This window comes from Dipteris shenzhenensis, chromosome 2, assembly GCF_047967505.1.
Source record: "Dipteris shenzhenensis isolate YYH24624 ecotype China chromosome 2, Dip_SZ_1.0, whole genome shotgun sequence".
In the NCBI taxonomy this organism is placed as follows: Eukaryota; Viridiplantae; Streptophyta; class Polypodiopsida; order Gleicheniales; family Dipteridaceae; genus Dipteris; species Dipteris shenzhenensis.
In genome coordinates, this window is record NC_141597.1 from 16,722,720 (window position 1) to 16,866,898 (window position 144,179).

The 144,179-nt window shown below is 44.9% G+C and overlaps 2 protein-coding genes across 4 annotated transcripts; one reads left to right on the forward strand and one right to left on the reverse strand.

The window, feature by feature from the left end:
• Positions 1-6,700: 6,700 nt before the first annotated feature.
• LOC147904390 (Phosphoglycerate mutase family protein) lies at positions 6,701-83,291 on the reverse strand. Of its 3 annotated transcripts, XM_087394227.1 has the most exons (8): positions 83,280-83,291; positions 83,051-83,150; positions 82,858-82,938; positions 31,020-31,142; positions 23,475-23,537; positions 15,336-15,460; positions 7,623-7,709; positions 6,701-7,171 (listed from the first exon to the last, which is right to left on the reverse strand). In XM_087394227.1, the coding sequence occupies exons 2-8, from the start codon at positions 83,138-83,140 to the stop codon at positions 6,985-6,987; spliced, it is 756 nt and encodes a 251-aa protein (XP_087250353.1). In that variant the 5' UTR covers positions 83,141-83,150; positions 83,280-83,291; the 3' UTR covers positions 6,701-6,984. The 3 variants fall into 3 exon arrangements, with proteins under 3 accessions (XP_087250353.1, XP_087250347.1, XP_087250358.1); XM_087394221.1 differs by lacking the exon at positions 83,280-83,291 and having other exon boundaries at positions 83,051-83,239; XM_087394232.1 differs by lacking the exons at positions 7,623-7,709; positions 83,280-83,291 and having other exon boundaries at positions 83,051-83,239.
• A 46,599-nt stretch (positions 83,292-129,890) lies between these two features.
• LOC147904391 (pentatricopeptide repeat-containing protein At4g39530-like) lies at positions 129,891-133,116 on the forward strand. Its single transcript, XM_087386266.1, has one exon. It carries the CDS (start codon positions 130,283-130,285, stop codon positions 133,073-133,075), a length of 2,793 nt encoding a protein of 930 aa, XP_087242392.1. The 5' UTR covers positions 129,891-130,282; the 3' UTR covers positions 133,076-133,116.
• Positions 133,117-144,179: the final 11,063 nt, after the last annotated feature.

The window sequence follows — 144,179 nt, forward strand, 5'->3', positions numbered from 1 at the left end:
GTATCTGTGTTGCAACCCTCGGTGGCTTTTGCTCCAGTCTCATCTTCCTCCTCCTTTCCTGCTGCTCCGACACCTGCTTCTTTTGTTTTCTCTGCCTCAGCGCCTCCTCCTGCCTCTGCTCCTACTCGTGTTTTTCTTTGGTGAAAGCATGGTGGTTTGTTTGCCTCGCCTTCAATTAAATCGGCAAAGCTGGATGTTTCCGATGGCCCTTCTTCTTCTCTCCAACTGGATCTTCTTCACCAATTGTGCTCTGCCTCTGTCACAGAAGTTCCTTCATCGGGTTCCCCGCTTGTTTGTTCCTTGGATTCTGCCCTTTTGGTCTCCGGTCTTCGACAGGCTCAGCAATTTGGAGTCTGCCTCTATTTTATGGGCAGGGTTTTATCTTCAGCTCAACTTCGTCATTGGGCTGATGTTGCAGTGGGTCTAGATTGTATTTCTTCCTTTGCTTTCTAGGCAAATGATTTTACTATGCCCATTGCTCTTCGATTGAGGTGGTAGAGCACCTTGTCAGTCGTGTTGGTGTTCCTGGAGCTGGCTTTTTGGCTTATGTGATGCCCTGGGATCCCTTATTTGATCTGTCTGCCTCTCTTCTAACCCACTGTCCGGCTTGGATTACCCTCAAAGCGCTGCCTGTGCCTCTTCTTCAGCATCTTCCTACTCTTGCAACTTTTTGGGCAGGCCTCTCCATGTTCCGAGATAGGATTTCTTGCAGGCTACCCGTGATGTTAGGCTCTGTATTTTATGGGATATGATGCAGCCCGTGCCATCTACTCTGGATCTTGATTTGAGATTTGCTCATCCAATGTGCATCAGGCTGCATTTTGCTTCTTTTCCTACAGCTTGTTATCGGTGTCATCAGGTTGGTCATTTTGCACGTGCTTGCCCTTCTGCTTCCATGACCACTCCTCCTACTCCTTCAGCTACGAAGGTTACTCCTCCTCCTCCTCCGGTTTTTGCTAAGGCTTTACTGAATAAGCCTTCTTTTACTGCTTCGAAGCATTACTGGAGGAAGGTAGAAAAGTCACATGCCAATCTTTCTCTTGCTGAAGAAGTTTAGGACCCGACTCCTGTTGAGCATCATCAACCTCCTTCTGTCATGTGCACGGATTGGTATCTGACGTGTACTAGGTACACAGAACTAGCTCAGGTTAGCCTGGGGAGGCTTAGAGCTAGGCAGGCTTGATTCTCGGGTTGAGTGGCAAGGGTACGAACTATTTATAGGTCTTCGCTATTTTTGGCGCCGGGGCCCGAGTCTATAAAAGAGGCCCAGGGGGTTCAGTTCTCAGTGTGCAGTTGGGAGCAAAAAGTCTCGTTCCCAGGTGCTAGGTCTGATCCTGGATTGTGTCACGGACGCGCGCCTGCGTCTTAGCGTAGCCCAAGGCCCAGTGACAGATCCAGGGCTTCACAGCACCACCTGGTGGTATGGGACACCAGGCTGGTTTGGGTCTGATTGGGAGTTCGTGCCAGTAGCTCAGCTCGTGGCTCGGAGGGGACATCTTCTGATTCGGGATCACATCCCGTAGATGTCACGGTTGGGTGGTGAGCAGCCTGCTCAGTTCCGATGTTGTGTGTGGTTGTTTTGCAGATCAGGGGTTTCAGGAGTGCTGGGACGTGTCAGTTGGTATCAGAGCCAACTCCTGAGGTAGGAACTTCTGATGCGAGAATTTTGACGGATTTCTCTTCCAAGTATGCCCTAAATTTTGAAATTCCTTGCTGTGTTTTTGCTGGCTACCTGGGATAGAAGGGGTGAAGAGATATCTGGAAAAGAGAGAAGAATAGGAGAGAGAGAAAATCGAAATTTCTGAAGGCCTCTGAGAGAAGTTTAGAGGGTGGAGAAATAGAGCAGAAAAGTAGGAGAGATGTGTAGGAAAAAGACAGCAAGGGAGGCGGGGATGCAGCGCTTAGGAAGGTACGGAGTAGACGAGGCAAGTAGAGGCTTGACAGCCTGCGCAACAGGCTGCGAACAGCCTGCGCATAGGGCTGCGTGCAGCCTGCGCAGGGGGGGTTGCTTTTTCCGAAAAAGCACCCCTCCAAAGCAGGAGGGGCTTGGCCTTTTTTGGAAGCTCAGCTTCCAAATAAGGCTGCCCTGCACCCTATATAGGTGGGGGCAGGGTACTAGCCTACCCAAAAGCAGCCTAGATCTTCGAGTCTCTACCTCGATTTCTGTGCCAGCCAGCCAGCCTCGTCCGTACACTGCCTGCGTCAGCATCGCCCTGCTTCGTGCAGACCCCTGCATCCGATCCCTGCTTGCGTCAGCCTGCGCAGCCTTCGAAGGCCCTGCAGCAGCCGTACAGCCTGTACCAACTGTTTTCGCCAGCCCCTGTACCTGCTGCTGCATCAATTCGCGACTGCGCCTTGTACCTTCAGCACTGTACGGACGCCGTACAGCTACGTCAGCACTGTTCGGCCTCCGACAGCTTCTGTACGGCCTGCGTCAGCAGCCGTACAGCCACGTCAGCAACCGTACGGCCTGCGTCAGCAGACCGTACAATCACTTCAGCAGCACGTGCATCCGGGTTGCGGGTTCGGGGAGGCCTCGGGACTCGCAGGCTTCCGATTCGCCAAATTTCAGCATCTCCTTCCGTCAGCTTCATTCGGGACGGTTTTCTTCTGCTCCATCCTCCTCTGTGCTTCGTTTCAGTCAGTTATTTCTCTCCGTTTGTAATCAAATCAGATTTCAGCCATGTCTGATGCTCAAAATCCCAAGTTCACCATGGGAGAGCAGGACTTGGATTACACTCCAGTGGGAGAGGACGATCGGGGTCTCTATGACGACCTGATAACTAAGAAAGCCTTCAGTGAGTTTACGACTGCACTTGATGGCAAATTCGAGCAGGTCAATGCTAATCAATCGGGGTTGACACAATGATGTCATGCATGAAGGATTTGCAGACACAAGGAAAGAGTGGAAAGACCCTATTCCATCGGTTGGTCTGATGGTTGAAGTGGATGAAATTGTGGATCCAGTTAGAGAATATGCCAAAAATGCAGTTATTTTAAGTCGGATGCCACCTCCTGCAGAGATAGGCAACTGGTTGACCCGCACACTGGCTGGCTCATTTGTTAGGAAGGTACACTATGCAGCTAGGGGCTTTTTTGAGGTCATTATGGTAGATGAGATTCACAGACAAATGCTTTTGGAACATTCGCTTTTTTGGGCAGCAAATGGTGCATGTTTTCCATGGTCTCCCACAAGGGATTTTCAGGCTTTAATCCAACACCGATGTCTAGTCTAGGTTGAAGTTGTAGACTTCCCGCAATGCATGGCTTCACTCTTGCCTAAAATTGCAACGACTTTAGGCAAAGTGGTTTGCCCACCATGACCTAATGGCAATTCAAATCGATTTTGCATTCTTTGGGATACTGATAATCCTGCACCAGAGTCTTATTCAGTCACAATCAACAATGTTGACATGGGAAGTGCTTTTTATAAATTGAAATGGGGCTTGCTTTGACTGTAAAAAATTTGGACACATGGCTTTGCAGTGTCCAATGAGTCAACATAAAATGCCCCCTACCACTTTACCTGTTCAAATGCCCACTAAGGATGCTCGTGCCTCTATTGGGAATAAAAATAAAGGTAATAGACAGCTTTTTGTGAATTAGGATAAAGGCAAAGCTCCAGTGGTTTTAAATGGGACTGCCTCTTCCCCTTCGCTTCCTGCTATTCAACCCTCAGCAAAAGGACGAAAACCTCCAATTGATCGATGGCAAAGTCCAAGAAAAGTTATTTTTGTTCAACGACCTCCACCCCCTCGCACTTGGAATGGTGCATCTTCTAGTGGAAACTCTCCAGAGGTCAATTCAGAAATTGGGATCACTTGGGCTGCAGTAACAGCTAGCAGAACCCTCTTCCCTGAAGAAGAGGTTGCTGCTTTGCTGTCTACTCCTCACGCAAATGTTTCTTCTCAGGGAAGGGGCCCTGACCCTGAGGTAGAAATGCAAGGTTGATATCCTAAAAGTTGCTGCTGTACATAGCTGTTATTCTCCTATAAATATCTGTAAATATGACTGCTCATATCAAATGCTTTACACTTCATGTTCAGGGGATGTGTGACAGTAGGAAATGAAAATCTGTGTGGCTGTATATCAATAGATTTCAGCCTGATATAGTGGTACTCCAAGAACACAATCAACATGTCTATGCAGGAAAGACAGGTCATTACTGTGGCTATGATATCTTCTATGCTGGGGAGCACTCTTTCTCAGGAGTAGTCTTTCTGATCAAGCATGAGCTTCAGCCAGCTATTGCTTTAAATGACAATCAAGGCAAATGGATTATTCTTTAATGCATCATTCAAGGCGAGGTGTTTGAATGTGCTTCTATCTATGCACCTCAATCTTCTCGGAATAGATCTACAATTTGGGATGCCATGCAGCAATATCCATGGAGATATCATGCCTTTATCTGTGGGGATTTCAATAATGCTCCGCAACAAGGTGACAATACATCAGGACATACTCATATGTTAATCCCTGAAAGGCATGCATGGTCTCAATTATTGATGCACTTTGATTTGGTAGATTTTGAAAGGAATTGCAGCCTTTGTCACCAGGACACACTTTCCAAGATAATGCCTTTGGCCCAAAAATGCAACACGTTATCAATTGGTTATATCAAGATAGTAAAGCTACCTGCGGTTCGGCAAGGATGTCCCCTCAGTGCGTTACTTTTTGCCATAGCCACTCATCCAATGCTTCAATATATGGACCACCTTTTGGACACTGGCATGTTGCATGGATTGGAAATTCCTGACATCCGTAGCATGATCGCCCAAGCATATGTTGATGATTCTTTCTTTACCCCAAAAAATACTCAAAGCGATCTCTCCATGATTATGCAGGCTCTTTCTACATATGGTTTGGTTGTTGGTCTTCGTATCAATTTTCAGAAATCAAAATTATTGTCGTTGCATGCTAAAGACTCTTTTGTGGCCTGGGGAAATTGTTCCAACTTCTCAACTGATTCGACATCTTGGCTATCCTCTAGGTTGGGGGCTTGCTCGTTCTCAACAAACTGATTGGGTGCTAACAAAGTTAAGGGCAAAACTTGAATATTGGAAGCTTGCAACTTGGCCATTACATGTTCGTTTGCAAATAACACAATCTATTTTCATAGCATACATACAATTCTATCTGCCTCTCAGCATGTTCACTAAGGCAGATCTGGTTTCCTTTATGTCTGCTATCATGGAGATTTTCTGGTGTTCAAAAAATGGCAAGAAAAGTTTCAGATTACTCTCTATGCATCATCTCTGCTCTCCAAAGATGCACGGGGGTCTGAACATACTCAATATTCTAATGCATATACTTGCTCACAGGGGGAAAATAATGTTGCAGTTCATGCAAGGGGATCAACCTTGGGCTTTCATGATCCACTCTCTTTTGTTGCATATTGATACTTCTACTTTTGGGCATTGGCAGCCTACACAGTGGGATTTCCTATTTGGCTCTATTCAAGGCAAGATCAGAGGCTGTCCTTTTGTCTCTCGTTTGCTTCTTGATTGGAAGCATATTTTATCCCACCTGGAATGGAATGGTAGGAATTCTTTGTCGGGAAATTCCTTGAGGGCTGAGAATATTTATTAGTCCAAAGTATTTCACCCTCCTTTGGCTATACAAGAACCCAGGTGTTCTTACTTTCTATCTTTCAAAGGCATTTCCTCTGTGGCGGATGTACTTCCGGATGATGGCACTCTTTTATCTTTTCTATGGTTGCTAGCAAATATGGTTTGGGAGCTCATTATCGTCCTTTATGGCATCAAATTTCAGAAATGCTTCAACCATTCTTGCCGGTACCTCGGTTGGAACTTTTGAATAGGCTTGAGGATTGGACTCTATATTCTTCTTCCTCTTCAGCCCGTCCTTTGAAGCTCTCACATATCACAGTGTCTTCTCTGTATAAAGTGTTATTACTTCTGCCTTGGATTTCTGACAGAGCAAATTCTATTTGGCATATGGATCGCCCGCTAAAGTAGTGGAGAAAACCGTTGTGTCTCCTTTGACATTATAAAGTCCCTCTTCGGCAACACCTTTTCCTTTGGCGAGTCCTACTTGGCATTTTTCCATCTGGGCAGTTACTCGCACATAGACATATTGCTCCGGCTGTTTGCCACAGATGTCTACATTTTGCCGGATCTGTGCTTCACATCTTGTGGCACTGTCCACACACTTGTGATTTCCTCACTCTCATCCGACAGGGGCTTGGAGCGAGATTTCCTACTGTTACTTTTGACAGGTTCTTCTAGTTATTTGGTTTTCATCCAGCTAGACAGGGTTTTGATTTATTTTTTGTTTGGGTGCGCTACTGGAAACTGTGGACTCTATGGATAGACAAAAATCATAGAGTCTTTGGTGATCCTACTTTTCCATCTTTTGGTTTTTTCAAACAATCTCTCCGGCAATCATTCTATGATTGCTTTCAGACTCGTTTGATTGATCATGATGTATATCTAGATTATACTGAGATTTTCAGTTGAGTAGTGCTTTGGAAGTAACCATGAATGTAATTATTTCACAGCAATAAAATATTTCTTCTCACAAAAAAAAAAAAGTGTGTGTGTACACTTTTTTTAGTGAAATCCACGTATTTTAACATTACAAGCTGATGTCCCTAAAGTGAAGAGCAGCAAAATACAAGATCAGAAAGTTTCATTGTAAGACAAGTAAACAGTGTAATCTATCTGATAAACAGATGTAATATATTTAGAGAGAGAGCTTGCGTGCGTGTGTGTTCCTTGCATGTATGTTATCATTGAACAATAGTTCAGATTGAATGTTTCCAGTGACCTATGTGACAATTAACAGAATGCTTTGGACCAACAGCAAGCCATGGCAGGATTAACCCTCTGACAAGCCATGACCAAGCAATCAATCAACCAAAAAATTGATTAAATAACCACAAGAATAATTTGAAATTAAACGTGCAGACGTCCCCTTGGCCGTATACTTCATATGAGGGCCTCTGAACAGAAAATTAAGCTCTCAAACCAGCCGTCGAAGCTCTCCTGTGAGCAATGCATACTTCCGATGCTGTGATAAAATGGTGATATCAATTTTGCCTGCCGCTTGAAAGTTATATTTCCCACTAACATCCTTAAGGGGTGCTGCATGAAATATGGTCTGCAATATTTGCAGTGTGTCACCATGGCTCACTAGTAACACTGTACACCTACCAAAGACCAAAAATAAAGTTCAATCTGCTAGACCATCATGCTTGCGTTTCAGTGCAAATCCAAAAAAATCTTGCACAAAGCCCTACAGTATCAGAAGTTCAATTAGACTAAACCTACATTTTCTCTAGAAGGGCCGAATGGATGGACTCAGAAAAAGCAAACACGCTACGCATGGATCTGTACACACAGATCCAGCTACCTATTGAATTAACTCAAAAGAAGATACTAAAATACTGTGGCAGGATTAATTTTAAAAGCGAGGGTAGCCGGGACATAAATGCTGAGTTCTGCCTACAGAAGTCATGCCATGCATGATTGTTGAAGAGAGTGAGAGAATTCTGATGTATTTCAGAAAAGTTGTGCGCCCAAAGATGGATATCATAGACCCTTTGAAAACCAAGGGGAATACTAACAATCACTGTATGAGAAAACTTAAACAAACTGTACCATTGTTTTAAAAGAAAGAAATCATCTGAATGCCTCATCTTTGTCCAGAGGTAGTCCCATACGATTTGCAATAACCCATCATTCGTTCTGCAAAGTAAAGGTTTGGTACCTTGTGTTACGCTCTAGCTGAGGTGGCATGACCTCGGAAGAATCAGTCGACATTTCCCTTAAGGATCTATGTTTGTAATATATTTGTTTGCGCTTCATGTAAATGATCGGGAGGGAATTAATGTCAAGGTCCTAGGTGAGGGCTGATAGCACCAGACTAGGTGGATCTAAGGCTAAGGGCCTAATGCAAGCAATGTGCCTAGGGGCAAAGGAAATTAAAGTATCCCAAGAGAGGGGTGAAAAGATGCATTAGAAAAGGCCCTATGATGATGACATGTGGCATCTAGATCCATCTAGGGAGATGGGGCTTGTTGGAGTTAGTGAGAGAAAGAGAACCGACCTTCATGTGATTTTGGATTTTCGATTTCTCTGTGAGCTCTCACGCTCTAGCAAGGATTTGGCTGGGAGGATATTCTGTGGTGCTACTCCCGTGATCTGCTGTAGTAAGTAGGAAGTTCGTTTCAACTTGAGGTAGAAATCCTGTAATCTACTTGGGTGGTTATAATTTACAATGTAAGATGCAAGGCAATCTTTTCACATATTGGTATACGAATTCTATTGTATAGGACTATGAAAAGATTACCTCCAAAAAAAGCACAAACCTACAAACTAAGAAACAAAATAGGCTTTGAAGCTCCCCACTTTGGATTCTACTTTTTGGTTCAAGGATCCTAAATATACACACAGACAATTCCAAATGTAGAACACATAAGAGTTTCTTCATTACTTTCCTTAGTTATACCACTTTCGAAAGAAGTAATATGATTAAATCAATAAATGGAGAGATAAAAAAGGCTCGCTTGTGCAAAGATGGAAACTTATAGAATTGGAAGTAATCACCCTGCCTAGGGTATCTCAGGGATAGGGGCTAACAACCAGGGGAAAGGGGGGGCACTATACAACCAATGAATCCCTCGCGGTGTGAAAGTGTAAAAAACTCTTGCAGGCCATGCCTTGTAGAAACGCTAACCCGCTTTTCGACCGCCGTCACTCTAGAGTGACGAGTCCGATGCCCCACGCTCCCAAGTGTTGCGCAGAGTATAGATGATATCCTACAAAATAGCAACCAGAGTGGCTGCCAGTGGAACACAACGTCCTCCCATCACTAGGTTGTAGCACACAACCTAGATGTTCAATTCTGCGATGCATGCCACTGTCTCCCACACATCGTCCTCCGAAGCGAGGACGGTGTCGGGTTGGAGGGGTCACTTCATTCAGCTCGATTTGATGTATGCTTTGTCAATGTATCCTGTAAGCTGGAGAGACCTTATTAATGCGGAAGGCATGACCCCTCTGTCAACCAAGCCGCCATGCCCCAGGTGAAAACTGGTGGATATCCTGCATCCGGGCCACAATCCGAAGGGATCCTAGCCAGATCCTCCAGGAGCTTGGGCAGCTCCAAAGGCAATGTGGGATCATCTCCAAGACACCGTCCACGCAGCAATGACAGCGCCCATCCACCCGCATCTGCTCCAGCCAAGGGCCTATGGGTAAACCCATATGAACTATCAACTAGAAGAAGTACAAGATCTTTTGTGGTCGAAGGTTGGACTAAGGCCACGTCCACAAACGAGAGCAACCTCCTGCTGCACTGCCTAGTGTCTCTCTTTTGAAGGGGTCCAAGATGATGCCTCCATCTGTAGTCGTTGTCCTATCCAGGTCGTGTAGGGTACCTCCTCCACTTTCTCTATGTGGCCTACCTGCAGGGACGCACGGGACTCCTTGACAGATGCCAGCGTCCTATCACCAGCTATGCACCAGCTAGGGCGACATGACATACGGAGGATTCCGCTCCGCTCTAGTCTTTTTTCTTTTCATTGTCATACCCAGATGTATTTGATTATATATGATCAGACTTAGGATTCAGCACAAGTGATGATGCTCGTTTTTAGTAGCTCCACTCTTAATGTGATTTGTATCAAGTTTTCTTTTAGTCTCATAGACCCATCAGTCTTCCGAAGACTAATAAAATTTCTTTCTTTCTTTCTTTCTCTTGGATCCCACTGAATCTCCAAAGAGGCCGGCCCTCCCAAAGCCAGAGTCGCAAGTGGGAGGCATGCTGATCTAGGATGCTAGGAGGATCTATAAACCATGCCTTGCCCAATCGGTGCACCACCTGAAATTCTTTACTTCTGAAAACGTCAATGAACAGCTGCTCTTAGTCGTTCGACAAGGGGAGGAAATCCCAAAACGTTGCCTCATTGTGGAATCCTATCTGTCCAGACGTCTGTGAGCGATTTGCCGTTCCGTCAAAGCTCTCCATCAATCCTTCTTATTTGGTTGATCTATGATGGAATAATTGCAAGTGATTAGTTCAAGTAACTAATCACATAACTCTCGCATCGTTCTCTAGTGACATGCTAGTCTACTTCATTCCCTACGCCAACCTCTGCGTTGAATGAAAGTCTTCCACTGCTTACAACTATGCTTGGATCGTCATTGCTCTTGGAAGGCAGTGATTCCAAAGCTTTGATACCAATGAAATTCTTTACTTCTGAAAACGTCAATTAACATCTCTCTCCAAAACTATAAACATGACAAACAATTCTCTCTCTCTCTCTATTTCTCTCCGCCCCCTCCTATAGCCTCTCCGCCCCTTCTCCCGTAGCCCCTCTTTCTCCGCTCCCCCTCTCGTAGCCTCTCCGCCCCCCCTCCCGTGGCCTCTCCGGTAGCCTCTCCGCTCCCTCCTTCGTAGCCTCTCTCTCTCCGCTCCCACTCCCGTAGCCTCTCTGCCCCCCCCCCCTCCAGTAGTCTCTCCGCCCCTTCTCCCGTAGCCTCTCCTAGCTGGGCTGAACCCCCAGCCCAACTAGGGGGCCCAACTAGGGGGTTAGCTCAGCCAGGGGGTAACAGGAGATATGGCCAGCAAAGCATGGCCCAGCCTACCTTCCTCCTCTTCACATCTCTCTAACCCCGAGTTGAGCTAAACCCCCAACCCAACTATGGATTGGCCTACCCTCTCCTCCAAGTCCCCCTCAACTCCTTCAACATCCATTAGGACTCGGTACTCTACAGTTGCAGCCATGACACCCTCTCCATACGCACGGAATTACCAACAAGAAGGCTCAAAACAGCCCATCCTCGAGCAACAGGATCAGATTTTTTATCTACAACAGGCAGTGAGAGAGCTACGATTGGAGCTGGTAGAAGTAAAGGCCCGACTTCACATCTTGGAAGGGCCTGGTAAGCAAGCAGTACTTGATGAGGCTGTAAAATCTTGTAAGGATTCCCCCCCTACCCCGCAGCTAGTCTCTACAGTCAAAGATCTTGTTCACACGGAAGTACAAACTGCTAGGAAGGAAGTGTTTGTGGAAGTTGACAACAAAGCAAGTAAGTCTAATATCCAAGTAGAGATTAAAGAACATGAAGCTAGATGTGATAATGCGCTGAAGATTAGAATAGGGGGGCTCCCAAAAGATTGGTACAGAGAGGAGGATACATATAGTGAAATATTGACAAAGATCAAATCAAGTTTGCCCAACATCGAATGGGTGAATGATGATGAGCAGGATGATGACGACTCTAGGCCAGCTTCTATTTTGCACTATAGAGGTCATGCAATCCTTACACTGAAGTCAAAAGATATGCGGATCAAGCTTCTTCGACAATCTTACAAGCTGAAGGGCATCAAAGTATGGATAGCAGAGGAGCTTACACAAAATCAACTCAAGATTAAGGCAACTGAATTAGCTAAAGTCAAGGCTGCCAGAAAGGATTGAAAATGGGCAGTTTACCGCGAAGGGGTAGCACTAATCAGAGATTTTAAATCAAAACCAAAAGACTCTCAGTCTTAAACTGATGTATGGCTGTTTACTCTCCAAAATATCATGTAGGTACTCTAAATAATTGGGGTTGCTTTTTGCACTCCTTGGAAGCTGCCATGTGCCCTCCCTAAAGCAGATGTACTAGAGGGTTTCTTGCTGTCCCATAGACCTTTTGGTCTCCAGTGGACGTTAATAGAATTTCTTTCTTTCTTTCTCCCTCTCTCACACCACACTAGGGCCCAGGACAATCTTGTCGAGCTGGAGCCCCCCGAAGGTTTTTATTCATGATAGATATTCTAAAGACAAAGTTCATCGTAGAGCTGTTACGAAAATCCCCAAGTCTCATTGACCAAAGTCAACACTCTCTGACCGAAGTCAGCACTTTAGTTGCTTGGTTAACCGTGGTTAACCACCTTGGTCGAAGCCAGATCTTCCTAATAGAGGTTAGTCTTACTTAACTGAGGCAAAGTATCTTTGACCAGAGTCAAGACCAAATCCAAGTAACTCTTTGAACATAATTAAATTAATAAAGAACTCATTAATTATGATCGATAAATGGTCAACTTATGCTTTGACTTTGGAATATTTACAGCCTGGAGACACCACCCTTATTAACTGCCAGTGGAGTGAGTCTAGGCTCCGGTTCTTTGGGTCCCCCTCTGTCACGGGCTGGAGGAGTTCCCCGGTCCCTATCTTGAAGAAGCTGGTCCAACCGCTGCCTTGCTGCCTCATCATAACCTGAAGGGGACCCCTGTCGTGGAGAACTGACCCAACCATTTGCCATTTTCCCATGTCTGCAAGGATGCCCTCCATCTCTCTGGTATGGCTGCATCTATCTCTCATATGAAGTCCAACTCCTTGGATGTGGGAGAGAGCCTTGTGCCATGCCTTTGGGTCTAGTGGGAGTCTGCTCTGGCTGGCCCACTATCCCACTAAGCTTAACCTATATGTGTCCACTTCCCGAGCACACATCCATCCTGATCTCAAAGTCTAGGTGCCAAATAAGTGGCTTGCGCTCAAACTCCTCTCTACAACAAGGTGGGGCCCATATGAATCCTCTTGCCAACCTCCACCATACCTTGAAAGGACTCTTCATGAGTCCCTTCCCCGTGAGGGGGTCCTCCAAAAAGAGCCATATCTGTAAGACTACTGCCACTGATCGCCTGTGCGTCGGGTGTTCTTGAGTAGCCCCCTTTGAAGGAGGAGCTTCTAGGGCTCTGCACTTGGGATAAGGCCACGAACCTCTAGCTCGCTCAAAAGAGTTGTGTTCTGCATTCATGTCGATGATGTCTTGGCCTCTTCGAGCTTGCAGCATGATCACAGTAGCATGATCACAGTCTGCCAAGCAACCCGAGGCCCTAGTGTTCCTCGTGCCATCCGAACCAACCCAACGGAATTGCGCAACAAGCGCCTAAGCTGACCCATGCATCCCCTATGGAAACACCAACAAGAAGCAATATACCAAGCCATCACTAGGAGAACCTGGTTGGCTACCAAAGCTCCGGTATCAGAGCTTTCCCCGGACACTCTCTAAAACCGGGGCGATTTGCTAGTTTGCTGAAATGTCGATCCCTACTTGACAACCCAGGTGTCTCGCTGTCCGACCCTGCGGAATCCACTGAAAACCAAAGGTGGCACCCCAGTCTCGGACCTCCTCGACCTCCATCCCTATGAAGAAGCTGGTCAATTTGGTCTAGTTGATCCAAGCCCTAGAAGCCTCGCAATAGATGGCTAAGGCTCCTCTAACTGCCCCCAGCCTCATTGCTTATGCCTCCGCATACAGAGCCGAGTTGTCTGCAAACTTTGAATCCAAAAGCTCCTGCTGTCAAATCAAAAGTTTCATCTCAATCAATGCTATAGCCTGGGAGCGCAAGAAGTAGCCTAAAGTCTCTGCTACGAAGAGGAAGAGGAAAGGGAAGAGGGGCAACCTTGTACCGAACGGAGAGAGAGAAGGCCTCCCCCGTGTGACCACCATTGAGCACCTGGCTAGAGTTCCCTGCATAAAGCGTTGAGACCCCCGGATCCAACAGTCTGAGAAGTCCATCTTGCACAGAGTGTCTTCCAAGAAGGACCACTCCACCCTATCATATGCCTTCTCAAATCCAAGAGAAGGATAGCTAGGGACTATGACGACTCCTTGGCCCAGTCTATGGCTTCCCAAAGAGTGAAGATATTGTCCAGGATGCTGCATTCTTGAACAAAGCTGGTCTGCATGTGACGTGTCATGAATGTCGGAGAGGTGGGGGTGTAACCGCAAGCTCAAGAATTTGGCTAAGATATTGTATGCGGTGTCCAAAAGAGTGATCGGTCTCCAACCAAAAGCGAATGTTTGACCTATCTCCACCCTTTGGGATCAGGAAAATCTAGCCCTGAGTGAGTGATGGAGTGAACCAGAGCCGAAGATCTTTTGGCAAGCTTGCCTCAACGCTGTGACTATAAGCTCCCAAAAACTCCGAAAGAAGAATGGAGTGAGGCAAATCCTACCCAGGGCACTTCTAGGGAGGGAGGGCCTTGATGGCCTCCCACAGCTCCTCATCTGTGAATGGTGCCTCTAATTGCCTGCTCAGACTCGGCGGGACCACTGCCAGAACCTGATCCCAACTTGCCTCTTGGGACCACTGCCTCTTAGCAAGAGGACCGTGGGCATCTCCTCCTCAAACTGGAATAGCTGCCGGTAGAAATATGTGGTCATCTCAAGGATCTCCTGGGGGTCTGTGCGCATTTTTCCCTTCCTCGTCCCGCAGATGCTGAAACTGAGTCCCTGCTAATCTGGGCCTTGTGGTTTGAAAGAACTGCTGCTTGGTCATCCTGTCTCCTTACTGCACCCATATGGCGCGGGAAGAATGGTACGAGAACTTAGCTCGTCGGACCTTCGAGGCTTGGAGGTTGAACCTTGCGCTCTCGTATTAGTCGCTGAGCCACTGGGAGCCTGGATGATGTTCTCTAAGTCTCTCTATGCAAGCTAGATCCCGTTGTAAGGCTCTCCCCCGTTCTTTGACCACCTAGAAGTAATAAAAAGTGCACCTGGATCTCAATCAACTCTCACATGAATTAGAAGTAGGTACCTTGGTAATGGGAGCAGTTTAACTACCTTGCAGTATCATGATAAGTGCTTTGTTAGAGGCCTGTAGGCAATATTTGCTCATAGAAAAATAAGCATCCCCTCACTGTCGCCCAAGCATGTTCTGGCCTCCTATCTCTTTTTTCTAGCTGATTCTGTGTACTACAAAAAATATATATTGCGTAATCAAAATGGGAAAGCTATATATTACGTAATCAAAATGGGAAAGCTCCACCCGAAGTTATAATTTGGTGCATACTCAAACTCATTTGATGACAAGAGACGTTGGACATATGGTATTCTGCTGTTCCAGTTTGCATGCACATTACGATACCCTGCAGATCTCTCCAAAAATAACTACCTAAATAAAAGCCAATAATGATAGGCTTGCTAATCTTTGCACGTATCAGCATGATGTCATTTCAGCTTGAAATCTCGCAAGCCTATGCACCAGGACATTGCCCATTTGGATTGCACATTATTCTTCTTTTAAACACCAGTTGCAAAGTCCAAATCCTTGTATCAATATGTCTTCGCCATTTATGAGTTTCCCTCTTGAAAATTTCAAAGTATTCCAGGACTCTGGATGATTCTAGAGTGAGTTGAACATTCTTTAGCATATGCTTATTCCAAAACTATTGCTTGATACCTTGACCATTGTTTATGATCCATAGAAGACATCACTGCACGAGGCTTTTCCAGTAATATTATCAATAAAGAAATCAGCACAATTCCAGCAACTACAAGGTCAATAATTACCTTAAAATGTATAAGGGAACTTACCCTTCGCATTCAGAATCGACCATTGATAGGACGTTTGCCACACGAGTAGCAACGTCTGCCACACTCTCCCCTCCAACAGGTCCAGTAAGAGGATCACGCTCATCAAGTGCCCATATTTCTGGATACTGGCATATTACACATGCAAAAAAAAAACTCAGGAGTCTAAATATTTGAGTGGTAAAGGATGGAAACAAGCAGCCTAGGTGGTTGATTCTATGCTTAACAAAGGAAATAATGTCAATTGCCAACATTACGTAGGACCTATCCTTGACTCAAAATGTACACATAAAAACCTTGTCTAGTGTCAAAGAATACTAGTGTTCAGGTAAAGTTAACAACTGCTACCAGAATAGAGACAAGTAGGAATTAGGATTCAAAGTCGTGCATGTCCCCGTTTTGTACTCGTATTAGTTTGACCATCTTCGTGGTGTATGTGTGAGAGTGATCTTATGTTGTTGCCCTTTGGTGAGTACAAAGGTCAAGGTAGGTGAGATGAGTGACACTATCAATGATGCATCTGTGTGCGGAAGATAACGCTTACCCAGCCTATAAAGGAGGCACTGTAGTTGTGCTATAGAATCAATCAAAATCAAGTTCTTTGCCTCAATTTTTGTGCCAATCATGTAGATCTCTCTCTGACTTCCAATATGGTAGCAGAGCTATCAGTTCGAGATCCATCCACCATGCTGAGGCTGACTTCTGTTCTCGAGGACTTCAGCTACTGTTCTACGCCAAATTTGAAGCCAAATTTTGCTGCCAAACAGGCCAACCTGCTGCAGAAAATGGTGTCTATTAAATCTTCTCTGTCGTGACCTCTGAGCTTTGCCTTCTCTCTTCTTCGTCATGACTCCCCTCTGTTTCATCCTCCCCCAGCGCACAATTCCCCTCTGTTTCCCTCTCCGATTGACCCCCCCCCCCCCCGCGCACAATTCTGCTCTTGCGCTACATCCTCAGATCCTTTGCGAGCCACTCTCCAGGAATGGAGAAATGACAGTGATTAGAACAGTTGGAGAGAAAGATACTTGCGATAATGTTGTTTTCTTCTTGCAATCACAGCTATTTGGGAGGTGTTGCAAGTTGCTGCATAGATGTTGAGGACATGCTGGTTTTGAACAGTTTCAGAAAGAATCAAATATGCCCTACAAAAGCCAGTGCTTGCTTGAGGATGCACCTCAAAAAAATCTGTCCCAAACTGTTAAGAGCTGCAATGAAAAGCCTTGGCACAAATGGCCAAAATACCAAACGGAGTCTTGCTCCAAAAGCTCCGAAAACCAATGCATTGTCATTGCGAACAGATGAGTACAAGGTAAACAAAATGCTTCCTGATTTGGACAACAAAATTTGACTCTTTGAACAGTCCCAAATTTCTCCAATGTAAACAGAAAACTTTCCACAAATGTGACCGAACGACAGCACCAAATGTGCTCCAGACGATGGTCTTCACAGCCTGAGAAAAAATAGAGTTTCTCCAAACCTCACTAGGGGCTGGATGGTATCTAAACTCCTCCAAATCTGACGATTTCTGCTGTAGCACGTCAGGAAGCATTGAACAACCAAAAAACCAGTAGTAGGTGCTCCAAAAGCTTCCAAACAAGTCTGCTGTACAGTACCAAAACAGCTAAATGCTGTTCCAACAGCTTAAAACTGCTGATAAACTGGCCCTAAACGAGGTTGGCAGTCGACTGTTGAAGAACACGTACAACAGCTCCAAAATCAGGCAGAAAGCAGTCAAGTTTGTGGAAAACAGGTTCCAGCACATCTAGAACAGGCTGTCGCCCTACCTGAATCAATGGCTCCAAATCTCCCAAGCAGCACAGAACAGGTTCGTCCAGCCTGTGTGTTAGCCGAGCAGCAAGAAAAGGACCTGAATTTCAGCACCAGAATGAAACCGGTCCATGAGGCTTGGGCAAGCATAGGGACGTGTTGGGAGGTGTAAGCAGCCTGCTCTGATACCAATGTGAACAAAATGGGAGTTTGGAAGCAGTGGAGATGGAGGGAGCAAGCTGAACTCAAGATTGCAAAATGAAGAATGAGAGTACAAAGGCTGCCCAACATGACAAACCTAGGGTGGCAACCAACTAGAGTTAAACCACCCGTGCTAACACTAAGTCAACCTCTAGCTACAGTTGGAGGGGGGGAAACCTTATATATAAAAAGTGCCCCTAACCCTTCTAACTAATAGACACATTGGCCACTACCTTAATAATATATTATTTCCAAAATGGACAACTATGGAACCCATGTAAATATTAACTGGCACACTAGCTACTAACAAGATTATAGGGCATAAGAAATCCATGAAGAGACAAAGCAAAAAGTTCTAACATCGAACGCAAAAAGGTGACTTGGAGCCATTAATACCATTGAAGCATCATTCTATTTGGCACCATGTAAAATTTGGTATTGAAAGGTGGCATTGAAGGTCCAAAAATAGTAGTCACAAGGGCACCAAATACTCAAGTCGCCTTCTAATTGTCTATGTTCAGCTAAAGTAGTGAGATTCAAGATTGCATGTTGACAATTTGAAAGGTGTAACAATTGTCAAAGCATAAAGGAAATTTCCAGGTGAAGGTCGATGAAGAATAGAATCATGTCAAATCGTTTTGACATGTTGTTCCATAGATAAATTACAAAGATTCTTTCATACAAAAGAGTTTGTCAGGTAATTGTGAAGATGATATCTATTTGGGAAACCCCTTAGTTATGTGGCTTAATCACATGCTTTCCCCTACTAAATGGATTTCACAAGGATATCCAGTATCAAAAATATTTCTTAAGGCTAGATTCCCGCACAGACTCGGTAGGTTGATAGAGTCCATAAATGCTATCACCTTATTCGTTAGTTCTTTTGTGACTTGCAGAAATTGCCTATTTCCATCTATAGTTGCCTAGTCTTGCAGCGACTAGAGCCAGCATTTAATTCAAAACATGACTTAGCCAATCTGCATGGGACAGCACCCTAACTCATGTTACATGCTCCATCAAAGAGGGCGAAAAAGGCAGTAAAAGAGGATCCAGACAGCCAATATTTTTTGTTGAAAATTTTTTTTTAAATTCAATATACCCTTTTCTACATTTGGAAAAAGGGTATTCAAGAGCACTCCAAACAAGGAGCAATTATTGCTTGCTGTAGGAGACTCAATGTTAGGGTACGTTCCAAACAATCTCCCATGTCAGTGGAAGGCAAGATTCCACTATGAATGGCAGAGATGGACACCCACAATGAGGATGCCAAAATATGGTACAAAATCCCAAAGTATAGGGGAGACATCACCACTTGAGCAAACATGCTTACCCTCTCTGCAGAGGTTTGTGCCTACAAATATGCAATGGTGCCAATCTCTTCAAGAACATAGGCGTTCACACATGCGTAACTCCAATAAGTCTAGTGTAGTAGACTACCTCCTAACCAGCTCACATGCAGCCCATGAGGTGAAAGAATTCAAAATTGGTCGCAAAGAGTTGGAATTTGACAAATGCAAAAAATTACAAAAGAATCATTGTGAGTAGCTTGATGGCCAAGCTATATGGCACAACAATCCTAGAGCAGAAACTCAGCACATGGTAGAAAGTTGTGGTGCCAGGTCAGCATCACGTACAGGTGTCAAACCAAAGCATTCTTCTATTGACCCCTCCATCACAATAGGAGAAGTAGCAGAGGGGGAGAAGGTAAAAACAATGCATTTACTGTTGTCAGGTAGACTTCAAGAAATCACGTGCTAAGGTACCAAGGGGGAAGTTGTAGACAATAACAAGGCTAGGAATCCCTCAAAACCTAAGGGAAGCTACACTTAGGTCGTACGAAAGCGTAATCACTGAACTAGCCAAAGCACTACTTCTGGAAGAATCAATCTCAAACGAAAAGGCCACTATGCCCACTGATATCAGAGTCAAGCAAGGATGCCCTCTCTTGCTGCATGTATTTGGCTTGTTTGTTGATGAGCCAAATGAGTGGCTGAGTACACATATTGGGACAGGGATTCAAATTGCAAAATACACCATCCCTTCGCTACTATATGCGATTATGTGATTCCATTTGCAAGAGAGGTAAGTGGCCTGCAGAGACACTCGGATTCCTCAAGCAGGGTTTTGAGCATGCAAGTGAACACTACCAAGACAAAAACCATGATCATTGGCACTCAATGCAAGCAAACCATAGTCAAAAAATCTCTACACATCCCTTCTATAGTTGTCTGCCCACAAAACTACAGAAGGGATGCAAGGCTTGGGCCCCAAGACTCACCAAGATATATTGGAAGAGAGCGGAAAGGGTGCACCACGAGATTCACAATAGAAGAACTCGGGACTCAAATTCATCCATCAACTAGCAATGACAAGCATGCTACCTTCGAGGGGGAAGCTCTATGCAAGCACATTCGTTAACTTGATACAATTTTCGAAAGATAGACATCAATAAACTCCCTGCAAAGCAATGGAGGCAACAACAGACATATTGGTATACAACAAAAGTGATGAATTGTTGGAAAATAGAAGCATTAAATCTTCTAGCCAAGGATATTGCCATCAAAGAGCTTGTAATGCACAAATTATCAAAGGAAAAGGTGGCTTGCAAGGCCATTGGATAGATGCCCATCCAGGATACCTTCCTCGCAGCATCGTAGTGTCAGGCTACCTCATGGCGTCCATAAGGATAGCCTACTATGCAAGCCACATGGGGATGGAGACAGGCGGCCACATACTAAAAAGAAAAGGCTTTGTTTATTGTATGTTGAATGCACGCGTATGGAGAGGTTGGCTATAAGCCATGTTACAGCATCATGGGCATCATTGAGTTTTTATTGAGGGCATTCTAATTGGTGTTTTAACAGAGCTTGCTTAATAACAGCACCACATCCATCATGTTCACCCTTGCCATGGCTAGACCCAAAGAAATTCCACATCATGTCTAGACCCGGTCAGGGATTTGAACCTTGAGATGAAGTAGAATCCACATGATGATTTAAATTGAGAGGCAACACCATTTGACCACACCCGGCCTTTAGCCATTCCCAATGCAATAGAAAAGCATGCTGCATAAATAGGGTGTCATGTTCCCTATCATCTAAAATATAGAAATGGTAAGTGCGTTGCACTGACCTGGACTCCTGTGAGTCAACAAGCAGATTGGCATTAGGCATGAAAGAATCAAGCAAATGATTGTACGTGATATGCACAAGAATTGTTATCTGCTTGTTGTACCAGTGAGCACTTTGTATCTCATCTTATTCTTAAAAAGAATAATTCTCTGCAAAATCTATGACAGATATAATAGTGTCACAGGGAAAATTGGCAAGGCACGTCCTGAATTGCTTATCTTGCTAGCTGGCCGTGAAATTGTGAAGCACATATTTTGGGATGGATTGAACCACGTGACCTACATGTAAGAAAACAATACAACGTCTGTGCTCAACAGATAACAAGATCTCGTATGCAAGAGAGAAAAGCAGATAGTATGGAGAATCAAAATTTTGATTACTGTAAAACTGATACAATAGATGGCGTTGCCTCCCAGCCGTGCGTTCCTGTGTGAGAAGCTTCGATGGCGTGCTGGAAACAGTAGAGGACGGAGGCTAGATACTAAGGAATCAGGGTTGCTGTAGCCAGTGATGATAATGGGCTTCACGGGCTTGCTCTTATATAGCCACCAGTCGTAGTCGATTAGACCAAATTGGGTGACTGACCCAGTTGGCCCAAAATGGCCGACTGGAGGTCGGTCCCGAAATAGGCCACTGACCACACGATAGAACCGTGGCACAGAATAGAGCAACTAACCTATGGTCATCTAGGGCTCCAAACGGGCCCCGCAACCCGAGAGTAGGCTGCCCCGAGAAATGCTCCGTCTACCCTCAGTGCGGTCAGCCATGGGATGCCTTCCCGCACTTGCATGTAGCCTAGTTGGCAGTGTGCCAACTCTATCTGAAGCCGTCCAACCATCATACATCCAGGTTCCATCTCAAACCACTGGATTGCACGGTTGCAAACAAGGACTATACCCTACTATATTGTAAACACTAGTCTATTTCTTTAATCCCAATGATATATGATTTGAATACAATAGTATTTCATTAAAACATGTTGGATGATTTGCCTAGGGTTTGCAGCCTTTCATTATGAAAAATATTCTGATAACCAAGGATTTATGGGGAGATTTTCAAGCGTGAGAAGACGAGGCCCAAAACAAGTAGTGATACCCACACTGTCTAAGGGAAGTGTAACTCCGATTCCACCACTGGAACCGCTCCCACGAAGCCCAAAAGAGGTATGACAAGAGGAATGCACTAGCTTTGTCCTTGATTTCCCTTTCAGTGAAAAGGCAATTGTTGAACAGTATTAGGAGCAGCAAGACAACCAAAGAGGCTTGGGATACTTTGATACTAGGTGAAAAATGAGGCAACAGTGCTCGCTCATGGCAATCAGTTTCACAAAGTTGAAAATGCAAAAAGGGGATGCTTTGATTGAGCAAATTAGGTTGATACTTGCTCCATCCTAAATAGTCTTCATCCATCCTAATCATGCCAGACTTATGGTTTGTGACCTCATTGATTATTTCACTCACGCAGGCATTTTAGCATCATGTATCAATAAAAATGTACTTCTCCTGCGGGTCGCTATATCCTTGTCAAAATGAACATGTGCAGCCATGGCACTTTAAGTGTCTAGGTACTCAAAGGTCAATCCAGATTCCATAAGTACTTCAATCATTTCGATTGAGGGGGCATTGGAGGATATTTACAATGGAAATGTACAGCGTAGACTAAATTTATTCATGGCTTCAGTTTGGCTTATTATTTCATTGTAGGGTTTGGGTGCTACATCACACTTCTAGAGCTAGGTACGTATCCAGTCAAAGAGAGTCGATCCATTTGTCTTTGTACTCTAGCCGTCTTTGGCTTACTACAATTCAGTGCTATTTGCTCTTCTACTCCAACACTAAATTGGCAAGTATGGAACCCTTTAGATGTGTGAAGCATCTTAGTCTTGCAATCCATATTGACCAATGGAGGGTGATCCAAAAGTAGACTAGAAAGTATAATAATTCCAATGAGTGGATTCCACCCACATGTAAAAGATTCCAATCATCCCATCACACAATACAAAATGTTAGATGTTGCTACCCTTATGAAAGGTGCCAGCAAGATAGCAAAGATGGTGTAACATGACAGAAGACATGGCAAGAGGTATCATTGAATAATTGACCATTGCAATGAATTTGTTGAAGATAATAACTGGTTGGTATGTGAAGATGTATATAAAGAACTAACACATATAATCAGTAAGCATGTACACATAGTTATGATAAATTGATGAGAGAAAAACAGAAATGAATATCCATGGAATAATGTAGGATTATTAGATATCTTGGGAGAAGGAATAAGAGAGCATCAAAATGCTTCCCCCCTCGAGCTCAAAACAAGCTTGAGTGCTTGCCTAGACCATCACCCGATGGTACACAAGGTAGCTCCATCTGCTCCTTTTCATCAAATCTTCCTAGAAACGAGAGGAGGCTACTCATCCGGCCTACAGCCTTCCAGATCATTGTACAAACTTTAACAAGAAGGATGTGACATCCCTCACCTGTCTTAGAAGCATAACCTTAGATGTCGTAGACCTTGCAAATCTTTACAAATTGAAAATTTTTGCTTGTCAAAAGCTTAGTGCCGGATGGAGTTGCATAGGTTCACAAAAGGACCACATTCATGCCTTTCACCTAGAAACAAAGTTTAAAATTCTCCAAGACTGCACATTAATGTTACTAAAATTCATTGTTCACATGAAGCAATGGTTTTTCCTTCCCTCACAAACATATGCACTGTTATCAGAACAGCTTCCGAGCATCAGAATCTCCCAGCATGCCCAAGCTATTGGCTCTTTTATCACCAAGTTCAAAGATCTTATCTATTCCATTATTTGTTTGTTTTCAAATTTCTCTTGAAAATAAGTTTTATGGCCAACGTCAGATACTGTTTCAACTGTTTTCTTAATTAATCCAAAGATGTTGTCAAAACCTTGTATTTTCTCAAACTTTTGGTCTTTCTGAAGCTTTCCACTACTACAAGCAATAGAGACAAAGCACAATAAAAAGATGAGACCAGCATCACTCCTATGCTTTTTGTTTATAAACATGAATAGAAGACTCACATGATCATGAGACTGGAGCTCCAATGCAGATCCAAAATACCTTTCTCTCAACTCCTCTATTATCTTCAAAACGTCAACCACACAAAATAAACCATTAAATTGCTATCAAGATGACACAGAAAATAAAAAGAATAGCAAAGCATTTTGATAGATAAAAGGGTTAGTTTATGCTTGAAATTTTAGTTCAAGGTTGCATGGAGACTCACTGAAGCTTCGAGTAGCCTAAAATGCCAAGAAACTAAGCGTAGCTTGTGCTTAATCTTTGTCCGTATATTTGTTAGCACTAATTGCAGCGTTGTGCTTAGCCAAGAAATTTTAAGTGGGACAAACATGGCATTTTTAATAGGACACAACATCATTTACGTAAAATTAGGGCTACAAATTTACAATGGATAACATTGAAGACATTCACTTTCATACACCAGGATGGTCACAAGCATTAAGCAAATAAAGCGACTGCCAAACCTTGTCACGACTGCTAAACCTTGTCACCATGATCTGATATGGTTGATATGTCAAGAATTGACAAAAATGGCCAACCATTGCCTGGAAGGCAAAGCCTCCTCCAAAATACCCCGGATGCATCACTGAGAGGAGAAAATTTTGCTGTCCTTGGTTAACAGACTGAAAATTGTTAGACTGTTAGGGATTTTGCACTCCAGGACCAACTGAAGGCATTACAGGTGGCTGTCCATCAGACAGTGTATGACGAGGTGTATGCCCTTCTTCTTTTGCTTCTTTTGGGCTGCCTTTTCGCTTTTGGAAGGAGCATTCAAAATCTCAGCAAGGTTTTGTGTAACCTATGTGAGGGTGCCCACTGCACTTGCCAACTGTACCTTAAAGAGAGTTTTTGCATCCAATTCTTCAGCCTCATCCTGAGAAGCCTCAGTGGCATGCTCTGAGGAAACATGTTGTTCCTCATTATCCTGCACCCCATCTTCTTCTTCTTCATGCAATGCCCTATATTCAGAATCAAAGGACTATGAGTCCTCCTCCCGATCACTTGGCGTGTTCACCATCGTGGCTAAACTTTGTGATTGTAATAAAAAGCAGCAAAGGCTTCCTTGTCCAAACACTACCAGGGTTCACCTCTGTGAGAAGATGGTGATGATCCCAGCAATGGAGCCACTGAAACCGGCCTCTAGAAAGCTAAAGGACAGTAAGCTATAACTAACTAGTCATCCACATCAACCACAGCCACAATGCATCATTTCCAGCCACTTCCATCAGTTAATTATCACTGAGAAATCAACTTTAAACACACTGAAAGGGAGGCTAGAGTGCCCCTCCTCAAAAACCAAACACAAGAGACATAAATTAGCCCCAAATGCTTTAGCGCCCCTTTCGGTATTTATTTCATTCTTCTGGCAATGGGATATGCTTTGACAACAAGGGCTCACCCCTTGCACTCTGCTTCACTGGCAAATCCACTGTGCAAGCCAATTCTTGGCTTCAAAAGGCATCCAATCCCAAGCACACACTAGCACCCAACTGCCAAGGCAAGGCTAAGGGATTTCCCACTGTCTGTGTCCAACTGAAAGCTGACAATGCATTCCACAAGGCATCCAGCTTGCTTTAGAGGTTTTGGCAGTCCCACAGTTCAACGTCCAGCCTCTCAAGGCGACAAATTGCACAAGTGACCTCAAAGTAGGAAGAAACACTATCCCTCTGGCACCAATCAAGGCACACCCTTTGTGTCTAGGTGTCTATCCACATCCTGAATGGCTGCGAGAGAACTTCGAACAATAAAAGAGCAACAACAAGCTTCAAAAATGACAAATGAAATCCAAATGAAGGTCAGAACGACCATACCCGCTATCCATGGAAGAGGGGCGAGCTCTACCCTAGCACCTATCCTCTATCCAGGCCCCCAACAAAGCACAATTGACCCTCAGTCACGAACAAATGAAGAAACAATAGCAGATGAGCTTGAACCATCTCCGAATGCGTCCAACCAGCTCCCATGTGCTCTCTTCTGGGTTAGAACACCTCCAAAGGGCAGCAGATCCACAAAGCAAGGGCTAGCAGGAGAAATGAGAAGCTAGGAGAAAGAAAGAAAGATATATTAACGTCCACAGGAGACCTCGTGGGTCTGTGACTCACAGGTAGGAGAGTGTGACCGTACAGCCAGCAAGAAGTGCCTCGATATACGTGCAGCTGCGTAGGAAGATCACGGGCAACCAACATGGGCCGTACACAGCCTGCCAAAGTCCTCGAAATATGTGCAGCAAAGATGGGCCATACACGGCTTGCAATTAGCGTTCAAATGCAAGCCAACAGTCCGTACAATCAGCCCAAACTGCCTCGGGATTCTGCCGCAGTCCATACAGCCAACAAATGCACCTCGGGCAGCGTGCAAATAGTCTGCACGATCAGCAAATTCACCTCGGGGAGCATGCCAAACAACCATACGGCCAATCAATGCATGACGGAATTCCATACAGCCTCGAATTGGGTGAAGGTGCTCAAGGTGAAGAGAGAGAGAAATCCAAGATAGAGAGAGAAGGTCAACACTTGCAATCACATGCACACAAGGGACTGCCACGTGGCTCATTAAGCCTCTAACCCCCTCACCAATGGCACACTTATGCCTTCCCTTGGGTCAAAAAGTTACACCCCTTCATTCCTTGCCTTGGGCCTAGCATTTGGGCCTATTGGGTGCACCTAGGGTTGGACCCATTTCTAACATCAAATCCTAGGGGGGGGTTTTACTTGCACATAGAAATAACGTCCCTGTGACATTTTCCTACTGTGTGACTATTGTTTCTTTGCAATGCTACTTCGTCTGAGCAGCCTTGAGCCTCTTCTCTGCTGTGTGACTGCTGCAGGAGCACTTCTGAGCTCAGCAGCTGCTGTTTTGGAGCTCTAACAGTCTGCAAATCACAGCTTTGAAGGTGCACTTCAGGTGAATCTTGCCTTTATGCATCTCTGAATTGTTTTTGCAGACCTCAAAGCTGTTCAGGTCCCTTTTGAAGGATTTCTGTGCATTTCTGTGGAGCAGCTGCCTTCAAAAGAACATTTAATACTTTTTGCATAGTTTCTAGGAGTTACGGAAACATGGTCCGCAGAAAATGGTGTTTCAGAGTTTTAGCCACTAGAAGAAACGGCAGATACGGAGTTTCGGTTTTTAAGGTTAATAATGTATATACATTATACATACGTATATTATTAGTGAAGTTGGGAAATGTCGGCGCTATGGGGGCAATAGACTAGGTTAGATTTTGGTAGGTAGCAAGAGGAGAGCTCGAGGATAGACCTATTCTAGGGCTGTCTAGGAGCTTGCAAAAGGCTGCGAGCAGGCTGCAACATCCTGTTTTTGGGCCAAAAAGATGCCTATATATGCATGAGGAGAGTAGGCGGGGGAGGGGTGCATAAAATATGCGGAAGGCAGCAGGAAAATCAAACGGAGGTGTCGCGCAAGAGAAAATAAGGGCAAGAAAAAACAAAGGCCCGAAACGATGTTTCACGTTTCCCAAAACGGTGTTCCATTTTCGGCAGGTCCGAAATGCCGTTTCTGGAAACTATGATGTTTTGACATTCCTTTTCTCAACTTATGAGCTTGTGCCTCAGTTTTCAGGTTCAGTGCAGCTCTGCTTTCCTGTTCGGACTGGTTGGGGCAGTTCAATAGTATTTTTCTGTAGTTGGAGCCCTCTAGAAGGAGCTGTTCTTGCAGTGGACTTTTGCTTCAGTCAGGGTTCTCTATGCGCAGGAATCTAAGTCATGTATTTTGTTGCATTTACTGCACTTGCTGTGCAAGCTTTTATTGTAAAGAAGTTGGGCCTGCCTTACCCTTTTTCTAGCACTTTTGCCCTCATGCTTTGGGTATTTTTAACAGATTATTTCAGTTATAAAAATTGTGCACACTATTGACCTAGAATGGGCAAAATCATACCTTTGCACTTCCCTTAGTGCTATCATTTGATCAAAGATCTTTGGGTTCTACATTTATGCCTTATCTGCAATGCAAACAATGATTATTTTGGCATGCTTGCTCCCAAAGAGAAGCTTGTCCGCCACTACGGGTCATGGTAATGTTGTTGACTCTTCATCTTCTGTCATTGCTGCCACAATGCCAAGAACAGATCAAATGGGACGGCATAAATGCTCAAGCTATCATGATTGTATTTTTAGATAAGAGGATGATCATCCTTCATATCAAGTCTTGCAGGACTGCAAAGGATGCTCGGGATAAGTTAGCCTCTTTATTTCAGATAAGCAGTGGAGCACAAGTTGCATATCTACAGAAGCAGTTAGATGATTTTGAAGATGGATGAAGGGGAATGTATGGATGCCTTTCTGAATAAGGTCAAGGACTTCAAAGAGCAATTGGCCAAAATTGATGAGGTTGTGTCAGATGGGAACATTGTGTCCACGACGCTGAGTGGACTTTCTGACTCATATCAAGGGTTTGTACCCACGTTAAGATTGGTGGCCATGGGAGATCCCAACCCTTACAGATTTGATCAAGTGGTCACTTTATTGTGGCAAAAAGAGCAAAGCCATGCTGATTAGAATGCCTCTATTTCAGGTGATCAAGCTTTGCTACCCATCACAAGGGTAACGCAAAAACAGCAAAGCCTTGTGGGAAACCCAAGCATAATTGTGGTAGTACTTTGGAAGAAAACAGATAAGAAAAAGAAGAGGTGCAACTATTGCACGAAACCAGGTCATGATATCTCTCAGTGCCGAACATAGAATCAAAGAAGAAGAAAAGGCAATCTAGCCTTGCAGTAACTGATCCTTCCTCCCTCATGACAAGGATGAATCAGCCATTGTTGCTCACCATGATTGGGCTTCTGTGGTTACATGCCAGTACAATCCTTCTATTCATGATTCATGCATGGCAAATTCTAATTCATTCAGCACTTGGTATTTGGACAGTGATGCTTCTAAGCACACCACTTCTACACTGAAGGAGGGCCTGAGACTTGCGCCAATAATGCATCTTACGCCGTGAAGAGCATTGGCCAAGTTGAGCTTATAGCAGCATCAAGCAATCCTGTCTCTCTAAAAGATGTTTTGTATGTTCCAGGAATCAATAAGAATGTCCATTGCAATATCAGAATCTTAAGTCATCTTTGAGGGTTACCATTGTGCCATCTATGATTTCAGAAATGGTAATACCATTGCTACACTGGAACATTGACTCTCAAGGTCTATGTAGACATGATGCCTATGATAGAGAGACAAACACTGCAGCACTCGTAGTAGAGGATTCTATGGTTGCAGATACTCATTCATGGTATGGGTGCTTTGGATATTCGAATATGGCAACCTTGTCAAATTACATTCACAGGATATGGTTGTTGACCTCCCAAAGATGCATGTGTTGTCCAAATAGGGATGCCAACTTGGGAAAATGCATCCATTTTCTTTCCCTAGAGATGGGAAAGTGGGTGCAGCTCATAAGTTGCATTTGGTTCATAGTAATGTGTCCGGCCCGATCAGACATCAGCTATTGGGGGTTCTCATTCTTTGTTACTTTTGTGGATGATTACACCAAGCATACTTGTGGATGATTGGGGGTTCTCATACTTTGTTACTTTTGTGGATGATTACACCAAGCATACTTGGGTTTGCCCAATGAAATCCAAGTGAGATGTCTTTGATTGCTTTAAGCAACGGCCTGCCATGGTTGAGAATCACACTCCGCACTCACAGGGAGGGTGAGTACACGTCTCGCGACTTTGCTGACTTTTTAGCATTTCGCGGCATCTTACATCAGTATATGTGCCATACACACCACAGCAAAACATTGGTGTTGCGGAACGCCTTGCCCAACAAATTCTAGTTGGATGTCATCATGCGTGCCAATTATGTCTTCAACTCGTCACCCACCAGGGCATTGCTGGTTATCTCACATATGAGGGTGTTTGGATGCCTTGCATATGCACATGTTCGGTCTCAGTTACAACATAAACTTGAGAACAAGGCTGTTCAATGCATTTTTAGTGGTTATAGCAGATACTACCATTTGGAATCAAATGAAGGACTGAGAAGTATAGTCAAGAATCATTGACTCAACCGTCCTACCTTGATTCATGCTAGCATAAATCTACTTTAATATGACCATGATTGGACTAAAGCCCAGGCTGCTGGACTAGGAGCAGCAGCTAGAGGAAAGGGCATGTGGTATGGGACATATGTCAGGACTTCGAGGCTGGCTGGCTCTCTCCGATCGTCTAGACCTCTAGCTCGAGGGTGGCTTAACGTATTGAGCCTACAGCCGAGAGGTGAGCTGCTAGCTCCAACCCTTATGGGTTGTTTGCGAGTGCATCCCATTGTTTGTTTGGACTCTGGCTTGAAGTCGTACCCTACCAGGGTATGACATTACTAGATCTGGTTAGGGGATGCTTCAAATGGGACCCCAAGTCAAGCCCACAGGAAGCTCGGATTACTTATGACCGATGCCTGACAAAGTCTAGACATGACAAGAGGTCCTAATTACATTTGTAGTTTTGTTGAAAGGGGTGATAAACAACTCTAGTCCCCTCCAGGGGGGGTGTACTCCCCTTCCTACTGTTTTTCCTTCTGCCATCTTTTCAGCCTTTTCCTTTCCTTACTGCCCTTTTCTCTTCCCTTTCATCTCTTCCCCTTCCCCCCTCATTCCCTATTCGCTTTGCTAGCATTCGTAAGGTTTTTTTGTTTCTCAAGAAAGCCTTCCAAAATGTGACCAATAGATCTAGCCAGAGGCAAAACTCTATGGCAACATCCTCGATTCCCATTGCAATCAAGGTTTTCCTTTCACCTAAGGACGAACAATAATTGAAGCACGATGTCCAAGAGCTTCTGGATCACGCAATGGTGGGATGCATTATCAATAAGCACACCCAAGGTGTCACTAGAGTTGCGATTGGGATCAGACAATTTTGACATAGGAAAGATCCAAAAGACTATCATCATGGAAGGGAAGTCTTTCTCTCTAGTGTACTTCACCCATGACTACACAATTCTTGCTACAACGGTCATGTCCACCTAGGCTCGCACTTGGTTTTATCCGCTCCTCTCCCTCTCTGTCGCAATCTTCCAACACGATATTGTTCATCTGTACTGCAAATACTCCCTTAGGTCCCCTTTTTTTTCATCTTGTGGGGGAATGCCTCTCAACTCCATGCTCTGTGTTCAGTGTTCTCCAGAAGTAATTCATAGGCAAAGTTGTAAAAGTACAGTAGTTTGCACATTTGTAAGAGAATGTTGGCCCATTGGTAACTTCTATCAAATTAACCCCACAGGTTCCCCCCTGCCCTTCAAATTCTAATGTGTTATGAATGATGAGCCTTCAATTCACAAAAAATTAGTATCAGCATTCAAGCTTATACATATTCAAAGAGTATCATTAGAAAAGAGTAGTATCAGAAATAAACTCAAAATTATAAGATTTCTTTAATAGACCTGAAAGTTTCAGTTTACTAAATCCAACAAGCCACAAACCCATCGTAAGCAAAGACATTAAAAATGTTTAGAAATTTTCAAATTGTAATACTTTAATATATCAAATAAAAAGTTGAATTATGAGATCTTCAAGCATGGGTGAGAAAATTTTACTTGCAAGTTAGACAGACCAATTTTTAGGACATCTGCCACTGCTTCTGCCGTATCTCTTGTTCTACTAAATGGAGAAGAAAATATGCGTACTTTATCAACAGGAATGCTTTGTGCTTCAAGCTCCTGAATATTTTTTAAAGTAATATCAGAGTTAGCACTACCTTTTGTTGCATAGATGGATGACAGAATTTGTAACTCTTGGAATTACCCTTCCCTCAAATCCTCATTCATTTCAGCAAGAAACCGAGAACTATAACTGGAAACTGCTCAAATTTCTATATCCCAATCAGGCCTATACCTAGATGAATCTAGGAACATTCCCAAACTCATCCTCTAAAAACACAACATAGTGCAGTTTCAATCTCATGATAGTCACTCACAAGGTTGAAAACCATAAACTCCATCATGCATAGCAGGGACTAGCTACTCTGACATCCCCACTGACGTCATCAGCGCCCAACAGTGGGTGTAGACCATAGTATAAAAATATGCTCTCACACATACAAATCCACACACCCACACATACTTGAGCATCCATTTATACAAAGTCTTCGTACTGAGTTTCTGTCGGCACTCCGGAGGTGAAGGGCAGACTCAGCCATGATGAAGGCGAGCACTAAAGGAGAAGGCTAATCAAAAGGTAGTCCAAAATCTCTTCATTCAAGCTACAACTGCTTGTGAAGTCTAAACATTTTCATTTTAGTCTCTCCCCAACGAGCATCTAAATCTAAATCTAAATCTAGCTGATAGGGCAACGCACCATTTAAGATAGAAAGAATTATCACAATACCAGCAGGCCGCAACTTGCTCAAATTTCTATATCCCAATCAGGCCTCTTTAAAATTTCAATTTGTAGAAGTTATTTCATTAGCCTGTTTTAAGTGACAGAATTATCTTTTCAGAAAACAGAAATCACATATAAATTACAAAGATACGTTTTCCCAAAATGTACTGCCTAATGAGCACAAGTATTTGCTATTAATCAGGCCCAAATTTATCCTGCAGAAACCCCCAAAAAACAGTCCCATAACAGTTGCCTAGCATGGGCTGTATATCTGCAGAAACCCTAGCTCCCAAAATCAAGTCCGAAATGGAGCTGCTGTCAGTCGCTTAGCAGGTGCCTCTTTGCACAGAAAAATCCATCAAAAACAGCTTCAAAATGCTGTGATGTCAGGGCTGCACTGACGCGTGCTTTACAACTGACAGCAGTACAAAAACAGCAAAAATCAGTCAACTAATCGTGTAGATGTTCCAGATGAAGGTGGCTAGACCCAGAATAGAAGCAGCAACAGAAAACAGGTCGAAACTGAGCTGCGGGAGCTGGAAATCAGCTTCTGAAGGGGAGCTTTTGCTGTAGGAGATGTTGGCGCTCGTAAATGTTCCAGATGAAGGCGGCTAGACCCAGAATAGAAGCAGCAACAGAAAACAGGTCGAAACTGAGCTGCCGGAGCTGGAAATCAGCTTCTGAAGGGGAGCTTTTGCTGTAGGAGATGTTGGCGCTCCAAAAATCAGTCGCCTAGCTCCAGAACACCTCTAGAAGGTGGTGGCTGATGAAAAATGAGTTGGACAGAAAAGGTTTTCGCGATGAAAATGCCGTCCTTCACAATAGGAATTGACTGCAATGGCATGGGAGGTGAGGGGGAAGTGCGGGAGAGCAAGGGGCAGCCTGCTCTGATACTAAATGCGAGGATTGAAGAACGTGGAGCTCAACTGAATAGAAGTTACAAGAATGAGATACAGAGCACTATCAACATGATAAAACCCTAGGTAAAGCTCACTCAGTTACTAACTCAACCACTAGCTGTGGTTAGGGGGAACCTTCAAACGAAAAAGTGCCGCTAGCCCTCTTAACTCCTTAATACATTGGCCACTATCTTAGATATTACAATACTTCAAACATGGAGAACCCTACAAATAGATGCAGCAGAAGGCTCATCAGAGGCCATTTAAAGGGTCTAGAGCTGTCAGCAGAAGGCCCCAAATAAGGCAGTCAATGGGCCCACGAGCCACAACAAGGGCAAGTCTGTGAAGCCAGGTCACCAATCTATTGGTCAGCCATTGGGGCTACTAGTCTCCATACATACTGGGGGATGGGACCTAAAAGATGGTCAGCATCCCTAAACTAGGTCGGTTTAAGGGTAGGCCGGTCGGCCAGCTTTTGGAGCATATATACGAGCCCCTTTTTTTTCCGTGCAATGAGAGGAACCTTCTATTAATTGCTTGAAAAAATTCATACAAAACAGCAGCCCCGAAGGTGCTGAGTATGGAAAAACCCGGATCAAGGCTGAAAGAAGAAAAAACCAGCCTATTCCAAAGAAACCCAGTTCACTGCCTAGGGAGTCTCTGGTACAGATGCTAACAGCCAAGTGGGGGGGCCATACAGCCAGCGAATGATGGAGAGGTGAGCGATCAACAAGTCCGCATTCGATCTTCTGTAAGGCATGTAAAGGAGAGAAGGATGGGGTGAGAAGGGACCTGGCTGCTCCCGCTGCCCCCCCCCCTCCTGCCATCTCCCTCCTCCCGCAGCCCCCCCCACCTCCTCCACTATCGCTCCCCCTCACCACCTCCTCTCGCGTCCTCCTCCTCTACCTCTCCGCCCCCCCCTCCCCATCTCCCCTCGCCTACCCTCCCCGCCTCTCCCGCCTCGTCTCCCCGTGCTCCCCCCCCGGCCTCCTCTGTCCGCTTCCTCCACTCCCCCTCCTCTCCTCCCCTCCCCGCTGTTCCTCCCGCCTCCCCCACTGCCCCTTCCCGCCTCCTTCCGCCGCCCCTACCACCTCCCCCCTCCGCCTCTTGCCACCTCCTGCCACCCCTACCTCTACCTTCTCCGCCTCCTTCTCTCCTCCCCCCCCCCCACCGGCTTCCTTCTCCCGCCTCTTCGCCTCTTGCCCTCGCCTTCTCATCTCCCCCCGTTCTACTTCTCCGCCTTCCGCCCTCCTTGCCTTCCTCCTTTCTCTTCCGTCCTTACCCCGCCTCATCTCTGCCTCCCCCTCTGACGCATTTTCCCCTTTTTCTTCTTCCTCCCTGCAACGGGAGCATTTGCGCTTGTTATGGCGAAAGAAAACCTTGGTGGTGACCCTTGGTCTGGCCAAAGGGGTTCTATGGCAGCACCCTCGAATCTCACAGCCGTTAAGGTTCTTCTTTCTCCAGCTGACAAGCAACAGGTACAGCAGGCAGTTCAGTCCCTCCAGGACAAGGCGCTTGTGGGCAAAATTGTGGGCCTCACGCCTACACGGAGACAAGTGCGAGAGTGGATCCAAGAAAGCTTGGCATTAGAAGGAGACCACATCCAAGAGGTCACCATCTATGGACGAGGCGTTTTCCTCATCCAGCTAAGCTCCCCCGACACTGCCTCGACACTTGTGGAGCAAAGCCCCATCCTCCTTGGCCCACACCTTGTTTATCTCTTCCCTTGGTATCATGGGTTCACAGTGGAGGACATGGATATGACACACCATGTTCCACGTTTCCCAGTTACACTCTGCTTCTCAGGGCTCCCAAGGAGTATCGAGCCATCCTCCCTTCCATTGGTCGGGCATTTGGCACAGTGCTCGAGTCCCCGCCAGAGTCGGCCGCCTCAGTTCTAGCAGATGATGGAGTCCCTAGGATCAGACTGGTGGTTGAGAGCCCAGAGTCCCTCCCAGAGTTGATCCTTCTCGAGACCCTTGAAGGGGACACACTTCACCAAAGGGTGGAGATTTCTGGGTTACCATGCCAGTGTCTTTGATGCAGACATATGGGTCCCCTCGCCAGAGATTTCCCCCGTGGCCTCCCTCATGCGCCTCCCCCCCCTCCGCAGAGTAGACAAAGTTAGCAAGCCCAAGCCCAGCGTCCTCTCAGGCAGGAGCAACAGGAGTCTCAGACCCCTTGGGTTACCCCCTCAGAAGGGGACTGGACCCAAGTTAAAAAGAAAAAGAAACCAAGCAAGCAAGCCCGCAAGCGCCGCAGGCAGAGGGCCAATCGCAAAGAGAGGGACAGGATTGACCAAGGGGCCCCGAAGAAGGAACAGCAGGAGCCACCTCCTCCAGATGTAGGGGCCACCGCCCATCCAGATGGTCCTCCAACTTCGGAGGTTCAGCCTCCACATCCACCCTTGTAGCAGCAGCAAGCCCCAGGAGCTCCAGATGCGACGATGGCAGAAGTCGTAGACGCTAGCCCGATGGGGGCCGCAAAGGAGCCGATCCAGAGCCTCGGTGAGCCTGATCAGCAGGGGGGCCTAAGGTCCTTGTCCCTCCTCCTCCCCCTCCCCCCCAGACCCCTCCCCCTCTTCCTCTTCACTTCCCCCTCCCCCTCCAGGGTTCTTCCCGCCCTCTCCCCCCCGATGGCAGAAGTCGTAGACGCTAGCCCGATGGGGGCCGCGAAGGAGCCGATCCAGAGCCTCGGTGAGCCTGATCAGCAGGGGGGCCTAAGGTCCTTGTCCCTCCTCCTCCCCCTCCCCCCCAGACCCCTCCCCCTCTTCCTCTTCACTTCCCCCTCCCCCTCCAGGGTTCCTCCCGCCCTCTCCCCCCCCCTTAGCCCCCCCTCCTTTAGTCACCCTCACCACCTACCCCCCTCCCTCTATCCCCCGCGTCCGTACAGCTCCCTCTCCTGCCGCCCCTCTCTCTACTTTGGCAGCAGGTTCTTCCGCTTCGACACCCCTACCAGCCGGCAAGGGGATGATGACGCCCCCTTCTTCTTCCTCATCGCAGCAGCAAGTCCGTTCAAGGAGGGATCCGCACGGACGAGACTTGTCTCCCTAGTTAGTGGCTCCTAACCTCCAACCTGGGTGTCCCTTACCGCAAGACTTCTGGAGGTTAGGACCCTAGAACTACCTGGAGATTCCGGACTCTTATCCGTAACGCTTATGGTCCTTCAGCCCCGAAAGGGAGGTTTGTCAATGCAGTGGGATCTCCGATACACCCCATTTGGGGATTTTCGTTTGCCTCCACAGGGTTGGAGAAATGGTCCCCGAAGGTGTTCGGTGCTATTTTGGGGAATCACATTACACTCATGATGGATGAGTGGATGGGACCTCATGGAGTAGACCTTTGGTACGCCCATGGTGCGGAGGTGAACTTTCAGTTGAGCTTCACGCACGAGGAGCCCGTGTGTGGTTTGGCGACAGGAGTTACCAGATTGCCGCTAGAGGCAAAGGTGGAGCAGGCACACTTCTGGCCCCTCCAGAAGTGTGCGAAGCTGTTCGGGGTGAAAGCCTCCTTCATGATGAAGTGGGCTCATAAGATCGGTATTGAGCTGGTATCCACACTAGTACGACGACGCACAGATACTGACTACCCACCCTCTAAACCCCCGGCAATATCACACAAAGCGGTCTTTCTAGGACAAGCACCCACTCACAGGAGAGCCTTGTTCCTGACTCCCCCATCCTCATGAGTTGGACCATAGTGAGTTGGAACATACACGGGCTCCACGACCGTGTTCATAGCCAGCCGCAGTACCTGATACTCCGGCAGGAGTTGCAAAGGGCAGTGGTAGGGCGGCCAGCGGGCATCCTTATGATTCAGGAGTACATGTTTTCAGCTTCAGATATCAGACGACACCATCACCTTCTCCCAGGGAGAGGTCCAGAGGAGTGGTCCCCTGCGGTAGGACGGAGTGGAGGGGTCTGCATCTCACTCTCACAGACTTTTGCTCCAAAGGTCTACGATCAGGGCAAGCTCATTCCAAAACGGGCAATTTGGATGGGAGTTCGGATGGGAGAGTCCAGGATAAGGATCCTGAATGTGTATGCCCCAACGTGGACAGTACCGCCCGGCTTTTGGAGGAGGCTGTCAGAGTGTCTTCCAATTGTTGGAGGTGACTTCAACAACCTGGAGTTTGGGGAAGACAAGCAGGGCGGAGCCTCGTTCTCTGAGATGCCAGCAATAGTGCGTAGTACCTGGGAGCAGTTCATTCTCATGATCAATGACAGAGTCTCGTGGAGAGAGCCAGATTTCAGCAGGACACCTGGCAGCCTTCTCTTGTCCTTTGGACAGAGGAGACATGATGATTGCTAGAGAGACTAAACCGTTTCTATGTTGGGGACTAGGCACTACACAGAGGCAGATCTACTGGGATTCTAGCAGGTACCACGATGTCAGACCACTCTCCAGTGGTACTTCACTTGGATCAGCCCCGCCGAGGTCTCCCCCAAAAGGGGGTCCGCATTCCAGAGGACCTCCTGTAGGACGAGGAGAGGGGGCCGATGTGATTCAGAGGAGCAATGAGGAGTTGTAGGCTCACGCCCTTAGGTGGAGGAGGACCCTTCAGGAGCGTGAGCAAGCTTTGAGGAGAGACCTCGCCTCCATCAAGAGGCTCAGGGAGCAAGACCCAGTGTCTCAGTGGCTTAGTGACAGATTCGAGAGCGCTCGTCTCGAGCTTCAAGACACGGAGGTGCGGCAAGCAAAGTTCTCCTATCATTCCTCTCAGGCCCGATGGGTGCAGCAGGGGGACAAGATGACAAAGCAGTTCTTTCATATCACTGGGCCCCGATCGGCAGGCACACAACTACAGCGTCTCCGAGACTCGCAGGGCATCATGCACACTCACCCACAGGAGATTCTGGACATGACTACCGGTTTTTACAGCCAGCTCTTTCAGACGGAGAGGATGACCCTAGCTGGTCTTGTGGCCCGAGAGCTAGTTTGGGATCACATTCCAACAGTAGTCTCGCAAGACTTATGCAGCAGACTTGAGGAGCCTTTCACACATGAGGAGCCTTCGGAAGCCCTCAAGGCTCTCCTGACCCAGAAGTGCCAGGGTGAGAATGACTTGACTCCGGCCTTCTTCCGGAACTTCTTAGAGATTATTATCTCCACCCCTTTCCATCTAGCTTGCCAGGAGATTTTCGACACCAACCTTCTCCCTCAGTCTTTGAGCAAGGGGTGGATTTTTTTTATCCCGAAAGAGAGAGATAGCCGATAGTGGAGGTCAATTACTCTGCTTGATACTGCATAGAAGATCCTCGCCAAGGTCTTGAGTTTGTGGTTACGGCCCCATATTACCGACATCATCCATGACACACAGACTAGGTTTATCCAGGAGCGCAGCATCCTGGACAACATCTTCATGTTCTAGGAGGCAGTGGATTGGTCCAAGGAGGAGTCACAGCCGTTGGCCATCCTTCTCCTGAACTTTGAGAAGGCCTATGACAGGGTGGAGTGGTCTTTCTTAGAGGGCACTATGAGGAGATTGGGTTTCTCAACAGATGGGTCAGCGCTATATGCAAGGAGCTCTAGCCAGATGCTTATCGGAGGACACACAGGCGAGGCCTTTCCTCTCTCTCGCTCAGTCCGTCAGGGCTGCCCACTCACTCCCTTCCTCTTCTTGTTTGTGGCGGACGCTTTGGGCTACTATTTGAGATCACATGCGGCAGGTCTCACAGGCTTGAGGCTCCCAATCAGACATGAGGAGGAGCTACTTGACTCGGAGTTTGCAGAGGACACGGCCTTGTATGTTGAGGGCACCACAGCGAGTCTGGAGAAAGTCAAGGGCACCCTGGCTATTTACAGTGAGGCCTCGGGGGCATGGATCAACTGGACGAAATCTATAGGTTTCTTCACAGGCTTTGAGGAGACACAGGAGATCCGTGAGTGGGGGAGTGACTTTGGCTTCAGATGGATACCGCGGGGCCAGACAACAAGATACCTCGGATGCCAGGTTGGTATTGACATTACAGCAGAGCAACAGATTGCCCCAATCCTTAAGAGTGTTCAGCGCAAGCTTCTCGATTGGAGCTCAGCCAAACTTTCCCTAGCAGGTCACGCCTTAGTGGCAAACCAGGTCCTTGCCACGGCCTGGTATATCACCTCCTGCTAGTGCTTTCACAAAGGATGCATTGGGCAGCTCCGACGGTTGGTACGGAACTTCGTGTGGGCAGGTTCAGACCGCACGAGGAACACTAGGGCCCGAGTAGCTTGGCAGACAGTGATCATGCCGCAGGCACTGGGAGGCTTGGGTGTCATTAATCCAGAGATGCAGAGCAGAGCCCTTTTGGGCAAGTTGGTGGTTTGTGGCCTCACCCCAAGTGCAAAGCCTTGGAAGCTCCTCTTACAGCGAGGGCTTCTGAGGAACACCCCACGCACTGGGGGACATTGGCAGCCTTCACATCGTTGGATCTTCTCAGAGGCCCCCCTTACGGGGAAGGGCTCCCCCCTTGATGAGGAGTCTTCACAGGGTATGGCAGAGACTGGCAGGGGGTCTCATCCGTGCTCCGCCCAGATGCAAAGAGGAGTTTGAGCGCCAACCCCTTATGTGGCACCTAGAGATCAGAGATCAGGAGGGCTGTATGCTCGGACAGCGGAGTCACATTGGTTGGGCACAGTGGGACACTCGTCAAGCAGGGTCCTTTGGCCGCTGGTGGCCGCTGGAGCAGACTACGTATGGAGACAGAGGCAAGGCTTGACGCCCTAGTGCATCTGCGAGGGGCAGGGCAGTGGATGGGCGAGATTGACTTAGCCATTCCTAAGTCCTGTTGATGCAACGCAGCAGCATGCACCCCGGCTTCTTCTGTGTAGGACCTGGAGGCCTTCTGCATCCACTCACTAAGAGGGACCCCGAGATGGATGGGAGTCTTGATGGGATACACTAGCAAATGATCAGAGTGGTAGGGCGTTTGGGGAAGGAGTGGCACATTGACCCTCCCAATATCTCAGAGCAGGACGCCTCTAGATGGCGCCTTTGGCTGTGGGAGGGTAGACCCCTAAGGGAGGTCCAGTGGGACCTGGGAGAGTGGTCTGGCCCTCCAGGGGCGGCCTAGCTGAGCAGGTGGATGAGGTGCCCTTCTTTTCCTACACCATCCGGATTGGCAAGAGGCTTCAGATGGACTCATCGAGGTGGACCCCATCGAGGGAGAGACATTGGGTGACTCAGAGAGTGCCCCGGGATGTGCGCTCCAGGTTCTGGACGCGGTTGTGGTCAAGCTTGCGACCGAGGAAGATCTCATACTTCTTCTAGCTGGCCGCCCATGGAGGCTTGCCCATCAGACCGTGGTTGGAGCATATGCGAGTGGAGGGGCACTGCCATTGCTGCTCCGAGGGTGTCCTTGAGACTATCCCGCATTGCCTATGGAGCTGCCGCAGCGCAGCAAGGATCTGAATGAGAGCCCTCAGGATCATGACACGGTTGCAGAGTCTTCATAGAGACTACACCTGGGGGATGGTGGCTTGGTTGACAAAGGAAGGACACACGTTTCAGATTGATGAGATCTCCCCATCCTACCAGATACAGGGTCAGAGCATCCAGAGGATTACACTCCATGAGGCAGTCCTTCCTGACAGCCTAGCTCCTCCTCCTCCTAGGGAGAACAATGTTTGGGAGGTGGTAGCCAGCATCACGGCTTGGAACATTTGGGTGGCTCGTTGCAGTCTTGTGATGGGTGAGCACCCAGTTCCACCCTCAGCTACCCCAGTTGCCATCTGGCAAGATATCATTTACACTCGGTCCACCTGGGAGCATGGGACTCCAGGCTCCAGGGCGACTATTGAGAGGCGTGCTCGCTTCTGCAAGGCTTGGCCTGCAGGTGTTTTCTACATCTTCACTCCGCGAGGGATTCGCTGGCTGTATAGTCCCCCCACTTGGCTGTTAGCTCCAGTTCCAGAGATCCCTAAGGCAGTGAGCTAGGTTTCTCTGGAACAAGCCGGTTCTTCTTTCAGCCTTTTCTGTTTTTTCCATACTCAGCACCTTCGGGGCTGCTATCTTGTATGAAATCTTTCAAGCATTAATAGATGGTTCCTAAAAATATATATATACAGCCAGTGAATCCCTCGCAGAATAAAAATGTAGAAAACTCATGCATGCCAAGCCTTGCACAAACGCGCCTCGCGACAATCACCCTAGAGCCCAGGTCCCATGCTCTCAGGTGGAGCGCAAGGTATCCTGCCAGATGGCAACCACGGTAGCCGAGGATGGAACCAAATGCTCGCCCATCACAAGACTACAGTGAGCAACCCAAATGTTCCATGCCGTCATACTGGCTACTACCTCCCACACGCTATCCTTCAGAGGGGGATGAGGATCCGGGCTATCAGGAGAGACCGCCTCATGGAGCTCTATCCTCTGAATCTATCTCTGTATCCAGTAAGCTGGAGAGACCTCATCAATCTAGAACGCGTGACCTCCCTCAGTCAACCAAGCCACCATCCCCCAGGTGTAGTCCCTCTGAAGGCTCTAAATGCGGGTCAAATCGTCTCCAAAAATCCAGCAGAGCAACAGTGGCACTGCACCTCCACCCGCATCTACTCCAACCACGGCCAATGGGCAAGCCTCCGTGGGCAGCCAACCAAAAGAAGTAGGAGATCTTCCTTGGCCGCAAACTGGACCATAGATGCGTCCAAAACTTGGAACGAACTTCCTTGGGTACTCTCTAGATCACCCAATGCCTCTCCCTCGAAGGGGTCCAAATCGAAGAGTCCATCTAAAGCCTCCTGCCAATCCATGTGGTGTAGGAAAAGAAGGGCACCCCGTCCACCTGCTCGACAAGGCCGATCCTGGAGGGACAAAACTACTCTCCCAGATCCCACTGGACCTCCCTGAAGGGTCTACCCTCCCAAAGCCAAAGGCACCATCTAGGGGCATCCTGCTCTGGGATGCTAGGAGGATCAATGTGCCACTCCTTCCCCAACCGGCCCACCACTCTGATCATCTGCCAATAGATCCCATCCAGACTACCATCCATCTCTGGGTCTCTCTCAGTGAGTGCCAATCCATGTGGTGTAGAAAAAGAAGGGCACCTTGTCCACTTGCTCGGCAAGGCTGATCCTGGAGGGACAAAACCACTCTCCTAGATCCCACTAGACCTCCCTCAAGGGTCTACCCTCCCAAAGCCAGAGGCACCATCTTGGGGCATCCTGCTCTGGGATGCTAGGAAGATCAATGTGCCACTCCTTCCCCAACCGGCCCATCACTCTGATCATCTGCCAATAAATCCCATCTAGACTACCATCCATCTCTGGGTGAGATGGTCTCTCTCAGTGAGTGCCTGAAGTAGGCCTCCAGGTCCCACATGGAAAAAACCAAGTTGCGTGCTGCCTCGCTACATCATCATCCTCAAGGGGACCCCAGTTCGAGAAAACTAACCCAACCATCTCATGTCACTCCAGACACGAAGTCCCTCCCACCAAGACTCAGGGATGGCTAGGTCCATCTCCCTATCCGCTACCCTGCTCCTCGCTAAGGCTCCAATCCTCGCCTCTGCCTCCATGGGTAATATGCTCCATCTGCCAAAGGAACATGCCAGGCCAATGTCCCATTGTGCCCAACCAATGTGAATCTGCTGCCCGAGCATACGTCCATCCCAATCCCTAATCTCCGAATACCAAATGAGGGACTAACGCTCAAACTCTCTCTGCAACGAGGCTAAGCACGGATGAGACCCCCCGTTAATCTCTGCCACACCCTATGGAGGCTCCTCATCAAGGGGGAACCCTTCCCCGTAAGGGGGGCCTCTGAGATGATCCATCTGTGTGAATGTTGCCCCTGCCCCCAATGCGTGGGGTGTTCCTGAGAAATCCACGCTGTAAGAGGAGCTTCCAAGGCTCTGCGCCAGGGGTGAGGCCGCGCACAACTAACTTGACCAAGAGGGCTCTGCTCCTGCATCTCCATATCAATGATACCCAAGCCTCCCAATGCCTGCAAAATGATCACCGTCTACCAAGCGACCCGGACTCTGATATTCCTCGTGCCGTCCAATCCTACCCAAAGGAAATTCCGAACCAAACGTCGGAGTTGCCCAATGCACCCTCAGTGAAAGCACCAGTAGGAGGCGATATACCAAGCCATGGCAAGGACCTGGTTTGCCACTAGGGCATGGCCCGCTAGGGAGAGTTTGGCCGAGCTCTAGTAGAGAAGCTTGTGCCGAGCACTCTTGAGAACCGGGGTGATCTGCACCTCTGCTGTAATATCAAAAGCCACCTAGCATCCGAGGTATCTCACTGTCTGGCCCCGCAGTATCCAACGAAAGCCAAAGTCACTCCCCCACCCTCGAATCTCCTATGTCTCCTGAAAGCCTACGAAGAAACCTATGGATTTTGTCCAGTTGATCCGCGAGTTGATCCGCGCACCAGAGGCCTCACAGTAGATAGCTAGGGCTCCCGTGACTCTCCAAGCTCGCTGTGGTGCCCTCTACTTACAAGGCTGTGTCATCTGCAAACTTAGAGTCTAGCAGCTCCTCCTCCTGTCTGATAGGGAGCCTCAACCCGGTGAGGCCCGCCACCTACGATCTCAAGTAGTAGCTCAAAGCCTCTGCCACAAACAAGAAGAGAAAGGGAGCGAGGGGACAGATGTGTTTGAGTATTGTACATAACTGGGGTAAAGGCACAGTCTAACGGACCAAGCGAGAGAGAGGAAGGGCCTCGCCCGTGTGTCCACCGACAAGCATCTAACTAGAGCTCCCCGCATAAAGCGCAGAAACTCCTCTAATCCATCTCTTTGAGAAACCTAACCTCTGCATAGTACCCTCTAGGAAAGACCACTCCACCCTGTCGTAAGCCTTCTCAAAATCCAAGAGAAGGATGACTCCTCCTTGGCCCAATCCACTGTCTCCCAAAACATGAAAATGTTGTCCAGGATGCAGCGCTCTTGAACAAACCTTGTCTGTGTGTCATCGATCATGTCAGTGAGATAAGGCCGTAACCGCAAACTCAAGACCTTGGTGAGGATCGTGTATGCAGTATCAAACAAATCCACCCCTTGCTCCGAGACTGAGGAAGGGAGCCCGTGTCGAAGATCTCCTGGCGAGCTAGGCGGAAAGGGGTGGACATGATCTTCCAGAAGTTCCAGAAGAAGGCCGGAGTCAAACCATCTTCGCCAGGACAATTCTGGATCGGCAGGGCCTTGAGGGCTTCCCAGAGCTTCTCATCCATGAAAGGCTCCTGTAGACTCCTGCACAACTCCCATGAGACTACCGTCGGAACATTGTCCCAAACTAACTCCCGAGCCACAAGGCAAGCTGGAGTCATTCTCTCTGTTTGAAAGAGCTAATTGTAAGAAACCGTGGTGAGCTCTAGAATCTCCTGTGGATCATTGTGCATAATATCCTACGAATCCCGTAAACACTACAACTGCGTGCCTGCCGAACGAGGTCCAGTGGTCTGAAAGAACTGCTTCGTCATCTTGCCCCAGGAGGAGTGGTAGGAGAACTAAGCCCGCCAAACCTCCGTGTCCTGGAGCTCAAGGCGCGCGCTCTCAAATCTGTCACTAGGCCACTAGGATCTCAGGTCCTGCTCCCTGAGCATCTCTATGGAGGTGAGGTCTCTCTGCAGTGCATGCTCGCACTCCTGAAGAGCCCTCCTCCGTCTAAGGACGTGAGACTGCAACTCCTCACTACTCCTATGAATCGCATCGGCCATCCACGAAGCCCAGCCCTCGCAAGGTGGTGACTGTGACTACTGTCAAATCTCTGGCATAACCTGCTAAATCTTCCCATCCTGCAAGAGGTTGTCTGGAATGTGGATCCCCTTTTGGGAAAGACCTCGGCGGAGTTGCTCTAGGTGGAGTACTGCTGAAGAGTGGTCTAACATCGTGGTGCCTGTAATAATCCCGGTAGAGCCACCTCTGTGGAGTGCCCAGTCCCCAACGTAGAAACGGTCCAGTCTCTCTAGCAGTCCATCATGTCTCCTCTGGCCGAAAGAGAAGAGGAGGCTTCCAGGTATCCTATTGAACTCTAGCTCTCGCCACAAGTCTCTGCCACACTGATCATGAAGATGAACTACTCCCAGGTGCCCCGCTCTGCTGCCAGCATCTCAGAGAATGAGGCACCCCCCAGCTTGTCCTCCCCAAACTCCAGGTTGTTGAAGTCTCCTCCAACGATCTAGGAGTAAACGTCTGAAAGACACTCTGTCAGCCTCCTCTAAAAGGCCGGACGGTGCTGTCTGCACGCTGGGACATACACGTTCAGGATCCCAATCCTGGACTCCCATCCTGACTCCCATCCAAACCGCCCGCCTTGGGATAATAAGCTCGCCCTGATAATAGACCTCTAGGGCCATCGTCTGTGAGACCGAGATGTAGACCCCTCCACTCCGTCCTACCACTCCTTGGAAGGAGATGGTGTCGCCGTCTAATGTCTAATGCTGAGAATATATGCTCCTGTATCAAAAGGATGTCCACTACCTGCCCTACCACTGCCCTCTACAACTCCTACCGAAGGATCAGGTACTGCGGCTAACTGCGAGCACAGTCATGGAGCCTGTGCACGTTCTAGCTCAGGACGGGGAAACAGAAAACAAGGCTCTCCTGTGAGAGGGTGCCTGATCCAGAAAGATTGCCTTTTGTGACTTTGCCAGCGGTTTGGAGGGTGAGTAGTCCAAGTCCATACGTCGGCATACTAGGGTGGACATCGACTCAATGCCAATCTTCCTGTTAGAATTATAGATATAATTCAGCAGTGACCAATGTAATATAATAAGCTAGTTAGGGGCACTTTTCCCTCTTTAAGAGGTTTTCCCCCCTAACCGCAGTTAGTTTACTAACTATGGTTAGTGACTACTAAGGTTTTGTCACTAGGACAAAACCTTATCTTTTCCTTCAGTGTGTTGTACACTAACTCTCTTCTATTGCAACTAAGCTTTCAACTTCCAAGCTTCCAGCTCTCACACTCTCTCTTGCTCTCTCTCACTCACTCTATACTCACATTTGGTATCAGAGCGGGTTCAAGAGCTTCGGGCTCCCTGCACCCTTCAAGCACCACCCCTTTGCTTCACGTTTCAGCCTGCTCCAACTCCTCCGTACAGTCCGTACGACTGTACGGAATTCGACGTACTGCTTCCGTACATTGTCCATACTGCCTCCGTACAGCTCCCGTAAAGACTTCCGTACAGGCCCCGTGCAGCGCCGTACATCGTCCGTACATATTTCGTGCAGCACCGTACAAAGTACGTACAATCTCCGTACATCACTGTACAGACTGCCGTACCTGTATCGCTCCTCTCCGTACAAACACGCCGTAGGTGGAATTGACTTACATGCAAAGTGGCACACCTATCCCATAAGTGCTTGATCGGATAACATACCTAGCACTGTCGTTCAGCAACCGTACAGCGTCGTACAGGTCGCCGTACCTACGCTGCAACATCCGTACAAATTCGCCGTACAGTTGTATTTCGTACCTGCGCTGACAGTTCCGTACTTGCCGTACAGTCCGTACATACTTGCCGTACAGTCCGTACTGTACTGTACCATCTGTACCTTTCCATCTGTACCTTTCCTAGATTTGCGTGCATTTTTGTACTTTCAGATCTGTATTTGCAGATTTACACAGGTTGCCTTCAGCCACAGGTGTTCTTTGGCAGGCACATCTTGCAGAAAATCATAGTTTGGTTCAGTTGTTTGGGAGTACATTTGGGGCATTTTGTATATTGCAGACATTGCAATCATTGTGCAGTTTTGGAGCTACATCTGGAGCAAAATTGCAGATTTTGTTTAAAATTTGGGGCTTTTACAAACAGATCTGCAGATCTAGTCTGAAATTTGGGGCTTTTGTTCAAAAATTGCAGATTTGGGGCTTTTAGTAATTTTGCCCCTTTCTGGTTGCAATTTCAAGCCACAAATTGGGGCTTTTGTGTTGGGAGAGCATTTTTTGGAGTATTCAGTTCATACTGCCTTTCTTGGAGTGTTTGAAGCACTTTTGGCAGATTTTGGAGAGTTTTTGATGCTTGGATAGATTTCTGACAGTGCAAGTACAGAAATCTAAGTTGCATTTACAGCCCGTGCTTGGCTGTGTTTTTTGGGAGTTGTGCATTCCATTCCCAGTAAGGGAATGCAGCTCGGTATCTGCTTCAATCTTTTTCTCAAAAATGGCCCATCAAAATTAGAATGAGTTTCCGTTTGGTGGTCTTTCACAAGAAGACAAGTTGGATGGCACCAACTACTCCCTCTGGAGTTTCATGGTACGTAATATTCTGATTTCTCGAAATCTATGGGATTATGTCAATGGGGATGAGATCCGACCAGCAGATATTGCACCTGCTAACCCTCCTCAGCAAGAAGGTGGAAGAGGTCATGCACAGGATGCAGCTGCAGGGCAGCTGCAGGACAAGTTGTTGGTGCAGCTATAGTCAATACTCCAGAGCAGAAGAGATGGGATTCACGGGATGCCTTAGCTTTGTCATGCATCTCCCTTTCAGTGAAAAGATCTATCATTCCGCATATCCGGTCGTGTAAGACCTCCAAGGCAGCGTGGGATATCTTGGGTCAGATTTCTTTTTCAGCCCATAAACCCAAGTAAAATTGGAGTAGTCATCGATAAATGTAACAAAGTAGAGATGACCACCAAAAGACGGAGTCCTCATGGGACCACAGACATCACTGTGTATAAGTTGCAATTTGCGAACAGCTTTAACTGAACCATCCTTCTTGAAATTCAGCCTGAGTGTGAGCTGAATTTTCAGAAAATATCACATCTTCATCTATCTTTGGAGGGTCCCTCTCCAATTCTCATTGATAGTTAGAGTGCCATTGCAGTGGCAAAGAATCCAGTGTTTCATGCTCGCACGAAACACATCGAGGTTCACTATCACTACGTCAGAGAGAAGTTGCATGCAGGAGAGATCAGTATGATCTTTGTGTCCACACATGACAACGTTGCAAATATTTTCACCAAAGCACTACCACGTGAAAAGTTTGAGGCATTTCGCACTGCCCTGAACTTATATCCGTTTGGTGATTGATCAACCTTGTACATGACATGGGCACTGCAGGGGGGTGTTAGAATTATAGATATAATTCAGCAGTGACCAATGTAATATAATAAGCTAGTTAGGGGCACTTTTCCCTCTTTAAGAGGTTTTTCCCCCTAACCGCAGTTAGTTCACTAACTATGGTTAGTGACTACTAAGGTTTTGTCACTAGGACAAAACCTTATCTTTTCCTTCAGTGTGTTGTACACTAACTCTCTTCTATTGCAACTAAGCTTTCAGCTTCCAAGCTTCCAGCTCTCACACTCTCTCTTGCTCTCTCTCACTCACTCTATACTCACACTTCCGTGCCCACTTCATCATGATGGAGACTTCCACCCCGAACAAATCAGCACACTTTTGGATTGGCCAGTAGTATGCCTGATCAATCTTTGCCTTAGGCAGCAATTTGATAACCCCACTGCCAAAACCACACATCGGCTTCTCCCGTGTGAAGCTCAAATGAAAATTTACTTCAGCACCATGGACGTCCCAAAGATCCAATCCATGTGGCCCCATCCACTCATCCATCATGTGTGAGATCTGATCCCCCAACATAGCATCGAATACCACTGGGGGACCACTTCTCCAACCCTATGGAGGCGAACGGGAATCTTCAAACTAGATGCGTCTTGGAGCCACTACGTTGATCAAACTCCCTTTTCGGGGCTGCAAGATCACAAGCGTTACCTCCAAGGGTAGAGGGTAAGAGTCCAGAATCTCTAGGTAGTTCCAAGCCCCCAATCTCCAAAAGTCCCGTGGTAGAGGGCGCCCAGGCTGCAATTTGGGAGCTGCTAACAAGGAGGATGAGCCCCTTCCCTCTGCCCCCCCCCCTGAATGGAGGGAGGGGACGGGATACTGCGACGAGCAAGAGGAAGGGGGCAATATCTTACTGTTAACTACTCAGTGCTTTCTGACAACTGGGAGATAGGGAGTTACAAACTTTTGATTCATAATTTTAGAAGGTGCTCATGGATGCATTATGGAAGAGATTACATGAGAATGTGAGATCTTGCAAAGCTTGACAATTTGCTGAATATGAATAGCAATAAAGAGATATACACAATTGAAATTTGCAAAACTTGCTAACAGTACACTAGTTGAGGGGCTAAGATGGGGCCCCCCCCTTATCCAAGCTCACTTTATTTCTCGAAAAAGAGATACAAGACCGAGGTGCAATGCACCTCCCAAACTTTCAACTCAGTTGATGACTATGACTTAGACGGAAGACTTAGGAATACTGTAGAAAGAGATAAACAGTAGAGAGAATGACTCCACGGCTGAGACTAGAACGGATTCAGCTCCTATACATTCCAATCCTCAAGGAAGAAGCATGCAACAATTACCACTTCCATCCAACATTAGTTGCAAGACTAGTTATCTAGAAAGAGAGCAATGCCAACATGAAAATGTGCTACAAATGAGACAAACTTGAAATTAGAGACTCCCCTCATGACTTGACTCCTTTGGAGATGGAGTCTTTGATGCTTTTGCAGCCCCCTTGGATGGGAAGAGTGAGAACAAGAGGCTGGAGTCTGAACAACTCACAAAAGAGGCCTGTAGACTAGAGAGAGAAAATCTGAAAGGAGTGATGCTTTTAGAAAGAGAGTGTCATGGCTGCTCCTAGGCTAGAAGGTGGGAAAGAGATGCTGCTGCTGTCTCAAAAGTGCAAAGAAGAGGCTGATTTCTGCAGAGGGAAAGAGCCTGATCTGTAGAGAGAGAATTTTTGCACAGTAGAGAGAGAGAGACTGGCAGAGGAGGGAGAAAGCCTGCAACAAGAGAGAGAAAGGTTGGCTGGTCCCAAAAGGTGGAACAGGGGGCTGCTGCATCAAGGGAGAGGGGGAGAGAGGCTAAAAACGAGTTTTTCTATGCAAGAATGGGAGGGGGAAGGCCCTCTTTTATAGGCTGAGCCTCCCCCTCAGCCAAGGATACAAGGAGGGATACTTGCCAGCAGATTTTGGTGGGCTGCCTGCGACTGCAATGACAAGTGGTGCCATGGTCCATGCATGGCTCTCCACTTGTCCCACAGGCTGTCATGTGTCCCATGTGCTGACATGTGGCTATGCCACATGTCAACATGCCACATCACCCAAAAACCCTAAAATTACAAATTGGTCAGAACTCAATTCTGATTTCACGATCGGGTACCTAACAGCTTGTACTATCAAATGATGTAATCTAAAGTCACAAAAGAGCCATAACTGAGCTCATTAGTTTGTCGTCTTATCTTGTATCTCCATGTCTCTTTGGCATGCTTCCAAGCTCACACCCAAAGCCTGGAGACATTCTCCTAAATGGTTGCTAGGTCGGTACTCATAAATCGGGTACTCAGGTGGAGTGCGATATCCCATGTCCCATAAATCGGGTACTCAGGTGGAGTGTGATTGGTCCCATAAATCGGGTACTCTGGTGGAGTGTGATTTCCAATGTCCCTCCTACAAGAGGTCATAACTCTATGGGACACTAATGCCCGTAACCCCAACAAAGCGAGTCCACCTTCAAATGCTAGACCTTGCCGCCATGTACCTAACTGAATAGTAGGAAAACATTTTTATTCTTTTGCAAAACATATCAAATCTAAATCTAAAAGAAAAATTACCAAGCAAGTGGATACATGTTGTTGAAGCAGAGTGACACTTACCCTTGCCCGATGGCAGGGGAGTCAAGGCAGGTCCACGGGAGGGAGGGGGGCGGGGGAGGCTGAAGAATTTGCTACGGAGGAGGGAGGGGCAGAAGGGGAGGGGGAGGGGGAGAGGCAGAGGGACGGGGATGGGTGGTGAGGATGACCATAGCAGGAGGGGTGAGGGGGGAGGAGGGGGCAGGGGGAGCTCAGGAGGAAGAGGAGGGAGTGGAGAGGGAGAGGGATCCAGGGGGGGAAGAGGGGCGGGAGGGAGTAGGGCGACCACAGACCCACCCTGCTGATCATGCTTGTCAGGGCTCTAGATCCGCCGCTCCTCAGCCGTTGTCAAGCTAGCCTCTGCGGCTTTCACCATCGCAGCATCAGAAGCTCCTGGGCAAGGGTGATTGCGGACGCCGGACCTCCATCACGGGAGGATCAACTGGCTGAGCAGTGGCCCCTACCATTAGGGGGTTCTCCAATTATGGGCTCCTGCAGCAGGTGCCTCTCGAACTACTCTCTCTCTCTCCTTGCATCTAGCCCGCTGCCTGCGGCGCTTTCGAGCCAGTTTGCTTGGTTTCTTTTTCTTTTTTATCTAGGTCGAATCCTTACAAGATTTTACAGCCTCATCAATTACTGCTTGCTTACCAGGCCCTTCCAGAATAAGTCGAGCCTTTACTTCTGCCAGTTCCAATTGTAGCTCTCTCATTGCCTGTTCTCGTCTAAACCCTAACTGACCCACCGCATGCATGCTTGCCCACTCGGCCTACTCACTGATGTGTATCTTAAGTGCTGAATTCCAGACACCATGGCCATTAGATGGGTTACCACAATGGTCATTCGATGGGTTGCCACGATGGTCCACTAGTTAACTATTAGTGTCCATAGGGTCTGCTGTTTTGTGGATTGGGACTATAGTGTTGATAGTCGAGACTATGGGAAAACCCTTGCAAACAGTTCCATTGAAAAGCTTGGCTACAATCCGTGTGAGTATTCCCCAATTCATGAGCTACACGTTTTACTCCTAGAGCCCTCGTGATCCTTGACTTTGGCATTTTGAAGCTTCTTTATTACTTCATTTACAAAAGATAATGATACCCTACGTAGAATAGAGAGATTTCTTGCTACAACAAACTCCCTATAGTGGAAGGCCTCCCAAATATCATACGACTTTAACTAAGATCCCACTCACTCCGTGTGTACACAATAGCATAAAACACGAGCTAAGATATGCAGAATTGTGCAGCATGTAGTACAGCAAAAAATGATGTATATAGTACACTCCAAAATAGGAAAAACCTTGGTACAATCAGTTCACCACCATCAAGCAGAGTCTTGCTGCCTTGATTTGGGCTCCTTGGGCCAATTGTTCACTATCCCTCTCCTATCCAGATCAGAGATGCTTGCTAGGTTCATTCATGAGGTAGTTGGGCACCGTGAGAGGATACTTCGATCACAGAGACAGGAGCAGACTTCTTCCTTGGCAGACTCCTCCTAGAGCTCTATCAAGGTGGTCTTTCAGCCAGATCTCCTGGACCCATGTTCACTCCACGATATCACCTCCATGTTCACCATCGGAGCCCGTCTGACAGGGGTTACTGTAGCCCTTGTGAGGCGTAGAGCTATGACCAGGAGACGTCACAGGACCGCACCCTCGAGTGGCCGACATCACTCTATCGCCGATTTCTTGCCTCCAGTGCCTCATCCACCTCTGATGTCCTATGAGGATGATGATGATGATGTGACTGATTTGTAGTTCAGTCACTGACATGACTATGTTGTACTTAGTACTTAGAACTATCATTCTACATTATTTTTACATTATGCATTGGTGTGGATGCTCGTTTAGTAGCTCCACCCTCACAGCTTGATTGTACCAGGGTTTCACAGGCTCATAGACCCATTGGTCTTCCGAAGACTTTATTAAACTTTCTTTCTTTCTTTCTATTCCTCCTGGCACCTTTTAGTATCCTTAGCCTGCATGCTCTCCTATGAGCTTCAGTGGCTTGCAGGACCTTCTGAATTGGATACCGATGCCCAAATGGGGCTCTTATTTAGAAGATAATGCAAGAGCAACTCAGTAACTCCTAAGAGCCCTTGAACCTGCTGCCCTGCCCCGCCATCTCCTCCTTCCCGCAGCCCTCCTCCTCCTCCTCCTCCTCCCCCGCCACCATCTCCTCCTTCTCCCCCGCCATCTCCTCCCTCGCCTCCTCCTCCGCCTCCTTCTCCCCATTTGCTCCCGCCTCCCCTACCCGCCATCTCCGGCTGCCCCTCCCGCGTCCCCTCTTGCCGCCTCTCGCTGCCCCTCCTGCTGCCTCTCGCTGCCCCTCCTACCGCCTCTCGCTGCCCTTCCCGTCTCCCCCATCCGCCTCCTCCTCCCCGTTGTCTCTGTCTCCTTCTCCTCGCCATCCCCCACCTCCCCTCTGCCTTCTCCCCGCCTCATCTCCGCCTCCTTCCCCGCCTTCTCCCTCCTTCCTTCAGCCCATCTTCTCCCACCTCCCCTCCGCCTCCTCGACTACCATCTCTCCGCCTCACCTTTCCCCCTCTTCGCCTCCTTCCCTGCTCACCTTCTGTTGGAATTATATCTATAATTCAGCAGTGACCAATGTAATATAATAAGTTAGTTAGGGGCACTTTTCCCTCTTTTAGAGGTTTTTCCCCCTAACTGCAGTTAGTTCACTAACTATGGTTAGTGACTACTAAGGTTTTGTCACTATGACAAAACCTTATCTACACTACTTTGTGTTGTACTCTTTCACACACTCTATTGAGCAACTACAGCTTCTAAGCTTTTGACTCTCTCACTCTCTCTAGCTCTCACACTCTCTGGCTCTCATACTCTCTATTCCTTCATTTGGTATCAGAGCAGGTCCAAGAGCCTGGTGCTCATAGCTCCCTCATTGCTCCCTCAGCCTCGTTTTTACAGCCTACGTAACTTTTCCCGTACAGTCCGTACGACTGTACGGAAGCCTGAAACCTGCCGTACGATTTCGCCTAAAGTACATCGCCGTACATCGTACCACATCGCCGTACGATTCTGTCGCCTGCCGTACGATTCTGTCGCCTGCCGTACAAATCCGTACCTCTACGTCGTACTTCGCCGTACAGTGCCGAATCTATCTGTCGTGGTCACCGTACCTGTCGACGCAGCACTTCCCGTACGGTGCCGTACAATCTGTACGGCACTTCTGTACACTATTCAGTACAATCTGTACTGAATCTCAGTACAGCAGCAATTCTTCTTGGTTCTGGACAAAAGATTTGCAGGTGTCTCTTGGCTAGTCATCTTTGATTTTTGGCAGGTGATTTTTGGCAGGCTGAGTTTGCAGACAGCCATTGTTTGGCTAAGTATTCTGCAAGAACATTTGGGGCATTTTGCAGATTGAAGCCATTGCAATCATTGGGCAATTTTGAAGCTATCACAAGAGCAAAATTGCAGATTTATCTGAAATTTGGGGCTTTTGTATTAAAATTGCAGATTTGGGGCTTTTGACATTTTTACCCCTTTCTGGCTGCAATTTTTAGCTACAAATTGGGGCTTTTGTGTTTGGAGAGCATTTTTTGGAGTATTCAGTATATACTGCCTTTATTGGAGTGTTTGGAACACTTTTGGCAGATTTTGGAGAGTGATTTATGCTTGGACAGATTTTTTGACAGCTCAACTGCAGAAATCTAAGTTGCATATACAGCCCGTGCTTGGGTGTGGTTTTTGGGAGCTGTGCATTCTATTCCCAGTAAGGGAATTCAGCTTTGTATCTGCTTCAATTCCTTTATCAGATATGGCCCATCAAAATCAGAATGATTTTCAGTTCGGTGGTCTTTCTCAGGAAGACAAATTGGATGGTACCAACTACTCCCTATGGAGTTTCATGGTACGTAATATTCTGATTTCTCGCAATCTATGGGATTATGTCAATGGGGATGAAATCCGACCAGCAGATATTGCACCTGCTACCCCTCCTCACCAAGGAGGTGGAAGAGGTCGTGCACAAGGTGCAGCTGCAGGACAAGTTGTTGGTGCAGCTACAGTTAATACTCCTGAGCAAAAGAGATGGGATTCACGGGATGCCTTAGCCTTGTCTTGCATCTCTCTTTCAGTGAAAAGATCAATCATTCCGCATATCCGGTCGTGTAAGACCTCCAGGGCAGCGTGGGATATTTTGGAAAGCATGTATGCAGCACGGAATGATGCCAGGGTATCTTTTTTAAAAAGAGAGTTGAGCAATACACATATGGAGGAGGGTGACTCCATGTCAGCCCACCTCACAAAGCTACAGGATCTCAGAGAGCAGTTGTTAAATATAGATGAAATTATTCCTGATTCAGAGATGATTACAACCACTCTGAATTCTCTTCCTGAGTCTTATCTCAGCTTTCATACTTCGCTGAATTTATCATTGAGGGGGGGTGCAAATCCTCTTTCTTTTCATGAGCTGATAGGACTTCTGCTTCAGGAAGAGCAGACCAGGAAAAATTTGGCTTCACGTGCAGGTGAACAAGCCATGCTCTCAAAATTCAAATCAAAAACAAAGGGACAGGCAAAAACAGCAGCAAATCAGCCTTCCAGTGGGTCAGGACAGCCTTCACAAAAGGCTAAAAGTGATGCAAGCAAGCCCAAAAAGAAGGGTTTCTGTCACTACTGCAAAAAGCCAGGCCATCACATAGCAGAATGCAGGAAAAGGATTGCAAAGGAAAAGAAAAACAGCTCAGGAATGGCTGTTTCAGATTCAGCCCCTTGTGCATCTGACAGTGGGGATGCTGCAGCCAACTTTGTTGGTCAAGATTATGCCTTTTTATCTTGCATTTCTGATTCTAGGTTGGCTGTTCCAGATGCTCGGGATAGTACAGCTTCATGCAGTGATGATACATATGCATTTTTGACTTGCAGTTTTGACTCTCCTTCAGATGCATCTGCTTTCAGTGTTGATGAAACACTGAACACATGGTATTTTGACAGCGGTGCATCCAAGCACATCACTTCGAGGAAGTGTCTCTTTACTTTCTTGCATTCACCCCCTGTTGGTAAGAAAGTCACTTGTGCCAACAACTCCTCATATTCAGTACGTGGCACAGGAGAAATTGAGCTCACTGCAATTGATGGCTCAATTTTCAGACTTTCTGATGTTTTATATGTGCCTGGCATAACCAAAAATCTCCTTTCAGTGTCCACTCTTAACAGAGATGGATTTCAGGTCATCTTTGAGGATGACAAATGTGCTGTCCGGGACAGGGAAGCTAACTATGCCTTAATGTTATCTGGTACTCTGCTGCGTGGGCTTTTTCAGCTTGATATTTTTCAGAAAAGAGCAGCTCATGCTTTGGCAATTTCTTCCCCTACAGTTGCCATGCAAAATGCAGAATTATGGCATGCCAGATATGGCCACATGAATTACAACAGCTTGATGACACTTCAAAAATTTTCAATGGTTGATGCATTGCCCCCTCTTGAGATACCTCCTCCACATGCCTGTGAAGGGTGCATTTTAGGTAAAATGCATAGATTTCCCTTCAAGAAGGATGGTTCAGTTAAAGCTGTTCGCAAATTGCAGCTTATACACAGTGATGTCTGTGGTCCCATGAGGACTCCTTCATTGGGTGGTCATCTCTACTTTGTCACATTTATTGATGACTACTCCAATTTTACTTGGGTTTATGGGCTGAAAAAGAAATCTGAAGTGTTCACAGTGTTTAAACACTTTTCAGCCATGGTTGAAAATGAAACCGGGCTCAAGATACAGATATTACGCACAGATAGAGGTGGGGAATACCTATCTGCAGAATTTGATGCTTTCCTCAAACAAAAGGGTATTGTGCATCAGCTCACAGTCAAGCTGACCCCTCAGCAAAATGGCAAAGCTGAGAGGAAAAATAGAACCCTCATGGAGATGGACAGATGTATGCTGAAAAGCAAACACATGCCTCATAAATTCTGGTTAGAGGGTTTGATGTGTGCCAATTACATTTTGAACAGGGCTCCCACTAAGGCTTTAAAAACAAAAACATCTTTTGAGGTCTGGAATGACAGGAAGCCTTCAGTGGATCACTTCCGAGTCTTTGGATGCCTTGCCTATGCACATGTGCCAGTTGAATTTAGGCACAAATTGTCAGATAAAGCCATCAAATGCATATTTGTTGGATACAGTGCAGAAAGCAAGGGGTATCGTCTCTACAATCCTGCTACACGCAAAATCATTGTAAGTAGAGATGTGATATTTTCTGAAAATTCAGCTTACACTCAGGCTGATTTCCAAATTCCTTCACCTTCAGAAGATGTATTTCAAGGGTTGCTACCCATTGCATTGGGTTCCCCTGCTGATTTTTCTGATCCACATCAGAATTTACAGCAACCTTCAAATGCTTCAGTTCCGCCACGGGATGTCATGCCTCCTCCACAGGAAGTGGAACAAGTGGTACAGCAAGAAATTGCAGACATACATGCGGCAAAAACAGTCCCAAACTGGCTGTTACAGACTCTCCGGGAGAGTAAACTTGATGCCCCGTTACCTGGCAGGAAGGACTCGCAGTGCAGCAAGGCACATGGAAGGTGCTAATTCAGTGGAATCAGCATATGCAGGTACTCTCCTTGATGACGAGGAGCCTGCCACATTTGAACAGGCACAAGGTAATGTGCATTGGATGAATGCCATGCACGATGAGTTGCAGTCCATTGTCAAAAATCAGACTTGGGATGTTGTGGACTTGCCACCGGGTAAACATGCTATTGGCACCCGATGGGTATTTAAAGTCAAACGGAAGCCAGATGGCTCCATTGACAGATATAAAGCCAGGCTGGTTGCTAAAGGCTATGCTCAGAAAAAGGGCATAGATTATGAGGAGACTTTTGCTCCTACATCCCGAATGACCACCATCCGATCAATAATTGCAATGGCTGCACATTTTGAGTGGAATGTTCATCAGTTGGACATCAAAACAGCCTTCTTAAATGGGGACTTGCTGGAAGAGGTGTATGTCAAACCACCTCCGGGTTTTGAAATTACAGCAAATGCACTTCAAGTCTGCAAGCTTAATAAAGCTTTATATGGGCTGAAACAGGCCCCTCGTGCATGGTATGCCAAGATACATGCCTTTTTGACCAGCAAGGGGCTGCACAATAGTCCTACTGAGAGCACCCTCTACATCAAGATGGATGGGGGGGAAATATTAGTCATCCTTCTTTATGTTGATGACTTACTGCTCACAGGGTCCAATGACGACAAAATTGCAGATTTCAAAACTGATTTGCAGACCCACTTTGATATGTCAGATTTGGGGCTGCTTCATTTTTATTTGGGGATCCAGTTCTCTCATGAGAGACGTGGCACTGTTATGTCTCAGTCCAAGTATGTTCAGAAACTTTTGGACAGATTTAACATGCAAGAGTGTAAGCCCATATCTACTCCTATGGAACCAGGGCTGAAACTCACAATGCATGATGCAGGAGAATCAGTTGATGCCACACTTTATAGTCAAGCTGTTGGATGCCTCATATATCTCTGCAATACTAGGCCTGATATTCAGTTTGCAGTATCTCAGGTGAGCAGGTATATGCACAGCCCTAAAACTATGCATTGGCAGGCAGTTAAGCGCATCTTCCGTTATTTGCAAGGCACCAAGTCTTTTGGCTTACTATTTCCCAGGGGGGGTGACTTGCAGATGCATGCCTACAGTGATTCAGATTGGGCTGGTGATTATGACACTAGGCAGTCCACTAGTGGCAATTGTTTCTTTTTGGGAAAATCTTGCATTTCATGGCTAAGCAAGAAACAATCTACAGTGGCTACCTCATCATGTGAAGCTGAGTACAGGGCAGCTTTCACAGCAACAGTGGAATGTGTCTGGCTGAGACGTTTATTTGCTGATCTTTATCTGTCTTTGGAGGGTCCTTCTCCAATTCTCACTGATAGTCAGAGTGCCATTGCAGTGGCAAAGAATCCAGTGTTTCATGCTCGCACGAAGCACATTGAGGTTCACTATCATTACGTCAGAGAGAAGTTACATGCAGGAGAGATCAGTATGATCTTTGTGTCCACACATGACAACGTTGCAGATATCTTCACCAAAGCACTACCACGTGAGAAGTTCGAGGCATTTCGCAGTGCCCTGAACTTATATCCATTTGGTGATTGATCAGCCTTGTACATGACATTGGCACTGCAGGGGGGTGTTGGAATTATATCTATAATTCAGCAGTGACCAATGTAATATAATAAGTTAGTTAGGGGCACTTTTCCCTCTTTTAGAGGTTTTTCCCCCTAACTGCAGTTAGTTCACTAACTATGGTTAGTGACTACTAAGGTTTTGTCACTATGACAAAACCTTATCTACACTACTTTGTGTTGTACTCTTTCACACACTCTATTGAGCAACTACAGCTTCTAAGCTTTTGACTCTCTCACTCTCTCTAGCTCTCACACTCTCTGGCTCTCATACTCTCTATTCCTTCACCTTCTAGGTGGCTTCTCCCCTTTTTTATTTTCCTCCTTTGCAGCATGAGTTTTTGTGCTTGTTCAGAGAAAGAAAATCTTGGAGGGGACCCTTGGTTTGGCCAGAGGGGTCTATGGAAGCACCCTCGAATCCCAGAGCTATTAAGGTCCTTCTTTCTCCAGCCGACAAGCAATAGGAACAACAAGCAGTTAAATTAGTAGACATTAAAACATTATTATTATGTTATACGCCAATGGTGTAGCATGTATTTGTATTTATGGTGGACACCGACCGATTTGTTATGGTGGTGGATCATCTGAGTCGATAGGACTAGTCGAGTTGGAGCCATTGCTTCAGACGGCATCGAATTTGGACATGTAATACTTATTCTATTAATAAAAGTGTGCACACACGTGTCTAGGTCCTAGGGGCAATAGGAAGGGAAGGGTGCATTAAGGTGCATTGAATGGTAGATGCATGGGTCATAGGCTAAGGGTAGGTGTAAATGGGAAGATGGAACTTGAGTGATCTCAAGGGACATTAATGAAAGGGTATCACCCTTTCATTGTGAATCTCACGTTGCATTCTCTCTACTACATTGCATTCATCCGTCATCTCTCTCTCACCTTGCATGTAGGTTGAAATAGAAACAAGTGCTCTCACGAGGGCGCTTTTTCCCATTGGAGGGCCAATCGGCATTCAAATTCTACATGCATTGCACACATTTGCATTTTTGAAAAGTGTGGTTCTTCACATTTGGTATCAGAGTGGTGACGATCCACGAGCGGGACGAGAAGAGGGCGACAATTGCGAATGACGGAAGTCGCAAGAGAAGTTGCAGAAGAGGATCACGACCGACCGATCTCCGAGGTTTTGAGACAAGGGATTTTTCTGAAAATTTCTGGTCTTGAACGGTGAACGGGGTGTCCTCATGAGGTGAATTTACACCCCAACCCCCCAACCCCCAATGTGAATGTACCCTTAAAATCCTTAAACCGTGAGGAAAAGGGATCCCCCGTTCTCCCCAACGGAAAGTCGGATCGGAATAAGATTTTAAGGGGGTGATCCACCCATCAAGTACCCCCTATAACATTATCTAGAGCTCCAATCCGCTCAAAACAAGTAGCCCAAACAGAGCATACCAGTTTACAGCAGAAATACAAGAAGAAAAGCTTGAAAGAGAAGGGAAAGGAGGTCATTTTAAGTGTCTTCTCAACACAAACGAAGCGGGAGTCGGATAAGTACCACCAACTCTATAACACTTGACTTTTGTTATAAAATAAACCTCTTTTTTTGAAATTACAGCAAGACATTTTCTCTCTTGTATTACTAAAAGGAAAGAATGGAAAGGGAAGGGACATATAACAATGAGCTTATTTCTTTTCCTCCATTACCCCAAGGAGAGAGAGAAAGAACACCTTCACCCCCTCTTGAAGAGGATGGATTAGGTGAGAGTTATACACATCTTGAGTATGATAACCCACAAGTAGATTTACAGCAGTCTCTCCTTCAAGAACCTCTTGATAGGGAGTTCTCCTTTTGTAATGAAAGAAGAAATGAGACCAGCCAAGAACAAGGTGATGAGTTCACGCCTTCAACTCAAAACCCAATACACATGGATTATAATCCAAGTGCAAGAGGAAGAGGGGAGACTCTTGTTGATAAGCTGATTTTCCAGCTTAGCAATATGATTGAGCAGTCCATTATGACAAGATTAGGGACTAAGAGGACTTTAAACTTCGGGGATGAAGAGTTGAGTACCCCTTCTAAGAGGTCCAAATTCCAACCGCGAGAGAGAATTGAGTTCCCCAAATATGATGGGGCAAGGGAGGCTGACAAAATCCTCAATTGGATTCATCATTTTGAGCTATACTTTGCCCATCAAGAGAAGACCGAGCAAGAGAAGCTTGCTCTTGCCACATTGCATCTGCAAAAGGATGCTCTAATGTGGTGGTCCTTGATGAAGAGAACCTGACCTTTCGTTGGGAGAGGTTTAGGCAGTTCGATAATGAGAGTAATGCAGATTTTACAGCCAGATTTTGGAAACTCTCTCTAGAGTTACCCAAAAAGAGTGAGGAAGATAGGAGAAAGAAGTATTTAGCAGCCTTAAGCCCAAAAGTAAGGTACGAGGTTGAGATGTTTAACCCGACCACGCTTAAGGACCTCACTAAGCTGGCTGAAATAGCCGAGAGGAAATTGAATCCACGTAAACCCTTCAACAAAGGAAATGAGAAAGCTATTGTACAAAATGTTAACAACCAATCACGTCCTAGATGGATACCATTTCCGTATTCATAAGAGGATTCTGAGCATGAAGAGATACTGAAGAGGCACTGCTGTGGTACTTCTGCATTTTGAATATTCAGCATCAAGAGAAACCAGAACTTGAAGATGAGATTTAAGTTCGGATTCAGAAGAGATCGTGTACTACCAAGAGAAGATTATTTGCAGATTATGAAGAGGAGATGCAAATGCAGAAGTAAAGAGAAGCGTACGCAAGAGAAAGAGACAAGAGAGGATCCAGAAGAGGACTTCTACCCATTCAAGCACCCATTCAAGCAGGAGAGAGTGTCATGACAAGAGAAATCACTAATCTGTGATTAGTAGACATTAAAACATTATTATTATGTTATACACCAATGGTGTAACATGTATTTGTATTTATGATGGACACCGACCGATTTGTTATGGCGGTGGATCATCTGAGTAGATAGGACTAGTCGAGCTCGAGCCACTGCTTCAGACGGCATCAAATTTGGACATGTGATACTTATTCTATTAATAAAAATGTGCACACACGTGTCTAGGTCCTAGGGGCAATAGGAAGGGAAGGGTGCATTAAGGTGCATTGAATAGTAGATGCATGGGTCATAGGCTAAGGGTAGGTGTAAATGGGAAGATGGAACTTGAGTGATCTCAAGAGACATTAATGAAAGGGTATCACCCTTTCATTGTGAATCTCACGTTGCATTCTCTCTACCACCTTGCATGTAGGATGAAATAGAAACAAGTACTCTCACGAGGGCTCTTTTCCCCATTGGAGGCCCAATCGGCATTCAAATTCTGCATGCATTGCACACATTTGCATTTGAATTCAGCTTATGTTCAACCATTCTATACATGCCTAAGAAAATTAAAGAAAAAAATATGCACAATCTAAGATTGTGCGTATTTTTTTCATTATTTTTCTTGGATTGTACCTCTTGCTCTCTATTCTCTGTTCGCATCTCCTGCTGCACTTTGACATAGTATCAGATTTTCAGACTACCTTTGAAATATTATGGCCGCTCTTTGCATTCGCAATTTTCTATTGTCTCAGTTTGCATGTCCACTCTCTAACTCTGTTCACAAATTTGGCTGCATTTTGATATGGTATGAGAGCTTCGTGCTAACTCTCAGATATTTTCGCCTCTCTTTGCATTTGCATTTTTATTCTGTTGCACTTTGGCATTGTATCAGAGCTTTAGACGGCGGATGTTGGGGTAAAGGCACTGGCCACCCTATGTAAATAGTACTTTATGTTGTACTTTAGTGTAGGACACTTAAGTAAGCTAAGTACACATTTGTACTTAGCTGTACTTAAGGGTTACTACCATAATATAAAAGTGTGTGCTTGGGGAGGTACCACTCACTCATTGTGATTATCCCCACAAGTGTGTGTGTGCAGTGAGTCTCCTCACTCCCGACTCTATCTCCCTCTCTCCATCTATCTATCAACTGGTATCAGAGCCAACGGGCTCTCTCCCTTCCTCTCATCCTCACGGGCATTGCGGGTTCTCTCTCGCTCAGCCAACGGGCTGGAACAGGGACGCATTGCGGGCTTTCTCTCTCTCTCAGCCAACGGGCTGGAACAGGGAGCTCACTCTCTCTCATTGCGATGGCAAAGGGACGTGAGCTGTGAGCGAGCATTGTGTGGCTGCAAGCAAGCGGGAGTGGCTGCAAGCAAGTGGGAGCGGCTGCAAGCAAGCGGGAGCGGCTGCAAGCAAAGCGGGATAGCTGCAAGCGAGGCCGCGCGCAGACGCGCGACGACAAGCAGGTCGGCCGACAGGGCCGACACATACGCGCGACGACCAGCAAGTCGGCGCCGACGCAGCGCGTGACGACCAGCAGGTCGGCCGACATAGGCCCTCCTCCTTCTCCGCCCCGCGTGCCCCTCGACCTCTTCTACGCTGTTTTTTCGACAGAAATAGCAGCATAGGCTGCATTCAGCGCGTGTCTCCCCGTGGCTGCTCTCTGATAAAGAAAGCTCCACATACGTGTGGTTCTACGAACTCTCCGGGCAGCGTGCACGAAAAACGAGAAGGCACATCGCCGTACCAGCTCTTCCCCTTTCTCTTCAGCCTCTTTTTTCGTGACAAACGAACATCAGCAACGGCTGCACTCATCTCCGTACAAGTACAGCCAATAGGCAGGGTACCGTGCAAAGGTACGCAGGGTAAGAGTGCTGTACTTTCTTGCACTTCGACAGCACATTTTTTTTATTTTTTTGTGCTTTCCCGCACGTCGAGGAGGATCTTTGAGTCTCACTGGGCTCATACATTGAGGAGAAATTCTTTACTGTTTATTCGTTGTCCACGGGACAGCACTGTTTTTCGCCATTGGCATATGAGCCAGGTGTTCTACTTGGGGCAGGGCTTACACTCGCACTGAGGCATTATGCCGCAAACAGTGTTGAGACAGGTCTTATCACTTGGCTAGTGATTGTACACAGTGTTGGCACTGGGTATATGCATGGTCAGATCTGTTTAGACACATGCAGTGTATGCCATTGGATGCAGGTCAAACCACATGCAGTCACATGCCTTGTGAGCAGTATCAGTTGATGCCATTTACTGTGTTAATGCACGGAATGTGCCGTCAATTCAAGGGGCTTTTGATGCTATTATGCGTGGGACAAATGCTTTAGTTTGTTGCTGAAAGTACATCCACATTTGGTACAGATTTGGTCGATTTTGACCAAGTTTGACTTTCGTCAAATTTGGGGCTTTTGTTGCCTGACCGGCAATCTGTCAAGTGGAAGCACTCTACATGCATCAGACTATCTCGTGGAGCACTACTATGCTTTGAAAGTGCAAATTTGACTTACAGTGTTTGGTCAAAGGTCAATCTTTTCCAGATTGGATGTCAAATCTCTGATTTTCTTCATGCATTCAAAGGGCTTTTGAGCCACCTCACTTCCAAACTGTAAATTCAGTTGGGGGGGAAGTTTCTGAAGCATATGGAGGAATTTTCATCAAAAAATCAGAGATTTACAGTTTCTTTTTTTGACAGTCCGGGACTGTCAAACATCAGGTTTGACCATCTTTTGACTATTAAAAAGTCAAAAAGTACTGCTGTTTTTTATTATATCAGTTCTGGGATTTTTCTGGAGCGATTTGACGCAGCCGTACCGCACTTTCGCCAGCGAAAAAGACAGGAACAGTTTGCTGTACTGTTTCTGCAGCAAGTGGGAGAAAAATATTCAGTTGGTTTTGTGCCACTGAAACAGTACCAAATTCACTTTTGATCGTACTTCCGCTGCGGGGAAATTTTCTTGGAGTGACTAGTGCTTAATTGCACGACTACAGGGAGTCAGGCGGTTCCATTGAGGAACAAACTCTACTTTCTTTACCATGAGTTCCGGCAGCGACGTGTCGTCCTTGTTCCAGATAAAGAAGCTCGAAGGAGCTAAAAACTACGACATATGGAGGACACAATGCTACAATGTGTTGATGCAGAAGGACCAGTACAAGCCTATAAAGGAGAAGGGTGTTAAGCCCTCCAACGTTACTGATGAGCAGTGGGAGAAGATGGACAACTTGGCCATGTCGACCATCATGCTTACAGTTGTTGATTCACTGGTTGTAGGCATCAGGGATGAACCTACTGCGTGGAAGATGTGGAAACGTCTTGAGGATACTTATGCCAAGAAAAGTGCCACGGGAAAAGCTTACTGGCTGAAAAAGCTTGTTGGTCTTCAAATGAAGGAGGGGACACCTATGTCCACTCATATTATTGAGTTTAACAGCATATTCAGCCAGGTGATCAACCAGGGGTTGAAGCTTGATGATGAGCTGAAAGCTACACTCATCCTATGTTCTCTACCTGAGTCATGGGACACATTCAAGACTTCTACCAGCAACTCAAATGCCATTCTGTTATTTGCAGATGTGGAGAGTGCTCTTCTACAGGAAGAGATGAATAGAAAGAACAATGCTGTTGGGAAGTCGAATGCTTTGAATGCACGCAGCAGGTCCAAGACACGTGGAAACTACAAAGAAAGAGAGAGGAGCAAGTCCCGCTCTAAAAGTGATCTTGTATGCAACTATTGCGGCAAAAAGGGACATATTGAGAAAAAGTGTTTTCAAAAGAAGAACGACCTGAGAGCCAAAGAAGGCAAGACTCAAGGCAAGTCTAAGGGCAAGGAAAAAGAGGAGCTGCATGTTACTTATGTTAGTGACAGTGACAGTGGACGTGAGATATGTTTCACCTCTTCACTGGAGGCTCATACACTTCATGCTGGTGATTTCCTGGATTATAGATTCAGGTGCTTCCTTTCATGTTACACCCTACAGAGATCTGTTTGTCAGATATGCAGGAGGGCAGAAGGGAGTTGTCTTTCTTGGTGATAACCATGCATGTTCGATCATTGGCATAGGTGATGTCAGGCTTGTTCTTGAAAATGGCCAACAGTTAATGCTCAAAGGAGTCAGGCATGTCCCTGAAGTGAAGAAGAACTTGATTTCCACAGGTTTATTGGATGACGATGGTTATCAGACCACCTTTGGCATTCAGAAATGGAAAATCAGCAAAGGGGCAATGGCTATTGCCAGGGGTCCTAAGGTTGATACTTTGTATTCACTTCATGCTGGACATTGCCCGCATTCCGATGTAAATGCCGCCGAGCTGCCAAAGATTTCATTGTGGCATAGCCGGCTTGGCCATATGAGTATTAAGGGAATGGAGCAATTGGCTCATTTTGGTTACTTGCCGAGTCTAAAATTTTCAGATTTAAAGAAATGTGAATTTTGTCTCTACGGTCGTCAAGTACAAATACCTCATAAGAGAAGGTCAGATCAGAAATTACAGCTCTTGGAGCTTGTACATACAGATGTGTGTGAGATGCCTACACTCTCTTTAGGAGGTTCTAAGTACATACTGTCATTCATAGATGACGCCACCCGCAAAGTGTGGGTTTACACTCTCAAAAAGAAGAGTGATACGTTCAAGGCTTTCACTAAGTTTGTTGCAATGGTCGAAAATGAGACAGGCAATAAACTGAAAGCTTTACGATCTGACAATGGTGGAGAGTATTTGTCCAAAGAGTTTCAAGAATTCTGTGAGGCAAAAGGTATTCAAAGGGTGTTGTCTGCACCATATGATCCTCCACAGAATGGTACCGCTGAAAAAATGTTCAGGACCATTCAAGAGAAAGTCAGATCCATGTTGTCACATGCTGCACTGCCCCACACATTTTGGGCTGAAGCTGTAAAGACAGCTGTGCACCTTATTAATAGGTCACCAAACGAGAGACTATGTGGCGGCGTGCCTGAACAGGCATGGACGGGTAAGCCTCCGTCTTACAAACACCTACGGGTCTTTGGTTGTGTCGCGTATGTGCATGTACGCAGGGAAGACAGAACTAAACTGGATCCAAAGTCTCTTAAATGCATATTCCTAGGTTACGGTGACAAAGGTGAGATGGGCTACAGGATTTGGGATCCCAAGAACAGAAAGCTTATACGCAGCAATGATGTCGTGTTTGATGAAACCATCATGTTCAAGGAACCTGTTGTACAGCAGGGACCTTTAAAAGTAACTATTGATGATGACAGGCATCATGGGCAACACGAACAGGCTGTAAATCAGCCACAACAGCAGCATAACCAGCCATTAAATGATGCTGCAGCAGGTCCTAATGGACAGCCAGGTATGGCAGAAGACATCCCAATGGATGAGGCACAGTTAGGTGATCTTCCTGACATGCAAATGCAGCCAGGAAACATGGGACAGCCACCTTATCTGGGTGATGAACAGGCTGGACAGCCAGCTCAAGACGATGGTCATTGGGTTAGAAGGTCAACCAGACCGACGCGGCAGCCAGAAAGATTTGTTCCAGGCATTGATTATTTGATGCTCACTGATTGTGGAGAGCCTTCATGCTACAGAGAGGCTAGGTAGAGGGCAGACAAGGTTCAATGGGATCTTGCTATGAAGGCTGAAATGGACAGCCTTCACAAGAATGGCACTTGGGAATTGGTATCCTTGCCTACTGGTAAGAAGGTACTGCCATGCAAATGGGTTTATCGACTTAAGGTCACACCTGGTGAAAAGCCAAGGCATAAAGCCAGACTGGTTGCCAAGGGGTTCAAGCAGGAATATGGTGTTGACTTTGATGAGATATTCTCTCCTGTCGTTAAGATGACAACACTCAGAACTGTATTAGCATTGGTTGCACATGCAGATATGGACTTGGTCCAAATGGATGTCAAGACGGCATTTCTTCATGGTGATTTACATGAAGAGATTTTTATGCAGCAGCCAGAAGGTTTTACAGTGAAGGGAAAAGAGAAGCTTGTGTGCAGACTGAAGAAAAGTCTTTATGGTCTTAAGCAGGCACCCAGAGAATGGTATCATAAGTTTGATACATTCATGCGAATCCAAGGTTATAGGAGAAGTGACATTGATCACTGCTTGTATACCAAGAAAGCTTCAGATGGCAGTTTACTGATCCTCATTTTGTATGTGAATGATATGTTGATTGCTGGAAAATCTCATAAGGAGATCAATGCCTTGAAGAAAAGATTGCACCAAACCTTTGATATGAAGGATCTTGGTGATGCCAACCATATACTGGGCATGCGGATACTTCGGGATAGGGAAAAGCGGTTGCTATACTTGTCTCAGAAGCAATACATTGGCAAGGTCTTGCAGAGATTTCACATGGAAGGGGGGAAGAGTATTGGTACTCCATTGCCTCCTTATGTGAAAATCAGTGCTTTGGACAGCCCTCAGACAGATGCTGAGAGAGCTGAGATGTCAAAGATCCCGTATGCATCAGCGTGTGGCAGTCTCATGTATGCTATGGTTGCAACCAGGCCCGATATTGCGTTTGCAATGGGAGTGGTTAGTAGATACATGGCAAACCCCGGCAAGAAGCATTGGAATGCAGTGAAAGGTGTCATGCGATACCTGAAGGGTACACAAGATTTGTGTATATGTTTCGGCAGTCAAGATGCAAAAGTGCAAGGTTATACAGACTCTGATTATGCCGGTCACCCTGATACCCGGAAGTCTACTACCGGATATGTTTTCACTTTCACTGGAGGTGCAGTGTCGTGGGTATCTAGAATGCAGCAATGCATTGCTTTGTCTACCACAGAAGCTGAATATATTGCAGCCACTGAGGCATGCAAGGAGGCTATATGGCTATCTCGGTTAGTGGCAGATTTGGGTTATCCATTGGAGATTCCATTGTTGCATTGTGACAATCAGAGTGCCATACAGTTGGCACGCAATCCTGTCTTTCATGCAAAGACGAAGCACATAGATGTGAAATATCACTTCATCAGGGAGGTGCTTGAGAACAAGCAAATTCAGCTTGTTAAGGTGCAAACAGATGACAATCCGGCAGATCTGTTAACCAAAGGGTTAGCTGCAGAGAGGTTTGCACACTGCAGATCTCTTATGGGTATTGGTTGAGGCCAATATTCTTTCTCTCCTTGAGGGCACACTGCCTTTAAGTGGGAGGTTGTTGGGGTAAAGGCACTGGCCACCCTATGTAAATAGTACTTTATGTTGTACTTTAGTGTAGGACACTTAAGTAAGCTAAGTACACATTTGTACTTAGCTGTACTTAAGGGTTACTACCATAATATAAAAGTGTGTGCTTGGGGAGGTACCACTCACTCATTGTGATTATCCCCACAAGTGTGTGTGTGCAGTGAGTCTCCTCACTCCCGACTCTATCTCCCTCTCTCCATCTATCTATCAGCGGATTCTAAGATATCACTACCGCTCTTTGCAGTCGCATATTTCTACTATTGCAATTCACATATCTGCTCTCTATTCTATGTTCGCATATTCCACTGCAGTTTGACACAGTAACAGAGCTTGAGGCTGACTCTAAAATACTTTTGCCACGAACGTCCCACCCACCCTTATTTTTTCCGCGCATATAGATGAATCAAGGAACATGCCCAAACTCATCCTCTAAACATACAACACATAGTGCAGTTTCAATTTCATGAAAGTCACTCTGAGGTTGAAAACCATAACCCTTATTTTTTCCACGCATGTCTCACCCACCCTTAAGCATCATGCATGGATGAAAGCATCACCCATGTCTTGGTCTTTCGATGCTGTGGTAACTGTCAAAGCCCAAGTTTGTGCAAAGTCCTGGGCAAACGGAAGTTGTTGATTTCTAGAGGCATGGACAGATCGGGCAGAAGGAGAACTGAAGGCGTGGACAAACTAGGAAGAAGGTTATGCATTGTAGAAGGTGTATTGCAAGTGTGAACAGCAAGGGGGTCGAAGACTTGTTAAAGAAGGCCATGCTGTAGTAGCTCCTTCTCTCTTTCTTCTTTCCCATCCAATCTCCCTTCTCTTCTTTCCCACCCACTGTTAGATTCTCACTGTGCCCACCTGTGAGCCCTTGATTTGAGGGGACAAGGGGCAATGAGAGGAAGGAGGGCTGGGAGAGAGACTCAGGCGAGAACTAGAGGGAGAATAGCATAACAGATATAGGCGACCAGCACACGGGCTGGTCGCAGCCTGCAACAGCAGGTAAAAGGGGGCTTTAGGCCTCACAGGGAGGATCCTGCAGCAGCGCAGACTGGCTGCCCAGGGCACCCTTATACAGGGGCTTGTAGCAGGTGTCATGTGCACGGATTGGTATCTGACATGTACTAGGTACACAGAACTAGCTCAGGTTAGCCTGGGGAGGCTTAGAGCTAGGCAGGCTTGATTCTCGGGTTGAGTGGCAAGGGTACGAACTATTTATAGGTCTTCGCTATTTTTGGCGCCGGGGCCCGAGTCTATAAAAGAGGCCCAGGGGGTTCAATTCTCAGTGTGCAGTTGGGAGCAAGTCTCGTTCCCAGGTGCTAGGTCTGATCCTGGATTGAGTCGCGGACGCGCGCCTGCATGTTAGCGTAGCCCAAGGCCCACTGGCAGATCCAGGGCTTCACAGCGCCACCTGGTGGTATGGGGCACCAGGCTGGTTTGGATCTGATTGGGAGTTCGTGCCAGTAGCTCAGCTCGTGGCTCGGAGGGGACATCTTCTGATTCGGGATCACATCCCGTAGATGTCACGGTTGGGTGGTGAGCAGCCTGCTCAGTTCTGATGTTGTGTGTGGTTGTTTTGCAGATCAGGTGTTTCAGGAGTGCTGGGATGTGTCAGTTGGTATCAGAGCCAACTCCTGAGGTAGGAACTTCTGATGCGAGAACTTTTGACGAGTTTTCCTTCCAGGTATGCCCTAAATTTCGAAATCTGTTGCTGCGTTTTTGCTGGCTACCTGGGATAGAAGGGGTGGAGACATATCTGGAAAAGAAAGAAGAATAGGAGAGAGAGAAAATCGAGATCCCTGAAGGCCTGTGAGAGAAGTCTAGAGGAAGGGGAGAGAGAGCAGAAAAGCAGGAGAGAGGGGCAGAAAAGAGCAGCAAGGGAGGCGTGGAAGTGGCGCCTGTAATGGTACGGAGTAGGCAGGGGCAAAGAGAGGCTTGTCAGCCTGCGCAATAGGCTGAGTACAGCCTGCGCAATAGGCTGTGTACAGCCTGCGCAACAGGCTGCGAACAGCCTGCGCATAGGGCTGCGTGCAGCCTGCGCAGGGGGTGCTTTTTTCGAAAAAGCACCCCTCCAAAGCTAGAGGGGCTTGGCCTTTTTTGGAAGCTCAGCTTCCAAATAAGGCTGCCCTGCACCCTATATAGGTGGGGGCAGGGTACCAGCCTACTCACAAGTCAGCCTACAGATTCGAGGCAGCACCTCGATTTCAGCGCCAGTCTGCCCCATCCCACTTTGCCTGCGCCAGCGCTGCTCTGCATCGAGCAGACTGCAGCACTCGTACCTTGCCTGCGTCAGCCTGCGCAGCCATCGAAGGCTCTGCATCAGCACCATACGGACTGTACGGAATCTCTGCGTCAGCCCTGCACCTGCTGCTGCGTACCCCGACTGCGCACCTGTACCTGCAGACCGTACGGACGCCGTACAGCTACGTCAGCACTGTACGGCCTCCGTCAGCATCTGTACGGCCTGCGTCAGCAGCCGTACAGCCACGTCAGCAGACCGTACAGCTATTCCAGCAGCACGCGCATCCGGTTGCGGGTTCGGAGAGGTCTCAAGATTCGTGGGCTTCCAATTCGCCAGAGTCCAGCATCTCCTTCCGTCAGCATCATTCGGGACGGTTTTCTTCTGCTCCATCCTCCTTTGTGCTTTGTTGCAGTCAGTTATTTCTCTCAGTTTGTATTCAAATCAGATTTCAACCATGTCTGATGCTCAAAATCCCGAGTTCACCATGGGAGAGCAGGACTTGGATTACACTCCTGTGGGAGAGGAGGATCAGGGTCTCTATGACGACCTGATAACTAAAAAAGCCTTCAGTGAATTTACGACTGCTCTTGATGGCAAATTCGAGCAGGTCAATGCTAATCAATCGGGGTTGACACAGCAACTCCAGGGGATACAAGCAACTCTCACTCTTCTGGCTAGCACTGTACAGGCACTCACGCATGTGGATGCCATGGCTTCAGTGCTAGGCCCAAATATAACTCCAGATCCTTTTCCAGGTGACCAAAAGTCAAGAACAAAGGAGGTAGTTGACACTTGGTTGCACAAGTGGCAGGTACACTTCCAATTCCACCCCTATCCAGATGAGAAAAAGATTCAGCTTGCAGCAGGGTTTATGTCAGGTAAAGCCTTGCTATGGTGGAAAGAACTCCAGCCTAAGCCTGATACTTGGACAGATTTTGAGGGCATCTTCAGGAAGGAGTTCCTGAAGAAGGAGGATGACTACGATATCGTTGGCAAGCTCAAGGCCCTCGATATGTCAAAATTAAACTTGACCTTTGAAGTTTATCTTCAAAGATTTAGGGATCTGCAAACCAGGGCCACTAAAATGGATCCAGTAACCTTGTTAGGTTTCTTCGTGGATGGTTTGCCAGACTCCTACAAGTTGCAGATAAAGAACAACAAGTGCACAACGTTGCAGGAGGCCATGACATATGCACGCATATATGATGATACCATGGCCGGTACCAAGGCAACCACAGTTACCGATACGAGTGGAAAGAACAAACGCAAGTTCTTTCAGCATACGACTGGTATGGCGGAGACGAAATCTACGGACAACGCCTCCAGGAAAAGCTTAACTCTAGCAAAGAATGGTAAGGCCCGTTTCCTTCGCACTCTCAGGCTCAAGAAAGAAGGCTGATGCTTCTTTTACGAGGAGCGGGGCCACACAAAGAATGAGTGTCCTAAGCGGAAGAACCAAAAGTTGGTGCTAGGACCTTAAGTCGAGTTAAGTTTGTAAATGCTTTGTCATTTACGGAAATATCCTCAGACCTATTTCAATCCTTGAGAGGGCTATACGCAACTGATAGTCATTTCAGTTCTTATTGGCAGAGAGTCCAGGATGGGAGCTCCATGGTTGACCAGGACTCAGGGATTATGCCACCTAGGATACAGGCGGCGGGAGGTCAGTGGATGATTAGGAACGGCTTGCTGTTCCGGAATGAAAAGATTTGTGTGCCTGATGTTCTGGACCTTAAATCCAAGATTCTCTGGGAGTGTCATGATGCTCCTAGTGCGGGACATCCAGGTATACATAGGACTCTGTCTCTTGTGAAGCATACCTTTTATTGGCCTAAGATGCGTGCATTTATAGAGAACTATGTAGTAGGTTGCCGGGTTTCTCAGGTTACTAAGGCTGAACGCCTTAGAAGCGCGGGCTTATTACAACCTTTACAGATTCCAGGTAATAAATGGGAAAGTATTTCCATGGATTTTATTACTGGTTTGCCTCGAACGCGCAAGGGTCATGACTCTATTTGGGTCATCGTCGACCGTTTGACAAAAATGGCTAGATTCTTACCTACAAGAACAACTATATCAGCTGTTCAGCTGGCTCACGAGTTTGTGGACCACTTGTTCAAGCTGTATGGTTTGCCATCTGACATAGTCAGTGACAAGGACTCAAAGTTTACAAGTAACTTTTGGACACTTGTATTTGAGAAGTTGGAAACTACTCTAAGTATGAGTTCCTCGGATCATGCACAATCCGATGGCAATACAGAAAAGGTCAACCAGTTGATTGAAGACATGCTTCGGGCATATGTATCTAAGAGACAGTCTTCATGGGAAGATTATCTACCCATGATTGAATTTGCTTACAACAGTGCAAAGCATTCTAGTACTCGTTACAGTCCTTTTATGCTTATGTACGGGTTTCAACCTAAGTCACCAGTTATGGTTGGATTAAAAGGGATTCAAAATGATGCTGCTAAGAATTTCTTACTAGATATGCAGGAAATGTTGCAGTTTGCCAAGGAGTCTATTAGAAGTGCCCAAGATCGGGACAGATTTTATGCTAATAGACATCGTTCACCCAGAGAGTTCTCTGAAGGAACGATGGTATATTTGAGAATTCCTAAGGAATCCAAGAGCCTAAGTACTGGTTTGGTTCCAAAATTATCCCCCAGATACTGTGGTCCTTTCAAGGTCATTAAAAGAATTGGACCAGTTGCATATCGACTAGAATTGCCTCCTGATGTTAAAGTACATCCAATCTTTCATGTCAGTAGACTGAAAGAAGTATTGGGTGCAGATGATCAACTTGTTTCTCCTCATGAGATTATAGAAGTTACAGATTTGACTTTTATTCCTCACGAACCTGAATCTATTCTTGAATTTCGTGAAAGACAGATTCGTAATCGTACTATCACGGAATACAAGATCAGGTGGAAGGATCGTGTTGAGGAGGATGCAACATGGGAGACATTACAAAACCTCCAACGAACATTTCCAGATTTCTTAGCGAACTCAGGAGTGAGTTCTTAGAGGAGGGGGAGTATGTCATGTGCACGGATTGGTATCTGACGTGTACTAGGTACACAGAACTAGCTCAGGTTAGCCTGGGGAGGCTTAGAGCTAGGCAGGCTTGATTCTCGGGTTGAGTGGCAAGGGTACGAACTATTTATAGGTCTTCGCTATTTTTGGCCGGGGCCCGAGTCTATAAAAGAGGCCCAGGGGGTTCAGTTCTCAGTGTGCAGTTGGGAGCAAGTCTCGTTCCCAGGTGCTAGGTCTGATCCTGGATTGAGTCGCGGACGCGCGCCTGCATCTTAGCGTAGCCCAAGGCCCAGTGGCAGATCCAGGGCTTCACAGCGCCACCTGGTGGTATGGGACACCAGGCTGGTTTGGATCTGATTGGGAGTTCATGCCAGTAGCTCAGCTCGTGGCTCGGAGGGGACATCTTCTGATTCGGGATCACATCCCGTAGATGTCACGGTTGGGTGGTGAGCAGCCTGCTCAGTTCTGATGTTGTGTGTGGTTGTTTTGCAGATCAGGGGTTTCAGGAGTGCTGGGATGTGTCAGCAGGCCAAGTCGGCCCAACCAGGGCCACCGACCAGCGCCAACCCTGGTCGGTTTAATGGGGCCCATATGGTCGGCCACCAGACAGGGTACCGACCCTGCTGGTCGGTCATCTGAAGGGGCCTTGGCAGTGCCTATAAAAGGCCCACTTCTCCATCCAGCCCAGCATCCAGTGCGATACTGAAAGCCCTTCTCCAAGGCTGTGTTTAGCACTCAGATCTGGTGCAGTTTGTGAGAGAGAGTCCATCAGTTTTCTCCAGCACTCTGCTGTGTTTTGTATTGCTCCCTTGGAGCCATTTTCTGCCCACCATCCGGTGGATGAATATACTCTCTCTCTCTCCGTCTATGTTTATTTCTGAGTGTGTGTTTGTTGCATCTGTGATCATCTATCTGAGTTGAGTGTATGAGAGTTGGAGAGATCTTGGGTGGAGGATTGAGTGATTCATTCCCTCTTCATTTTTAACATGGTATCAGAGCCATAGGCTCTCAACTCTTCTTCATCAAAGCACTCTCTAAAGGAAGGAGTCCCTTGGCAGAAAGGCGATTCTGTTTTTTTCAGCTCAAGCTAGCACGGGAGGTCAGTACATCTTTTGTTGCTTCAGTTTTTTCAGTTTGCTATTCACCGAGATGGATCAGCGTTCAGAAGCCTCTACACCCACTACTCGTCCTTCCTACTTCTCCAGTCATCTTCCTTCTTCATTCATTCCCAATTTTGGTGAAGCTGGAAAGCTCGATGGGACAAACTATCCAATCTGGAAAGTCAAGATCCGAAGCCATCTGGTGGCACGGAAACTGTGGAAGATAGTGATTGGGACCGAGGAGAAGCCAGAGGACATTGTGGACAAAAGAGGTGAGGTTCTATTTGAAGCAGATGCGGATGAACTCAGTGCATGGGAGGAGATGGATGCTCAAGCCTTAGCAATGCTAATCGGCACAACAGTAGATGCTGTGAGCCCTCATATCCAGTTGGCACAGACGTCTTCAAAGGCGTGGGCCATACTGAAGGAGCTGTATGAAACCGACAATACAGCCTGTATCATTACTCTTCAGCATCAACTTTATAATCTTGATATGAACGAGAGTGATAGTGTGCATGACCATCTAACAAAGGTGAAAGTCGTGCGGGACCAGCTCGCAGCGGTTGGTCAGAAGGTGGACTCAGGCCAGTTGGCGTTGCTCACACTCCACAAGTTGCCACGGCAACGGACTAAGCCAATCACCTTTGAGGAGCTTGGCCCACTCCTGCTTCAGGAGGAGGCTTTTACGCAAACTGACGAGAAGGCATTAGTGGCCAAAGACAAGCCTAGAAAAGGCAAGTCAAAGGAGTTCAAGAAGTCAGAGGACGCTGACCAAAAGAAGAAAATGAAGTGCTTTTACTGTGAAAAGCTTGGCCACTCCGCCAAAGAATGCCGAAAGAAGAAGGCAGATCAGAAGTGGAAGAGAGAAGCCAGGATCAAAGAAGAGCCTAAGAATGATTCTGCCAATGTGACGACAGAACAATTGTTTTTAATCAGTGAACATTGTTCAACGTATGCTGTCAGTGAAGGAAAAGAGGGTTGGTATGTTGACAGCAGAGCTTCAAAGCACATGTCTAACGGAAAGACTTGGTTCAAAACCATGGAAAGTACACACCCGGATTCCAAAGTTTCCGTCGGGGATAGCCGGACATGTCCTGTGAAGGGCATTGGTAGCATTCCTTTCATTACGACCGTGGGTGAGAAGAAGAATATCTCTGGAGTACTTTATGTACCCAAAATTTGCAAGAACTTACTGTCTGTAAGTCAGATGGACAAGAACAACATGTCAGTTCTCTTTGAGGACGGCAAGGTCACCGTGACATCCAAAGCAAATGGATAGATGGTGGCCCAAGGAGTTGAAGAAAACGGACTGTACTGCCTCAGGGCGATGTTGGTTTATGAAGACAACGGAAAGTCCAAACTTTGGCATGAGCGCTTCGGTCACGTCAGCTATGGAACCTTGGCTGAAATGTCAAAGTCGAAGATGGTGGATGGACTTCCACCCATTACAGGCAATGATGGTGTCTGTAGGGCTTGTCTAGAAGAAGGCAAGCAGCACAGGGACAAGTTCCCACAAGAGGCCTCGTTTCGGGCCAGCAAACCACTTGAGTTGGTTCATGCCAACATTTGTGGCCCAATGTCTACAGCATCGTGGGCAGGATCCAGGTACTCACTTCTCTTTGTGGATGATTTCAGTAGAATGACCTGGGTGTATTGCTTGGCTAAAAAGTCACAGGCTTTCAAGAAATTCAAGGACTAGAAGGCCAAAGTTGAAAAGGAGATAGGGGAGAATGTCAAGATGTTCCGTACAGACAGGGGGAGAGAATTCACTTCCAATGAGTTCAACACATTTTGTCGCAAGCATGGGATCAAGCGACAACTCACCACAGCACATACATCTCACCAGAACGAGGTAGCCGAAAGGAAGCACAGAACCACCACGAAGACAGGGCTTGCTATGCTCCAAGGGAGGAACCTTTCTAAAGCCTATTGGAGTGAAGCTGTCAATACAGCAGTACACATTCTCAACCGGACCAAGACGAAGGCCATCAAGGACAAGACTCCATATAAGGCATTTTATGGTAAGAAGCCCTCTATCACTCATCTTCCCATTTTTGGTTCTAACGCATGGGTGCATGTGCACAAGGAAGAAAGGACCAAGCTTGATTCTCGGAGCAGAAAATGTATCTTTGTTGGGTATAGCGAAGAATCCAGGGCCTATCGACTCTTCGACCCAGTAAAGAAGCAGATCCTTATCAGTCGGGATGTCATCTTCGAGGAAAAGGAACCTACACCCCAGAAGGAGCCTCAGATTGAGGAGGAGGAGATTGTTCAATCCCCGAACCCACCCCGCCCCAGGTTGACCATCCAAGAGGTGAAGAAATCAGAAGCTGATGTTTCACAAAGTACTGAGGAAGACCAGGATGTTCCAGAAGTAGTTCCAATTCCTCCTTAGCAGTTCCGAATTGCGTCGGTCCCAACGTCTTAAGCAGACCCCATCCGTGAACTTTGCATTGGTGGCTCAGCCTAAAGAGCCAAGGTCCTTCGAGGAGGCAAAGGACAATCCAGAATGGCAGGCTGCCATGTAGGCAGAGATGGATGCTATCCTGAAGAACAATACCTGGGACTTAATGGCCAGGCCCCCGCGACGGAAAGTCATCGGCACTAAGTGGGTATACAAACTTAAATTCAAATCAGACGGCAGCTTGGATAAGTACAAAGCAAGGTTAGTGGTCAAAGGTTTTGCTCAGACTGAAGGCATGGATTTTGATGAAACTTTTGCTCCCACAGCTCGCATGGTTACTATTCGGACAATGATTGCCCTTGCTGCCCAATTCCATTGGCCTATTTTTCAAATGGATATGAAGTCCGCATTCCTTAATGAAACCCTGGAGGAGGAGGTGTACGTCGAGCAGCCACCAGGCTTTCAAGATCCAGGGTCCCCATTAAAGGTCTGCAGGTTGAAGAAGGCATTATACGGGCTGAAACAGGCCCCCAGAGCTTGGTACCAAAGGATAGATGTATTCTTTCAGAAGATAGGGCTAAGTCGGAGTCCTTCTAAGGCAAACCTCTACTTGTTCATTGAGAAGGGGTTGCGATTGGTACTCATCCTCTATGTTGATGATCTTATCTTGACAGGTAACCATGTCAAGAAGATTTCCCAGGTCAAGGAGCTACTCATGACTGAGTTTGAGATGACTCACCTTGGGTTATTACACTACTTCCTTGGGATAGAAGTAAAGAAGGCCAAAGACAGGATCTTCATTTCACAAGAGAAATATTGCAAAGAACTTCTGAAGAGATTCCAGATGAAAGATTGCAGAACAGCAGTAACTCCCATGGAGGTCAAGCTAAGTGTTCACGACACATCTCAGCCGGTCGATACTCCTTTGTACCGACGATTGGTAGGAAGCTTGCTTTACCTTACCAATACCCGACCTGATATTTGTTATGCAGTTGGGCTATTATGCCAGTTCTCTGCTTCTCCCAGGAAGAGTCATTGGGATGCAGGTTTACGGGTGCTGAGGTATCTAAAGGGTACTTGCACCTATGGGATCACCTACACCAAAGGCATCGAACTAGGCTGGTTCTGTGACAGTGATTGGGCGGGTGATGCTGACACTAGAAGATCAACAACGGGATACTCCTTCTTACTTGCATCTCGTGCCATCTCTTGGCTGAGTAAGAAGAAAACCACAGTGGCCCTTTCATCTACAGAGGCAGAGTACACAGCCGCGTCTACAGCAGCTTGTGAGACACTGTGGTTGAGATGGATTCTGGAGGACATGGACGTGTGTCAGGAGGATGCAACAGTGTTGATGTGCGACAATCAGAGTTGCATAGCCTGCCCCAGGTTGACCATCCAAGAGGTGAAGAAATCAGAAGCTGATGTTTCACAAAGTACTGAGGAAGACCAGGATGTTCCAGAAGCAGTTCCAATTCCTCCTTAGCAGTTCCGAGTTGCGTCGGTCCCAACGTCTTAAGCAGACCCCATCCGTGAACTTTGCATTGGTGGCTTAGCCTAAAGAGCCAAGGTCCTTCGAGGAGGCAAAGGACAATCCAGAATGGCAGGCTGCCAGGTAGGCAGAGATGGATGCTATCCTGAAGAACAATACCTGGGACTTAATGGCCAGGCCCCCGCGACAGAAAGTCATCGGCACTAAGTGGGTGTACAAACTTAAATTCAAATCAGACGGCAGCTTGGATAAGTACAAAGCAAGGTTAGTGGTCAAAGGTTTTGCTCAGACTGAAGGCATGGATTTTGATGAAACTTTTGCTCCCACAGCTCGCATGGTTACTATTCGGACAGTGATTGCCCTTGCTGCCCAATTCCATTGAGCCTATTTTTCAAATGGATATGAAGTCCGCATTCCTTAATGGAACCCTGGAGGAGGAGGTGTACGTCGAGCAGCCACCAGGCTTTCAAGATCCAGGGTCCCCATTAAAGGTCTGCAGGTTGAAGAAGGCATTATACGGGCTGAAACAGGCCCCCAGAGCTTGGTACCAAAGGATAGATGTATTCTTTCAGAAGATAGGGCTAAGTCAGAGTCCTTCTGAGGCAAACCTCTACTTGTTCATTGAGAAGGGGTTGCGATTGGTACTCATCCTCTATGTTGATGATCTTATCTTGACAGGTAACCATGTCAAGAAGATTTCCCAGGTCAAGGAGCTACTCATGACTGAGTTTGAGATGACTGACCTTGGGTTATTACACTACTTCCTTGGGATAGAAGTAAAGCAGGCCAAAGACAGGATCTTCATTCAACAAGAGAAATATTGCAGAGAACTTCTGAAGAGATTCCAGATGGAAGATTGCAGAACAGCAGTAACTCCCATGGAGGTCGGACTCAAGCTAAGTGTTCACGACACATCTCAGCCGGTCGATACTCCTTTGTACCGACGATTGGTAGGAAGCTTGCTTTACCTTACCAATACCCGACCTGATATTTGTTATGCAGTTGGGCTATTATGCCAGTTCTCTGCTTCTCCCAGGAAAGAGTCATTGGGATGCAGGTTTACGGGTGCTGAGGTATCTAAAGGGTACTTGCACCTATGGGATCACCTACACCAAAGGCATCGAACTAGGCGGGTTCTGTGACAGTGATTGGGCGGGTGATGCTGACACCAGAAGATCAACAACAGGATACTCCTTCTTACTTGCATCTGGTGCCATCTCTTGGCTGAGTAAGAAGAAAACCACAGTGGCCCTTTCATCTACAGAGGCAGAGTATAGAGCCGCGTCTACAGCAGCTTGTGAGACACTGTGGTTGAGATGGATTCTGGAGGACATGGACGTGTGTCAGGAGGATGCAACAGTGCTGATGTGCGACAATCAGAGTTGCATAGCCATTGCCAAGAATCTAATGTACCATGCGCGGACCAAGCACATCGAAGTTCATTACCACTTTGTTCGAGAGCTCATCATCGACGACGTGATCAAACTCATGTACTGCCCAACCGCCGACAACTTGTCCGACCTCTTCACGAAGGCACTCCCTCGAGAACAGATGGAGCACCTCATCAGACGTATGGGGATTGGTCCACAGTTGTGACATTGAGGGGGGGTGTTGGATTGTCCCTGTGAGCCCCCGATTTGAGGGGACAAGGGGCAGTGAGAGGTAGGAGGGCTAGGAGAGAGACTCAGGCCAGAACTAGAGGGAGGATAGCATGGCAGATATAGGCGACCAGCACACGGGCTGGTCGCAGCCTGCAACAGCAGATAAAAGGGGGCTTTAGGCCTCACAGGGAGGCTCCTGCAGCAGCGCAGACTGGCTGCCCAGGGCACCCTTATATAGGGGTCTGTGGCAGGCCAAGTCGGCCCAACCAGGGCCAACCCTGGTCAGTTTAATGGGGCCCATATGGTCGGCCACCAGATAGGGTACCGACCCTGCTGGTCAGTCATCTGAGGGGGCCTGGGCAGTGCCTATAAAAGGCCCACTTCTCCATCCAGCCCAGCATCCAGTGCGATACTGAAAGCCCTTCTCCAAGGCTGTGTTTAGCACTCAGATCTGGTGCAGTTTGTGAGAGAGAGTCCATCAGTTTTCTCCAGCACTCTGCTGTGTTTTGTATTGCTCCCTTGGAGCCATTTTCTGCCCACCATCCGGTGGATGAATATACTCTCTCTCTCTCCATCTATATTTATTTCTGAGTGTGTGTTTGTTGCATCCGTGATCATCTATCTGAGTTGAGTGTATGAGAGTTGGAGAGATCTTGGGTGGAGGATTGAGTGATTCCTTCCCTCTTCATTTCTAACACCCACCTTAGCTTCTCTTCTTTCCCACCTACCCTCCCTGTCATAAGAGCAAGCTTTTCCCCCCTGAGATGGCAAGTCTAATGGAGATGGCTAAGAAGCCAGTCATCTAGACCGTCAGTCAAGATGGCACCAGCTACGGAGTATGGAAAGTTATGAAGGAATTAGTCTTGTAGTCATACGATTTGGTTGATTTCATCCTTATTGGATCAGTCAGTCATGCAAAAGACCCTGGCATTCTTGAGCAGAATGAGACAACTCCATTGGCCCAGTTGTTGGATCAGATAAATGCTCGTGTTCACTCTTTCATTTTTATGAGTTGTACTCCTCAAGTAGTCAACCACGTCAATCACATGATGCTAGCAAAGGGGATTTGGGAGCATCTAGCGCCTCTTTACAACAGGGTCTCCTCGATGAAAAGAGTCTCCTTGGAAGTCTAGACCGCAACGTCAACAACCATGTGGAAGCATATCAACAAATTGCAGGCACTTCAGTAGGAGGTACTCCAAGCAGGCAAGGAAATTTTTTCATAGGACATGGCCATCACGTTCTTCCCCGTATTCATCATTCTACTCCTCTCTCATCACTAGTGGGAGGCTGAACACCCTCACATGGGAGGAGATTGTGCCTATGGTTTGTGATCAGAAGGAGCGTTTCCAGAACCCTCCAGAGGGCGGAGGTGGGGAGGCATTGGTTGCCCCGCAAGACAAAAGGGCAGAACAACAAAGGAAAGGGTAAGTGGAAATCTTTTCCATCCACGAAGAAGATGCCTAATGCTGAGAGGAGATGCCTTAAAGGCCGAGCCCACGTGTGACAACTGTGGCCAGAAGGGCCACTATTTAAGGCAGTGCCCTTAGAGGAGTAATGTAAGGGAATTGGTTCCTCTGCTGCAATTGCAACTCCTCCGGCCTTTGTTCATCTAGATAGAAGAGAGCTTGCATGCTCCATCTTCTTCAGAAGCAAAGCGGGCTGCTCTGACAATTGGAGATTCACAGGAATGGATACTTGTTGATAGTGATGCTTCCAGGCACTGACAAATCCTATGGGCTGTTCAAAGACCTTCGGTGGAAGTTAGGCCACATCTACATCGGAGACAATTCAACAATTCCAATTTGAGGAGAAGGAAAGCTCAGTTCATTCCGGATGGCAGAAGGGGAAAGCATTCGTCCTACGTATTTATGTTTGATCACTCGACTTCCATTTGTTTTGACTTCAACGGATTTACCTGGGTGTGAATGTAGCATGTCTGATTTTGGAAAATGACTCGACTGGCACAAGCAGGGATGGACAGGAGAAGAACAACCTGATTCTGAGCTCAAACCAATAGAACATAACATTAAGGTTGCAATGGCTTTACGCACGCTAATGAAACTTGGACTTTGGAGCTCTAACCATATCCCTGAACCATCCATAGGAAAGGAACTGTCCCTCGCGATTGGAATTTTGGAAACTCGTTGGGTGAAGTGGCCCAAGCAATTGGATTGCGACAGCTCTTCAAGTTGAAAAATATACAGAAGGAGAAAATACGTTGCGCAAACGTTAACAAAAAACGTTTGGCTGGCTCAAGCAGTCAGGTATTATGAAGTGACGGATAGCGTTAAAAGAAAAAGAAAAAGGCTTAAAAAGGAATCAATTATCCAACCTCTATTGCATGTGGACAGTCCTACTTAAGCAATATTAACCAAAGGGCATTCCTCTAAATTTTTGAATATAAGATCGATGGAGGAATAATCTTCAGAATGGACAAAAGGCTCCCTGAGACAATGAGAAGGAAATGACTCTGAATATGATGCTTTTGCTCGGTAAGTCAATAACAGAAGGTACCTTTCGGAAAAGCTCTCCTGCTGCTCGTGCTTGCTCTACACCTGCAGGAGCAAGCCTATGGTCCGGCAAAATACCGTTACTCTACACACACGAAAAGTTGCGCATTCCATAAATCACCTTGAAAACAGAATCATTGGCGATGACCGACGTGACAGCCAGAATATTCACAGAGAAATCATTGCCGGGAACCAACCAAATGTGAAACAATGAGACCCTTCTCGTTGGGTATGCTACGTCCATGTCGAAGCACCCAGTAAGTGTTCTTCGCCTGAGGAGGTTCCATAGCGCATGTACTAAGAGACCCAAAAACGAAAATCAGGCCCCTAGCGTGTGCTCCATACGAAAAACGGAATTAAAGGCAGTCAGACATTCCGTCATTAAAAGTCAGACATTCAAAATCCACTGATCGGTTTAAATGCTACCTTTTTATGCTTGCTAAGTGTGTTAAGCCCTTGTGTGCCTTCAATCCTCTACTGAATCTTATAGAAAGGTAGCATTTCATAGGGCCCCAGCAGCGTGAAAATTTGATTAATTAGTTTGGGGGGAGAGGAAGGGGGGGGGGGGGGGGCAATGGGGGAGAAAGGAGTGAATTAACCTATGCAAATTAGATTGATTAGTGGTTTCTTCGAGAAGGCACCGCCCGAGTTTAAAAGGAGGAGGGGGGGTAGAATGCAGGCAACGCAGGGGGTTGTGAAAGCCTCCCAAACAAGTAGGAAAAGTAAGGGAGAGGAGTGGGAGAAGTAAGAGAGGAGGAGGGAGGGAGAAGGGGGTAGGAGGGAGGGAGGGAGGAGAAGGGGAAGTAGCTTTTACTTTTCCCTTGTATCGAATTCAGATTATGTTTTTCTTAGGCATTCCCTCTTCTGAGAAATCTATTGACATGATAAGACCTTGAAGAGGAGCATGTGGGGAGATTATTATCCATGTCATTCAACATCTTAACTTTGTCTTTAAAAGCCACGTCATGGACTCCCATCTCTCTCCTCTGCACAAAAGCAAAATAAAGTCCCATTTTATTTTCAATCCTTTCTTTTCCAAAAGTAAAGATCTATGCTATAAGAGTTCAGCAAATAACCTCAAAGTTCAATATTATCTTCAAAGAATGGGATTGAGGCATAAAGATTTATATTGGAGAGAAGGATGGAGAAATCAAGTCATGCGTCAATAAGAGAGCAAGTTGACTTGAAAGATGAATTCAAGACCTTGAACAACTAACAAGGCGTGGGCATCGCATTGTGCTCTATTTGATAAAGCTTTTTTTCCTCCCAAAAATGCAGGTTATATTATATTATCAGAAAAGTTATATACAACCGTGTGTTATCGACTGAAAATTTTTTCCCTATGATAGGCAGCAACCAAACTGTCAAAAAATAGAGGCGTGAATTCAAGCACGTAGTCCTCAAAGAAACCGCAGAACATGATCCGGTCCATGAAGAAGGCATCCTTGTAGGTTAAACATCTATTCCAGTTCTTCTTTGACTTCGGCAGGAGCTGGCAGAGAGGGATTAGTAGCCACGGGAGCTGGTGGAGGAGCAGCAGGATTGCACATTCTTTCCCTGAACTCATCCGCAGTAAGCGCTTCTCAATGAACGTTGTAAGAGACGCTGGCAGGATCTGCACGCAAGGTTGGTTGCTTGAAGGGATGCATGCGAGGAGGCAAGATCCGATCCACTAATGCAGCACAACATTTGTTCTCGCAGTACTGAGGAGAGGTGATGCAGGGGGAGCTGAGACGGGAGGAGGAGGAGTTGGCATAGTAGGGAGGGCCAGAGGTCGAGCTAGGGCTGTGGTTGGGGATGGGGATGGGGTTGGGGATGAGGTGCCACTGATCCGTAGGAACTCTTCTTTTTTAGCTTCCACCAACTCAGCCAACACCTTGGCTTGGTCCAACAGTGTGATTTCCTCACTTGCAAGCTTTTCTTCAATCTTGAAGCATTCTTGGGCTTGAGCATGAAGAAGGCCGAGCTTCTTGACATTATCTCTTTGTTCCTGTGAGCAACCATAATGTTTCAAACACATTTTTAGTATCCATTAAGAATTATTAAACAAATTATTGCATCGCTGAAGCCAAATTGACCAGAGCACTGAGGCTCTAATGAGGTTCTAGTTTTGCAGAGCTCTATTAGGAGAGTCTTCAAGCAGAATGATCGAGTAGCTAAAAGGGAAGGGAGCTATGTGAGGGTGTATCAAATCCCACAGTTCCTTGGAATAGGGACAGTTGAGGAATAAGTGTGGGATATCTTCTCTCGCTCTATTGCATCTTCTGAACCACCCATTCCCGTGCCCAATTTTTGGGCTTGAACTTGCAGTCCAAATCCCTTGGTGGAGGATGAGCTAGAGAAGGCACGACTTATTTTTCAAAGATCTCTTGATCCCAAACTTTAGAGAATCTCTGAGACCAAATGATGTTATCATCTACCACGTTTTGTTTAATTTGCTTATCAGCTCCTCCTGACCATCATTGACAATAGGAACCGGGGAAAGATTATGTTGGCTAGCCCATTTGAATTCTCTCATCGCAGGAGGTAGAAGACCACCTAGCCAGGGGAGATTTTCTCTAGACCACAGAGCCTGCCATTCCTTTATCAGAGGGAAGTCGAATCTATTTAATCCGTGTGATTCCAATAGGAAGTTATCGTTGTGCCACTTCGCTTGAGCAGGGTCCCACAGATCTCCCCAAACTTTTATCCCTCTCTTGCTTAGCCTGAGAGCTAATTTAAGCTGGTCATCTCGTAGCAGGTGGGCGCCAAACAAGATGGAAAACCAAATTGAGTCTTGGCTGCAGAAGGTGCATGTTTTCCTTGTAAATCCCTTCCATTTCAAGAAAGGTCACATAGTTTCCCAGGCCCTCCACATCCCTTTCCAAAGCTCTAACCCTTTTGTGACGCATGTTTCCTGCTCGAGAAGGAGGGATCCTAGTGGAATCTCTTTCTAATGTCTGCACTGGTCAGGTTTGACTTTCCTCACGTTCTTCAATAGCAGAGAAGCCCACATTGACTTCGGATTTTGGTAGGCCTTTAGGATCCATTGAGCCATGAATCTTGCCGATGACTTTTTGACATCCACCACTCCTAGCCCCCCTTTTGCTTTCAGCAGTGTACAGAAGTTCCATCTGACCGTGGCACTTCTGTTGTGCTCTAAGGAGCCTCCCCATAAGAAGGTTCAAAATAGTCTATTAAGTTGGTCAAATTGTTGTTTTGTAGGGAACCAATAGGCTATGAAGTAAAGAATGGAAGGGTAGACGTAATGATTCAGCACGAATTCTCTCATAGCCAGTGAAGGTTGTAGCCCTTGCCACCTGCTGATTTTACTCTTGATTTTGTCGATTACCCAATTCCATTTGTCTTTGTTTGTACATCTTAAGCCCATTGGGATCCCAAGGAGGCGAAAGATCTCACCCTCCTTCAGGACCTTGCACCTCTTGTTTATGAGAATTCGGGGAGGAGCCGCTCTAGTTCCAAAGACTCGTATTTTTTCATGATCAATCTTAAACCCTGACGCTATGCAAAAAGTGTCCAAGCATCTGAGGACGCTCTCCACTCATATGGCATCATTGCTCGGTGTGAGATTCGTGTTGTCTGCGAATTGCTGGCAGAGTATTTGTACTCCATTTCCCACCTAGATACCTTTGATGCTCCCATTGTTTTCTTCCTCCTTGATGAGCCAACCAAGAGCATCTGCTACAATGGCGAAGAGGAGAGGCGCTAAGGGGCAGCCCTATCTAATAGATCTTTTAAAGAGGAGGAGATGGCCCCATTAACTTCCACCTTACCTCGGGCTTGGTTCATAAGAGTGTCAATAGCCGAGATAAACCTAGGTCCTGCCCGCATGTCTTGGAGGGAGGACAGAACAAATCCCCACTCCATTCTGTCGTAAGCTTTATCAAAGTCTATGTTGAGAAAACAGATATCCTGGTTTGTCTCCTCTGCATGTTCTAGCCCTTCCCAAAGAGTTAAGATAGACTCCAGAATGTGCCTGCCTTGGATGAAGCCTTTTTGTTCTTCCCTTATCTAGTCTTTCATTTTGTATTTGAATCTAATGGCTAAAGCTTTAGCAAAGATTTTGTAGCTAGTGTTAAGCATGGTAAGAGGTCTCCAATTCTTGAGTGTTTCCTTGGGGCCCCCTTTGGGTATTAGTTTAATCATCCTTGTGTGATAAAGCATTTTGCTTTATAGTTTCTTAGAATGCTCATTTCATAATGATGAGTCTAGAGAGAGAAAGAATACTTACTGAGAGTGAGGAGGTTGAGGAAAGGAAAGGACATTGTTGGAGAGGATACACATGAGGAGACTATGGAATTGTAGGAGGTAGGTTATTGGTGATTATGGAATTCCTTACATGATGCAGGTGTAGGTTTGTTTTCCAATAGCAACATCTCCAATCAATAGCTCACCCAATAGCGGCACATCAAGAGGGAATACAATAGGCGTTCAAGATGCATTTGTTCCCACTATGCCTACATCAATTTATTCCCTCTCATTGTTGGATTATTCCCCCTTGCTATTTGTCTACATGGATCAAATTGTTTCCCCCCACTGCCATGTGAATCCCACTTTAGGACCTACAAATAAGATGGATGAGTTTTATGATGACTACAAAAGAGGGCTAAAAGAAAGTTAAACTGCCCAACCATGGATTATCTTCCATGAGCTCAACTCTCGTGTGTTCTTCTATTGAAATCTCCTTTCTTGATCTCCCTTTAAAATCCTCCCCCTAGCCCAGTGCATGCCATGTGTCCTTCCAAACTACCTTAGTCTTTAACTCTTCTAGGTCTCCTCTCTAATGTTAGGCCTAGTTTGTTCCTAGGCAATAGCTTTTAAATGACTATAATGGCTAATCTTCTTCAATGAACCCATTACTCATTGTCAAGCTCTCTTGGTTTTTGACTTACTATAACCAAGCCATAGGTTCCACAATTATGGTGGCTGAAGTAACATTCCCTCCCCTCAAGTATGGTTTACGTCGTCGAAAACAAAATTGGGAAACCTCCTTTGGAGATTTTTTACCCTTTCCCACGTTGAACTCTCTTCATGTCTATCTTTCCACTTAACCAGACATTCTTGATAGATTCTATGTCTTGTTCTTTTTTAATGTCTATCTTTTTTTTCTTGGGTTCATGTGTTGTAAAGATGCACGTTCAATGAGTTCCACTAGGACTTCAATTCAATGAGATTGTCATCATCTCTTAACTTCCTTTTTAGCATATTCACATGATAAACTAGATGCACTCTCCTTTGTTCTAGTAAGGCTAATTTTGTAAGCAAGTTCTCCAATTGTGTTAAATATTAGGAATGGTCCACAATACCTAGGAGATAACTTTGGAGATTTACCTGTCTTTAGGATTTTTGAAGCTTTGGGCACCCTAAGTTATACTTTCCCATTTTTCATCAAACTCCAACTTTTCTAGTAGTGGGTTTGCATAAATTCTTACACCATCTTGAGCCTTTCTAATGCTATCTTGAGCTAATTTAAGCATTTGATTCATATCTTCAAGAAAGTGTTTGACTACTTGAATCTTCTCTTTTTCGAATCACACCACAATTGGGGCTCTAGGAATCCCACCACAATTGAGGCTCTAGGTTGAAATCCATACATCATCATCAATGGATTAAAACATGTAGTTGAATTCTTGGCATTATTATAGGCAAATTCTAACATTTGCAAATATTGTTCTTGATTAGTTTGCCTTTACCTATCTATGCTCATGCATATCCTAATTATCCTTTCCATTGACCATCACTTTGTGGATGATTCATAGTGCTCATATTCAAAGTAGTTTCCAACATCATAAATATAGCCCTCCAAAAATGGCTATTTAAATTTGCTATCCCAGCCACTAATAATACCGGCTAGTAGCCCATGCAATCTATAGATATGCTCCTCAAATAGCTATGCTAATTCGGGAGTCTTAACCTCTTCATTACTTGGAATAAATTGAGCCATCTTAGTAAGTCAATCCACAATTACCCACATAGAATTGTGCCCTCTCTATGTCCTAGGTAATCCAATAATAAAGTCATGGAGATATTTTTCAATTTGCAAGGCACAATCTCCAAGGGATGTAGGAGACCACCTACATTAAGATGTTCAGCTTTATTGACCTAGCAATTTTTGGCACTGCAATACATAGTCTTGGATGTCCTTATTTTTTCCATGCCAAATGAATCATCTCTTCAGAAGTGCATATGTCTTCTGAAATCTTGGGTGTCCAACACTAGGTTTATCATGACACTCAAAAGGAATTTGATGCCTAAATGTCATTATTATTTGAGACACATATTCTTAGTAGAGCAAATAACCATATTGAATACTATATTTTTCCCACTTGAGTCCTTTATCACACCAACATGTGGTGTGTCACAATTTCCATGTGATTCCTCCTCAATGAAATCTCCTTAACTTATCAGATCCCTCTTCGTAGTTTTCATGTGACTCCTCAATGAAAGCTCCTAAGTCTCTCTTTATAATTGCTTTCTGCATTTCACAAACTCGAGGATCAAACTCACATCTTCCTTTCAAGGACTCTAGGAAATCATTTTGGGTTTGAGTAAAACTCAATTCATTAACCATTGGCATTCAACTTAGGGAATCTACTACTATATTAAATTTCCCCTTCTAATGTGTCAATTGGATATCAAACTATTGCATTATTTCAGCCCACCTAGCATTTCTTCATTTAAGCTCTGACTGATTGCAAATCCATCTGAAACTTTCTTGATAAAAAATGATCTCAAACTTAGCAATGGCCATGTATTGGATTAAAGGATTTTCACCCATGTTACAATCATCCCAAGCTTCCCATGCCCTTTCTGATACTTGTTCAAACTCAACCTAATACTTTGAAACCATAACAGTCTCTCTAAGGATCATCCACCACTCATATGCTTTATTTCCAAGGAAAAGAGTGGATTCCATAAGTTGATTTTTAGGAGGGAACCTGAGTCGATGGAAATCTTGCCATTTTTTACAAGAACGTGTTTATAACATCCTTGTTTCTTTCTTTTTCTTTCCCATTATAAATGGTCGCTTTAGATACTTTAAAATATATGAGGTTTCCCCACCTCAAATTGACGTGGAGGAGTTGGTAATTTTGTTACAAGAGTTACCAATGGAGAACTAATAACTTCAAAATGCCTTAACATAATTCGATGTGTAGATAGATTAATGTCCTTGCAATCATCAGTTGAGAATGTAAGAAAATAATACGTTTGTGCTCAACAGATAACAGGACTTCATACGCAAGAGAGAAAACAAGATAGTATGGAGAATCAAAAATTTGATTACTGTAGAACTGATACAATAGATGGCACTGCCTCCCAACCGTGCGCTCCTATGAAAGAAGCTTCGATTGCATGCTAGAAATAGTAGAAGACGGAGGTTGGATGCTAAGGAATCAGGGTTGCTGTAGCCAGTGATTAAATGGGCTTCACGGGCTTGCTCTTATATAGCCACCAGTCATAGTCGGTTAGGCTCAAGTAGGTGACCAACCAAGTCTGCCCAAAATGGTCGATTGGGGGTCGGTCCCAAAATAGGCCACCGACCATGCGATAGAACCGGTGTGCAAAACAGAGCAACTAACCTATGGTCTCCATTCGGCCCAGAGCCATCCGGGATCATTTGAGGCCCCAAACAGGTTCTGCAACCTAAGAGTGGGCTACCTCGGGAAATGCTCTGTCTACCCTCAGTGTGGTCAATCAAGGGATGCCTTCCCACACTTGCATCTAGCCTAGTTGGCGGTGTGCCAACTCTATCTGAAGCCGTCCAGCCATCAGGCCACACATGGCCCCCAATCTGGTGTCCAAACCAGGACCTACCAGATAACCGAGCTACTCAAATGCCTTCTCCTCATATGGGGGGCTTACAAGTAGAGTTAGCTGGTTCCCGCATAGTTACATGAGAGTGGAGCATTGATATCTAACACCCCCCCTCAATGTCCACCCGCAAGTGAACTTACTTTTTCGGCCCAATGCCAAGTCGATGAAGATGCCTCTCCAACAAGTCTCTTCCAAGAGCCTTCATGAAGATGTGCGCAGCATTCTCTGAGTCGAACAGTACACCAAGTCGACCTCTCCATCCATGATGAGCTCGCATACAAAGTGGTATTGAATCTCAATGTGTTTTGTGCGAGCGTGGAACACCGGGTTCTTTGCAATCACCATGCAACTCTGATTGTCACATGATAACTGCATAGGCTTGTTTTGCACTGCACCCATGTCTCCCAAAATCCTCCTCAACCACACTGCCTCGCAAGAAGCAAAGCATGCAGATTTGTACTCGGCCTGGGTAGAAGAAAGAGCAACTGTGGGTTGCTTCTTGCTGACCCATGACACAACTCTAGATCCAAGTGAGAAACAATACCCTGTCACTGATCTCCTGTTGTCCACGTCTCCTGCCCAATCCGAGTCATAGAATTCGGTCAAGATGTTGCCCTTGGTATAGGTGATGCCATAATCAAGTGTGCCTTTGATGTATTTCAGCACCCGCATCCCTACCCTCCAATGGTTCTCCCGGGGCTTATTGGAAAACCTGCTTAGTACACCAGTCACAAAATTGATGTCCGGCCGTGGGTTGCACACGTAGATCAAGCTGCCCACAAGTCTTCTGTACTTCACTTCATCCACCAGTTGTGATGAATCCTCGTTTGAGAGCTTCGCGTCAACCTCCATAGGGGTACCAATTGTTTTGCACTCAGCCATGCCAAATGCCTTCAGTATCTCTCCAGCATACTACAGTTGTGAAATGAAGATCATTTCGGCTCCTGCCAAACTTCAATCCCCAAACAAAAATGCATCAGTCCGAGGTCTGTCATTTCAAACTCTCTTCCTAGCAAATGCTTCGTTTGCGAGATCTTCTCTTCATGGTTCCCTGTTATGACAAGGTCGTCCACATAAAGGACCATGATCATACACTTGCCTCCTTCTTTGAAGATATACACATTTGCATCAGATGGGATCCTCCTGAACCCATTTTGCAGAAAGTAGGCATCAATTCACTGGTACCACGCTCGTGGGGCCTGTTTCAGCCCGTAAAGTGCCTTCTTCAGTTTGCAGACTTTACCTTTTGAACCGGGGATCTCAAAACCTGGTGGTTGTTCCACATATACCTCCTCCTTGAGATCTCCATTCAGAAAGGCGGATTTCACATCCATTTGAAACACAGGCCAACTTCCCTGGGAGCAAAAGTATCTTGATAATCAAAACCATGTACCTATACAAATCCTTTTGCCATGAGCCGAGCCTTGTACTTATCAAGTGTTGTTCTTCATTATGGAGCCATACTCCGACTGCATAGCCTCCATCCACCTATCATTGCCCTGTGCCTCTTCAAGACACTTGGGTTTATCAGCATGGATCACTTCTGTCATTAGAGCATAGTTGACCAAGTGTTCCTGCACCCTTCTTTGCTCCTCTAATCTCTTGGACCGGTGGTGTTTGGATGGTTCATCCTTAATGGCTGGAGGTTCTTTGTCATCCAAAAGCTACTTTACCCCCTTCGGGAATGGCCGTTGCCATTGTGGTTCTGCAGGCTCTTCTTCATCTTCTTTGTCTTGAATCCTCCCAAGCACGGTTAGGGGAGTTCGGTCTATTGTTGGTGGCGATACTAGATGGATATCCTGGTCCTGGTCATCTGGGAAGGAAGCATCCTCCAATTGATGCGGCTATTCTGAGAAGACCACATCATGACTTACAATTACCTTCTTGATAACAGGGTTATAGAGACGGTAACCCTTCGCCTCTTCACTATAGCCCAAGAAAATACACTTCCGGCACTTCGGTTCCCATTTGGTCCTGGTAGCATCAGGGACATGCACAAAACAGTCACATCCAAAAACTTTGGAATGTGCAGGTGAAGGTTTCTTACCAGAAAAGGCTTGCAGTGGAGTCATCCCGTTCACAGCCTTCATGTAGCTACGATTCAGGATGTAAACTATAGTGTTACATGCTTCAACCCAGAAAGTCTTTGGCAAATCTTTCCCTTTCATCATACTCTAGCCCATTTCATAGATGACGTGCATCTTGCGTTCTGCTACTCTATTTTGCTGTGATGTATGTGGTGGGGGTTTTTGCCTCTTGATTCCATGACTTTTGCAGTAACTTTCGAATTCAGTTGATGTGAACTCTCCACCTCTGTTTGATCTCAACTTCTTACCCTTCCTCCTCGTTTCTTTCTCGACCATTACATGCCATTTCTTGAACCTACTAAAAGCTTCTTCTTTAGTCTTTTGAAAGTATATCCATATCCTTCTACTGTAGTTGTCGATCAACATCATGAAGTAGTAGGAACCACCCAAAGCTTCTGTCTCCATCTTTCCACAGAGGTCCGTGTGAACGAGCTCTAGAGGAGCCTTTGCCCTGCTGGCCTCTTTAGGAAAGGGCTGCCGATGCTGCTTGCCCATCATGCAAGCTTCACATACATCGGGCAGATCTGAAATTTCTGGTAGGTCTGCAATCATTCCACTTTTATGCATCTCCTTCAAAGAACTAAGGTTTAGATGACCAAACCTCTCATGCCACAGCTCATTGTTCTTCACATCCACTCGAGCACTGAAAGCTGAGAGTTTGTAAATGTTGTTGCGCAGTGTACCTTTACCAATGACCTTTCCTTGAAGATCCAAGATCTGTGCACCATTCTTATCGAATTGAACTTTGAGGTCCCGATCTGTGATCGCAGAAATGGACAACAAGTTCCTCTTGATATCTGGCACATAAAGAACATCGGACAACAAGTTTCTCTTGATATCTGGCACATAAAGAACATCAAAGGCACACTTGATTATGGCATCACCTATACCAAGGGCAACATCTTGACTGGATTCTGACTCAAATTGGGCAGGAGACGTGGACAATAGGAGATCAGTGACAGGGTACTATTTCTCACTTGGATCTGGAGTTGTGTCATGGGTCAGCAAGAAGCAACCCACAGTTGCTCTTTCTTCTACTGAGGCCGAGTACAAATCTACACGCTTTACTTCTTGCGAGGCGGTGCAGTTGAGGAGGATTTTGGGGGACATGGGTGCAGTGCAAAACAAGCCTATGCAGTTATCATGTGACAATCAGAGTTGCATGGCGATTGCAAAGAACCCGGTGTTCCACGCTCGCACAAAACACATTGAGATTCAATATCACTTTGTACGCGAGCTCATCACGGATGGAGAGGTCGACTTGGTGTACTGTCCGACTACAGAGAATGCTGCGGACATCTTCACGAAGGCTCTTAGAAGAGACTTGCTAGAGAGGTATCTTCATCCACTTGGCTTTGGGCCAAAAAAGTAAGTTCACTTGCGGGTGGACATTGAGGGGGGGTGTTAGATATCAATGCTCCACTCTCGTGTAACTACATGGGAACCAGCTAACTCTAGTTGTAAGCCCTCCATATGCGGAGGAGTTTGAGTAGCTCGGTTATCCAATAGGTCTTGGTTTGGACACCAGATGGGGGCCATGTGTGGCCTGATGGCTGGACGGCTTCAGATAGAGTTGGCACACTGCCAACTAGGCTACATGCAAGTGCGGGAAGGCATCCCTTGACGGACTGCATTGAGGGTAGACGGAGCATTTCCTGGGGCAGCCCACTGTCAGGTTGCGGGGCCCATTTGGAGCCTCAATGATCCCGGATGGCTGTGGGCCGAATGGGGAACGTAGGTTAGTTGCTTTGATTTGTGCACCGGTTCTATCGTATGGTCGGTGGCCTATTTCGGGACCGACCCCCAGTCGACCGTTTTGGGTGGACTGGATCGGCCACCCAATTGAGCCTAACTGACTACGACTGGTGGCTATATAAGAGCAAGCCCATGAAGCCCATTTTATCACTGGCTACAACAACCCTGATTCCTTAGCATCCAGCCTCCGTCTTCTACTGTTTCTAGCATGCCATCGAACCTTCTTTCACAGGAGCGCACGGTTGGGAGGCAGCACCATCTATTGTATCAGTTCTATAGTAATCAAATTTTTGATTCTCCATACTATCTTGTTTTCTCTCTTGCATACAAGATCTTGTTATCTGTTGTGCATAGACGTTGTATTATTTTCTTACAGTTGCGCCGTGTACCTTTACCAATGACCTTTCCTTGAAGATCCAGGATCTGTGCACCATTCTTATCGAATTGAACTTTGAGGTCCCGATCCGTGATTGCAGAAATGGACAACAAGTTCCTCTTGATATCTGGCACATAAAGAACATCGGACAACTGTTTTACAACTCCATTTGACTTGAGAGCAATCGTACCTTTTCCTTTTGCTGGACATTTTGCATCATTGCCGACTACTACCAGGATGTCATTCCCTATCGACTATAGAGAGGTACACCAATCCTTCTGACTGGTCATGTGGCGCGATGCACCACTGTCAATGATCCACGGTTCATCCGTAGGTACATGAACTGCCTCCATGCAAATCTCCTCAATTGCGACGAATAGCTCTACTGGTACTACCTGCGTGCTGTTGTTGGACTCTTTCTTTACTCCGTTCTTCTCATCTGCAATCTTCTTTCGGCACTCATTCTACTTGTGCACTGCCTTGTTGCAATAGAAGCACTTGATCTTCTTCTTTGTCTTTTTATCATAAGAAGAAGATGGGTTACCAGAGTCCTTACCCGTACCTTTCTTTGATCTGGTCCAAAAAGCTGAATCTTCTCCAGTCCTCATCTTTTGATGCATCTTCTCCTCCACAAGCATCATGCTGAAATCCTCAAAGTTGAGGGGCGGATTTCTATTCTGCGTATTCAGTGCCGTAACAAGACCGTTGTACTTTGGTGGGAGAATCCATATGCACCTTCGTGCTAGATTTTCACTGGCGATGGTGATGCTAATCACAGTCATCTGACACTTGATAGCGACAGCTAGTGCATGGTGGAGTGAACAGACCATAGATGGGTCAGCCCCAAAGAAGTGGAAGGACTTCAAGAAAGCCTTCTACCAGTAGTTTATGCCTAAACAGTTTAGAGACCATGTTCTTCAAGATTGGGACAGTTTGCATATGGATGCAGGAGATATAGTGGATGTGTACAACCAAAAGTTTTGGGATGCTTATTTGCAGGTTGCACCTTTCAAAAAGATCTCCAAAGGGACCCAAATGAGAAAGTACAGAGCAGGTCTCGCTCCAAGAATCCAGGCAGTAGTGAATGCTTTGGGGGCAAAGAACATTCAAGACCTTATGCATTCAGCTTCAGTAGCTAGTCTTGTGCCGTTACAAGATCCTCTTCACCTTGGTGATGAACTTCTCTGCCGCTTTAGACTCAAACAATTTTTTGTTCGCGAGTTGAGTCTCCAGATTCTGAATCCGCGTCTGATTCGTGGTCTCGTACTGATTTTTCAAGACCGTCCATGCCTCCTCCGCTGTGGTGACATGTTGAATTAACGCCATGACAGAATCGCTAACACTGCAGACAATAGAACACAGCGCATCTGCATTTCTTCTTATCCATGCGAGAATCTCATCCGCAGTTGGTACTATCTGTTGTCCTGCATTGGCTAGTCTCGCAACCGGCCTCACGTCCACCCTAGTAGCAGTATCCCAAAGCTCGTATGCACTTAGGATGGTCTTTATCTTGAACTTCCAGAGTGGATAGTTAGAGCCATCCAATTTTTCGCTTTCACCAAATGGTGGGATTCGCAGTCTTGCGGGCTGGGCCATCTCTCACAATCTGCTCACAAACAAAAACACACTACCAAATCTTCTTGCTAGAGTCTAGGCTCTGATACCATGTAAGAAAATAATACAACGTTTGTGCTCAACAGATAATAGGATTTCGTATGCAAGAGAGAAAACAAGATAGTATGGAGAATAAAAAATTTGATTACTGTAGAACTGATACAATAGATGGCGCTGCCTCCCAACCGTGCGCTCATGTGAAAGAAGCTTTGATGGCATGCTGGAAACAATAGAAGACGGAGGCTGGATGCTAAGGAATCAGGGTTGCTATAGTCAGTGATTAAATGGGCTGCTCTTATATAGCCGGTGCATGATGTGAGCAAGCCTCCCTCGTCACGAAACTTCAACTACAAAGCAGTCTTGATGTGGACGATGCATGACTTCCCAGGCTATGGCGAGTGTTCAAGTAAGCATTGCATTTTTTAATTATGAATAGGCAAAGGACGTGGCACCCTAAACCCACCTTCCACTCTTAATTACATCTATTGTTCAGGTCTCACTACATCGGGTTACCATGCATGTCCTGTTTGTGGTCCTTCACTAGTTGCCTCACGGGCAGACGCATTGAATAAGGTCATCTATGAGAATCACCATCGATTTCTCCCACCTGATCATCCTAGATATGTTGCCCCTTGGAATGAAGTCCTCCCACAATCACTCACCGTGGGAGATTGGATGAGAATTTGGGACGGTTCCACGACTCCTCCACCACTTGGCATGAGCCGGTAAGGGCTTGTAACTATTGGCTGGAAGTAAAGATTGGCTATATTGGTTGAAAGTATTGGTCCCACCTCAAGATCAATCACCTGCTCGATCCCATGCATATCTTCAAGAATGTGGCATCTACCATTTGGGAGCATTTGAATGGGACACGAGATTCGACAGGCATAAGGGAGGATCTACGTACCACAGGGAGGATGCGTGAAGCTTGGCCTCAAGAGAGACCAAATGGGCGTGTTTTTTTACCTCGTGCACTGTGGATGTTATCAAAGCTAGAGATGGCGACGGTGAAGCGCGCTATTACTACAATTCGTACTCCCACTGGATGCATGAGGTGTTTGAAGGGAGCCTTTACAAAGAGCAAGAAAAGAGGTGTAGAGCAATTATATGGCTTGAAATCTCATGATTGGCACAAGATGCTCCAAGTAAGTATTTTATATTCATAATATCTTTTTCCTTTCAAATTTGTGAGTGAATAGCTATAAGCAACTAATCAACCACCTCCTCGCGGGTTCAATTCATACTACCTACTAGCATTTCACGTAGTGCATCAAAGGACGTGAAAGATTGTATTTACAAGATGGGCGAGCTTGTGAGGTATGTGAGCTCAAAGGAAATAGATCCCACCACGCTTGAGAATGCTCGAGTTATGTCAGTGGAGGCGGTTTGTTTAGTGGAGGAGACATTTCCACGTTCTATTCTCACAAGCCAACTACATCTCATAGTACATTTGGGGGATGAGATTGCTATATGCGGTACTATACATGCACGATGGTTGTTCTTCCTCGAGTGCTTCATGAAGACCTTGAAGGGCTTCGTGAGAGAAAATGCAAGACCCGAAGGTAGCATGGCCGAGGGTTGGTTGGTACAAGAGTCACTTGTATATATTTCTGAGTTTCTTGTTGATGTGGATAGCTCTCTCCCACGACTATGGAGAGATGATGAAGACCTAAGGATGACCTCTATTGTGCCTCAAGGAAAAGGATGCAACAAAGTAATAGACATGGAGTTGCCTAATAGTATCAACCTCTTTTGCGTGCTTAATAGTGATGTGATGAAAAGATGGGTGACAAGATACGAGGATGCAAAGGCAAGAAGACAAGAAGAAAGGGCCCTCTTTCGTACACACCACAGATCTCGTGTGCCATACCCTCAGCATCTAAGAGCACTTCCAAAGGATATTCATGTGGATTAGCTACTTGATGAAATGGAGAAAGCAGAGAAAGATGAGGGGATGCATATCACAATAGAAGAATGGGATTATGCTAGGGGATGCATGAGCAAGGTCGGTATATAGAATGTTATGCATAAGTTAGGAGCTTTTTATAATTTAGATTGCTTATTTAATTGATTTTTTCTTGGTGTAGTGCACTATGTTCAATGCTATATGGTGTGAGGGCAAGCATTTTTGAACACAACGGATTGATGATAAGAGAAACACACAAGATTGCGGCGTCATTGCTAGCTTTGAGGGAGCCAATGGAGCCATGGATGATTATTGTAGCATAATCCAAGATATCATTATGCTTGACTTTCGACGCTTCTTTGTGTATGTTTTGGATGTAAAGTGGTTTAAGGACGTGGTGGAAAGAGGCCCTAATGCAACAATCAAATGCCATGCAAGTGGCTTTGTAACTATTGACTCCACAAAGTTTTGGCAAAGTAGGAAGGACACACTAGTACTACCGCAACAATGTGAACAGGTACTGTGCACACACATAAAAATACTCGCTTTTAAATATTTGATGCAAGAAAAGTAACATGATTGTATTTGTGTTTGAATTAGGTTGTCTATCAACCAATGGTGGATAATAATAGATGGTGGCATGTCATACCTATTATGCCACGTTCCAAAGTGATGTATAGTACATTTACTAATATGGAGCGTATGGAGGATGATCATGGCCATGGACGTGATGATGACCGTGATACAAGAGAGGAGGATGATCATGAGATAGGAGATATAGATATTGAGGCCGGCATTACCCATGAGGACGAACCTACCATTGGAGATGCTGATTTCGATGAGCACATGAGTGGCACAAGTAGTAGTGGGTTGAATGTATTTGTAGATCTAAACACTTGTTTGGATTTTGAAGTAGATAATTTGGCAAGGGTTGATCTCATTGAGGATGAGATTGAACCGTAGCCCCACAATTGATATTGGCAAAACTATTTTACATATTGTCTCATTCTCCTCATTTCACTTAATTCTGTATATGTGGGCTTGCAAAAAATTATGTGCTTTGGTAATCATGGGCAATGTTTGGAAAGCAATGATGTACACCAAAATCTAACTTTCTGTATTCTCTGGAGTGCGTCTATTTACGCGTCTAAATGCACGTCTGAGTCTCAGTGTAAATGCGCAAATACACGCGCAAATAGACACGCTACTAAACGGGATGTTAGACGGGCTTATTTTCTCAGGTCAAATGCGCAAATAGATGAGCGTTTAGCCGTGCATTTAGACGCGCCCGTAATTTCTCTACTAAAGCAACGCCTATAGACGTGCCTGCTATTTTGCGCATCTACCAAGCACATCTATAGTTGCTTTGTGTTGTTGTGGGCGTTTCAGGCAACCGTGGTAAGTCTACTTCTTCTCATTTAATGTATTGTTCTATTTGTTTTACTACCTATTACATGCACTTTATCTAACTCTCGTAAATTGGGTCGATAGCAAGCTACGATGGGTCACCTTCCTACAGATGTAAAGATGCGACGAGCATTTTGCATAGGAACAAAGCTTTGGTTTATTGAGTAGGAGGCAATGGGAGCGACGGTCGATTGGGCTGAGGTGGCTGCTCACACGGTATAAGTCTACTCCTACTTGTAATCTCACTTTTTAAATTGTTTTATTCTTTAAATTCCAATCTAATTTCCAATTAATATGGTTTCACTCTTAGAGTCAAAGCTCAAGCGTCCCATCACCGGAGGCGCGAGCGATGATGAGGGCCAGGGATTAGGCGCAGCTCACGAGGGCCAGGGATCAAGCGCAACTCACGAGGGCCAAGGATTAGGCCAGCAAGATGAGGATGAGGAGGACGATGACAATTCGAATGAGTAGTACTAGTAGTAGTAGTAGTAGTAGTAGTATACTTCTCCATGTATATCCTTTTGTATATCGGCTCGTTTGAGCGATTTTGTATCACCCTTTTCGAAAGGGTAATTTTGTAACAAACAATGTTGTATATCTTTGACATGTATATGCTTTTGTTGCTTGATCGGTTCATTTGAGCGATTTTGTATCACCCTTTTCACAAGGGAAATTTTGTGATTAAAAACTTTATTTTGTAATTACTTATAAAAAAACATTAGTGGGGCAAAACAAGTAAAGTGTGTGTAAGATCTGCAAATTTTGTCCATCATACGATTGAAAGTGGTTGGTGCATTGGTAAGCCCAAAAGGCATCACCAAAAACTCATAAAGTCTAAAAGTGGTCCGGAAAGCTGTCTTATGGACATCTTGTGGGTGGATCCTTATCTGATGATATCCACTTTTAAATCAATATGGCTGAAAATCGTGGCTCCTTTCTGTTTGTCCAAAATATCAGTTATGCCAAGGATTGGAGACTTGTTCTTGACTGACATTTTATTAAGAGCTCTTTAATCCACACACATATGATAAGAGCCATCCTTCTTTTGATCTAAGAGCACTGGTGAACAAAAGGGTGAGGAACTGGGTTTGATAAGTCCTTTGGAGAATAAATCCTGTACCTGTGCCATAATTTCTTCATTTTAGATTGCGCTCACACGATAAGGTGGCCGATTCGTGGGCTCACTTCCTGGAAGGAGCTTTATAACATGATCTTCAGGTCGTTCTGGAGGAAGCTCTCCTTGTAGAGAATCTGAAAAACACTCTTTGAAAGATTCTAGAGACTGAAAATTTTCTTTTTCCAAAGGTTTATTCCCATTTGAGGTCTTTAACACTATGGAAGGGATGTGCAAGTGAGCCACTCATCCCCGATCAAGGTGATTGATGAATTGATTGGGTTGAATACTACGTAGGGTATGATTGGCCAAATAAAGGGATCCGTAGCCCTATAAAGGGCTCTCTTAGAGGGCATTCCTTAGTTGAAAGTTGATTCAAAAAGAGGATGTTGTTTCATTGGTACTTTAGGGAGGTGGCTGACTTGCTCCAAAGGCAAGAAAAGCAATTGATAAATGTATATTTTCTCTTTGTGCATTAATATGGATTTCCGATACATGCTATGGTTGTAGTGTTTGTTCAAGAGAGGTTTAAATCCTTTCAAACATACAGAAGGGGAAGTCTCAAGGCATACATTTGGAGCTATATGCATGTCTTCTAAAGATTTTAGTATCTTGGACTTTATGGAGATTGAGATATTGAGAGATGTAAGTGACAAAGAGGAACCTAAAAAAGGGATCATTGGCATGCTATTGACTAGGGAACGGGAAGATTATAGGTTGCCTTGGTGGTTTAAGATTCAAATCTGAGTGGAACTCTAAATCCAAAACAAAAAATTATGAACAAGAAAGTCATGAACAAAGACAAGGAGGAAAACCAAAATAGAGAGATGATGTGATGTAGCATTGGGTCCAATCTACTGTTGAGATATCGAGCTCCACTCATGATATGCCAGGGTGACCGTTGTGCATTTATGTCACCGACTTGTTAGCTATAGATGCGGTTGGTACACCACTCATGAATAATAGCATGACAACTATCTTTATGTACTCTAGTTAGTGGCTTAGTTAGTATGCCACCTTATTTAGTTGAGTTTGGTTTGAGACCCACATATAGGGTTCACCTATTCTTTTGTACTAAGAGAGAGTTCTTTTGGCTTTCACAACTAAGAAGAGGAAAACTACTTTTAGCCTCCACCTTTGTGTATATTCCCCCATTGTGTATGTGAGAAAGCTGCGAGTGAGACTCCTTACTTCTCTCCCACTCTTTCACATGGTATCAGAGCTCGGTTCGTGGTAAGGAGCTCAAGAAAGCAAACCAAGTTTGCAGTGTCTTGTTAAGAGGATCAGTGTTGCTTTCCTTTTTTGAGTTTGGGAGCAAATCTCTATAGGTAGCATAGCCAGAAAGTGCAAGAGTGCACTGGTCTCAGATTAGGACACCCTTTGCGGTGCAACGAGATGATAGTATATGGTGCGGGCAAGGGAAACACCCTTGGTGACATTATTTTTTTGATTCGAGGCCATTTTGGGGCCGTTTCAGTGGTAGAAGTTTTCTATAGGCACTCAAAAAAGCGCCTTGTTTTTGTCGTGCGACCACTGTTCTGCAGGTCGGTGAAAAGTTGCCACAAAAATTGCATCGTATGCCTATGCGCAGAGATATTGGGATTGACAGAATCATTCTTATTGCCTATTAATGCAAAATCATCACTAGGAAGTGACTATGTGGTCAAATACCACTTTCGTCAGTTTTGCGCTTGTGAGGCAGAAGTTGTGTTTTTTACAGTGTTCTATAATGGCTTCTGATGCTCTTTCACAGATAGTCACTGAAAAGTTTGACAAGAACAACTTCCAAGCATGGAAGTTTAGAATGATGAATTTCCTTAAGGGAAAAGGCTATTGGGAGTTCATTACTGGAGCTGAACAAGAACGAGTTATTCCTACTGTTCCCAATCAACAGGAGTTGCAAGCATTTAAAGGATGGCATGAGAGAGCCAAAAAAGTTATGTACTAGCTATCTATTGGTATTTCAAATTCTACGATTGTACATATTCAAGAAACAAGCACACCGAAGGAGGCATGGGATACTTTGACAAAAATGTATAACACAAATACGTTAGCCAAGAAAATGCAGCTCAAAGCAAGAGTTGCATAATGTACAGAGAGAAAATATGAGCATCAATAACTACCACATGAAGGTGAGGAAGATTACAGATGCACTTGCTTCCATTGGGTTGCCAGTGGAAGATGATCATTTAGTTTCTGTGACCTTGAATGGTTTAGGAAAGGATTATGCACAGTTCCAGTCATCCATTGCCATCTGTGAGAATTTTTTTGATTTTGGGGAGTTGATTGCTCTACTAATTTCTAAAGTGCAGAGAAATGGTGGTGCATCTTCTTCAAGAGAAACTTCAAAAAAAACTGTCTTTTACTCAAATGCTGGAAGAGGTAGAGGCAGAGGTAGAGCAGGCCAATCTGGAGGCCGTGGCAAAAATTAGAATATGCAGCAAATTCAAGAAAACCAGTCCTATGGAGGAGGACTTGGTAACTTTAGAGGCAAGGGGAGCCAAAGAGATCGTCGTGGATGGTAGAGAGGCCAAAATACAAACAGCAATGTTGAATGCTGCTACTCTGGTAAAATGGGTCATATGGTTAAAGATTGCTATAAAAAGCAGAATGACATCATGACTGAAAAATTGCAGCAAGGCAATTATGCATCCTCTAGTAGATAGGGTGATGACAGAAATGAGCATTTGTTTATGGTGCAGCACATGACCAATTCTATGACAAGTGCAGAAGAAAGCAATGATGTGTGGTATGTTGACTTATGTGCATCAAAGCACATGACAGGTCATGCAGAATGGATGCAAAATGCAAGGAAAATGGAAAAACCAGGATTTGTGGAGACTGGTGATGATACTGCACATCCTATTGTGCAGATTGGTAAAATTCATTTGTCTATGCAGGTTCGGAAAAAGAAATATTTGTCTGATGTCTTTTATGTCCCGAATATCACCAAGAACCTGGTTTCTGTTGGTCAAATGGTTGAGCAAGTCTTGTAGGTCAGATTTAATCCTCATGGATGCTAAAGGTCGCTTGATAGCAAAAGGGAAGAAGAAGGGTAGGATGTTTACGTTGGATGCAGACATGCCTGAATTGAGTGCATCAATGTTTGCACATGGGACTGATGTAGTTGCAGATCTTGATATCTAGCATAAACGCATTGGTCATGTTAATGTACAATGACTTAAATTAATGCAGGCCCAAAATATTGTTGCAGGATTGCCTAAGTTCAAGGTTGCAGAAATGCATAAGGTATGTGAAGCCTGTCAATTTGGAAAACAGGCAAGGAAACCATTTCCTAGACATGTTCAAGAGAGTAAGAGGCCATTGGAATTAATCCACTCTGATGTGTGGACTACTAAAGCTGCATCTATTGGAGGCTGTCATTATTTTGTCAGTTTTATTGATGACAATAGCAGAAAAGATTGGGTGTATTTTATAAAAAAGAAAAGTGAAGTGTTTGGGCATTTCAAAGCTTTTAAACCTGTGGTTGAAAAAGAAACAGGCCTGTAAATAAAATGCCTAAGGTCAAATGGAGGGGGAGAGTACCTCTCAAATGAGTTTGCAAGTTTTCTACAAAAGCATGGCATAAAGCAGCAATATTCATGTAGTCATACCCCATAGCAAAATGAAGGAAAAACAGGCATATTGGAGAGGTATCTCGTGCTATGCTCAACGAAAAAGACCTGCCAGATTATTATTGGGCTGAAGCAGTTGCTACAGTAGTCTACATAATGAACAGGACTCGCACTGTAGCAATACATGGCATGATGCCAGAGGAGAGGTATATTGGTAGGAAACTAGATATTTCTCAGTTGAAAGTTTTTGGTTGCATTATGTTCATGTGCCAGATGAGTTGAGATCCAAGTTGGATCCAAAAGCTAAGAAGTGCATCTTTATTGGTTATTCTCTACAACAAAAAGGGTATAGATGCTATAACCCTTTTACTCGTAAGTTTATAGTGAGCAGAGATGTTGTTTTTGATGAGATGAGTAGCTGGTATAAACCAGTAAATGTGATTGATGATGTAGATGTGTGGTAATGCTGCATTGAATTCACAGAAGCAATCACAAAAAATTAGTGGACCTATAGTGTCCTTTAGCAGTGGTTCACATACTTCGCCATGGACATGCAAATTGAGATTAGGAGGATCTCCTCAAAGCAATGCAAATAGTGGTATGCAAGTATCACAAAAAGGAAAAGAGAAAGTAGATTAGCCCATGGTTGATGTGAATGCAGGTCACTCGTATGTGGATGGTGAATCCAATGGCTCAGAACAGAGCCTTGATGATGAGTTGGGTATTCCTTCTATTGTTACACCTAGAGTAAGGAAGACAAGGGATGTTTTGAGAGCACCTGGTAGTGAGCCTATTTTGCATAGGTCTACTAGAGCTAGGTATCTTGTGGATAGGCTGAATATGATGGATTTATAGCCATTCACTATGCCTATATGGTCAAAGTGATACATGAACTAGAACCCACTTCTTTTGAGCAAGCCATGGGAAAAGAAAAATGGGAGAAAGCCATGGATGCCTTGGAAGCAAATGCTACATGGGAATTGGTGCCTTTGCCTAAAGACAATAATGCAATTGGCTGCAAGTGGGTTTATAAGGTGAAGCACAATGCAAATGGTTCTGTGAACAGATACAAGGCAAGATTAGTTGTCAAGGGGTATGCACAGACATATGGCATTGATTATGAAGAAACATTCAGTCCGATTGCAAGGATGGCAACCGTAAGAGCAGTCATTGCTATGGCTGCATCAAAGGGATGGTCTATACATCAGATGGATGTAAAGAATGCTTTCTTACATGGTGATTTGCAAGAAGAGGTCCATATGGACAAGCCACCAGGTTATGTTCATGCTGTTCATCCTGAGTTTGTTTGCAGGTTGAAGAAAGCCTTGTATGGCTTGAAGCAAGCATCCAGAGCATGGTCTGACAAGATAGGACAGTATCTTGTCACTATTGGCTTTTAGATTTCCAAGGCAGATTTCTCACTTTATGTGAGAAAAACAGAGAAAGGCATTATGCTGCTTGTCATGTATGTTGATGATTTGATCATCACAGGTGATAGTGATGAAGATATCCTTCATGTGAAAATGCTATTGAAGCAGAAGTTTGAGATGAAGGATTTGGGAGAGCTACGTTACTTCTTGGGCATTGAGGTGATTAGATCCACAAGTGGGATATGGCTCTTACAGGGGTAGTATGGATTGGACATGGTGTTCAAATATGGGATGATAGAGGCTGTAAGCTTATTTCAGTTCCTTTAGAGCAAAATGTGAAGTTGAGCACAGATGCAGGTGAGCTTCTGGAAGACCCTACTATGTACAGACGCATAGTAGGAAGTTTGATTTTTATGACTATTACTAGGCCATATTTGAGCTATGATGTTGGGTTGGTAAGTCAGTTTATGCAGGCTCCAAGGAAACCGCATTTGGATGCGACTAGATGCATACTGAGGTATGTGAAGTCCACATTGCAGTATGGACTATTTTATGAGACTGGGGTTCAGATATAGTTGCATGGATACACTGATGCTGATTGGGCTAGTAGTATTTCTGATAGACGATCTACCAGTGGATATGTGTTCTCTTTTGGGAGTGCTGCAGTCACTTGGAGTAGCAAGAAACAAGCTACAGTTGCCTTGTCGAGCATAGAGGCTGAGTACAGGGGTGCAGCAATGGCTACATGTGAGGTAGCTTAGTTGCGTAAGCTACTTTATGATATGCATTAGTCTACAGATAGGCCAGTTGTCATTTATTGTGACAACATGAGCAATATACACTTGGCAAATAACCCAGTCTATCATGCTAAAACAAAGCACATTGAGGTGCATTATCACTATGTGCGGGAGAAGGTTCTAGTAGGTTTTATTTATCTAGTTTATGTCAGCACAGAGGATCAAGTAGCTGAAGCTGCACAAGTTTAGAGACCTGCTTGGTGTGCAGGAATTGGGATTGAGCTCGAGGGGGAGTGTTGAGATATCGAGCTCCACTTCTGATATGCCAGGGTGACTGTTGTGCATTTATGTCACCGACTTGTTAGCTATAAATGCGGTTGGTACATCGCTCATGAATAATAACTGGATGATAGCTATCTTTATGTACTCTAGTTAGTGACTCAATTAGTATGCCATCTTAGTTAGCTGAGTTTGGTTTGAGACCCACATATAGAGTTCACCTATTCTTTTGTACTAAGAGAGAGTTCTTTTGGCTTTCACAACTAAGAAGAGGAAAACTGTTTTCAGCCTCCACCTTTGTGTATATTTCCCTATTGCGTATGTGAGAAAGCTGCAAGCGAGACTCCTTACTTCTCTCCCACTCTCTTCACATCTACCCCACCGCCCCCCCCCGTATGGTGGCTCCCACTAAAGTATTTATAACTATTAATTCCAAAAAGCAAAGAGCCAATAATAGTCTATCTAGAGGCATCTCTTGGATTCTCAACATAGCTCCACAAGAATAAAGTATTACAAGGATTTGTGTGTGTGCACTTTTTCTACAGTATCATCTCCGCACCCAATTTCCTCAGGGTAGTAGGACAGCCCCGTAGACTAATAGATGGTTACTATTGTAGGTTATTTCATGTTAATACTAATGTTGTACACATATATATATAGAATCACCTACAATAGTAACCATCTAGTCGAGCAAATATTGGATTTCTTTTTGCAACATCTCAATCAGTGCCCTTGCACTATCTGTCCATGCGCCAACACGGTTCCCTTGCATTGTATCCATTTCCCTAGTAAGAGAAACCTTTATTACATTCCCATAACAAGCTCAATGAGAGCTTAGTTTTAGAGGCAGCTAGGTGTACTTCTAGAGCTTCTCAAAAGGAATGAATTTGGTGGACAACTACATGGTCCAGGCCACAAGAAGATTATCACTTTACAAGTTCTGAGGGTCAAGGTTGTGAATGCTTTTGGAGGATGATTGGATTGAAATAGACATATGATGCAAATTTTGAGGGGACACTTGGATGGACCTATTGAATGCCTTTGTATCTTAAAGACTCAAGAGTGTTCATAACATAAACTAGTAATTGTATAAGTGTTTTAGAATAAGATCTAGTTATTCAAGTATGATGTAGAGAAAAGCTTTGAGATACTAGAGGTGGAAATTTGTTGACCCAAAATCCTCTACTTGGCTTTTTAAAGCTTTTACATAGGGGCTAATGGAAATTTTTTTTATAGAGTGGGTATTGGGTAGTATCATTGAGGGGGGGTATTGGATGTCTAGGATCAATGCCTCACCTATAGGCTGCCAAATGAGGAGTGCAATGGACCAATAGGATGTTGGTGCCAAATGGCACATATAATGGGATTGAGAGAGGATACCATATGGGAAACAGGCAAGGTACCACATCACATGTGGGTAGCAATCATACACCCTTCTAGAGTAATAATATGGGACACCATATCCATTGGAGCTAGTTGACCTACAGTCCTCCATAGGGATGTGAATAAGCCCATCATTAGGGCTAGCTATGGGGCTAATATATGCCCATACATGGGCCCACCAGAGGAGCTGATGTGTAGAGCTAGCAAGGGCCAATTACATGGCAAAGCCCCATCTAAGGGGGCCAGCACTCAGATGGCAAAGATTGATGTAGCAATCCACCATTCAGAGGTGCAACAAATCTCACATAGTATTATGCTCCATATGATATATACCTATAGGCTATAGAAAAGTACATGTGTGTGTAAGAGGTAACATGTAGAGCTCGCTACTACAAAGCAAGCAACTAAAGAGAGGCATGTAGTATCTCTAGAGGCATTCTAGTATAAAGGTTTCAATAGATAGGGCTTGGATTGGTGCCATACCTCAATGGATATTTGCTAAATTTGTTGAAAATATTTGATAGGTTTTATATTTTCATTGCATATCTATATACCTTTTCTTGGTTGTACATCTATGTGTAATCTTTTACTATGCTTAGGTCTTGGAGTGAGGTAATTGTGCATTTTACCATGGCATATCTTATGCACTAAGTATCTTCTACGTTAAATGTCTTGTGTTCTCTGTTAGATATCAATGCTCCACTCTCGTGTAACTACACGGGAACCAACTAACTCTACTTGTAACCCCCCTATATGAGGAGAAGGCATTTGAGTAACTCGGTTATCCAATAGGTCTTGGTTTGGCCACCAGATGGGGGTCATGTGTGGCCTAATGGCTGGACGGCTTTAGATAGAGTTGGCACACCACCAACTAGGCTACATGCAAGTGCACGAAGGCATCCCTTGACTAACCGCATTGAGGGTAGATGGAGCATTTCCCGAGACAGCAGACCACTCTCAAGTTGCGGGGCCCGTTTGGAGCCTCAGATGATCCCGGATGGCTCTGGACCAAATGGCAACCATAGGTCAGTTGCTCTGTTTTGCACACTGGTTCTATCGTATGGTCAGTGGCCTATGACCCCCAATCGACCATTTTGGGTGGACTGGGTCGGTCACCCAATTGAGCCTAACTGACTACAACTGATACCTCTCCAAAGTATCTCTAGCTCATCAATCAAAGGCTCCAAATAAACATCAGGGTTTTTGACTTTATGTTTCCCTGGAATTAGAAGGGACAGCATGACATGTCCTTTCTTAATAGCCATAGAGGGTGGAAGATTGTAATTAACCAATACCACTGGCCATACACTGTAAGACGTTCTTTTGAGACCAAATGGGTTCACACCATCCATACCCAATCCAAGTCTCAAGCTCCTAGGTTCTTCCTTGAAGCTTGGCCATGTGTCTTCAATATGCTTCCACGCAGAAGAGTCCGTGGGAGTTCTCCACTTGCCATTGGTTGATCGATGGGAGGAATGCCATGACATGAGCTCTGCAATAGATTTGCACTTGAACATATGTTGGATGCGAGGGATTATGGGAAAATGTCGTAATACCTTACGAGGCACGTCCAAGGTTTTGAGATCTGCTCTATATCTTGCCTCTCCACAAGTAGGACACTCTCTTGCATCCTTATGTAGTCCACGAAACAAAACGCAATCGTTGACTCATGCATGGATGCACTTGTAATCTAATCCTCCAAGAGAGGTCACATGTTACCTTGCCATATCTCTTGAGGTCGGTAATTTATTCTCCCTTGGAAGCATTTTACACAATAGCCTGCACGTGAAGACCATAAATGAGGAAAAGCATTCGAGTAATTGACCCACACGCATAATTCACCATGTTTGCAAAATCGACTTTAAAGCTTACTTGAGTAATGCATTCAAACTTGCATTGCTCCATCCATAGATGGTTTGCAAGTTTAGTAACTCAAGGGAGGCACGTAGAATAGAGAATGTGCACCCCTCAAACAGTGGAGTCGATGCTGCGGTAAAAAGATCATCCTGCTCCATGCTATTATCCCTCCCTTGATGGACATATAAATCCCGCACCATATCATCAAACACCTCCTCCTCCACGGCTTCATGAGGTAATGTCGGAGGGCTACTATCACCATCACTCCATGCATCCGTAACGGTCCCTCCTGAAGATCCCACCTCATATCGCCGACGCTTCGCCTCCTCACGACGGGCATAGGGTAACATGTGCGGGTGTGGCATTGCATCTTGTATCAAATTAAAATGGGATCATAACTCAAACATATGAACACCCATAGGTATCTCAATCAACCTTAACTTACAAACCCTTACCCTGTTTACGGTCACATCCCATTCTCCATACTTTGAGATATGATTGAGTGTAATCCTGCATGCACGATACATGTTTCCTCGACATCGATCACACAGACATTTGATTTTTTACTCCAACTACATTTCGCGATGGTGGATACGGAGGGATTCATCCTCACTGGAACTACTTGTTGAAGATGGAGACATCCTACAAACAAACAACCCACCAAATTTGCTCTTCTTCAAATGCTTAATTCAAACTCTGTGTTGCATCTATCGCCGCGTCTACAGTCGCATCTAACACCGCGTCTAACGGCGCGTCCAAACGCGTGTCTACTCTGTGTATTTAGACGCGCCTATAGACGCGCTAATAGACGCGACTATAGATGCGGCTTTTAAACCTGCTTTTCGGTGCGCCACTCGCTTTGCTTTTCTTTTCATTAATTAAACTTCGCGAGCGGCTTCCTTCCTTCTTTATTAGTAGTTCCATAGATTCGAAGCTTAAGAAAGAGCCTCCCATACATAGTTCCAAGCTTTCACTCAAGAGAAAAGGACCGTACCTACACCTACTTCCAAGCCTAAAGGAGAGGAGGAGTACGAACAAGGAGAAGAAACAAGTTTGGAAAAGAAAGAACCTTCCATACCTTTATCCAAGTAAGTCCTTTTGAAGTTGTTCTTGTTTGCTCTTTCCAGTTTTGTACTTTCTCGCATCCAGGAAACGCAGGATCTAGGTATGAGCGTCACGTTCTTTTGTCGGGCGCAACGTCCTTTTCGACTTTTTAGTATTCTCGCCTGTCGGAGCACGTCTATAGGCGCATCTCAGGGTGCATCTAAAAGGGCGTCTACAGGCACATCTATCCGCGCGTCTGGCTTGTTACAGACACACACAGATGCGTCTGTAGACGCTCACACAAACGCTCTGTTAAACGCACTTCTAAACACACTGTTAGATGCGCTTTTAAACGCACTGTTAGATGCACTGTTAAACGCACTGTTAGACGGACTGTTAAAAACGCACTGTTAAACGCTCTGTTAGACGCGTCTATAGACGCGCAAATCAGACGGGTCTATAGACGCACTCTGACAGAGCCTCTTTTTTTCTTTCCCTTTCTTCTCAGCTCATCAGTAATAGATTTGTTTCCTTTTTTCCAGTTCAACATGTGGCCAGGAAGCGCTTCTAGCTCACCTGATCCACGGGAATCGATTTGGAAGGACTTATATAATCTTTTAGGGCACCCTCCTAGTCCTGCGGAGTTATACGGGTATATGACGGGTATCCTTAACACTCCCCAGGAGTCGGCACTACAGACTCCGAGCCACCCCACACCGCCTGAGATCACCCCAGCGGAGTCAGCACAGCCGTCTTATGCCCCTTCCCCCATACCATCTTATGCCCCTTCCCCCATGCCATCTTATGTCCCTTCTGCCATCCCGTCTTATGCCCCTTCCCCCATGCCATCAGGAGGTCCTTCTGTCTCGGCGAGCCTTCGACGTACTCCCCAGCCGTCGAGACTCGGTTCTCCAGCTACGAGTGGTTAGCGTAGTCCCGTGCAGTCCCCAGCTACGAGTGGCCAGCATACAAGCTCGACACGACAGGGTAGCAGGCGTAGTAGCAGGGAGAGCGGTGGCGAATGCATGGCACAGTGCTTTGGGCCATGTGGCGGTGAGGAGGAGGATGATTCAGATGATTTAGACGTGCATCTGGGTGATGGTACGATTTATTATGACATCACTCAAACAGGAGGCATCTTGATGGATGCGCGGGGGAAGGACATCATGGCCTTCATGCGCTCTGTAATTGCTAACAATTACAGAGATTGCTTTATCCACTATAAAGACCACCCAAAGAGGTTGGCTGATGAGACCCTCGCTACTGTTCACTCTAGGTATCCTAACCCCCCCAATCGCCAGTTCAGAGATAAATGGGGGAAGTCAAAGATTGTTACGATACTTAGCAATAAAAGATCTTCGCCTAAGAGGCAGGCACTAGCGGAGCTTGCCAGGCTTGAGGTAGGTCAACCTCCAAGGGGCCCGCCCCACACCGCTCACAAGCGTGAGTGGAAGAAGGCAATGAAGTCAGCGAGGGAGGACCCCAGTCTGCAGCACGTGGAGGCACGGAGGATCCAGATGGAGGAATATGGAAGCGCGCATTTTGGAGCAGGGGGTGTTGAATCATGGGAGGCCCAATTTGTAAGTATCGATTATTTTTAGGGGCACTACATCACATGTACACATGATGTCAGAGTCTGAGGTCAAAATGTGAGAGTTGCAATCAACACAGTTGTACGAGGGTGCTAGGATGTCTAAACTATGTGCTTGTCTCTTAATCTTGAATCTGCAAACAAAGTATGGGTGGTCGGATACAAGTGTCTCGGCATTAATGAGGTTAGCCCCTGCATTAATTTGACTCATTATTTGGATATTGTTTGATTTGAGAATCATCATGTATGTTTGAGAATCAAGCCTTTGTATCCCCACTTTATGTATGTTGTAAGATTCTAAGCTTGCTCAATATCTTATAGGGATTCTAAGTTATAGGATTAGTGTACCAAATCGTCATTATTCAAACCCTATGTATGTTTGAATTGTGATAGGTTGCTCCAGAAGATGTTGCCTACACCAAATACCATGCCCGCATCAAGAGATGAAGCGAAGAAGATGCTAACAACGGTGGGTATGGATTATGATACCATCCATGCTTGCCATAATGATTGTATTCTCTTTCGTCGTGAGCATGGAGATTTGGCTAGTTATCCAAAGTGTGGGGAACAATGATATAGAGATGACTTGTAGGGTGAGCAGATATCGGTAAAGGTCTTGAGACACTTTCCCATCATTGCAAGAATACAGCACATGTTCCGATGCAAATCCATAGTGGAGTTGATGACATGGCATGCATCTCATCGATCTACTGATGACACATTGAGGATTCCCGCAGATTGTGCAGCTTGGAAGCACATAAACGATCAGTGGCCGGACTTTGCGAGGGAGCCACGCAACTTACATCTTGGGCTCGCCATGGATGGAGTGAATCCTTTCAGGTTACGCTCGACATCTTAGTCGACATGGCCCATAGTCTTGGTGAATTACGTGTACATGGCACCTTTGATAGAGGAGTTACAGATCTTATGGAGAGGAGTGTAGGTTTTTTATATTTCCAGAGCTCCTAGACATACCAATGATATTTTGGTCAGGGGTATCTTGATGTGGACCATGCATGACTACCCATGATATGGAGAGTGCGTAGGTATGTGGTTGTGTCTTTACATGTATAATATAGGATTATGCTTTTATGACTCTCTTTCACACGCACATCTTATACTAATACATTCATGCACATGTGCAGGACTTGTTACAAGTGGGTACCATGCTTGTCCTGCTTGTGGACCGGGTTTAAAATCGCTTGCATGATACTCCAAACATATGAGGAAAAATGTTTATGAAGGTCATGCTCGATACCTCTCGCTGGACCATCTCGCGTGTGGAGGTTAGCTTGATACACCACCATCATATTTGAAGGCAAGTGACCGGATTCAGGCTTGGAGGGCAAATGGAGAGGAACCTCCTCCTGGTATGAAGAGGCTATTGATCTTTCACAAGCTTCCTTATTGGGGTCAGGTACAAATCAATCCTCTTGGATCCCATGCATATCTTCAAGAATGTGGGGGCTACTATTTGGGCACACTTGGTTGGTTCCAAAGACTCGAGAGGAGTGTGAGAAGACTTGCGTGCTATGAATAGGATGTCTCATTTGTGGCCCGAAGTGCATGCTTCGGGAAAAGTTATCCTCCTGAAGGCAACATGGATCCTCTCTACGAGAGAAGAGGCAGCGGTCAAGGCAGACATTGCCTCTTTTCAAACACCCACAGGGTACATGCGTTGCTTGAAAGGAGCATTTTCAAAGGACAATAAGCTTAGTGGGCTCAAGTCCCATGATTGGCACAAGGTCTTACAGTTATTCTAAGCTGTAGGATTAGTGTACTGATAGTCGTGATGTGTTAGCATAATTATGATTATGTTATATTGTTGACGTGACTTCTTTGTTGCTTTGATAGTTCATCCTCCCAATTACAATAAAAGGGTGCTTACAAGAAGATGTTAGAAATGCTATATTCAAGATCAGTGGTATTGTGAGGTATGCTTACTATCAAATTGCGTTGATTGCATTTTCTTCAATTTAAGCTGAATAATCTGTAGACTGATTATGAATATATCTTACATGGGCATGTGAAATAGGTGGATATCTCAAAAAGAGATCTCCATATCGAGCATCGAGAACGCTAGGGTGGAATCCATCGAAGCTGTATGCTTTCTTGAGAAGCACTTTCTCTCGAGCATTATGACAACTCAAGTGCACTTGCTTGTGCACATAGTTGATGAGGTGGCCATTGCAGGTACCATTCATAGTCACTGGATGTTTTTTCTCAAGCAGTTTATGAAAACTTTGAAGGGATTTGTAAGACAAAGAACAAGACCAGAAGCAAGCATGGGAGAGGCATGGCTTGTGCAAGAGTCATTAGTATATATCACGGAGTTTCTTGCATCCACGGATCTCGATATGCCACAAGCTTAGCATAACAAGGATGATGATCACATTGTTGGTGAGGTTCCCCAAGGAAAAGGGATTGAAAGAAAGATGAGCAAAGAGCAAATGGAGAAATTCAATAAGTTTTGTATCCTCAATAGCAAGGAGATGCAGAAGTTGATTGAGAGATATGAAGTGGCCAAAGCAGAAAGAATAAATGCAAGGACGAGATTCAGAGTAATGTACAGGCGATCGCAACCATATCCATGGGATTTGTCTCTTCTCCTGACTCACATGTCACTTGATTGGCTACAACTAGCTCTACATAAAGCCGAACGCGATGGAGAGACAATAAATGAGTGCAAGCGAGAGTTATCATCTGGATGTATGATGCATGTAAGTTTCTTACCTCTTGACATAATCAAGTAATTATTTGTGGCAATATACGCTATAAAATAGATGCATCTTCATTGTTTTAATGATGCTCTTTTACAATACAAAAAGTACAGTGCATTATGGTCATATGGACGACATTTTTGTGTGGAACGCATCGATTCAAAGAGAGTCACATATGATTCTGGAGTCATGGCTAACTTCACACAAGATAGCCGAGCAAGTGCTTCGGATACCAATCTTCTCTCCTCACAGTTGGATTATTGTGGAACCATACGCGAAATCTATGAAATTGATTTCAGATGATTTAGTATTTTCATTCTTGATGTAAAATGGTTTAGAACTATTAACAACGGTCCCCATGCGACAGTGAGAAAAGACAGTAGTGGTTTCTTTGCAATAGACTCCACCAAACTTTGGAACAATGAAAGTGATACTTTTGTTCTTCCCGAGTAATGTGAGCAGGTGCATACTAATGATTTAATTAATCGAAGCTTTTGTTTTTAAAGATCCATTGATACATGTACTTAAGCATAATTTCATATATATAATTGATGGCATTTGGCACCCATCTTTAATATAGGTGGTTTTTCATCCGGATCGTTTTGATCCAAGATGGTGGTACGTTATCCAAGTTGCATCACGAAGTAAGCAAATTTTTGAAGATAGAAATGTGGATATGGAGATGCCACTACCAATGCCAGATCCAATTGATCTAGATGAATCTTTCGAAGAAGATGAAGATCACAATATGAGCCAAGAGGAAGATGCGCATAATGACATCGTACGGGAGGAAGATGGAGATCACGATATTGAGGAAGAAGATGATGATCATCAAGAATCACTACACTTTATTGAAGAAGATGATTAAGTACTCTTAGGTGAACGTACGATGCTAGAGTACGATGATGATATAGGAGATCAACTTGGTATAGAGTTAGAGATAGACTTGTTTGGTGCATTAAACTTGGCTCATGATGAAACCGTTAATGTAAATGCTCTTCATTGAATTTTTTTCATCTCAAACTTGGACATGAATATATGAGCTTCAAAGGCTTGATGTACATGCTCTCGTACTTTTATTCTCTCAAAAGATCAAACATGTATGAAAATTTAAAAAAATTTGTCATTGGAAAAAACTATCTTTTAAGGTCAGTATGGGGAAAAAAACTCTCTGTAAAACATCGCTATAAAAAACTATCTCAGTGTCGCTATATAATGACCATTATCAATTTGATAAAAGTCGCTATATAGCGATGTTTTACTAAAGCCGCTATATAGCGACCCTTAACAAACCCCGCTTCCAATACCGATGATTAGCGCTCCACGCATGCTAAACGTCGATACTTAAGCATCGCAATAGGATCCGTGTGTAGTAGTGAATTGTTTGCTAGAATTGAAAATGGTTGGGCTAGATGTAGGAATCTTGAGTGAAACCGAATGGTGATGATACATTTGGGGCAATTTTTGTCTCCTTACCATATTACATATTAGCTCATTATAGAAAATTGTTGTATCCGGCACTGATTATACTGATATTCCTTTCTGTAATACACCTACAATGTTCTATGATGGAAGTAAGAGAAACTTGGAATATAAGGGATTTTGAAACATTTCATGAAATATAGATAAGTTTTTTGGAAACTTTGAAGGGTTGAATTGAAATAATTAAATAGCTTTGAACATACTCTCTGAGGACTCCTTAAAAGAATGGATTAGATGATTCTGAATCTTTTAGTGTTATTTGATTGAGATATATAGATAAGTAGTAGAATTATAGGATGAACACACACACACACACACACACACACACACACGTATATGTATATATATATATAATTATCTATTTTTTAAATACTACACACACACACACACACACACACACACATATATATTTACACGTACGTGTCAGCAGTGTGTTAGCCACATTTATTCCCCCCTCATACACACACACACACACACACACACATACACATTATTATTATTATTTTAAAAGTTAATATAAATTATACATATGTGTACTCCTCTCTCCCCCCCCTCTCTCCCTCTCTCTATGTCTCTCTCCATGTAGCAGCATAATACATACATACATACATACATATATACATACATACATACATTCATGTATGCATGTATACACACTCCTCTCTCTCTCTCTATATGCGTGTGCACACGGGCATGAATGTGTTAGCATTATATATATACCTCTCTCTCTCTCTCTCTCTCTCTCTCTCTCTCTCTCTCTCTCTCTCTCTCTCTCTCTCTCTCTCTCTCTCTCTCTCCCCTCATGCCATGCCGCATGTCATCTTGACCGCGTACATTACACGTGTTGTTATCTTGGGCGGTGACATGCCGCATGTCATCTTGAGGGGGTACTATGCCTTCACGCTTGGCGCACACGCATTAACTCACCAAGCTACCACCCTACCAATCATCAGCTAAAAGCTCTGCTGTGATGCTGTCAGCTTGCCACTCATCGTCGCAGAGTAGACTGTGAGCAGACCAGACTCCAGAGCAAACCATGGGTCACGAATCCTGCAACATGTTCGATGATCGGTTGCGATTTGCCGCCATGTTAGCACTGAGCTCGTGCGCACGCATATCCCAACCTGGGTAGACTCTGCTTAGCAATCTTCTGCCATGTGGCAAAGGCAATCCATTGCCCCTGCTAGTCTTTGACCACTCGAGAAGAGCAATGCCACATCACTACGTGCGTTGTCAACTCTATCACCTGCTCTACCTTCTACCACGTGCCTATGTGGATTCATAGCTTCTGAACCTCCCTAAAGCTCCTCCAAAGCTCTCGAACCTCAGATTGCCTCTACCTGGCATATCTCAACTTCTTCCATTTGAAACTTCACCTTAAAGAATAGTATAGAAGGCACGTGCTAAAGGGGGAGGGGGAATAAGGACCATTTGAAGAAGGCTTTAAGGAAGAAGGCACTTACTAAAGGGGAGGGGGAAGAGGGACCTTTTATACTATTTTAGCTAGCACTAGGTATGCTTTTTCACTCTATAGCTTATGGTAGGGCTCACATGTGGGAAAGACAACATTGTGGGTTAGAATCCTACCCTTTTGAATAATGTGTGCTCTTCTTAGACATAAGTTAATTAACCTCTATGGTCCAAAACAAATAGGAATATAATAAAGTTGAGCGAGTATGTCCCCCAATACATTGATATGCATATAGCCTAGTACAATGGCCTTGCAAGAGCATAATTAGCATGGCGATGTTGTCCACACAAGGCATTTTGTGGCCTCTGGTATTTCTATGCAAGGGATAGCTCCTATTCTAGAGTAGTAATCCTTGTGAAACATGCCCTTTATCCAGTGTTGGCTTTTAATGACCGGAATGGTCATTGAATGATCATATAATGCCTTTGTAGGGAAAGATTTTTGAATTTGCTTTGGTCTATGTTCCTCAATCTTCTTAGCATAGAGCTTTCATTTGGTAAGATATGTAGCTATGTCCTTGGAGGCAAAATGCATTTCTTTTGGGACATTTAAATAATGTGCCATAGTTAGGGGAACACATGCTACCTTTGAGAGATTGCAATGGACTCAATTGAGCTGTCCATGTGATTTAGTTGATCTTTGGAAAGAAACGTGGGCTTTCCTTTTTTGTTATACTTCTTAGCATAATGTGCAGTCCACATATAGTGCTTGCCTAGATCACTGGTATCTGTTTAACATCCATCAATATGGAGCTTTTACATGCAGCATATGATGAATTACGCTTTCTTGCACTCCGACATGATTTTTTTCCAGCTATCTTTTCACGACATTCAATTGGATAGATTGCCACATATAAGGTTGCTTTTAATAAACAACTAGACATATTATAGATGATATTGCCAATGCATATGTGAGGATTGAATATGAAAAGTATACTAAGCATGATGTTCTCTTATTACAAGTGGATATCTACTAAAGACTTTGATACCACACAATGGGATTTTCATCTCGTAAACCAGGAAATCTCTGGGACTAGGGGGGATAATGCAGCATGTTATTTATTGGCTATTAAGGACTACAATGCATAATGAGGAGATCAATGAAGTAAAACACTTTAAAAACCTCTTTATTCAAGCCATTTAAGACTTGAGTTCCATCGTTTGCTTCACATGATGAGAATCAACTACAAAAGCGATTACAAAACATAGTAGATGGATACATCTGCTGGACTATGGTTCCACTCATTACCACTTTGATTGAATTGGATGTGATGGTAAGAACTTGTGTTCTCTACAATTGAATTCTCAATTAGCCAACCATGCTAGTGGAGAATTTGCTACACTGCTCCAATTTTATATTGCTAGCCTTTAAAAGTAAACCAACATGTGAATTGCATTAAAAACACTTTAAAAACATTTTTATTTGAGTTTCATGGTTTGCTTCACATGATGAGCATCAACTACAAAAGCGATTATGAAACATAGTAGATGCATACATCTGCTAGGCTATGGTTCCACTTGTTTACCACTTTGATTGAATTGGACGTGACTGTAAGAACTTGAGTTCTCTACAACTGAATTCTCAATTAGCCAACCACACTAGTGGAGAATTTGCTACACTACTCCAATTTTATCTTGGTAGCCTTTAAAAGTAAACCAACATGTAAATTGCATTAAAAGCTTCTGTTTTAGAATTTGTGCAAATAGTGAGAGAGAGAGAGATAGAGAGATAGGGAAAGCAGAAGAAACCATGACTAAATAGATGGAGAGAAAGTGAGAGGAATAGAAAGAAAAAGAGATGGCAAACAATTCACACATGTGTCTCATGTAAAGAATTGGTGTAATACCTAATGGGGTTCCTAAGAAGGGTTATGTATATAACTTTGTAAGCCACCTTTTTGCAATAGAGAAGTGTGCATATCTAATGAGTTCTTGGACATCTAGTGGCTGGTTGTCCTCTCCTCTTGCACCTTCACCACTTCTCTCAATATGGTATCAGAGCCATAGTGCATCTATGTCTTGCCATAGTGCACCCTTTTCTCATCCATAGTTGCTATTGGTTTGAATGCTTGATGTTTAGATCTTGCTCATTCTCTAGAGCTTGATTCTCATTCAGAAAGCTCCTCACTTTGAGTTTTGGAGATCCTAGAAAGGTTCGTGCATGTGAGAGCCTCCAACCATAGCTAGAAGTGCTAGTTTGGGAGGGGGTGGAGTTGTGTCCTTCCCCCTTCTCTGTTACGCTCAAGTTGAGGTAACATGACCTTGGAAGGGTCAGTTGACATTTTCCTTTAAAGGATCAATGTTTATATTATATTTATTGGGCTTCATGTAAATGGTCAAAGGTTTAATGTCAAGGTCCTTGATGAGGGTGACAAGACATGGACTAGATGGGTCTAAGGCTATGGGTCTTAAATGCATTGAATGTGTATTGTACCTAGGGGCAAGTGAAGTAATGGATATCCCAAGAAAGGGGTATATGGTGAATTTAAAAGGTACCCTAGAATGAGGACCCGTGGCATACTAGATCCATCTAGGGAATTGGGGCTTGGTGGATTTGCAAGGAAAAGCTTTTCACGTGCGATTCAGATTTTGTGAGAGCTTGCTAACACCGAGATTTGGGTGGGAGGAAATAAACGTGTGCCTGCACCATGATTGATCATAGATTTGGTTAATTGGAATGGCTTATACGTTAGTGGGCATATCATTTGGTATCAGAGCCACGTGAGGATCATTGTGCCCATAGGGGATCGTCAAGCGAAGAAGCAACCATGACACATGACGAATAGTCAGGGGCCATCGCAACTGCTGACAATCCACTTGATGCTTCATCTATTCCCGACTAATAACCAGTGAATGAAGCGCAATTGAGCTATTTTTGGTGCATCCTCAGCTTTGGACAATCCCCACAAAGAGGCAAGCGGTGCAACTCCTCATCCAATTACGCATGTTGTGTACTAGTTGCTTGGCCATTGCAGGAGAGTAGCAAGTGTACTCGTATTTTGTAGGGCACTCTAGTTGGTTGGACACACTGGAGTTGATTCTAGGCATGCATAATCTCCTCTATTAGCTGCGGGTTGAACTTGCGCTAGAAAATGTTACACAATTAGCACCGGTTTCTCTATGCAAGTGTTACATGCTTGTATTGGCTTGCCCTGAGATATCCCAGCACTCCTGTGGATGTGACCAGGTCAATACAACGATTAGGGGAAGTCAACATTTATGGTACATAGAATTCTGTCAATCAATGATGGAATCTCGTTTTTTCCCGTCTATATATTGGCGGAACTAGATGAAAAACCTGTTTGAAGGTGCTTTTGAGTGGATTTGGATATATCAAAGTGGCGTGGTGTTGAATAGAGGCGATCAGGGACCTGAACATTGAAGGCTGCACATTTCTATTTGGTACAGAGTGAGAAATATGACCAGGGAGCTTTCTATGGCTTTTAAATTTTGTTGTGGTATATGCTAGTTCATTTGCACTCGGTATTTGAGTTATTTGAGATTGTAGATATTTCCCTAGTATAGGGAAAAGGGTATTCATCTCGGTTGTGAGTGTTTGGAAGTTGGGTTACAAGTTGTAAATACAGTTTTAGGCGGTGTTATTAAAAAAAAAAAACCCACCAATCGACCTAAATGGAAGTTGAAGAAGAAGCTTCTAGGGTGGATCCCGTAGAGTCGGGAGTCCGATCGACCCCGCAAGTGTCGCGCCCAGCAGGTCATACACTGTCTGGTAGAATTGCATTATTGGAGGATGCCCTGCGATAGATTTTAGCTCAACAATTTCAAGCAAATGTAGGGCAAGAAAAATGGTTCATACTATGTCTACTAGACCATCTCGTGAAGAGAAGGGTAAAGCGCTTGAATCCAGTGTTCATATGGTTGAGCCTAGGAGGGCTAAGGTGCCTAATATTGCCAATTATAGGCCAGAAAAGTATTTTGGTCGGATGTCTGACCATAGTTCCGATATCATAGAGACCTGGTTACACAAATGGGATGAGGCCTTTGCCATTTGTGAAATCAGGAATGATATGAAGAAAATCCACGAGGCCACCCATATGTTTAATGAGGCAGCAGATAGGTGGTGGATAAAACGGCAGAAATATGGAGTGGTATCCACTACTTGGGAGGGGTTTAAAAAAGAATTTAGAAAACACTTTTTACCTCCTGGCGAAGCATCTGGGATCAGTATCGAAACCTTCGTCAAAGAAATTTATCAGTACGTGAATATACTGATAAGTTCAAAGAAAGTGTTATGAAAATTTATGAACCTCTACCTCAGTCGGTGCAGGTAAAAGATTTTATCTTTGGACTGAATGATCAGATCAAGATGGAAGTTCGGGCTAAGTATGCAAACACGCTAGATGAAGCGATTGCCATGTAAAGAATGAGGGAGAGAGATAGGAGACTCAAGTTCAGCTTTCTTCACAACACACAAAAGAGAGAGGACACAAGGTTGGAGGGTGAAGCCTTTCTTCACTTTTGCACACAACAATACAATAGAAGAGGGAAATACCCTATATGTCGAAACCTAGAATACGTGGTTCATATGTGAACCCAAACCAAAAACATACGTGGTAGTCTAACTACACCACGAGTACAACTAACATAGGCGGTGACATAAATGATAGTCATCCAGGAGATATATCGGGAGTAGAGCTTGATATCTCAACACTCCCCCTCAAGCTCAAATCCATCTCACGTACACCAAGCAAGCTCCTAAATCTGCGAAGCTTCTCGGTACCCAATGCCTTCGTAAAAATATCAGCCACCTGCTCCTCAGTGCTGACATAGACAAGATCAATCTCACCAGCTAGAACCTTCTCTCTCACAAAGTGATAATGCACCTCAATGTGCTTCGTTCTAGCATGATAAACTGGGTTATTAGCAAGCATGATGCTGCTAATGTTGTCACAATGAATGACAACTGCTGCATGAATTGACTGTCCCATATCTGCAAGTAGCTTCCGTAACCAAGCTACCTCACATGCAGCCATTGCTGCACCCCTGTACTCAGCCTCTGTGCTTGACAAGGCAACTGTTGGCTGCTTCTTGCTGCTCCAACTGATGGCACCACTCCCAAGGGAAAACATAAAACCACTAGTAGATCTCCTGTCTGAGACACTACCAGCCCAGTCAGCATCTGTGTATCCATGTACCTGTAATGCACACCCAGCTTCATAAAACAGTCCATAATGCAATGTGGACTTCACATACCGCAGTATGCGCCTAGCCGCATCCAAATGTGGCTTCCTCGGTGCCTGCATAAACTGACTCACCAGCCCCACAGCATAGCTCAAATCTGGTCTGGTTATAGTCATGTAAATCAAGCTACCTACTATGCGCCTGTACATAGTAATATCTTCAAGAAGCTCACCTGTCTCTGCATTGAGCTTCACATTCTGCTCCAATGGAACAGAAATAGGCTTACAGCCTGTCATCCCATATTTGGACAACATGTCCAAACCGTATTGCCTTTGCAACAGCCATATCCCACTCGGGGATCTAATAACCTCAATGCCCAAGAAGTAACGCAGCTCTCCCAAATCCTTCATCTCAAATTTTTGCTTCAACAGCAGCTTCACTTCATTAATGTCTGCATCACTATCACCTGTAATAATCAAGTCATCAACATAGATGACTATAAGCACAATCCCTCTGTTTGTCCTTTTCACATAAAGTGAAAAATCTGAATTGGAAATCTGAAATCCAATAGTGACAAGATATTGCCCTATCTTGTCTGACCATGCCCTCGGCGCCTGTTTTAAGCCATACAAGGCTTTGCGCAACCTGCATACAAAATCGGGATGTGAATTATCCTCATAACCTTCCGGCTGTATCATATAAACCTCTTCCTGCAAATCACCATGCAAGAAGGCATTTTTGACATCCATCTGATGCAAAGACCATCCCTTTGCAGCAGCCATAGCAATTACTGCTCTCACGGTTGCCATCCTTGCAACTGGGCTGAAAGTTTCCTCATAGTCAATTCCATATGTCTGCGCAAAACCTTTGGCAACCAATCTTGCCTTGTACCTGCTAACAGACCCATCAGCATTGTGCTTTACTTTGTAAACCCACTTGCAGCCAATAGCCTTCTTATCATGAGGCAAAGGCATCAAATCCCAAGTGTGGTTTGCATCCAAGGCAGCCATCTCTTCATCCATAGCTGCTTCCCAATTTTTATGCCCTGCTGCATCCTCAAAACATGTGGGCTCTGGCTCCTCTAGAACCTTGACCATATAAGCATAGTGATGTGTTGTATACCCATCATATCTCAGCCTGTCAACTGGATACTTAATATGAGTGGACCTCTGTACAACTGGATCAGTTGCAGGAGTCTTTAAATCATGCCTGCTTTTCCTTGCACCAGGTGTAACAACAGAAGGAATCCCAAGTTCCTCATCAAGGCTCATTTCAGAGCCACTTGACTCTCCATCAACATGAGAGCTACCAGCAGACACATCAAACACTGGAGCATGGTCCACTTTTTCTTTTCCCTTATGTGATACCTGCACAACACTATCAGGACTGCCATGTGACGATTCACTAGATCTCAATCTCCCTGTCCATTCATTAGATCCACTAGTAGAGAACTCTCTGGGTCCACTCAAGGCTTGAGATTGCTGCTCTGCATTTATTGCAGCATTCCCATTTCCTGCATCTGCATCTCCTACCATAACAGTTGGTGCATACCAGCTGCTCATTTCATCAAAAACAACATCTCTGCTCACTTGCATTTTGCGGGTGGAAGGGTTATAACAGCGATACCCTTTCTGGTGCAGAGCATATCCAATAAAGATGCATTTTTCTGCCTTTGGATCCAGCTTTGTTCTCTTCTCATCAGGAACATGAACATAAGCTATGCAACCAAATACCTTCAAGTGAGAAATATCTGGTTTTTGGCCTGTATACATTTCTTCAGGCGTCATGCCATGGACAGCTGCAGTGGGGGTTCTGTTCATAATATAAACAGCTGTTGCTACTGCTTCAGCCCAAAAATAATCAGGCATGTTTTTCTCATTTAGGATCGCCCGTCCTACTTCTGCAATATGCCTGTTCTTCCTTTCTGCAACCCCATTCTGCTGAGGGGTAGACCTGCATGAGTACTTCCTTTGAATTCCCTGTTCTTTCAGATATTCACAAAATTCTTCTGAAAAGTACTCTCCCCCTCCATCAGATCTTAGCACTTTAATATGCACACCTTTCTCTTTTTCAACCATGGCCTTAAAAGCCTTGAAATGGCTGAACACTTCACTTTTGTGCTTCATAAAATAAATCCACACCTTCCTAGTGTAGTCATCAATAAACGTCACATAATAATGGCATCCACCAATAGAAGCAGCTTTGGTTGTCCAAACATCTGAATGGATCACTTCCAAAGGTCTTCTGCTCACCTTAGCATTTTTGGGAAATGCATGTCTGGCCTGCTTACCCATTTGGCATGCTTCACATACCTTTTGCATTCCCTCAACTCTGAATTTAGGCAAACCTGCAACAATGTTTTTCGTTTGCATAGATTTCAGCCTTTGTATATTCACGTGCCCAATGCGCTTGTGCCATATCTCAATATCTGCAATGACACCTCTCCCATGCGCAAACATAGCGACTTTCACCTCAGGCATATCAACATCCAAGGTGAACATTCTGCCATTTTTGTTGCCTTTTGCAACCAAGCGGCACTTATTTTTCAAGTCCTCAACAAAGCATCCATCAGGATTAAATCTAACCTGCAGACCTTGCTCAACCATCTGGCCAACTGAAACCAGGTTCTTAGTGATTTTTGGAACATGAAGTACATCTGCCAAGTACTTTGTTTTGCCATCCTGCATAGCCAATGGCACTTTACCAACCTGCGTAATTGGGTGCGCAGTATCATCACTTGTTTCAACATAACCTGGCTTATCCAAATTTCTAACATCATGAAACCACTCACCATGACTGGTCATGTGGTTAGAGGCACCTGAATCAACATACCAAACATCATTGCAAGCTGCAGCATCTCCTGACATGGAGTTAACCATATGCTGCATCACAAAAAGGTGCTCATTTCTGTCATCACCATGCCCACTTGATGATGCATAGTTGCTTTGCTGCAACTTCCCACTTTTGATGTCATTCTGCTTTTTATAGCATGTATTCTCCTTGTGTCCAGGCTTTCCACAATAATAGCATTCTGTGCTGCTATTTACTTGCTGGTTCCTTTGCCATGAACCACGGCCTCTTTGGCTCCCCCTGCCTCTAGAACTACCACGTCCTCCTCCATAGGACTGGTTTTCCTGTTGTTGCTGTTGGTTCTGATTTTCTGCACGGCCACCAAAACGGCCTCTTCCTCTACCCCTGCCTCTACCTGTATTCGAGTAGAAAGCAGTCTCTTGAGAAGTTGAGGTGGCTGAACCACCATTCCTTTGCTCTTCACTCAGCAAGAGAGCAATAAGTTCCTGAAAATCAGGAAATGTTTCACGGACTCCAATGGATGTCCGAAACTGTGCATAATCTTTCCCAAGACCATTCAAGGTCACGGACACTAAGTCCTCATCATCAACAGGTGCTCCAATGGAGGCAAGAGAGTCTGCAAGGCCTTTCACCTTCAAGGAATACTCATTTATATTCAGATTTTTCCTTTGCACATTGTGCAACTCCTGCTTTAGCTGCATCTTTCGTGCTTTGGTATTTGTGCTATACAGCTTCACCAATGTATCCCATGCCTCCTTAGGTGTCTCTACATCCTGTATATGCACAATCATAGAATCTGAAATGCTAACAGACAGCCAATACAAGCATTTTCTGGCTTTTTCATGCCATTCTTTAAAGGCCTTCAATTCAGCAGGAGTGGGAGCAGCACCCAAGACTGGTTCTGCAGTTTCACCACTGATGTAATCTCAAACTCCCTTTCCCATAAGAAAGTTTGTCATCCTGAACTTCCATGCTTGGAAGTTGTTCTTGTCAAGCTTCTCACTGACAATGGTAGACAGATTCTCAGACATTTTACAAATCACGAATTGCAACAGCAACCTGTAAACACAGCAAATGCCTCACAAGGGCAAATAGCAAAACTTCTGCAAAAAACCTCACAGGGGCAGATCTGCAACATGACGAAAGTGGTATTTCACCACACAGTCACTTCCTAGTGACGATTTTGCATCAACAGGCAACAGGCATGAGTCTGCAACTCCCAATATCTCTGCACACAGGCATACGATGCAATTTCTGTGGCACCTTTCCACCGACTAGCCGCGCGCAGTGGTCGCACAGCGAAAAACAGGGCCTTTTTCTGAGTGCCTGCGAAGAACTTCCGCCTTCAAAACGGGCCCCGAAATGGCCTCAAATCAAAAAAATAAAGTCACCTAGGGCTTGATATCTCAACATGCCATAGCCCTGAACTGTGAGGATGCCAAAGGGAATAGACCAAGTGGGTTTGTGCAGGTTGGGACTCGATATAAGTACCCAAAGAAAACTGGGTTTAAGAAGAAGTGGATTAGCAAAGGGAGTGCCTCACAGCCTAGTGGTCAAGCCAAACAGGTGAAGCTGATTGAGACCCTTTTTAAACCAAGTACCACGATTGGAGTGAAAAGAAAAGTAACACCAATGGGGCAGCCCGCCGGGCTTGGTCGAAGTCTTCTTTGAACCCAGAGCAAAGAGAAAAAGCGAGGAGAGAAGGCTTGTGTTTTGGATGCCTTCAGCCTCATCAGTGGAAAGATTGTCCACGAAACAAGGATCGTCAGATGGGTGACATGGTGATCTTAGAATGTGACGTGGAAATGGAGGAAAGTCCCAGAGCAGAACATATGCAAATTTAGCTAGCAGGATCTTCTCAAAGGCCAGTACCTGTTTTGTTATGTGTGTCTGTTGCTAAGCTTGTAAATAGTGCACCTGATAATATCCTATAAAAAAAAAGAATTCATATTTAGAATCGAAAAGAATTACAAAACCATGACATGTGGCTCAAGGAGAAGGAAGTCATTTCATATAGCTACCTGCCTAAAGATAAGTTCAAATTATAAATCGGTCATAATTCCCTTGATCCTATGTATAGAATGGATAGTGCACAACACTATCTTTTTGACAAAACCTTGGATCTTTAATTATTTGCTCAATTACCTCTGCCTCTTTCTAAAATATTGACATTTCAATGCGAAGAAGACATAATGACATTGGCTTATGCTCAGCAACCCCTAGTCATGAGCATCTGCTACATGTATGCATGCGATCAAGATAATTATTTTTTGCTTATGTGATAATCTTTTTATAGGCTATGTTCAAGCATTATTTAAGAATGGTGTTTATTAATTAAGATTTTTAAGTGTAGCTTATGTTACACTCAATGATATTTATTTCTCTTGTGATTTTGTATCGACTCTGTAAGAATTGACATCAAATACGACTTTATGTTTGGGTTATCTTTTATGCTGTTTTGCTCAATTAGACATAGCTTTAAAATATTATCCAATAGTTTGAGAGGATTGACATATGTAAAAGCATAGTTACTAGACACCAAAGCTAAGACTATATATAATTGACGTTGATCTCTCTCTAGAACTTGACAATCTCTCTCTACACGTGTCATCTTCACAAAACTCCCAAAAATGAGATTCTTACAAAATGAAGAGGAAGCAGATGCGATGGGGACACAAGAACGTGCAATGCACACGGGTTTGTTATTGCTTCTAAGTTCGTTGTGCGTGTGTGTGTGTGTGTGTGTGTGTGAGAGATGTTACATGATGAGATCTTTTGATGATTGTAGCTGCCTATCCCTGTCTTGGGGATTGTTTTTTGGCATGCCAAAGGCAAAGCCATAGCGTTTGTTTTGGGTTTTGTTATTATGGGAATTGTGCAAGGGCCTTAAATGAATGCTATGACAGAAGGATAACCTCAAAGGGGATTTAAGGGTTGTCATAATCTAAGGCTGAGGTCGCCACATCTCCTTTTGCATGCTTGGTGAAATTTTCACCTTGCTCTAGTGGATCTCACCAGAAAGAGTGACAGAAAGAGAAGAGAGACACAAGGGTTTGTACAATGGAGCTTACAGGAGCACAGGAGCAGGTGCCGATTCAGTTCACATAGGTGAAGATAAAAGGTGAGGCGGTGATGCTTGAAAGAGTCCACATAATGTGGTTACATCCGTTTGGCCACCGGGGTATTGCTTGCACGAATTACAATGTGAAGCCAAAGGAAGGCCTATAGGCTATCATGCTTCTCTACTGTGGCACTTGCTCTAATGTGTGGCCCGAACGGCTCGATCATCGAGGTGTTGCTAGCACGAAGTACGATGTGAAGCCAAAGGGAGGCCTATCAAGCTTCTCTGCTGTCGCATTTGCTCTAACGTGTGGCCCGAACGGCTGGATGGCCATCACCGACGCGCCAGCTGGCCAAAGGAAGAGCATCGTAGCGCCAACCATTTCGAGGGCTTTAACCAAACCCCTTCGAGTAAAGGTACATATTTCACATGACACATGTAGTGAATGAGTTCGTTCGTATGTGCCTTAGACAGAGTAGTAGCAAGTGTGGATAGCAAGGCGTGGAGGGGTATGCTCATTTGCAGTTGAATAATCTTTTTGGGTAGTTCTGCTTCCGATATAACAACCATGATGGCCATCTTCTTCGGCTTCGGCAGTTTTGCCTGGCTTCAGATGAGTATTTCAATGGCATCTGCGCTCATCAGTGGTACGCAGTGTTCCACAACGGATAGAACCACGACTTTCCAAGACGGGATTGGAAGTGAATCTCATCGCTATACACACTGCTTCCCAAATCGAGGGAAGTGGGGAGAGCTTTCTTTCCCTTGCAGCCACAGTATCCTCTATTCTTCTGGGAGTAAGCTGAACAGTTGGCCTAGTTGAGGCCATCGTCATGATCCAGATGTTGGGTTCAGGGAGCTCTTGCAAACTGGCGAATACCCTGCGGGAAGGACAGAAAGCGGCACTTTTCTGGAACGCTGCAGAAGCTGACAACCAGTGGCTCTACAAGTCGGCGATCTGGTCTCACAGAAGACGTGCGAGAGGGTTCGCTTGTTCTGTAGAAGACTTGCCTCTGAATGAATACGAGCAGGGATCATGGGATAACATGTCAGAAAGACTTCATCAAACTGGTATGATAACGGATTTCGAGGCCTATGCCTCCCTGTTGCGGAAGTGTGGGAATGCAAAGGCTTTGTCAGAGGGAAAGAGAATACACGACCACATTAAGAAAAGTGGACTTGAGGGCGACACATTTCTGGGGAGTCTCCTTTTACAAATGTACATCAAATGTGGAGCCCTTGACCATGCACTGTCTTTTTTCTTTAATTTGCGAGAGCGGAATGTTTTCTCATGGAATTTCATCATTAAAGCATGTGCCCAGCAAGAGCATTGCAAGGAGGCCGTTTACTTCTTGCACAAAATGCAATATGAAGGGGTAATACCAGACAAGGTAACTTTTCTGGGTGTTCTTGCTGCTTGCGGCAGCCTTGCATTACTGGATGTAGGCAAGCGACTCCATACCTGCATTCTGGCCAATGGGCTGGAGTCGGATGTTGTTATTATTACTGCCCTTGTTAATATGTACTGCAAGTGCGGCAGTCTTTACGATGCACGGGTCGCGTTTGAGAGAGTGAATGAGCGGGATGTGGTCATGTGGACTGGTATGATTGCAGCTTATGCCCATCATGGGCACTGTGAAGATGCCCTTCAACTGTTTAATCATATGCAGCAGCATGGATGCTTCCCTGATAAGGTCACTTTTGTCAGTATTTTTGATGCATGTGCAGGGAATGCCACATTACCTGATGGAAAGCGGATTCATGTTTGCATGCTAAATGGTGGATTGGAGTTGGATGTTGCTGTTGAAACATCCCTAGCGAATATGTACGGAAAGTGTGGCAAGCTTAAAGATGCCCAGGATATATTCGACAAAATGCAGAAGCGGAATGTGCTTTCTTGGACTGTCATCATTGCAGCGCATGCCCAGCACGGGCATGTCGAAGAGGCACTCCTACTCTTTGAACGAATGCAGTTGGAAGGTATAGTCCCAAACAAGGTTACCTTCATAACCATTCTTGGTGCTTGTGCTAGCCATAAAATGATAACCCTTGGCAAGTGGATGAATAGCTTCATTCTCTACCAGGGGCTTGAGACAGATATCGTCATTGGGAATGCGCTTGTCAATATGTATGGTAAATGTGGCAGTTTGCAAGATGCATGGAGGATGTTTCACAAAATGCCTGTACAGGATGTGGTATCATGGACTTCAATGTTGGCGGTGCTAAACCAGCATGGGCAAGGCAAAGAGGCATTCGAGTTGTTTGATCAAATGCAGTGGGCAGGGATAGTTCCAGATAGGTTCACCTTCGCTAGCATTCTTAATGCTTGTGCTAGCCATGGCACACTTTCTCAAGGTGAACAGATGTATGCCTGCATTTTAGATGGTGGATTTGATTCAGATGTCGTCGTTAGGAATGCTCTTGTCAACATGTACGGTTGCTGTAGCACCCTTGAAGATGCTCGCAGGATGTTTGATAATATGCTTGTACGGGATGTCATTTCGTGGAATGCCATTATCGCTTTGTATGCCCAGCACGGGAGGAGCAGGGAAGTCCTTCAACTTTTGGACCAAATGCAATTGGAAGAAATAATGCCAGACAAGATCACCTTTGTGAACATCCTTCGTGCATGTGACAACCCCATAGCTCTGGCTGATGGTAGAAGAATACACACGTGCATCCTTGAGAGTGGAATTGAGTCAAATGCTGTTCTGAGGACTGCCCTCATCACTATGTACAGCAAGTGTGGCTGCTGGGAGGATGGACAATCCTTATTTGACAGAATGCAAAAACGGGATGTGATTTCATGGAATGCCATGATTGCAGGGTATGCCCAAAATGGTCATGATGAGGCTGCTTGGCAGCTCTTTCATCAAATGCAACTGGAAGGATTTATGCCTGACAAGCTTACTTTTATCAGCATTCTTGCAGCATGTGCTACTCAGGTTTCACTGACCCAAGGGAAGCAGTTGCATGCCCGGATTGTGGAGAGAGGATTTGAGTCAGAAGTTATCATTGGGAATGCACTTGTTAGCCTATATGGCGAGTGTGGGAGCCTGAAGGATGCACATAGAATGCTGGACAAAATGCCTGAGCGAAGCTTGGTTTCCTGGAACTCACTCTTCACAGTTTATGCCCAGCATGGGCACGGTAAGGAGGCTTTAGAACTTTTTCGACAAATGCACCTTGAGGGAGTTGCACCAAACGCAGTCACTTTTGTTAGTATTCTTACTGCATGTAGTCATGCGGGCTTGATAGATGAAGCGACTTACTGCTTTACATCCATGGCGTATGACTTCACCATTCTACCTGGAGTTGATCATTATGTCTGTGTGATTGACTCGTTTGGCAGGGCTGGACGTTTAGATGAAGCAGAGAACGTAATAAAGGAGATGCCATTGCAACCCACGGTTGCCACATTTATGCCATTGCTTGGGGCCTGCAGATATCAGGCTGATATCAAACGAGGAGAAAGGGTTGCAAAATATGCTTCTGAATTAGATCCAAACAATATTGTAACATATGTTATGTTATCAAATATTTATGCTGGAGCTTATAGGGTGGATGATGCAGCAAAAGTTATAAAGACGATGCAACAGGACCTACAAAGGGCCAAAGATGCATGAGAAACTTTTTCTCCTTAAATTCTCTAATAACGGATCCGTTTTCATCCGCATACGCCTTAGCTCTATCCATAGATTGGCGGATGTTAGCTCTCACAAGTGCTAGCATCTCTCGCATCTGAACCACAAAGTTCGCGGCACAAGGTACTTTCTAAGGTATTCCAACTGTAGTTGGATTCGCTAGTCTATAACCATAGTTCAGCTCAAACAGACTGAACCTATAGAGGAATATAGAAGAATGTTTTCTATCATTGTAGGTGAATTCTAGCAATGGTAACCATTTATCCCACGTATGTTGTTTCAATGAAACATATGCTCTAAGCATATCCTCTAAAATTTGGTTGATTCTTTCCGTTTGACCATCCATTTTTGGATGATCTCCACTACTCATTCCCAACACAATCCTTAGTGTTTCAAACACTGCAGTCAAAAAATAATTGGTAAATTTATCATCCCTATCTGACATTGTGGATTTGGGTAATCCATACAGATGAAAAATATGTTTAATAAACAAATTCGTCACTTGTGAGGCACTAACAGACTCTCTAGTTAGAACGAAGTGAGCCATCTTGGTAAGACGATCAACTATCACAAGGATAGAATCATATTCATCTTGTGTCGTAGGTAAACCTACAATAAATTCCATGGAAATGCTTCCTCACCTATCCAGTGGTATTTCCAAGGGTTGTAAAAGTCCGCGTGGCTTCACCCGCTCTACCTTACTTACCTGATACGAAAAATAGTGTGTCACATATTCATGAATATGTTTTTTCATTTTTGGCCAAAAGAAATCTCGCTTCACGAGATCACACGTCTTCTTGACTCTTGGATGTCTTGCACATGGACTATCATGGCATTGTTCAATGACTCTCTACCTGAGATCATTCTGATTAGGTACTACTACCTTGCCATTTCTTTTCAACATACCATCTCTTATGGTATATCTTGCATAAGTTTGGCCTTTTCGAGATGCCAGGGTTTAAATACATGAGCCTTAGGCCAAAGGCTTTGGACAAACTTGTCCACCTTTTGAGCTTCTCTAATCTCGGTGCACTCTCTAACACTGTGAAACTCATATTATGCATAATGTGTGACAACGCTGTGTGACAACGCATCAACAACTTTATTATCCTTCCCTCTCCCGTATCGAATCGTGAAGTTAAACTCTTGCATGAGTTTTGCCCACCTAGCTTGGCGGCCTCTCAAGTCAAGTTTTTTACAAAAATGTTTCAGAGTATCATAATCAACATCAACATAAAAAAATGATCCATAGAAATAATGTCTCCATGTTTTCAAAGCATAGACAACAACATATAACTCTAATTCATGAGTTGGCCAATTTCATTGAGAGGGAGAAAGCTTCTTGCTTTCAAAGGCTATTGGCCTTCCTTCTTGGAGGAGAACTACTCCTACTGCAATGCCACTTGCATCGGTTTCAATAAAAAACGGTTTCTAGGAATCAACTATTTTTAACACTGATCCTGAGACCACAGCTTGTTTTATGATGTTAAAACTTTCCTGTTGATTCTCTCCCCATATAAAAGGTACTTTATTTGAGGTTAGATCAGTCAATGGCGATACTATCTCGCAATATTCTTTGATATGCCTTCGACATAATTGGATAAATCCCAAGAATGATCGCAAAGCGGTCAAACTCTGAGGGATAGGCCAAGTTAGTATCGCAGCCACTTTCTTTGGATCCATTTCTATCCCATTAGGACCATTAGGAGTAATAATGAATCTTAAATATTTAAGTCTTACCATACACAGTACAGTTTTCTTTTTATTTACATAAAGACTGGCTTTCCTCAAAGTATTGAACACTATTCTTAAGTGTTCGTGATGCTCAGCAATACTTTCGCTCTGAAAATAAGAATATCGTCAATAAAATGTACTACTAAACTTTTCGATATATGGGCGTAGTAAATCGTTCATAAGCATGACAAAGGTAGCAGGAGCATTGGTAAGTGCAAACGGCATTACTAAAAACTCATAATGTCCAAACCAGCTTCTAAAAGCGGTTTTATGCACATTGTCGGCTTTAATACGGATCTGATGATAGCCACACTTAAGATCTATCTTACTGAAAGTTATGGCCCCATGTAGCACATCTAGCAAATCATCGATTCGAGCCATCAGATACATGTGCTTAGTAGTGATATTATTCAGTGCTCTATAATCTATATGGAGGCGAAAAGTATAATCTTTCTTTTTCTTCAATATCACTCGCGAAGCAAAAGGTAAGAAACTAGGTTGAATCTGCCCCAGCTTGAGATATTCTTCCAGTTGTCTTCGCACCTCTTCTTCTTCGGTAAAACTTAACCTATAGGGAGGTCTATTTATAGATTCTGCCCCCTGGGATTAGTTCAATCTTATATTGAACATTCCGCTCTGAAGATAACCCATAAGGTAACTCATCCCTAAAACAATCAGAGAACTCCTCTGCTATTTGATCAGCTAACTTGGCCATCTCTCCATTTTGGGTAACATCAATGCTAGCCGAAGGACCATCAATCAGCTCTACCGATATGTACAAAGAAACACAAACTCTTCTTGAGCTTTTCGAACTCCAACTTAAGGTATATCTTTTTCACCTTGTAAGACATATAACACATCATTCATCTTGAATTGATAAATGTGCTTTTTCCAATCTATGGTTGGATTCTTCCTAGAATGCCAAGCCTTACCTAGGGCTATATCTGCATGAGCAAGCTTTGTCATTTCAAAATCAAGCTTCTCTGTCTAGTTCCAAGTTTCAATTGGGTAACCCTTTGGTCCCATACTTTAGTTGAACTTCTGTCTACCATTCTGACTGTGTATGCATAGTCAGATGGGCTAGTCTTTAATTTTAGCCTCTTTACAAGCTTGGAGTTAATTACATTGTGCATTGATGTTGAGTCAAACAACGCAATGACGTCATGATTGGCTACTTGCCCCTTCATCTTAATCAACTCCGTATCATTAAGGATGTATACCCCATTGCTGCGCCTCATTACCGTTTACTCTACCAGGAGTTGCGGAGGGCTATGGTAGGATGGGTAGTGGACTTTCTTTTGATTCAAGAGCATATGTTTTCAGTAGCAGTAGATGTTAGAAGTCAGCACCATGTCTTGCCAAGGGAGAGGTCTAAAGGTATGGTCCCTCGCAATTAGTAGGAGCAAAGGGATTTGCATCTTAATCTCATAGGTGCTGTTAGTAGATGTTTATGATTAGCGAAAAGCTTATCATAGGATGGGTATTCATTTGGGTGACTCCAAGATAGGCATTTTGAATGTCTACGCCCCTGCTTGTAGGCAACATTTCCTTGCTTCCTAGAGGCTATTGACTAAGACCATCATGGAGGTGGACTCTTGGATTGTTGGAGTTGACTTCAATAGCTTTGAGTTTAGGGAGGACAAGTAGGGTCAAGCGTCTTTCAGTAAAAAGCTGAGAGGAGCATGAGGGAGCAGTTTATGTTCATGATTTGTGATAGGAACCACTGGCGTGAGGCGGAGTTCTCTAGAATTACAAGCAGCCTCCATTTCTCCTTTCGGCAATGCTAGCATGATGGAATTCTAGAGAGGCTGGATAGGTTTTATGTGGGGGATTAGGTGATACACAGGGGGAAATCTACTGTCATTCTGGTAGGCACCTTGATATTTGAAAATTCCTTGATGATCATTCTACATCTAGAGTTGTCCTGTCGTGGGCTTCCTTAGAGGGGGATCTGCACTTTGGACACCCTGCTACTATAGGAGCAAGAGCTACAAGAGGCAGTCGTAGAGATGTGGTGGCATCCAAATGTCATTCTAGAGGGAGGTTAGGCCTTAAGGGTACTAGATGCAATCTAGAGGAGCATTGAGGAGCTACAGTACCGGTATCTATGCCATCACTACCTCCTTCAACTGCGTGAGAGAGAATTGAGATGGGACCTCGCCTCCATTGAGCATCTCAAGGAGCAAGACCCAGGTCCGTATTGGCTTGCGAATAGACACCAGTGAGTGTGGTTTGACATCTAGGATATGGAGATCCATGAAGAAGAGTTCTTCTAGCACTCTTCCAAGGCCTAGTGGTACAACAGAGTGACATGATGACTAGGCACTTCTTTTGGACCATGGGACCTAGGTCAGTAGGGACAAGGTTGTAGAGACTGAGAGACACAAGTGGTTAGATGAATTCAAATCCTCAGTAGTTTCTTGAGATAACTACAAATTTCTACAAGAGTTTGTTCCAAGCTGAGGAGTCATCCCCCTATATGCTTGCAGCTAGGGAGTCTGTTTGGGCCCACATCCCAGCAAGTGGTGTCTTAGAGCATGAGCAAATAGTTGTAGATGCCATTCATGGATGAGGAGATTCGAGAGCCCCTCAAGGCCCTCCACCCACAGATGTGCAGTGGAGAGGATTGGATTGACACCGGATTTCTTTAGGTGCTTCGGGAGCACATCTGTTGGAACACCGAAAGGAAAGAGTAGAGTGGACACAAACTCAGAATACTTGCATTACTTGCTTGTAGAATGAAGAAGAGTGAGGTCCTTAAGTAGGCACCTCATACATGCTCACTGACATCACTGATGACTTCAGAGCTCCACAATAATCTCCTCAATCTGCTCCTAGATTCTCTCAATCATCCTATGTGGCTCTTCCACCACCTAACTGTGCTTGTGGGCACCTAACTGTGCCTTTAGCACTCACACATAGAAACATAAGGTGTGCCTGAGGCATACATCTTGAGATATCCCAACAAACCCCCCCTCAAGGAAATGCCTCAGGCTATGTCAAGGATACATCTAGTCTCATAGTTTCTCATGCCATCTCATGGTGGTCAAGGATAAATCTATGGCTAGGTTCTCATGCTAGCAAGGGTTCCCTTGGGTGTAAGGTAAACAAAAGGGATACAAAAAGACCTTCCACTGGTTATCTCCCCTGCATGTACATGCACACAATGTCTGTAGGAGGTACCATGGAACAAAACATACACATGGCCTACATCATAAGGTGACCAGAGGTGTTTACAAAACACACAAAACACAATAGTTTATTTTCATTCATTTTGGAGGACTATCCAGGCTGAGTACCTTGACATAAAAAGAGAGATCTGGAGCATACATAGAGATGTGTTTAAAATGCATAATCTTCATGGGATGCCTCATCTTGTGAAGGCAAAATATCCATGTCAAGGCAAGGTCTTACCACACATGGGCAGTGTCTAGTGCCTTATAAGATGGTACTATGATAGAACAAGTGGATCTGAAAATCATATCCTTCAAGAGAACAATTATCTTGTCATCTCCATAGTTGTGTAGAGAAGCATATCTTAGGTATCTGACCTTCATCTTTTTCTTATACTTGGAGTCAAATAAAAGTGCCATGAGAGGGTAGATCTCTGGCTTTGTAGTTGCTTCCTTTTTGGCAACCATTGTTTTGGCAATCTTCAACAAGGAAGTCAGGTTGACATTTTCATCCTTTGTAGCATAACAAGACATTGCTTTATGTTTTGGCTTTTCACATATTTTGCATAAGCAAGCCATGAGAGGGTCTAACCCAGGTATTGGGCAGTGTCTTCTCTCTTACAGGGCTTAGAATAACTGAAAGACTTCCAAAATATGAGCACTTGATGTAGCAAAGACTAGTGACCAATATTCAAACAATGATGCTTCTTACATACTTCACAGAGGTGGCTTAAAATGAGAACTTTCCAATCAAAACCAGGTCTAGTAATTCAAAGAAAAACTGAAGCCACACTTGTACTGAAGTTATTGAAAGTTTTAAAAAAACCAGAAATGCTAGAGTAGCATTTTATGTAGCATCATCTTCAAAAACTTGTCCAAAACTATCAAAAATGAAAAGCTAAACTTGGAGGGCTTGTAGCTCACTCTTCAAAGCAAGGAAAAGAGGGCTTTCTAAAGCAAAAGAAAGCTCATATACCAGAGAAGGTCCAGCACAGAGGTTGGACGAAATGGTGTGCACTTTTGCCCGGGAGAGTTGCTACAGTCTGAAACTGAGTTTTGACAATTTCTCCCTCGTTACTAAACCAAATGACCTGAAAAATGGCTCAAAATCTTCTCTTGAGGTCGCCCATCTACTCCTAAGAGGGCTCGGGCAATGGCGGAGCAGGCTGGGAGTATTGAGCAATAGAAGAAATTCGCTGTTTGGAGAATGGCAGCCACCACAGACGTTTTTTCTTCAATTGCTTGCAAGTGGAAGTTTGCCCATACTAGAGGAGTTTCCAGCTCAGAGGGTTTGGGCAATGGTCGTTTGTAGGTGGAGAACCAAGCTCTCAAAGATTTTGGGAAGAAAGAGGAAAATGGAGAAGAAGAAGATGAAGAAGAAGATGATGATGTGGCAGAAATGGGCTCAAGGGGGATCAAATGGCTCTGATACCATGTTGGAACACTGAAAGGAAAGAGTAGAGTGGACACAAACTCAGAATACTTGCATTACTTGCTTGTAGAATGAAGAAGAGTGAGGTCCTTAAGTAGGCACCTCATACATGCTCACTGACATCACTGATGACTTCAGAGCTCCACAATCATCTCCTCAATCTGCTCCTACATTCTCTCAATCATCCTATGTGGCTCTTCCACCACCTAACTATGCTTGTGGGCACCTAACTGTGCCTTTAGCACTCACACATAGAAACATAAGGTGTGCCTGAGGCATACACCTTGAGATATCCCAACAACATCTACTCGCCTCCTCGACTAGCTTTTCAGGAGATTTTTGACTCAAACTCTCTCCCATTGTGTTTGATTCAAAGATGGATACGCTTGATTCTGAAGGGGGGCAATAGGATAGATTTTATAATAGTGGAGACCAATTGCTCTGTTGGACACCATGTACAAGATCCAAGGTCTTGAGTTTGCATTTGGTGGCCCCATGTAGTGGTCATCATTTATGACATGCAAACATAGTTGGTTTAAAAATGCAGTATCCTGGACAACGTCTTCACCTTTTAGGACACCCAAGAGGAGTATTGGCCTCTTGCTACCCTCTTTTGGATTTTGAGATGTTTACAATAGGGTAGAGTGGTCTTTCCTAGAGGGCACCATGCAACGTTTAGGTTTTTTCACACGGATGGATCAGAGGGCTTGGCCTTGTATGTAGGGATCTCCAGTTAGATGCTTATTGGTGGCCATATGGGAGAGGCATTTTCTCTTTTCCACTTGGCTCAATAGGGTTGCCCAATCACCCCCTTTCTCTTCTTTATGTAGAAGAGGTGCTGGGTCATTTTTTGCACTAAGTTTAGGCCAAGGGCCTTACAGGGATGAGGCTCCTAATCTGACAGGAGGAGGAGTCAGAGTTTGTAGGAAACACAACACTTTCTGGAGGGTTCATAGAGAGCCTTGAGGTGGTCAAGGAGGATCTCACAATATAATGCGTAGATTTTGGGGCCATGAGTAACTGGACCAAAATCAGTTGGTTTTCTTAGAGCAACTGATGTGGTCCAAGAGGTGTGAGACTGGGGGGTAGCCCTAGGTGGGCAAGACATATCAATAGAGCAACAGGTTGCCTTGGTACTAGAGAATGTGCAATGCAAGCTTATATTGTAGCTTGGTCAAACTCTCTTTAGCAAGTAGGGCCTTTGTGGCCAACCAAGCCCTCCTTGCCATTCCCTGGTACATAGCCTCATGTGGTATTTTTTTAAGTTTTTGTTGATTTGTACGGTTGGTTATTTTAAAGCATTAATAGAAGTTCCTTTTCTCGGGGGAGGGGGGGGGGGGAGGGGAGGGAAGCAAAGTGCTATCTGATTATATCTGATTATATAATACAATAAAAACTTATCTTCATTTCTTTTTTTTTTGGGGGCAGAAAAACTTATCTCCATTTCTAATATTTAAAATCAAGATTACTTCTTTGAATTACAATCTTTGTAAAATCGCTTAAAAAATATGCAGGAATTAGAGGGGTTGCACCTATGATAGCTTACACATGCATCATCATAACGTTTGCAATTGCACTATCACCAATAATATCCATCCCCTACTCATTTTGAATGACTACAAAGCATTATTGTGCCTTCTTCTCCTTAACAAAGTTATAGAAAAACTCAGCAGGCTGACCATCATGGTCTAGCCAGATAAGACGAGACTGTACTCGCGTGGCTACTAGCTTTTGGTGCTCCACCGATCTTAAATGAGTTTCAATTAACTGAAGGAACGGAGGAAGAAAAGGATTGCATGAAGGAATTTTAGCTCCATTGAATTTGTGAATTGCGATTCATTCATTAGAATTTGATCTACAAGTGACGACATGAATACAATAGGTACTTTTGCTTTAACATTTAACTTGCTTTGAAAATTGAAAGGATTAATTATTAAAGAGAGACATATTATTATTCAAAAAAAAAGGAAAGATGATTGCAACCAAGTCTTTCCTCATGTTGTTCATCAATAAATTCCTAAAAGAATAGAATATGATATGCTCTTGATACATTTTGAAAATTTAATATTGTGTGTTCTTGGTAGAATAGAATTAACACTAGTTTTTTCACGAAGTTAAGCTTTAAAAATATCATTATTAGAAACAGATATCCCACCATATGAGCTATCCAAGACATTTCTTAGTTTGCATGTAGAAAATAATCTAGGAAAGAGAACACAAATGACTTGTAAGGCATGCATATACTATCCATTTAGAAAGTTGTACTTAGTCACGTATGACCCAGACTATTTACAAAATGTATTATGCATGGTTATATTTCAAATGAAAATGCTATCAATCATCAGCTTCTTTGAATGGTGGAGATCTTGCAAGCATGACAATGCTGCCTCTATTGGCAATGTTGGCATTAAAGAGTGTATGCAGATATCATTTTCAAATTTAGTGGATAGATTATCTAGTCTAAGAAGCCTCGCATCACAAGGGTTCAAGTTCATTTGTCGCATGGCATTAGTTTTCCTTGCATATTAAAAGATAGTATGATAGGCCCATGTTGGTTATCTTTTGAATATTCACATGTGCTTGCCACATAAGTAATATTGTAGCTTGATATAGAATGATGTTTCAATCGTCTAGAGATGGGCAAAAGTAGAGCCACTTGTGTGTGAGAGGATCCAAGGTAGACATAGTCTCTGAATGGATAGGACATGAAAAGCTATATTTCCAATTCATATGGAGTGCTTGAGTCAAATAGATTACACGATGGCCTACATGTATGGATTTGCTTTATTTTAACCATACAATGAAACTTGTCTTTCATCAAATCGTTAGGTCAGTTGTCCAATGCATGTTTATATCTCTGATTTGTACATCATATTTGATATTGTAATGGTTGACTCTACCTAGTAGCCCTTTGTCACATAGAATATATCTCGATAAGAACTGTTCTAGTCTAAAATGAAACAACATTGCACAGTCAACCAAAAAACCTCTCCATGTGGAGTTGGGTTGGCACTAGATTGTGATCTTGGGGCTACTTCACTACATAGGGAGTTGGTCTCTTGGAAGAGCATATCTTAGCTAATCAACACCTTTTGTGTCATCAAATCATAAAATTGGCAGGCCTTGTATTTTGCAAGATGAAGATACAAGTGGAGTCGTGTTGGCACTAGATTGTGACCTTGGGGCTACTCCACTACATAAGGAGTTGGTCTCTTAGCTAATCAAACCTGTTGTGTCACCAAATCATATAATTGGTAGGCCTTGTATTTTTCAAGATGAATACACTTTTAGCTCCATGGATCTATCGTGATCTATGTGTCACTTATATGGACATGGACCCAAGCATTGGACTTGAATACCTAGGTTCCAAAGACGTCTAATGATGATGCACCTCATTTCAAAATTTTAGAGGCATCTTTTCCCTAAATTCCTTTGTTATAATCTAGTTGTAGACATGTATAGTTGTCTTGGCTACCTTTGTCCAAAATGATCATTGAAGATTATCCCATCTCAACATGCTTAGCCCCATCTCCAATATCGCTCGACTCTTCCTCTATACTATTCCATTCTATTAGGATGTTTGAAGCCATCATCAAAATTGTCATCATTTGATCTTGATCTATCTGTAGTACCTATTGAATTTGTCAACCTAATCTCCCCACCTTTATCAACCTAAAATGACTTCAATTTTTAACAAGTCTCAAGTGTAAGGTTTGACCTCCATTCTCACTTGTCAAAGCTCTAAGGCTTCTTAGGTAGCATGTATATCTATTAGGAAAGAATTAGAGATGATCCTAAAAAGGGACATGGAAAAGTCATAAGCTTAGTTCTAAGAATACCATTTGGTCTTCATTTTTCAAATAGAGTTATACACTGTAGGTATCAATGGCATACTCTCTCAACACACTTTCTCCCTCTCTTCTCCATTTGGCATTAGATCCTTTTAATGAGGTTTATACTCATGTTGAATGATGAAGTTGATTATGGAAGGTGTTGAGTCTGTGTATGTGTGACTTCCAATGACGCATTACGTATTCATCTCCCATCTCCATATCTCTTGTGGAGTAATCTAACCTGCTCATTCCTCCTAATGTTCTCTCTTTGTGTTGAGATACTCCACCTCCCATTCTTTATATTTTGTTGAGCATTAAAGGCTATACGCCTGTATTTTTGACTCCCAGGTCTGCAACAACCATTTTTGTTCACAAGGCTTCTCAATAGGTGATATGGAGGAGGTGTTATGCACTTTCAAAGTTTTATGATCTTTTCAATTTTGTAAAGGTGGAGAAAGATAGATTTCAACCTTGTAAGGTTCTTGAATGGGATCTATAAGTGAATGAAAATAAGTTTCTTTTTCGCAAGAAAGAGGGACCGTTGGAGCTAAATGGCAACATGGCTCATCAGAGCAATGCTCATCATAGAGGATTTTAGCTTCCACTTCTATCTAGGTGGTATTTGAAGTTGATCACAAGCTACTATTGGGCTAATATGAAGCCCTTGTGGTATAATTATTACCAACAATGGATTGGTTCTTAATACAACTAGAGTTTTTTATGGTTGTTTCTGTTGTTTTTGAGAGCTCCCAATGTTTTCTATTTGAGGTCATTGGAGAGCTTTAAGTAAACCTCACAAAAACATTGCTTTTGAAGAGTCTAAGCATGATGTTAAGATTCAATCCAATGTTAAGAGCTTTCTAAACTAGTGGTTTTGTGCAATCTTTTTGGGATCCAAACACCACTCACAGAAG

Bases quoted from the DNA above. Each gene is read 5' to 3' on its own strand.
- LOC147904391 (XM_087386266.1), top strand. From the start codon at position 130,283: ATGATCCAGATGTTGGGTTCAGGGAGCTCTTGCAAACTGGCGAATACC.
- LOC147904390 (XM_087394227.1), bottom strand. From the start codon at position 83,140: ATGGAACCTCCTCAGGCGAAGAACACTTACTGGGTGCTTCGACATGGA. The intron at 82,939-83,050 runs GTTGGTTCCCGG...TCGTGTGTGTAG, and splicing joins GTCTCATTGTTTCACATTTG to AGTAACGGTATTTTGCCGGA. The intron at 31,143-82,857 runs GTACCTTCTGTT...AAAAATATTCAG, and splicing joins CAGGAGAGCTTTTCCGAAAG to GAGCTTGAAGCACAAAGCAT.